Source organism: Taudactylus pleione, unplaced genomic scaffold, assembly GCF_031769625.1.
Source record: "Taudactylus pleione unplaced genomic scaffold, aTauple2 ptg000212l, whole genome shotgun sequence".
NCBI lineage: Eukaryota > Metazoa > Chordata > Amphibia > Anura > Myobatrachidae > Taudactylus > Taudactylus pleione.
Window position 1 is genome coordinate 2,484,734 of NW_028284614.1, and position 138,132 is coordinate 2,622,865.

Sequence of the window (138,132 nt, forward strand, 5' to 3'; positions counted from 1 at the left end):
GGCAGCAGAGCTGGGGAGAGACAGGGTGCATGCAGGCAGCAGAGATGGGGAGAGACAGGGTGCGTGCAGGCAGCAGAGATGGGGAGAGACAGGGTGCGTGCAGGCAGCAGAGATGGGGAGAGACAGGGTGCGTGCAGGCAGCAGAGATGGGGAGAGACAGGGTGTGCGTGCAGGCAGCAGAGATGGGGGGAGACAGGGTGTGCGTGCAGACAGCAGAGATGGGGAGAGACAGGGTGTGCGTGCAGGCAGCAGAGATGGGGAGAGACAGGGTGTGCGTGCAGGCAGCAGAGATGGGGGAGACAGGGTGCGTGCAGACAACAGAGATGGGGAGAGACAGGGTGCATGCAGACAGCAGAAATGGGGAGAGACAGGGTGTGCGTGCAGGCAGCAGAGATGGGGGAGTCAGGGTGCGTGCAGGCAGCAGAGATGGGGAGAGACAGGGTGCGTGCAGGCAGCAGAGATGGGGGAGACATGGTGTGCGTGCAGGCAGCAGAGATGGGGAGAGACAGGGTGCATGCAGGCAGCAGAGATGGGGAGAGACAGGGTGCGTGCAGGCAGCAGAGATGGGGAGAGACAGGGTGCGTGCAGACAGCAGAGATGGGGGAGACAGGGTGTGCGTGCAGGCAGCAGAGATGGGGAGAGACAGGGTGCATGCAGGCAGCAGAGATGGGGGAGACAGTGGGCGTGCAGGCAGGAGAGATGGGGGAGACAGTGGGCGTGCAGGCAGGAGAGATGGGGGGAGACAGTGTGTGTGCAGGCAGCAAAAGATGGAGGTAGACAGGGTGCGACCAGACAGCAGAGATGTGGGGAGACAGGGTGCGTGCAGGCAGCAGAGATGGGAGGAGACAGGGTGCGTGCAGGCAGCAGAGATGGGGGATACAGGATGCATGCAGGCAGCAGAGATGGGGGGAGACAGTGTGCGTGCAGGCAGCTGAGATGGGGGAGACAGGGTGCATGCAGGCAGCAGAGATGAGGGGAGACAGGGTGCGTGCAGGCAGCAGAGATGGGGAGAGACAGGGTGTGCGTGCAGGCAGCAGAGATGGGGGGAGACAGGGTGTGCGTGCAGACAGCAGAGATGGGGGGAGACAGGGTGTGCGTGCAGACAGCAGAGATGGGGAGAGACAGGGTGTGCGTGCAGGCAGCAGAGATGGGGGAGACAGGGTGCGTGCAGACAGCAGAGATGGGGAGAGACAGGGTGTGGGTGCAGGCAGCAGAGATGGGGGAGACAGGGTGCGTGCAGGCAGCAGAGATGGGGAGAGACAGGGTGCGTGCAGGCAGCAGAGATGGGGGGAGACATGGTGTGCGTGCAGGCAGCAGAGATGGGGAGAGACAGGGTGCATGCAGGCAGCAGAGATGGGGAGAGACAGGGTGCGTGCAGGCAGCAGAGATGGGGAGAGACAGGGTGCGTGCAGACAGCAGAGATGGGGAGACAGGGTGTGCGTGCAGGCAGCAGAGATGGGGAGAGACAGGGTGCATGGAGGCAGCAGAGATGGGGGGAGACAGTGGGCGTGCAGGCAGGAGAGATGGGGGAGACAGTGGGCGTGCAGGCAAGAGAGATGGGGGGAGACAGTGTGTGTGCAGGCAGCAGAAGATGGAGGTAGACAGGGTGCGACCAGACAGCAGAGATGTGGGGAGACAGGGTGCGTGCAGGCAGCAGAGATGGGGGGAGACAGGGTGCGTGCAGGCAGCAGAGATGGGGGATACAGGATGCATGCAGGCAGCAGAGATGGGGGAGACAGTGTGCGTGCAGGCAGCTGAGATGGGGGAGACAGGGTGCGTGCAGGCAGCAGAGATGAGGGGAGACAGGGTGCGTGCAGGCAGCAGAGATGGGGGAGACAGTGGGCGTGCAGGCAGGAGAGATGGGGGGAGACAGTGGGGGTCATTCAGCCCTGCTCGCGAGCAAAGGATGCTCGGAAGCGGGTCGATGTTGCCCCACTGCGCATGCGCACGACGGAGGGAGCTCCGTCGTGCGCATGCGCGAGACCCGGTTAGCGACGGGCTATCTCCGTCGCTCCGGGTCTCGCACCAAAGGGGGCGTGCTGTCGATGTTGATTGACAGCACGCCCCCTTTGGTGGGCGTGCCGGGGGCGTGGCTGCCAGACGGAGGCATTCCCATGGGAACGCCTACCGTCTGAAGCCGGCCCCACTGACATCAGTAATGATGTCAGTGGGAGTGATTTTGGCTCTGATAGAACCAAAATCACTCCAGGGCTTGCGGCAGCGAGACCCTACCGCAGGGTCTCCATCGCAAGCCTGATGGTCGCGATGGTCTTGACCATTGCGACCATCATCATGGACGCTCGCATAAGCTGTGGGTGGTAACCCACAGCTATGTGAGCGTCTATAAGGCCGCTCCATTTTCATGTAGGAGGGCCCTGATTCAGAGCGAGCGCTCTGGTCAGAGCGTTCAGCTCTGAATCAGGCCCAGTGTGCGTGCAGGCAGGAGAGATGGGGGGAGACAGTGTGCGTGCAGGCAGCAGAAGATGGAGGTAGACAGGGTGTGACCTGACACCCTGTCTACCTCCATCTTCTGCGGTGTGACCAGGGTGTGACCAGACACCCTGTCTACCTCCATCATGCGCCCTGGGTCACCATCGACCCGCTTGCGAGCGCTCAGCGCTCGCGAGTGGGTTTGAATCAGGCCCAGAGGGAGCAAAGCTAAAAAAGAGGAGCAAAGCAAAATAAAAAACAACAACTTTGTACCTGGACAATCTATGTCGCAATGCAAAGGGTGCAAATAAGTTTATTTAGTTTTTATTTTTGCAGTGTAAATAGTGGCTGCTTTTGCATGCAACCCACCAATTCTGGACAGCTTTATTTTTACACAGCAATTTAGATTCAAGCTAGGGCACAACAACCTTGCCAAATCTACATCTCACTGCACATTTTACTGTACATCTACTTCACCTGCAGTGCTACATGGTTTTGCCAAGGTGCAAAGTTACTTGCTTTTTGCTTTGCTCCCAATCCCATTGTTTGCAATGCGCATGCTCTGAAATTAGGAGTACACAAGTAAGGGAGACACAGAATTGCAATAATTTCAATCGCAGTTACACTTCCAAATGGCATTGCAGAACTGAGCAGCAAGTGGGCGTTCTCACATAGGCAAAGGTCTGCGAGGGCATGTCAACTGAGTTGCAGGCTACACAGTTGTGCGCATGCATAAATATGACTGTTTTCAGAAGCACACACATAGGGGCTTTCCGGCTACAGGCATGCACACCATACTTGCCTACACTCCCAGAATGGGGCCGGGAGGTTCTCAAAAATCAGGTGGCGCTTCGAGCCACCCAGAAAAGAAAACAAGTCTCCCGCACCCTCCTCCACAGCCCGCACCCCACCGCAGCCCCCCCTCCACCCGCTCACAAGTGGCTGTGCAATTCCGTCCATCTAAAATGCGATTGCATCGGGAGGTGTCAGACACCTCCTTGCTGCATTTTCGATCCCAGCGCTGCAACTGAGGTCACAGCCTGGGATCATCATCGCAACCAGGTTGCTCCTTTGCTCAGGCTGCGTGAGCCAAAGCTTCCCGCAGCCTGGCCAGATCCTGGTCACTTGAGCGGACAGTAATCTGCGCCCGAAGACATAGACCCCGGCCTCGTCTCTCCAAGAAAATGGAGGCAACACCCCCCCGTTTCTGGGAATGGTGACCAGCAATGCCCCCCGCTCCGCCCCCCAAACGACGCAGCATATCAATGACATGCTGCAGCTTGGGGGGAGGGTCTGCAAGCGTTGATCGCAGGACCCGTTCTGAACATGCGCAGAACAGCTCTTGCGCGTGCACAGGCCCGGGAACATCGGAGATGTACGCTAATCATCAGCGTTAGCATACACCTCTGAAACAGGCCCAATATCCTTTCAACTAAGAGATAGGTACGTTTGCTATGGCTCATGCGCAGTTCGCTAAAACTCGCAAGACGCGCTCCATTTGCTTCTTTTTAGAAGTGGAGATGTTGCCCATAGCAACCAATCAGATTCTACTTAACATTTATCTAGCACCTTCTAGAAGATAATAGCTAGAATGTGATTGGTTGCTATGGGTAACATCTCCCCTTCTAAAAATCTGCACTTTAGTAAATATAGCCCATAGAATCAGGCCCTTAGTTCAGTACATACAATGTGGGAGCAATTACAGCCGATTTGCGGTCAAATCTGTATCAGTCCCCGTTGTGCTATATATAGATGCTGACCTGAAGAGCATATTGACACATGGGTTATCTTGGACTTTTATCATGTTTGTGGAGGGAAAGATACGCAGGTTTATGTTATATAGCAGACAACAGACATAACTGCACAGATACAAAGCTAAACATGATATATTTGTATATACTATGCAGAGTTGCAGAAGGGCACATGTACATAAGAGAAGGCACCTAAATACCACATACTATAGGTGCACACTTGGTGACAGGTACAGAAAGCGCTGACGGGACACAATCCCACAAACAGGCTTTCCTAGTACCCTGCTTTAACCTCTTCCCTGCCAGCATGGTGTCTGCCCCCCACCCCTGCAGCACTCCATGGGTTAATGTGAATCAGCCTTTGTGAAGGGTTTGCTAACCTCCCCCTCCTCTCAGTCTCCCCTCCTCCCCTTTTCTCTCCCTCCCTCCTCTCTCTCTCTCCTTGTTGCAGCCTGAGAAGCAGGCTTCTCCCTGCCTGCACAGGGACCGGGCAGGGGAGGGAGAGGGAGCACGGAGAGGCCGGTGTACGGGCCCAGACGGTCAGTGCACCCCAGCAGCTATGGCCACAGCAGGTAAGCGGGTGCGACAGGGTGGACGCATTTCTATGACTGTATGTCTCCTAATGCACAGTGAGGACACAAGCAGACATTGCAATCCAATTGTGAAGTGCAAAGGGGCTATAAAAATAACTGTCCATAAATGCATGCATGCCAGGCTGTGCATACTGTGCTATAGCCAGCATTGCACCCTGCATATCGCGACATAGCCCTGGTGTGGTGCTCATGTCGCAGCAGAGATGCCCGGGACCCCATGGCTGTCTCATCATACAATCATGTTCGTCTGGCACATGTCGCAGCAATGTTGGGTGGGTAAGGAAGGTCCACGTGTGCCAGCAGCAGTTGTGTGTCTGTGTCATGATATGACTGGGCAGGTGGAGGAGGAGGGGGGTACTTAGGCCACATCCTGGGGATAAAGTTGTGGCTGGAGGCTGGATAGATGATCTGTGATGGGGAGGGGAGGGAAATGTCCCTGCCTGGAAAGTGTAGGAGACTGGGCCTTGGGATTGGGAGGATCATTTATGAGGCAAAGAAGGGAGGGCAGTGCTGCCAGCTTGGAAACTTATGGCAAGGGCCTGTGGCACAGCTGTTGGCATTATGGCACATGTTGGCATAGTTATGGCAGGAGTCAATGTCCAGGCCGTGCTGTCATTTAGTTTGATGTGATCTTTTCTATACATGTCCCATAGTAATGTAAAGCCGTTGTCGTTAATCTAGGATGCCCGATTTAGTGCGCCAGGTCGCTCCAATACCTTACGGAGGATATTTGCTTTCATTAGGTAACGCAGGGTATCGCTGTCACTCATGTTTATCCTGCCTTCACCTATGTTTATCCTGCCTTCACCTGTAGAGTAAAAGGTAAAGGTGGACTTTAGAGTTGCATTTTATTACAACACTGTAGACGTAGAGTAAATGTGTATATTCTGCTCCATTGTGTTGAATAATCTGTGGCTGTAAACCTCATGGTTAATGAATGAAATGTGCATTCTGTCACATTGGTAACATATGGTGGGCTGTAGGTGTGCCGTGCAGTTAAAATTCCCAGCAATCTGTGCAGGGAGAACCTTCACCAAGTCATTAGTGGCTTAAGATATATTATGACCCTCAGGCCCTTGTATAGGGTATTGTCTGTGTGCAGCATCTGAATTCCAGTAGTTATGGCTGCCAAAATACCTTGTCAATGAAAATCGTAGTTTGCAAGTGAGTGATGGCGGTGATCTACCTTTTGGGCTTCATGTATGTGTGCTTTTCTAGTTATTAGAAATAATGGGAGGGGGGAGGGGGGGGTAAGGAACCGGTTAATACCACAAGCTAAAATGTAATATCTTTATTTGGGAAAGTGTGTTACTGGGTATCTGCGAGTAAACCTATAACTGTTTACAATTGTCGATGACTGTTGGGTGTCTATACCCTTTCAGTAAGGGGGTGGTTTCGTTCCAAGGTGATGCACTCCTAGGGCACAATTCTATTCAACGTGAGGTGAATAGCGCCGGGAAGTTTAGTCGGAGAATGCCTGTTCTTGCGTCTAAACACCCTGTTTAAGGCATGAGAAAGAGCCTTCTCCGACCTAACATCACGATGGATTGAATAGCTCCGGGCACTCATTCCCGGCGCTATTCACTTCGCGTTTCATTGAATCGTGCCCATAGGGGGGATTTCAGTTGTTTTATTGTGCCCACAACTCCCATCTAAAGTGACGGGAGCTATTTACTTGTTTTGCCCATCAAGGTCGTGCCCAAAATGCAGGGGATAAGCGGCTATAGAGACATTTAAGCCGGCCAAAAGCCAGACGCGATGCAGTTAAGGGCATCCAAATGCCCTACTTTGGGTTCAATTCTGCTCGCGCCTCAGGAGGCTGTGAGCAGAAATTTGCGATAAGTTATATTCCGCCCGTTGAATAGCTCCCGTCACTTTAGACTGGAGCAATTGAATTTCACCCTTAGTGCCTCCAAAATGGTTACAGACTGCTCTACGTCGAGGCCATCTTCACTGATTTTCCTTTGCACAAGCGTGCAGGAAAAGCCGCGAAGATTTGCCCGCGGCGCATCGCCGAGAATTGAATCGGGTCTTAAGTGTACAAGTGTAAAGCTGCATACACACAGGATGGTCCGCTCCATGAGAAACACTGAACGATATCAAGAACGATTTTGTTCAGTGCTGGGCTCCCTCCCTCATCCCCGAACATGCTACAACCTGACAATATCTTCAGGTTGGACAGAGGTTCGGGCGATTAACGGCAACGACCAGCGGGAGCGCGCATTGGTCATTATCGTTCATCGTTTTGGCCCAGAAACTGAACAATATTGTTATCGTTCCGTCGTCCACAATCTCGCTATGTGTGTACGCACCTTAACATACAGTATCTAGGTAAAGCACGTAAGTGCTGAATGTTTTATTCTTTTTCATGTGCGCAGAGACTCTTTTGGTCTGAACTTCTTCTGGGAAACTTGGATGTGTTAAAAAGATGTGATGTTTAGGATTCATAGGAAGAAATCTACATCTTACCACGGCTAGAGCTTCGTTGTCTGTCCGTGAACATTTGCTGACGTCTCAGAAAATCCCATTGGCAGATAACCGCTCTTTGCCCCCATGTCTAAGATGATGTGTCAAACTCTCTGGCGGGTCACCGCGTGATATGTCCAGTTTTGTTTGCGTACTTCTGTGGCCAAATTGGAAAAGCATTCAGGCCTAGCTCGGACCTGCATTAGTCCCCTGGATTATCTGCGTTCAGTATTTTGGCCGCATTAGTGTTTATGGTCTTTGGGGGCCAAACACAAGGAACAAGTGCTGCCAGTTATAGAAAACTCTTCACGCTCTTATAAAAAAAAAAAAAAAAAGTGTTATGTTGACTCCACGATTGTTTAGACACTGATGAGCTCGTACATAGAGCATGATTCAGAGATGGGCGCAGTGCCGATTTCTACAAGTTCAGTAAACCGCGCACCTAAGTTGCACTGCGCTTGCGTCAAAGTTACATTACCGTAGTCGTATCCAGGAACTTTTTGCTTGTAGTGTGATGGAATGGGAGTGTTTGGGGGAGGTGGGAAAGAACGCAGGTGTGTCGTGACCGTTTCGGCGGCACGTCACACCCTGCGCCTGCTATCCCGTAGCCAAGAAACATGGCTCCGGCGCCTGTTCCAGTGGTCATTCTGCTGGACCCTAGGCTCACTCAGGACTGCGATAATCTAATGATCTGCGCAGATATTTCGTCTTTGTATGCAGATGTTTTTATTTTGCAGGTGCGCGTCTCAATACATCACCCGGTGTCTGCGCCATTTGCACATTTTCGCATAGCTGCGTACACAGATGCAGCGGCAGTAGGTACAGCCCTGAATCAAGGCCCTTAGTCCCAGTCTACGCGGGTCGTTCATTCCGAAATGTTTTTGTTTTATTGTGCCTATTCCATGAGGTAATCTTTATCAAGTTGCTTGCAGTCATGGTGTTTTGTCTTCTTAAAATGACCAGATTACTAGTGCAAAGTGTTATACTTTCAATGGGACCCAGCTAGAAGAATGTAATTCTAGAAGCCCATGTGCGCTGGATTTTGTGATAGCATTATTCACTTTAAAATTACAGTGCTCAAGTGTAAAGCTGGGTACACACCTATACAATCATCGGGCCATTCATCCAATATGGAGAGGACGGCCGTTTGATTGTATAGGTGTGTACGCTGTCCCGATGCAGGAGCGTTAGCCGATAAACAGCTTTTAACGCTCCTGCAGCGGTCGGGATTGGGAGGTTACATCTTGTGTACGGTTTAATATTCATCGGTTCGACCTCCCGATCCCATAGAAGCCCGTACACACTGTTATATCTGCACTGTGTACTCGGCTGACCGGGTCACACTGGGGACAGACTGCACAGCTGATTGGGACAGTTTTACCCGATCAGCCTGCAATCGTAAAAGTGTGTACCCAGTTTTAGGTTGCGTTGTGTACAAAGGGCCTGATTCAGACCCACTCGCGAGCGGCTGACCGCTCGCAAGTGGGTCGATGGTGTGCACTGCGCATGCGCACGACGGAGGGAGCTCTGTCGTGCGCATGCGCGAGACGCGACGAGCGAAGGACTTTCCTTCGCTCGTTGTGTCTGATCAAAGGGGGCGTGCTGTCGATGTTGATTGACAGCACGCCCCCTTTGGTGGGCGTGCCGGGGGCGTGCCTCCCAGACGGGGGCGTTCCCAAGGGAACGCCTACCGTCAGAAGCCGGCCCCACTGACATGACTAGTGATGTTAGTGGGAGTGATTTTGGCTCTGATAGAGCCAAAATCACTCCTGGCGTTGCGGTTGAGAAACTCAACCGCAGGCTCCGGCTCGCAGTGGCGATGGTCGCGACCATCAACCTGCACGCTCGTATAGGCTGTGGGTGGTGACCCACAGCTATACGAGCGTCCAGGAGGACGCTCCATAATTATGGAGGTGGGCCCTGATTCAGAGTGAGCGCTCTGGTCAGAGCGTCCGGCTCTGAATCGGGGCCAAAGTCAGCATGAACGTATTAACAAGGTCTTTCATTTTTAAATAGACATTAAAAGAAACTTTAAACCATAAAATAAACCTTCCCTTTAGGTCATCATTAGATTTACTCAGGGGCTTTTCAAGAAAGGAGGGGGCCCGTGTGCAGTCTCTGTTTGGGGCCCCCTCCTCTCTCCGACAGCCGGCTGTGCACTAAACGCAGCGCCACGCCAGTAGACTCTGGGCACTAGAGTGTGCCTAAAGCCTACAGCGCATGTTTTCCCTACCTGGCATGCTCAAAACGCCAGGAAAGTGGGCGGTGCGGCCGGTTTCCAGGTGATTTAGACGGCGCTGCTACCGACGCAGACGTGGGACTTCGGTGGAGTGATAAGTATTAAAAATATGGATGTGCGGTGTGCCCCCCCTGGACCCACACTCCCTGCACCATTCTAAAAACGCCTCTGGATTTACTGGTATAGTGTTGTGTCCCAGTGGATCAAACAGAGGTCGTTCAAACTGTCTGCACATGTGGGTGACAAAATAGGGCGAGATTCAGTCAATCAGATGGTTTCCAGCTACATTGCGGCCTAGTACTATAGTTGGAAGTAGACACAGGTTGTTTGTTGGTGGTTATCTTCCAGCCACAGTTTACCTCAATGCCTGATATTGATCCTCTCAATAGAATAAAGCAAGAAATGCGGTCTGACTGCATTTCTCGTATGCATCAAGCCCCTGAATGCGATACATTCCGTAATAAACGCCGGAGTGCATGCGAAGAGTGGCCGATGCTTGGCATCCCGAAAGAGAGTCGTCATACATCCCGCACCTGGTGTTGTAGTGGTTATAGGGCCGTATGCAATTCTAGTCTCTAATGCCGCACATCCACTACCTGACCCAGGGAAGACAGTACGACATCGTAATCGTTCCCCATATCCTGCAGTGCCTACACTGAACGATCAGTCGTTCAGTGTAGGCACCCTCCATCATCCCCGAACATGGTCAATCTGTCGGTATCGGCAGTTTGACCAGCATGTTCGGGCTATGATTGATGTCTGAAATGACAAGCGGGAGCGCGCATCGCTGCTCATTTCCGACGTTTGCATGCCCGATTAACTAGCAATTGAACGATAACTATGTCATTATCGCTCAATCGCTCTGTTAAGGCGGGTATCCACTACCTGATTAAGGTGGGTTTGCTCTGCTTCACTGATCCTGGGAAAAAAATAAATAACACAAAATATGACTTATTTGTTTATGATAACATATCCTTTTATCTTATAATGGACTATTGCCTTTTTCTTGAAACCACTGAAGATGGCAATAAGGCCTGTCCTTATGGGGCAGATGTATCAACCAGTGAACAGAATGGAGATGTGGACTATTGGAGAAGTTGCCCATAGAAACCAATCGGCTTTGAGGTAGCATTTATCAAGCACATTCTATAAAATGATAGGTAGAAGCTGATTGGTTGCAATGGGCAAGTTCTCCATTGGTTCACTTCTCCACTTACGTTGCTTGGTACATCTCCCTATATGTGATAAATGCAAATGTAGAATTGATGCATGCCCATATGTGCTATTGAAGCAAAACTGAAATGTATTCATCGTGGAGTCAATATTCACAGCTAGGGCCCAGATTTATCAACTAATTATCTCTCGTCGCTAATCTTACACGGTGCTCCAACCAATCGGCTCCTGTCACTTTTTTTAAACACATGACAATTAGGAGCGGATTGTTTGGGGCACCAATGAAGATTAGTAATGAGCAGTAATGAGATTTTCACTTGTTGATAAATCTGGGCCCTAATTTGTTAACTCAAACTTTTATCTCTTCTTGCTGATGCTGCACTATTCATTCTGTAAGTTTGCCCACTTATACCCCTTTTACACCGAGCTGAAAATCCCGGGTTGATGCACATCAATATCCTGGGTCGGCGTAGGGGAAGTTCCGGATCTGATCCGGTTGGAACCCTGTTCCAATCTCCGGGTCAGACTCGGAACTTTGGTAGAAAAGCAGTATTAGATTGCCCTCTTGTTCCGAGTCTCACACGTTCAGTGCCGCTTTGTGTAAAGAAAGAATTATTTGCGCCGTGGCCAAACGGTACAATGTACAGCGATAGTCCCACACAGTGCAGACCTGGTGAGAGCGGGGCAGGGTTTAGCAATGCACTCTATGAAATGTAATGCTTTTGCGTCCCGGAGGCAATTATGGCATTCAAATCCTGTCCTTGCAAATCATTACTGGTCCAGCGGCGACGTGACTAACCCTTTCACCGGCTGTGCGTGTCATTTGCAGAGGCTATTATAACGAATAATAGACCAGTAGGCCCGTTTCTCCTTTGGGAGTGTGCGGTATCAGTGTAATGTCTGCAGGGATATCACAGTTACCAATTGAATGCACAAGGTGAGTTATTTAGATAGAGCAATACCTTTGCTGCAGACACTGTTCTGCTCAGGCCAGCAGTCATTAACGGCGGCCTGAGGCAGGTGCATTTAAACATGGAATTTATTAGGCTGCTTTAGGTTATGCTTGGAATTAGCTGTATTTTCAGGGAGTTTGCTTAAATCATTTCCCTTATCTAGCAGTCAGTATTGGCAATTACGTCGCCAATCAATACCCTTAGGACTCAATGTTTATCTAGTGCTCTAATTTAAATGACCAACCTTTTAGACTGCAAGAAAAGTTGAGGTTAAAAGTCTGGCCACAGTAGTAATTGTCTCTTGGTTCCTTATACTGTCTGCCATGCAATGCTTTGTACAGTGAAAATGAATGGTCATTTGAGTTCAATAAAAATGTTAGTTTTTACTGAAATAAAAATAAACAGGCCCATAGATTTTATATTGTTTATTTATATCTGTTTTACAATGACCATTAATGGTTGTGATATTTACTTTATTGTTTGAGATGAATCATTTTGGTGCCATGAGTAGATAAACAAAGGAAAAATATATATATATTATGAAAACTGCTATAAAAACTTTTCCTTGGCCGTTCCAAAGATATTAGAAAACCGGAAATGACCATGACGTGTGGCGCTGACCCTCTGTCACGGGCTGCTGGCAGTCCCTGATATCGCCGCTCCATTGAATAATAGTGTAAATGTTAATCTAGGTTCTGTGTCTCATACACAGACTTTGGTCTACAAATAGAGGTGAGAATTAATTGCAGCGCTGTTGCTGAAAATGACTGTAGTTTGAAAATGGTATTAAATTACAGTTCTCAACGCTTGTCATCGTGGGAGATTGCTATTAAATCATGATAAACACTGGTGCTATCGAAATGAAGGAATAAGGCGTTAGGACAAATCATCTGATGGAGGCATAATACATCAAAGGTTAGAAGGTTTTGGATCTATAAAATCATAAAATATACACACTTATAATTGTGCTAAATCAAACAGACTGTGGGCACCTTGGCAGTCCCCTTGCCTGTTTAGGTAACTTAGTGGGAGATGTATTAACGGCAATATCGCCGATGCGGTACATCCCCCCCGACTTCGCGTACATACCGCGGTTAATTACTGCGGTATGTACCAAGAATATCGCAAAGAACGCTCTCGATGATGAGAGCTGTCCTTTGCGATGCTGCCGGGCAGAGGGACTTCCGGGTTTAACACCCAGAAGTCCTTCTGCGCATGCGCAGAAGGCTGCGGGGGCTCATGGGAGGGATCCCAGCCCCGAGCGTCGCGCTAAGAAGCCCATAGGCTTCTATTGGGTAACGCCGCCTGAAGGTGGCGTTACCTAGCAACGCGAAGCAGTAGAATGTATTAAGCGCGTTCTGCTGCTTAATACATACGGGGAATGTGGTAAAACCCCTGAAAAACTGCACTTTCGGGAGTTTTACCACATTTTCACCAATGATACATCTCCCCCTTATACCGTGTTCTGGATTCACAATAATACATGATCATCCACACATTGCATATTTGTGTGCCCAAGCTTGGGACACTTTAAGGTATTGTGCAGTAGGTTTACTGCTGAGCAGATGAGGTAGGCTTTGGTCATTGAAGGGGAATGTAGGTATAGCCCTATGTGCATATTACGAGCCAAGTACAGCAATCGCCAAGGCTTAAGCTATCTCGCAGATGGGGCATTTTAGAGACCGAATTTCCCAATATTGAGGGGAATTCAGTTCTGTATGCGATGGGGCATTGCCGAGTTGACCAGCTGCTCACATATCGGCCAGTTTTCGGTAGTGCCAACATCACAAGTTATCCCTTCGACTATCTGAAGAGTACAAATGGCAGTGTTGCCCATAGCAACCAATCAGCTTTGAGCTATGAATTTATAGAATATATTCGGGAGGTGATAGCTAGAAGCTGATTGGTTGCTGTGGTCTGTGCGCAAATTACCACAGAACTCTGGAGTGCAGCAGAAGTGTGTCTTCACTCGCTGCAGTCATGCTGAATAATGGCGGCAGAGGCACTTCCTGTATGACACAGTGGATGGCAGTGATGCAACTTCAGCCATCCACACACAACCTACATCTACAGGCAACTTCTTCACTTGTTCTCTTTAGAAGGTTTAGTACATCTTCCCCCATCAGCGTGTTGCCGGCATGGTTGCGTGGTGGTTAGCATTGCTGGAGGTTATTTGATTTTTGGTGAAATCAAGCCTAGTGTTAAGGTGGTAGGGAACTGTAATGCTGGGTACACACTGGCCGATTAATTGATCAGTCAATATATCGTGCCCCCGTCGGCCAGTGTGTACAGACGATATGTCTGTGAACTTCGCTCACAGACATATCACATTGGCTGTGCTGCACGGCCAATGAACAGATATGCCGTCAGGCATATCTGTCCTATCGGCAAGTGTGTACGGGCGATCAGCCAATCACCCATACACAAGGGCGCCGAGAGGGGGGGAGAGCAGGTACTAATTACCCGGGTCCGGCACCGCTCCCCCTCCCTCTTAGGTCACAGCAGCCCAGCACACGCTGCTGTATGCTGGGATGCACTGGGAGACTGTCCGAGGCTGCTAAAGTAGGAGCCGGAGTTGTCTCCTATGCCAAAGGGGGGAGTGATCACGCTGATCGCGCCCCCCCATTAGCTGTGCGCAGGGCTGAGGGGCACACAGTGCCCCCTCCCCAGCGCGCAGTGACGCAAATGATTTTTTGTGGCTTTTTCCCCCCGAAGGGGGCGTGGCCACGCCTGCACAATTAGGCCACGCCCTGCCCCGCCCCCAGGCCGGCCCTACCCGCTGCAGCATGCAGATGATGGTCATTCAGTGTGTATGAACGAACATCATCTGCAGATATATCACTATAGTGTGTACCCACCTTAAGCTTCATTACAGGAAGAAACAGATGTGAAGCACTAAATATTCTCTGTAAGGGGATGATCTTGGTGCTTTGTAAATAAGTAATAATTTAGGTGCCAGTGATATCTATTGGCACTTATAGCCTGGATGCCTGCTCAGCAGCTTTTCATAGGAACTTTGTGTCCCTCTGTCCTTTTTAACATTTCTTGCTTTTGATGTAAACGGCACTAAGGGGGAATTAAATAGTGTTTTTTATCCGTGCCAGATCTTCTGTCTAAAATGACTGGGGGGGCGGGGTGAGGAGATATTCAATTGTTTTAAGCGTTCGTTACTCTTCGCTCATGTCGCATCCAAATAGGATTTAGACGCGCAAAACGGCTAAACCTTTGAACTATTGAGCACGCTGCCAGAAATGCAGTTTGGCCGCCCGAAAGTCTGACTTTTTGCACATTTCCACCTCAGGAGGGAGAGAGCAGAAATAATGGGTGCCAGAACGAAGCAATAATTGAATGGCTCCACTGGGCCCCCTCAAAAAATGTAATCCCCTTCTACAAATTAAAGTTCATCAATTTTGTTTTAACATTACACTGCACTATTTGTAGTGCAGAATATTTTGGGATGTGTTGGCATCTTGTGTAATGTTTTGTGATTTAGATGAATGGGTTGTATTTATTCTATTAGTGTTTCACGACACATTAAAAACTTGTGTTTTAAACTCCTTGCAATTGAATCCGGTATTGTTTGCATAAACTGAAAAGACAATAAAAAACAAAACATATATATATATATATATATATTAGTTTGAAATGGGGGCAGGTAACCACCACCACCACCCCTACTCCCTTAGTGGTGCCTAACCCTAACCATACCCTTACGGCTCCCTAAACCTATCCTTCATAAAAATATTTTAGTACATTATTACAGTACCATATTAAACAACCAAACTTGTAAAAATACATAGTAATTTGGTGGCTTGCCATGGTAATCCGATTTTCATTTTTTTGTATGGGAAATCACGGTGTCTCTATGATGTCACAGATTTCCTAAGAATTGACAGGTGACATTTGGATATTAGTTTAGCCCACAGAACGGATGTCTCACAAAGCGCAACAGTGATGTCACTACTGCTTAGTGCGCTGGGTGTAGTGCAGAGACTCACAAAAGGCAGCGATGCGGAGTGGAACTCAAGTCCGTTTTCCGGAGTTTAGCGTGCGTGTTTTTGTAGGCGCAGTTCTCTGTAGTCATGCTGACGTCACTTCGGGCCATGTAGAGTTGCACGCATAGGCGCGTCACACACCCCTTAGGCAGTCTTAACCCTTACCTAAGGCGTCTCTTCCCGCTGTTGCCTGCCAGAGGCAGCCTCTCTGTGAATCCAAAGTGGCCGATGTGACAGTGCTGCATCTGAATAGAGCATTGGCCGTCTTGGATTGAAAATGAGAATGCCCCTTCTCTGGGAGCCAAAAGCAGCAGTGACCGCTGTCTGATGAGTGACTTATGTATTGTGGGGGCCGGGGGTGTTTGGTTGGCGAATAGTGTATGTCCCGGGGTGGTGTTGGTAATGCTAGTATCCTGGCAGGGTGATGGTATTGTAGGCCCGGGAGGTGGGAAATTTGGTCGGGCACTTAGTGTATGCCCCAGGAGGCCGTGGGTAAGGAATACTAGTGTATGAGTTCAATTCAAGTCAGTGTGATGCTGAATAGCCCTGGGAAGGGAGGTCCCGGAGCTATTCAATTACCCACGCTGTGTGGTCCAAAAGTTGCCTGTTAAGTCGGAGAACGCCAGTTCTCGCAAATTAACATGGGTGTTTAAGCGCAAGAACCAGCATTCTCCGACTAAAGTGCCAGCTGAGCGGCTGTCACTTTCGTCGTATTTCTCCTTGCACCCTCAGCGGCGAAAAGAAATTCCTTTAGTCAGACCAAGCAGCTTAGTGAATTGAATAGCCCAGGGAGCTCCTTCTCGGGGCTACTCAGCATTGTGCTGACTTGAATCGAGCCCTATGTCATGGGGGGGGTTTGCAGTCCTTCCATTTTGTCTTTATAACTGAAGTTTTTTTGTCTAAGCAGCTGAGGAAGATCTTATCCCCTGTCTGAGGCTCACTCCAGGGGGGACAGTGCTCTTATAGCTTAAAGTGTCTACAAGCTGTCTCCCAGACACCTTCCCTGGGGAAAAGTGGTAATCTCTCCAGGTATCCAGAGAGATTGGCTGATAAACACCACCTCCACAAATAGGCTATTCCCTAGCCGGTGTATCCAAGCCAACTGAGAAGACTGTGCACGGTGTTCTATCTTACAGGCTGGACTATACGCGGGGAGCTGTCTGTGTATTACTGCTCAATAACTAGAGTTTTACACTGCAGTTTATAAACCTCCAGCTTGTTAGACATAATTGGGAGCCGCTGCCCTGATAGATTACGGTTACATGGTGACAGATAAAATATAAATGGATGTCTTACTTGATAATACCTGCGTCCTGGGAAATAGCAAAGGATAGAATAGTAGGCAGCAATTTATGTAGGTGTATTGTATGTATGGTATTGCAAATACACACTATGGAAAGAGAATCCCAGACTCCTAAAGCAAATGCATGGTATATAAATGTTTATAGCCCCTTGGGTGGCGTGATTATAGAATATACAGTATATTAGGGACTAGAATTTCTTGCCTTGTTTAGTCCCGAATTTGAGGCAGGCAATAAAATGCTTCCTTTCGGCTCACTGTCTCACGGTCCCCTCGTGAATCGCACAATGGCGTCTATAGAATGCAGACTTCACACTCATTAGTACATAGCCAAAACAAAATAAGTATATTAATATTTTATTACCGTTTTATATGGTTTCAACATATTACATAGTCATTTACAGCAGTCCCTGCCCCAGTAGTTCTTACAGTTTAAACTATGTAGCAGTAGTGTATACACTATGGTTCGTTTAATCCGTTAAGTACGTTTTATTTATTTATTTTTGGTCTCTTTTTGATGAAATTAAAGAAAACCTCCATGAACACAAAGGGGTCTATCCAATTCCACGCGATGCACCTTACGGCAGCACAAATTCTCATAAAAGCCTTCGTAGGTCCCATAGGGCAAATGTTGCGAATTCGGGCTCGGAGTAGGCCGTGAGGGGTGCGAGATGCGGTGCCGTTGCCGACGTTAAACGCTGTGGCAACGGCATGTTGCAGCCTTCGCAAGTAATTGGATTGAGCCCGAAATATCAAAAACACAGCCCCAGCGCAGTGAGGGAACGATACTAGCCACTGTGCCAGCCTAAACTTGCTTAAGCTAGCCAATCAATGAACGATAATCCTTCGGATCAGCCGATCAAATGACCATTGTACAGACATGAACAATCTTTCACAAAATGAAAATGGACGAGATCATTTGATTATCAAACATGTCCGATCGCCCTGGCCGTCGTTCAGACAATTCTATGCTGTGTAGTGCAGTTCATGCACATACATTGTACGGAAGTGCGGCGATTATCGCACCAACTCTCTGGGCCTGATTCAGAGCCGCTCGTAAGCGGCCGCTCGTTCGCTCCGAGCGATGTTTGCCCAACTGCGCATGCGTACGGATCGTAATACGCATGCGCGAACCAGTCAGTGCGGCTGAAAATCGTTTGTTCGCTAAATAGCGAATGCCTGCTATTTTGAGTGACAGAATGAGGCGTATGTGGGTGGTAACAGGGGAAGGTGCTTGAAAACGGGGAGTGGAGATCAGAACGCAGGCGTGCTTAAAGGTCAAAACGGGCGTTTTATGGGTGTGCATAATTAATACAGCAGCGTCACTGACCACGTCACTGGGTTATTTTATAGTCGGAACTGCTCGCAAATTTGTGGTAGGAAAAACCAACCACAAGAATAGCGAGCAGTTCATACGCTGGTCGATGTACTCGATTAATCTAATAAATAGCGGACATGACGTAGGATGCGAGCGGCCAGGGGGCGTAGTTTTCCAAAAAACTACCGCAAGTTTTGTTCACTCGTTCAGACCTAGAGGCGTGAACAGATCGCAAAGAGCGAACGGTTCATTTTAATAGCCACCCCTTTTTTCTGAACGAGTGAGCGCAAATAGCGTCCGGCTCTGACTCAGGCCCTCTGTCCCTTGTCCGTTTCTTCGGATCACCTGGACAGTCGGCGAGTCTATGGCCAGCATAAATGTTAAGACTGGATAATATTGATTCTAACAGCTGTGTAGCCAAACCTGGAACTTTTCCTCCAAATCCATTAAACACTTAAGTGGCACATCCACTAGCAGACTTCGAAACGACAGCACGATTACGGCATTGTAATCGTCCAGTCGTTTCACAGTCTGGTGCTGTGCCTACACTGACCATCAATCATCCCATATCATGCTCAACCTGTCGTTATCGTCAGGTTGACCAGCATGTTCGGGCGATAATTGATGGCAGAAATGACCAGCGGGAGCGCTCATCGCTGGCCGTTTCCGACATTTATATCCCCGATGTGTGCCCGATTACTGAATGATCGCTCTATGTTATCGGGTAGAGGATATGCGGCTTTAGAAACCCAGTTGACATCTGAGCCATCCCGATTAGATAGTAATGGGAATCTGCATTCCTTTTGAGCCCGTTCATTGCAATTATTGGCCAATAAGATGTGAAATATGCCAATTGGCTGGCAAACTTGCAGCGTGTATGGGGCACCGTTTTAGTCTTTATAGTATTATGACATCTTAAAATAGTTTCCCACCTCTGGAAGTGTTAGTGGCACAAAGTCGTTTGAACTCTTGCACAGCAGCGCCTGTAAGAAGCCGCAAGATGTACGTAAGTGCACATTATGACAGACTGCATCTGACTGAAATCCCTAATTTTTTTTTCTGCCCTGGTATTGTGAGTTTTTATGTTCTATTCCCCCCCCCGTAATCTCACCTTATAATGGCAATGTGAAACGGCGTTACAGTTCATGAGGCCATTTCCAGTGAACGGAACACACAGCAGATGAAGTCAGTCAGAGCGACTTGTCATTACCTCAGCACCCCATGTGTAAGAGCTGAGGAAGTTGGTGATGCTGGAATTAATAATAGGGGAATAGCACTCTGGCTGCAGGGAATTCGCTGTCTTCAGTCCAAATGGTTTAATCATCAGCCAGCAGCAGGAGAGGTAGTAAATGCAGCATGGATACCATAGATTAGCACAGAGGGAGTTGTCAAAGTTTAGTTTCTTTTTTTTTTCAGGCTACTGATAAAAAGAATATTCTGTGTGGGCTGAGATCTATCTTCGTCCTCTTTGTATTCAGTAAGTGGGACTTGAATGTGTGAATAGGATGCTTCATCGCATTCTTGTCAGGGATACTGTATCTTCGATGCCGAAGTGGGCGGAGATAGCACAGCCTGTGGCCAATCAGATCATTAGAAAGTTAACAGTGGCAGGATTGTGATTAGGTTAGTGAGGATAGGCCCGGGTGCGACACATTGGCATGAAGAGGGAGAATGGGGACCGCTGGGAAGTCACGCACCGTGTGGAAGGCGTAGGGTTCCCCAACCGCAAAGTATAAGCGATACGAGACCCCTATCAGCCTGCTGTCATACATGAAACAAAGTTCATGCATGCAATTTAGTTAGAATTGTGCTGCTCAAAACTTATTTCTTGGGCGGCATTGGATTTATTTTATGTCTGCTTGGTGAATTCGTAAGGACAAGGATGCCTATTAAGAGTATAATATATGGCCATGCTCTGCCACACCTGCATTAAAACACTGCAATAAAACACTATATAAATACTAGTAGAAGAACAACATTGTTGTCAGAGCTTATCTTTACCACAGCAGCGGAAAGTAGCATTGAGGAATCTTTTTTTTTTTTTTAAGACATCTTGGCTAGCAACGTGAACCAGTTGATGGTTAGCAGCTATCGATGGTCTGAGGGTGACTAGTTTCACAATTGATGGTGAACATCAGCGGCTGAGCCCTGATGGTTAGTGCAAGTAGTGGTCTACGCACGTGCAATCTTAAACTATCAACAATCGACCAACCATCGATGGTTACTAGTCGGTGGTTTCTAACCATTGATGGCAGAGCCGTCGATGGTCAACCATACCCCTAATGTTAGGGTTTTCATTATTATTTTTTTTGTCATTTCCTGCACTATGTCTATGTAATATTGTGTGTGTGTGTGTGCGATGCTTTTATTTGTGTGCTGATTAAATCTTCACTTGGTACATTTCACATCTAGTACTATAGATGTTTTGATATTACATGCTCCGACACTTCCGGAGATTGTGACAAGCCCTTTATCTGTCCAGCTTACATTGTAACATAGATATGCTACACAAAATTTTTATTTTGCTGTATTAATTTCACTGGTTTATTTTTTTCCACCCCCTTGAAGAGAAACTGGATCTGTGGGAATATGTACTGATCAAACGACGACACTTGAGATTTTACTGAGTCATTTTGAAAATATTTGGTTCGCCTTCTTATTTTCAATGTCTGTAATAAAAAAAACATATGTAGACGTTTCGTCTCATAAAAAAAAAAACGCTAAAGGTTTACATTTATTTTGTCATGAGTAGAATTGGACAGATTATTTTAGAACTCAGAAAGCGGACAGTGGGGCCGTTTCAATTCAGCGTGAGTTGAATAACGCCGGGAAGTTGGTCCCTGAGCTATGCAATTCGGCGCGCTGTTTAGTCCGACTATTACAGGTTAAATCGGAGAATTCCAGTTCTCGCGACTTAACCCGGGGTGTTTAGTAGGGAGAACCGGCGTTCACCGACTAAAGTGGCGTCCGTAAGGCTGTCAGCGACTTCGCTAAGCCGGAAAACAGCCTCGCGGCCGGCACTTTAGTCAGATTTCTCCTCACATCCTCAGAAAGGTGCGAGAAGAAATAATTTAGTCAACCTGTCATTGTGCTGAATTGAATGGCTCCAGGAACGACTTCCCGGCGCTATTCGACTCCCGCTGAATTAAATCTCCCCCATTGAAATCCGGGAATGTTCTGAGGGGAGACTATTGGCAAAATTGCTTTATATTAAAATATATGGTTAGCAATAAATCTTGTGCAGAAGGGTTTCTAAAGTCTCCATTTTTACACCTTTTTCCAACCGCATTTAATAACCATCCCGCTTCACCTCTAAATTGCGTTCTTGAGCGGGATCTGCAATTTTTAGTGCCCATTTGCCGCAAGTTAGTCCTAAAAACCTAATTGTAATGTAATATTGCAACATATCTGGGCACGTTTAATATAATTACTTAATTGCTGAGAGTCTTAGCTTGTGCCAAGCTACCTAAGTAAATTGAGCAAGGTCCTTATAAAGTGAGATCTGTGCGAGACTTCTGGGAAATGTGGGTCTGTACACGCTGAGATTTGTCATCAATGAGACAGTGAATCATCAGCCTGAAGTGCTGTCATAACCGAGTACCCTTCATTATAAAACCATTGATAATGGCTGTTCATTTTCCCTTAGGCCTCCTACCCACTGGCGTCCATTTTGTGCTTTGCCCTAGGGCTTCATTGTAGTGTGTTAAACAAGTGCATCATGCTCAAAGGGCGGAATTCAATTGTTTTCGCGGCCCGCATCTCCCGTCTAAAGTGACAGGAGTTCGCGGGCCTCTGTGCAATTGTTCTAGATTTTCGTGCTGATCGCGCCCAAAGTGATCGGGTTTAGCCGCGTAAAGCAGCTAAACCCGACCAAAGTGCTGGGCGCGATCGCGAAAAGTGATGTTTGGGCGCCCAAACATGTCACTTTTCGCACATTTAAGCTCTCACCCCCCTGGGGCTGCGAGCTGAAATGTAGCACTGTTAGCTGATCGTGCCCGACAGGAGCAAGAACTGAATAGCTCCGTCGGGCGCGATGGGGGCAGGAATCAATTGAATTCCGCCCATAGGGTCACTTTATTAAGCGGGACATATGTGTCCATTACCGTACACTCTAGTTTGCCGATTTTGCTGTGCACCTCTATGGGCTGGGAGGATGAAGTAACGATGTCATCAGACTCGGTGTGCCACTCTTGGACGGCACATTGCCCCTAATCGAATTAACCCTGAGCTGTACTTAAACAGGTGTTGGTATAGGGTCACTGGCAGCTTCCAAATGTCTCTTGCTCTGGAGTCTTGCAGCTGAGTTGTGGTGCACTGTGCTCAATTGAAAGGATTTAACTGAAGCCTTGAGGCCAGTAGGTACCCAGCACTGACGCCACACACACAGAGCCACTATCCCCCCAAAAGATGAGCATTAAACTCTCAGGCACCACAGCTATCTCCATTTCGTGCGGCGCAGATGCTTGGTTCTGAGCCTCAAATCTGCGTAGCATCTCCACTGTGTTTTTCAGGCCATATCTGCTATATAGGTTTGGATGTGCGTTTTCCCCACTGATTCCCGAAGTTCACGCACAGTTCACACGCCTTAATTGAGAGGGGGAACACAGATCTTACTGTATCCCACATCCCAGTCTAGGAATCCTGCTGCAGCCTCACATTTCCAGACATTACAGGCACCCAGCCGTGTGTCGTCTTTATGATAAGACCTGCATTGGGATTTTAGGGGGGGGGGGAATCATCGTGTGGATGCCTGCTGTGTGATAACAAAAATAATCTGCTTTAGGCATTGTCGTCGGAGCGTATTCCATTTGACGGGAGGCCTGGGTCTAATTGCTGTAGGATGTACTGCGGCATTTGGCGGATTTAAAAGCGGTAAATGGGTTTAACGCTTCACTGTGAGGAAAAAAAGGGACTGTTATGAGTACTTGATAGTGACCTCAGAGAGTTAAGGAGTTAATAGAGACTCTCTCTCTCAAGCTCATACTAGGCAGACATACGAATTGCGAGAGAACGTACAATGATGGTTATTGTTCATGAGTCCTGCAAATATTACTTTACATGAATCTCCGAAAGTAATGACTAGGGGATAGTTTCCACAATGAAGTGTGAAATTAGAGAAAAAGGTTAATATAGGCTGTTCATGCCAGACCTGTCTTTTAGGCAAAAGAAAGTAAAGTCCCAGGGCCTGGTTCAGAGACGGATCCTTTTAGCATCTATACTAAAATATGCTAATGCCGCAGATTCGATGTCATGCGCCCGGATCACCATCACGACCATCGGTCGCGGCATCGGCCATCCGAGTGAGCCAAAGGCTACTCTGAATTGCCGTCGCAGCTACGTGGCAGAGACCAATAAATCTGCTACGGGAGACACAGACGCTGGCCTCGCCACTCCCAGGAAATGGTGGTGACACGCCTCTGTTTATGGGATTGCTGGCTGGCTCCGACCATTCCCCCTCCCGCAAACCGCCGCAGCATTCTGCTTAGAGAGCTCTGCGACCGTAGTCGCAGAAAGACCTGCACAGCCGCAGTGCAGATCCTAGGCATTCGCAGAGCTCTCAACAGTAGGAGTGGTTATGCAAACCATCTGGTTTACGTATAACTCTGAATCAGGCCCCCGATTCATAACAGCGTAGCCATAGTTGTCTGGCTTGGTGTCTCAGCGATATGTATGAAAAGGGATGTAGTCGGGGCCGACAGTCTGAATACCGACGCAGAAATCCCGGCACCAGTATCCCAACCGACTGCATCCCGAAGGTAAGTATCGGGGTGTTTGGGAGGAGGGTTAGGCATTAGGGGAGAGTTAGGGTTGGGCACCGAAGAGGGAGGGAGGGTTAGTATTAGGCACTAGGGGGCAGGGGGTGTTAGGTTGGTATACAATCGGGAAACCGTCTGCCTTAATACCGACAGACGGCTTCCCGACTGTCATATCCCGGCGAGGATGAAATGCCGGGCGTCTAGATGTAGACGCCTGACATTTCCCCGATGCCGGGCGCCGCGAGCGGACAGCAGCCAGGGGGGGGGGAGGGTTTGGTTTAGGGCACCTGGGGGGGACTTAGGTTTAGGCACCCCCCCGGGAAGGTTAGGGTTAGGCACCCCCTGTGGGGGACTTAGGTTTAGGCAGCGGGGAAGGGGGGATTAGGGTTGGGCACCCCCTAAGGAGGGTTAGGGGTTAGTTTATACTTTAACGACGATCGGAGTTTCCAGCGCTGTCGGGCTTCCGCTGCCGGGAACTCTGCATTTGTCGGCCAGGCGCTGCCGGGAATCGAACCGCCGCATGGGGGAGGTTAGGATTAGGTTGCAGGGAGGATAGGTTTAGGCACTAGGGGGCGGGGGGTGTTAGGTTTAGCTGTGGGGATGGGAAGGTTAGGATTAGGTACCGGGGTGGGTTAGGAGGAGGTTCATATCCAACCCGTATGAAAATCGTGCTGAAATGTTTGCAAGGAACCGGTGATGTCACTGAGGCACAAATGAATTTTGAATGTTGATGGCACCAGTGCCCCACACTATAAGGAACGATAGATACTGAATATGACCGGTGATGAGTTGAACATATATGTACATATCAAACACAACAAAGAGAGTCTATTTACTAAGCAGTGTTAGGAGACAGAGTGAAAGATGCCAGCCAATCAGCTCCCAGCTGTCATTTTCAAACACAGCCTGTGAGATGGCAGTTGGGAGCTGATTGGCTGGTACCTTATCACTTTTCACTCTGTCTCCTAACACTGCTTAGTAAATAGACCCCCTAGCCTGGTGTGTGGTATAGCTGCAGATCATGTTGTTGAATCTTCTAGCAGCTTGTACCTCTCGCACAGACAAGGTTCCGGCATGTATGCTCCTGTACTACTAAGGGTGGTTTGAGCAGCCCTTGGCTACTGTTCTAATTGTATCTTCTAAGAGAACTTCACATCCTTCCATGTTTTAATGCTTTTTTTTTTTTTTCTCATTCTTAAGCCCTCTCATGAAAACTGTTTTAAAAATAGTAATACTTCAAGGTTTGTACACAGCAATGTGTTCCTAAACCTTTACACACTTATTTTTCTGTCCATGTACTGCTAATGTGAATTAACCTTTCGAGAGACTGTGTATAGAAAATGCCTGAAAAACATGTTAAAATGTGGATGGGTTTGTGAGGTGAGGGGATTAATAAAAGAACGCAGAAGGTGAAAAAGTGCCATTAGCACAAATTCACTTGCAAAGACTAGAACCCGTAGGCCTTTAAATCCGTCGCTGACCAGTTTTCCAGGGAGGATACTGGAAAATGAGGGGAAAAACTTCAACTCTGCTTTAGACCTGGCTTATTCAGAACCCTGTAAAAAAAAAATATATATATAGGCCCATATGTAAATAGTATTCCCGCTAGGCTGCATGGGGGCGGCCGGGAGTCTCTGCGCGCGCCAAAGGTGCATGTGCTTCTGAAAAGGGGGAGGGACGTATCCTTGGTACACGCCTCCAATTTGTCACGCTTGGCGCTGGGCTTCCTCCAAGTTCTGCCCTAAAGGTGCCCACGCACTAGGCAATATTTTATACGATCAGCCCGATTGCGACACATCGGGACAACAGATCGTGTAAAATACGTCCTAATCGTGAGTCTCTACTCACGATTACGATGCCGATGCGCGTACCCGCTGGTCGTACATCAGCAAGATCTGAAAATCTCAAGTCACGATGCACTGGAATAGTATAGGATGCACGATAGATCGTGGGTCAATTTGGATCGTTTTTAACACCAAATCGTGCCCACGACTGCAGGGGGAGAGATCGGACACGATATCGGATCGTGACCTGAACGCCTAGTGTGTGGGCACCTTTACTGTGAATAGATGCTGTGCATATGCGCACGGCGTCTATTCACCCGGCGGTGATCGGTCACTGCAACTTTTCCCCCAGGGTGCTGCTAAAAGGTCAGGGCACATTTTGCCCTTTTAAAATCAGGCAGGGCGCCAGCGCCCCACTAAAACAAGCTAGCGGGAATACTATGTAACATTAACAGACGTGATGCCATTGATTTAATCCCCACGGATTTAAAGCGCCAATCATTTAAAACTCTGGGATGTGCTAGGCCCTGATAGCTGAGGCCACCATCTGGTGGCGCTAGCCACGAGAAGAAGGCCTCAGCTATCAGGGCCAATCGCTTTCTGGAGCTGGGTAAATTCGGCACTGAAACATCTCCTATAGAAACCCACAAGCCAAAACGGATTGCGGCAGATCTCGGACATCGGCAAGCGGTCCCCCGTAGGGGATATGTCAAATTTGTGGGTACCCCTCGAAATCTGGTGTTTTCAGAGGGTATCCCGCAAATACGATTTGATAAATAGGCCCCTGAGGATTTCATTTTATTACCTGCATAATTTGCACTAGCTTTTATAACTGTGCAATACATTTAGAATAAGCTGTGTTTCAGTATAATGTGAATTATTAAGATTTTTTTGAATTAATGGAGTACCTAAAAATGTCCTGTAATGCCGGGTGGGGTCCGTGTCTTACTTGGTATAACTGGACACCAGTGTTTTCATCCATTGTTGAATTGAGAGAAGAAACCCAACACCTGGAATCCCAGTCTTTTACCTATCGTATAACGGATCCAGCACTCTTAATCCTAGACATCTTTGTTCAGTCTCTATAGACTGCCTGTACCATGGAGTCTGGCCACGTCTCCTGATAAGAATAGTTTTGTGTCTCTTTGTATTTCTCTCTCTACGCGGAGCAGAAGACAGAGCAGATTCCTTGCATTTATCTATCAGAATGTAATTAACTTACAAAACGTGTTCATCATTCTATCTGTAATTGGCGAGTTCTGATATCGCCATTGCATTATTTATTCAGATCATTCACGTATAACACAAAGCATATCTCTGGCTGGGTCCCATTTCCTTTGCCGGCTCCCCGCTCCCCCCCACTTGGCTAAGATGCTGGCACTGAAGGGGTATTTTGTGTTAAATGCAGTGGGTCAACTGTACACAGAAGAGCCGCAGCAGCTGGGGGAGAGTACCCGCCAAGTTCCGGGCTCCGCCCAGCGCAGTATCTTGGTATGTAAAGCCTGATGCAGGGCACCAATCAAATGTATTCTTTAAAGGTCTGCATAGAATGTATAAAAAGTTGACTGTATTTAAAAGTAGTAAAGCGCACTTACCTTTTCCCTGGTGGTCCGTGGAGTGCTGGTTTCCCCTCCCAGGGAATCGCAATGTCTTTCCCTGCACCTCCTGATACCAATCTAAAGCGGGGTACGCACTAAACAGATATATCTTCATACACACTGAACGACCATCATCTGTCTCTGGCCGCGAGTTCCACTAGCTGGGTGGTGTGTCCCGCCCCCCTTCCCCGCGACCTCTGCTGCAGGTGTACAGGAGGTTGGTAGATCGCTCGAACACTGCCCGATGGACAGATATCTGTAATCAGCTGTGCATCACAGTCAACGCGACATGTCTGTGAACAAAGTCGTTCAGCCATATCGCTGGTACACACTGGCCGACAGGCACCCGATATATTGGCCAATCAATTGATCGGCCAATATATCTGTCAGTGTGTTCCCAGCATTATGCTGGAGGAGATGGACAGCAAATCCAGCTAATTGTTTTATTGGAGATTCAAAGAGCTCCTACTTTGGTGGCTAGGAGACTGCTGCCTGGGTATCTTGTATCCCCCTGCCTTTGGAGCCCAAATTCGTTCAGAGAAGTTGGTAAGGGCTCTGAGCAGAATCTTGGAAGTTAGTTTTGGAGGGGACCATCCCCCACTCCAGACTTGCTGGCACCTGGGGTGTGGTTACCTTCCCAGGTTGTCTCAAGCACCTGCTCTTCGCTTGCTTGGTTAAAGGACCTAGCTCAGGCTAACCCCTGTGGTATGGTGTGTTAGAACTGAACAAAAAAGAGGGCCTGTGAACATCAGGAATGATTATACTTCTGTGACATCTGTATGCTGTGATTTGTCTCGAACACCTTTGGCAAGGGACTTGTCTTTTTTGAAGACCTTGAGCAATAAACATCTTGCCTTAAGACACCTGTATCTGCTTGAAACCTGTGATTACCATAGTAGCGCCAAATGCTACTCCGTTCACTGGCTGTTCTAGATTGAGCCCAGTGTCTCCAAGCTGGAAACTTTTGCCAGCTACTCAGTTGTAGACTGGTTCATAGTAGAGCTGAGTGTTTTCGGTTTTGACTCTCGTCAAATTAGTGTAAGTTTGGATTGATCTTACTGGATATCCAAAACACGTGGGAGTCGGAAAGCCAACAAGATGCTGTTTAACAGAACAAAGTAAAACTGTACTGCTTATCTCTTGTTTATAGTGAGGGACCAGTAAGAATTAGCCTACAACAAACAGGAGGCGTTGCAGCAGTGTGTCCACATATACCCAGAAGTTGTCGGTTCCAGGTGTAGGTATAGGAGCCTGGTGGTTGCCAACCACTATGGAGTGGGTTACTGGCGGTAAGTGGGAATCTCTAGGAGCGTTGGAGTAAGCTCACTCAAGTTACTCAGGTAGCAGGAGCCACCCTCTATGTCATCAGTGAACAAAATCTGTGGTTGCCTGGCGGAACGAGGTCACCCGGTCACAGTATCCTTTAGAATAGTTTATAGATGGGACAACGTACTCCCTACTCTATATTGCTCTTATAAGTCGTGATATAAAAGCATCAAACTGTAGACCAAGCGCTTTTCCACGCGTCCTAGAAATCAGAGGTGCATTCACAGCAGGGTGCGTCACCTGTTCTTCTCCCTAGTTCACCCCTCCCCTTAGAACGAGCAGGTCCCTCATCCCTCCCTTACCACTATCCAAGCTACCTGTGCTCTTTGTTTTTGTGTTTTTTTTTGTCTCCCTTAACAATTCTGATATTGAATGCTTGCCAATATGTTGGGTGCAGGTTTTTCGAGTGCTGAAATACCTTACAGCTCTCTGTGGCTCACCACTGCTTGCCCAAGGTATGAATATTACCGCTTTCTAGTGATGGTAGATAGAGAAGCTCTGCTCTTCTCTGTAGCTGCTTGAAAATGTTTGCTTATTGCGGTGTAAAGTGTCCGCATTCTAAATAGACTGTCCACCCAGCACCACAACTGATATATTAGGCCCTTATACACACAAGCAGTGCTGCCTTGCGTCCAGAGACAATCCTGTATTCATAGGCCGGAATTCAATTGTTTCCAGCCCCCTTCATGCCAGACGGAGCTATTCAGTTGTTGCTCCTATCGGGCGCGATCAGCTGCCGGCGCACTATTTCAGCTCACGCCCCCAGGGGGATGAGAGGTGAAATGGGCGAAAAGTGACCCGTTTGGGCGCCCAAACGGCACTTTTCGCAATTGCGGCCAGCTCTGTGGTTGGGGGTAGCCATAGTGTGTGTCTTTACCTACAGAATGATCCTTCATCAAAGGGATGAACACTAATCTTCTGAGCCTTCGTACACATTGTGTTGGTGAATCCCTTAGCAGGGCGGCTTGTGAAGACCCTATATAACCTGTATGAGTCAATGGTTTTCTTATGTATTCTTTTTCATTTAGGGGCATATTTATTATCGGGTTCTAGACCCGATAATTACAAAATCTTATTGCCCGCTTATTGCGGCAATATGAAATTACTGTTCGCCTGAATGTATTAATAGTCGCACACAGTGACAGGCTCCGATACTTGGTAATTCCACAATAAAGCAGTTCCCATAGAAACCTAAGGGGGCCGCTTACGTGATCGAAAATGGGAGGCATACATTCGGGGGTTATTAATTAATATTTGTGGGTTTCCCACAAGTAATATTTGATAAATAGGCCCCTTAGTAACTTTCTTTTCTCATTAAGGGCCTTATTTAAATTTAGACGAAAGTGCAGTTGCAATTTTTAACTGTTGCATCTCTGCTACCCACTCCGAGTAAAGCTGGGTGCACACTACATGGGTGTACAGCACGACATCGCTGGCGACGGGACCCTGCATGCGGCAAGTGCATACACACTTGCCGATGACTGGTCCGACGGGGGGAGGGAGGGCTAGGTGTCACGCTGCATTCTCCAGGATGGCGTTGTTAGCGACACCCCCCCCCCCCCCCGTCGGCCCTGTAGGATCTGTTTCTAGTGACCCGCGGGAGTGCACATATAATGGATACACACTAGACTATGTATGTCATTCTAATTCACTAGATCTGACGACATATCGTCTAGTGTGTACCCAGCTTTAGTCATATCCTCAAATCATGAGGTGCGACTCCCTCGCCTTGTTGTGCGCAGCTCATTTCCACATGCATCAGCGACCATGTACCATTGGACATTCTGAGAAACCATAGGGTTGCGTTAATGTTGGGTGGTGCGGCTGTTTGCATACGGCAGTGGATTGCTGCCGTGGGCCTCTGGTTGGGGAGGGGTGTGTGGCCTGTGGGTGGGGAAGACTGAGGGCAAGCTGTTTTAGAGGGGCGCCACTAAAAGGGCAGGGCGCATTTTACCGTTTTTAAAATGGGGACAGGCTGCGGCGACCCGCTAAAACAGCCTAGTAGGAACACTGTACGAGATTCAGGGAGTTGGAGATGAAAAGATTGTGGGTGGGGAACAATTTGTTACAGGCAGATCTGGCATTCCAGAGGGCACAGGAGAGAGGGACAGAGATGTGGGGAGAGATGTGAGATTATCACGGTTGCTGTATCGTGGACGTGTGGTTGTTTTGCAGCAGGGAGATGAAGAGGGAGCTTTGGGATGGTGCGGGCTCCTGATCGAGGAAGGGAAACTGCAGGTGGTAAGCAAGGAGGGAGTTTAGTGTGATGCAATTGCGTGATTTAAAAAAAAACGCAAGTTGAGACCAAAATAAAGGTCTCGGTTTACAAATGCAGAAATCTCTTTTATTTTGCTTATCAGAATGTTTATAATTTTCAGTCGATGTCTGTTCACCTCCAGGCTTTAAAGTCTAGAACAGGGGTCTTCAACCTTGGCCTTCCAGCTGCTGTGGAACTACACATCCCAGCATGCACTGCCACCTTTTTGATATAACAGCATGCTAAAACTATGGCAGTGCATGCTGGGATGTGTAGTTCCACAGCAGCTGGAGGGCCAAGGTTGAAGACCCCTGGTCTAGAATAAGTATGAATGATTCATGTTGGCTGGTAGTAGCCCTCTTGTTAATCCACTTTATTAATGACCTGGTTCTTTGTCGCGTACAGCACAACCAAGATAGGTGATAGCATGGTGAGGAACAAGTCGTGCAGTAGACAAACATGGAGGTCACTAGTGAATCTAGGAAAGTAAATAGTCCTCACGCTGGCCATGGAACAGCCCTGTTGAAGGACCCGATTTTCTACTCTCTCCTTCTGTTGTATTGAGCTGAGTGTTACGGCATGTTCTATGAAGCATTCTTCCATTGCACATAGCTCCTCTGTGGAATGCCAGTGTTTTATCAGTGCCTGTGTTGTACAGCTCTTAGGAAATAAGTTGTTTAGTGCTGGAATAAACAGTGATAGTGTAAATACCCCCCCCTTCCTCTCCGATTCCTGGTCATGTCATACATAAACACCACGCTAACCTTGATCACCTCACCAGATAAAAACAATCATACATAAACACCACGCTAACCTTGATCACCTCACCAGATAAAAACAATCTATTGTACCCCAATCTCTGAGCTGCCTGATCCTCTGCTGTCTCCAGTCAAGTTTTACAATGGAAACATTTTTGTAATTTCCATCCTCGGAAGCAGTCATTTTTATTTATTTTTTTATTCTGGGTACCCTTGGAGACTTGGGGGTTTACTATGTTCCTGCGATAGGAACCGTTGTATATCGCTACGTAGCTCCGATATGCATAATGTTCGTACCTGCAAATGACCGTTTATAGTTTTCTCACCCCCCTCGCCAGCGGAGTAGCAATTAGACAATGCGCGCAGTGAGACGTGAACTGGAGTAGAACCTGTGGTAACGCCATCTCAAGATGGTGTTGTCTAGTGGCGTAAAGCGAAACTTTTAACCCATTGGTAAATTAAGCCGACACCACAATCCTCAGTGAACCGCGATGGGGCATGCCGTAAATTGCTAAATTAGAGGAACCGCAAGAGAAATCGGTTATTACTATGTGGAATCTTATTACTGTGCGGAATCCCTCCTATTAAAGAGAAGGAAGCGGCAATAACACGTTTTTCTGGCAAAAAAAAGCCAGATAAAAGGGGTTATCGCTGCTCCGTTACTAGACCCCTACATTTAGGTCAGTGAAGGACAACAGGAGGTCCTGGGCATGCACATCCAACTCCTTGCCTTTACTTGCTGGCCCCAGCTACTCTTCACTGTGTTTGTCTTCTTTGTATATTATAGGTTGTTTAAAAGGCCTATTGTTGCGCATAGGTGGTTTTCATTGATTTAATGGGGTCGATTAAATTATTTGTGCTCCCGTCTCTAAAGTGGCCAGGAGCTGATTCCATTCTTTTGGGCAACCAGTGCTGAGGCCTTACTTACCGCGGTTTTCTGATCACACCCTCCTGAGAAATCCAAGTAAAATAGGACTTTGGGGCTGGGTATGAGTGCCGAGCGCGCCATAATTGCAGCATGCTGGGCACTTGGGATGCTGGGGGGCATCAGGTTGCCTGTTAGTGGTTTTAAATTCTGTTGATGACTACAAAGTTATAGTTTGTTTTATAGATTAAGTTGAGTTACATTTCTGTAAAAGTTTTTTTTTTTCTTTTAACCCCGCCCCTTCCCCAAAACCCCCCCGAGTTTCTTCGTCATTTTGTCCGGCAGTTTTCCCTGCCTGGGATCTGGTAAGAAGTGCCCCTCTATTGATGAGCAGAAGACTTGTACAGGCGGACATGATATGCGCTGCCATTTTGTTGAAGCAACCTACCCATGAACATATTATGTTTTTTTGTTATTTATTTATGGTTTCTTATATAGCGCAGCATATTCCGTTGCGCTTTACAATTGGAGACAACATTAATAGAACAAAACAGGGTAGTAACAGACAGACATAAAGGTAAGAGGGCCCTGCTCGCAAGCTAATAATCTATAGGCATTCACAAACTCCTTGTTCTCGTTTTTCTTTTATTTTAAAGAAGCTTTAATGTTGAGCCAATGAGCACTTGTAATGCTGTCAGCCTCATGACAAGCGATTGTTGCGCTGTCGTTAAAATGGTGGTAGGATGACTTCGCCACTTTGACGGTATCCTCATATTTTTTTTTTCTGTGAACGCTACAAAAAAGAATGCTATATTTCAGTGTAACGTCCCGTAACACCTACCTCATGCTATTCAGAGAATGTTTTGAAGAAAAAAAGATTTCTTCAGTGGATACAAAATGGAGGACACACACCTATTAATAATCTGAGCTGGTGCCTTTTAAAGCTGTAGTTTGCTGGAGGAAAAGAATATGGTATTGTGACCTGCTTCTGTCTCATGTGTAAATTGTTTAGTGACAGTGTTTCACAGCTTCCCATGTTACGGAGAAGACTACTCCCCCATAGGGGGCTAATTACTGGCGTCACCTCTCATCTGCTGGCAAATGATGAGGGATTTTTGTTGATGGTGTGCGCCTGACATACCGAGCATCGATCAGGGCTGTGTGCTTATAATGCCGATATCAGATTATGTGACTGGTTTTAGGATGTGCAGTGCTGCTGCATGGGGGGAAAATAAATTAGCTGGCAGAGCTATCTGCAGCCTCCCCCACACTATGGAATACTAGTTACTTGTCTCCGGGGCTGGCGTGCGTTGGCAGAGCTGTGTGTGTGTGTGGGATTTTGTTGGGGGTCGATCAGCAGTGTTAGGAGAGGATTAGGGTTCAGTATGGAGCCGTGCTCGCAGAATGTTAATTCTGGAAGCTGCAGAGCAGCATTAAGGGTGCCCTTGCAAAGCGCATTAGACATGTCGGATCCTGGCTATCTGGGAAGCCTGTCAGGCAGCCTACTAGAATTGCTATTGGGAGTCTGGAGAGACCGGCCACTCCGCAGCCAGAGAGTAGCTCGCTGAAGAGCACCTGTCAAGGTGTGGAGACGCAGCGAGAAGGAGCTGGCTTCTCCCCTGAGGCAATATGACCTAGATAGGAGTCTTCTTCTCTCTGCCTGTCACTGGGCAGGTTTGATTCATGTGGTGTTAGGGAGGCAGAGAAGAGCTGGGAAAAAAAAAAAAATTCAGGGACTTTTAGATAGCAAATGAGGGTTTAGGAATTCGGGCCAGGCCGCATTGTGTACATCCTCCTTGCCTAAGCTAGGACTGAGAGGGTATTTGTACATGAGGAGTGAAGGCAATGTATATATATATATATAAATATAGCAACACAGCGTTCAAGGATGATTATTAAATGCTTAAAGGTTGTGCAGATAAAGACCTATTCCTAGCATCAGCGTAAATGCCCACTAGGAAGAATATAGATGAAACGCAACTGAGGCCGCAATGCCTGTAACCATTCCTCCCCTGCTAGTATCTACCTTTCATGCTCTCTCCAGATCTCCCAGCTATGGTTTGTCCCGTCTGCCCCTACTCCTTAGCCCATGTACCAGTTCTGGGCTGCGCAACTTAATTGGCGCTGGAAGTATTTTACGGTCATTTGAACGGATTGTAACATTACAAAAATAAAATGCCTCGAATTGGCGCAATTGACAAAAAAGAATTTCGGCGTGCATGCTGGGACTTGTAGTTTCAAACGTTGGTCACTGCCGCTCTAATACAGAGGTTTAGGACCATCAATCTCGGCAGCGTATAATTGCTGGCTCTGAAACTCCCATCAGGAATGGTTATTAAGCAGGAATGGCTGACATGCAGTTATCTCTTTATCTGACACAGTCTCCTTGCTGAAGGGAAGATGACTAGAAGGTATCTTAAATAATTCGCTTTTATTTAACTTCATGCTTAAGCTATTGTGGTAGAGTCTAAGCAGCAGATATGAGTTGTACTGTGCTGTGGACTATGTTGCTGCTATATACACGTGGTCAGCAGTCATTTACCATTGTTTTAAGTGTTTCTCTGAATAATCTGCATTCAGAATTGTTTTTTTTTTTTATTTCTTGGAACAAATCTTTCTTATTAAAGGGCGTCATTATTTAAATGTACTCCATGTAAGAACTGCCTTTCATGGGAAGCGCAAGTTTATGGATTTTATTTGTCTACACTAACCCACCCCAGTAAAGCCTGATGGCTTCCAACGTGTGTGCCTGAAGTGGGCAGTGACTTTGGCCCTTGGTGAGTGGCCCGTCTGAACGGCGCTTCTGTAAAACCCCAGTTTATTGGTTGCTGTCTCTTGAATATTGTTCTGCGCACATAGGGGCTGATTCTGCAGGGCCCCAAAAAAAGGAAGTAACTGTGCACCCGCAAAACCATGCTGCCCTGCCGATGGGGCAGATGTACAATGTGCAGAGATTTGGGAGGGGCGTGTCTCAAATCTAAATTGCAGTGTAAACATAAAAGCTGCCCAGTATTTGTGGGCTACATGCAAAAGCAGCCAGTATTTACCCTGCATGCAAAAAAAAAAAAGCAGAATGTATTTGCACCCCTTGCATTGCAACGTGGTTTGTCCAGATACACAGTTACTTGCTTCATCTACTTTGCTCGCAACTGAGAATCAGACCCATAATAAATGTGCATTGTGTGCAAGCAATAACTGCACATAATTAGTGCAGGGGATTTAGAAAATAAAATACTAGACTAATGTTTTTAAAGTTTCTCGTTTGGCCCTTCTTAGAGCATTAAGATGTTTAGGTGGGATGCAGTCAGGAAGCCGACTGTCGAAATGCCGACCGCCGGCTTCCCGACTGTCAAATCACGGCAGGGTACTAATGACAGGCGCTGAAATTCCGACGCCTGTCATGATACCTACACCGGGAGCAGGGGCGCGGACAGCCGCTGGGGGGAGGGGGGGGGGAGGGTTAGGTTATGGGCTTCTGGGGGGGGAGGGGACTTGGGGTTAGGCACCCCCCCAGGAGGGTTAGGGTTAGGCACCCCCCCAGGAGGGTTAGAGTTAGGCACTGCCCCGGGAGACTTTAGGTTTAGGCTGCGGGGATGGGGGGTTAGGCACTGAGGGGGGGGTGTTAGGGTTAGGCACCCCTAAAGGAGGGTTAGGCGGGGGAGTAGGGTTAGTAAATACTTACCTTTTTAGCTGTCGGGATCTTCATTGCTTCCGGTCTTCCGGCGTCGGGATTTGAACACCGGCGGTATTTCATACTGTTCCCGTTTGGGTTGTTGCATTTCCCTTTCGAGGTTGCATTCTTCTTCCAATGTCTGTCACTAATCTTACATTTGTTTTGGGGGTAGGGTGTGTGTCTAGGAATTGTACTGGATGTGGTGTACTGATGATCCATTCACCGCTGGGGTTTACGTACTTGCTACATGAAATTGTAGCTGTACTGAATAGTTACTATGTGAATGGTAGGGAGGTAGGGGGAGTAGGCTGCGATACTATACCTTTTGTACCTTGTGAAGTTATTTTTGTACTGAATGTTACGTGGCTGATCTCTGGGACAGTTATTTTTGAATGTTACGTGGCTGATCTCTGAGGCAATTATTTTGACCCATCTTTGATGATTAACTTTTTTTTGTTTTCCCCACAGTAAATCAATTCCACCGATATCCCATACCCTCGCAATCCTGATTCCGCAAACAATGTATGACGGCTACTTACACCTAAGCCTCCCTCCGGCACTTCATCTCCCCAACGCTGCCGGAGAACATTTCCACAGACCAGCCTCCCGTACCCGATTCATCCTAGGATTGGACTTTCGATGGACATGCCATGGTGACATGAACAGGATGAGTTAAGGGTTACCTACAACATAACCAAGGTGTGTGGGCTTGCGTTTGTGAGTGCTTGTACCGCTCCTCCCTGGAAGGTGCAAGGACCATGAGCTTGTCCCTGAAGCCACGCAGGTTCGGGAGGCCAGTAAGCCCACAGCTGGTTCTCTTGCTCCTTTTTGCCTTTTGTCTTCTGAGTGTCTTCATCTCGGCTTACTACCTGTATGGCTTGAAAAGGGGACTGGAGCCTTCAGGAGGTGATGGGCAGTCCCCGGATTGCGATGAGCCCAAGATTAGTCCTTCACGCTTGCTCCCGTTGAAGCCTGTGAGACCGGTGGACTCTTCCCGCACTGACCCACTGGTGCTAGTCTTTGTAGAGAGCCTCTACTCTCAGCTTGGGCAAGAAATAGTGGCCATATTAGAGTCGAGCCGCTTTAAATATCGAACTGAGATCGCTCCAGGCAAAGGCGATATGCCTACGCTCACCGATAAGGACAGAGGGCGATTCGCACTCATTGTCTATGAAAACATTCTGAAATATGTTAACTTGGACGCATGGAATAGAGAGCTACTGGACAAGTACTGTTTGGAGTACGGTGTGGGGATCATTGGCTTCTTCAAGGTAAGACGGGTACGGAATTGCACGGTGTCCTATACAGCATCGTAGAGACTGTTTTACGCTGCTGCCATATATTACAGATTGCTCCAACAAGTTATTAGCATTCCTATGTATGCCACCTACTTGCCTCGTTAATCATTCGGAAAAAACATAATGGATAATTTAAGTTAAACGTCTTGTAATGCAAGCGATATTGCAGACCTATCCCGCGTTACTGTCCTTATCACAACACGCCGCTGTCCCCATACAATGCTGTGAATGAGCTATTGATCAAGTTCTGAAAACTAAAAGATTCTCTGATGGCTGCTGTCTGGCCTCTTCTGATAGCGTTAGTACGCCCTTTCCAGAGGACGGGTTATCTGAGGAAAAGAGAGGGTCCATTTAGATCCCACCGGCTCTCGCAGTACGCAATCCTGACCTAAAGCTCATGCTGGAGCAGTAACACTGGCAGGATAGACCCGGCTGGTAATTTTCTCCACCATTGTTAGAGATGAAAGTCCAGCTCTTTAGAGTGGCTAAAACAGCTGCTTATTCATAAATTGCTTGGAAAAAAAAAAGTTTCTTCTCGTGCTGAATGGTGGTGAGAAGGAATTTTACTTCAGACTTTCAACAAGCAAAGTGATATATAGGCCCCAATAGCCTGAAAGTGATAGCATTAGGACTGATGACCTGGCATCCCAGAATCAGTGGAAATTTGGTTTCTAAAGACGTGACTTTGGCTTCCTTCTTTAAGGTCAACTCATTCTCTCTCTTTTCTGTGCTGCCACGAAGACCTAACTCCTTTAGTCCAGCTGAGTGGCCTTAATCCTCTGACAGCGCTGTAAATGGGGCATTGTTCTTGGACTGGGGTCTTAATGGACATCTTATTTCAACTGATGTCTTTCTATTCACAAAGTTCCCCTCCCAGTCTGCTGAACAACACATGGCCTTTCAAGTCCATTTCTCTTCAACGGGAATTATTCTTTTTTTTTTTTTCTTTTTTTTTTTACACTTCCCTTTAGTCAATACAGAAAAATTAGCAAAATTTAATTATATCTTGAATATAATTAGGATTTATATTTATTTTTGTTACATTTTATGGGGAAGAAAAGGAGATGAATCCTTCTGCGTAGCTGTGTTCGATAGATTGTATAGCGGTTACTGTTTGCTTGCTCACCAAGCTTCAAATAGGCCCGTTCAGATATCCGCTCTTATTTGCAGAAAATAAAGCCGAACCGATTGTGGGCCTGATTCAGACTCGGTCACAAGCGCTGAGCGCTCGCAACCGGGTCGATGGTGGCCCAGAGCACATGCGCACGACGGAGCCGCCTCGTCGTGCGCATGCGCGAGACCCGGATAGTGATGGGCAATCCGTTGCTCTGGGTCTCGTACCAAAGGGGGCGTGCTGTCGATGTTGAGTGACAGCACGCCCCCTTTGGTGGGCGGGGCGGGGGAGTGGCTAGTGATGTCAGTGGGAGTGATTTTGGCTCTGATAGAGCCAAAATCACTCCGGGGCTTGCGGTTGAAAACCTCAACCGCAGGCTCCGGCTCGCAGTTTCGATGGTCGCGATGGTCGCGACCATCGCGGCCATCAAACTGCACGCTCGTATAGGCTGTGGGTGGTGACCCACAGCTATACGAGCGTCCAGGAGGATGCTCCATTTTTATGGAGGGCGGCCCACATTCAGAGCGTGCGCTCTGCTCAGAGCGTACGGCTCTGAATGAGGGCCTAAGGCCCAAGGAGTCACGGTGCTTCTATACACAGAGGGCTAAGGCCCAAGGAGTAATGGTGCTTGTATATACAGTGGGCTACTGCTTGCAGAGACACAGTACTTGTATACAGAGCCTGATTCAGACCTGCTCGTGAGCGCTCGCAAGCGGGTCGATGGCGTCCCAGTGTGCATGCGCACGACGGAGCCGGGTCCGTCGTGTGCATGCGCGAGACCCGGATAGCGACGGGCAAACCGTTGCTCCGGGGTTTAATACCAAAGGGGGCGTGCTGTCGATGTTGAGTGACAGCACGCCCCCTTTGGTGGGTTGCCGGGGGCGTGGCTGCCCAGACGGAGGCGTTCCCATGGGAACGCCTCCGTTTGGGGCCGGCCCCACTGACATCACGAGTGATGTCAGTGGGAGAGATTTCGGCTCTGTTTGAGCCGAAATCTCTCTGGGGCTTGCGGCAACGAGACCCTACCACAAGGGTCTCGTCGCAAGCCCGATGGTCTTGACCATCGCGACCATCTTCCTGGTCACTCACTATAGCTATAGGCCGTTCTAAAAACGCTGTCCGGCTCTGAATCAGGGCCTGGGGGCCTGATTCAGAGCCGCTTGTAAGCGGCTGCTCGTTCGTTCCGAGCGATGTTTGCCCAACTGCGCATGCGTACGGATTGTAATACGCATGCGCAAACCAGTCAGTGCGGCCGAAAATCGTTTGTTCGCTAAATAGCGAATGCCTGCTATTTTGAATGACAGGAGGAGGCGTATGTGGGTGGTAACAGGGGAAGGTGCTTGAAAACGGGGAGTGGAGATCCGAACGCAGGCGTGCTTAAAGGTCAAAACGGGCGTTTTATGCGTGTGCATAATTAATACAGCAGCGTCACTGACCACGTCACTGGGTTATTTTATAGTCAGAACTGCTCGCAAATTTGTGGTAGGAAAAACCAACCACAAGAATAGCGAGCAGTTCATACGCTGGTCGATGTACTCGATTAATCTAATAAATAGCCGACATGACGTAGGATGCGAGAGGCCAGGGGGCGTAGTTATCCAAAAAACGACCACAAGTTTTGTTCGCTCGTTCAGACGTAGAGGCGTGAACAGACCGCAAAGAGCGAACGGTTCATTTGAATAGCCACCCCTTTTTTCTGAACGAACGACCGCAAATAGGGTCCGGCTCTGAATGAGGTCCTGTGTTCCCAGCACGTTGGATAAGAGTAGGGAAGTGCCGACGTAACCCATAGAAACAGCGCCCCCCGGTGGTCACACTGCACTATAAACTAGAGCCTCTTTACCTTATCAAATCGATTTGACTTTAGTATATGATACCTATGTACTTCATGCAAGACTGTACAGAAGTGTGTAAATGGATGACCATGAATAAATTCTGTGTAATGATGACTATTCTGAGTTATACTTGATTGGTTTCATAATGATGCAGTGTTATAAAACTAAACAACAGGCAGTTATGGGGTTATCTATTTTTTTGTGTTATCAGTACATTATACATGATACAGCAAAAACATTTTTGAAAAGAACGGCTAACTACAACTAACATTGGTAACTTTTTGTAGTTCCCAGTACATGTGATGTAATGTGTACACTATAATTTTGTGACCCGAGTAGGTAAAGTTCTATCTTGCAAGGTCTCCATTCCCCCATACCTTATTTTTTTCTAATTTATTATAGTTTATTTCTATTTCGCCACCATTTTTATGCAGAGCTGTACAAAGAATATATTATTCGTATCCAATCCTGCCCCATTAGAGCTGGCAGTCTAAATTCCCTATCATACAGGCGAACACACACTAAGGAAATCTGGAATCTGACAATAATTAACCCATCGTGTGTTTGGTGTGTGGGAAGAAAATGGCGCACCCAGAGGGAACCCCCACAAACACAGGGAGAACATACAGGGGTCAATCCAATTGGGTGCGAAGGTTGTGATGTGCCATTGCCACGCAGTTTAAACGCCGGCACCGCGTGTCACACCCTTCGCTCTCCGACCCGAGCCTGGATTTGCATAAATTTGCTCTGAGCCCTATAGGGCTGTGAGCAATATTAGGCGAATCCGGGCTGCCCTAAAGTGCGGCCATTGCCGCGATGACTCGCACCGGCGAGATCATCGCGTACAGTTGGATTGACCCCATAAACTCCTAACAGATTAGGCCATGACTGGGAGTTGAACGCATGACCTCAGTGTTGACGGTATGTACGATGCATCGCATTTGCAATGCTGTACGTCCTGCCACTTATAGGGTACAGACTGACGTTAACTACGCCAGTATGTACCTAGAAACGCGATTAGAATTGCAAAGGACAGGTCTCCCGGTAATAACGGCATTTATGGGGGGTTTGACACATTCTTGCCCATAGTACATCCTGCTCTCTGTGAGGCAGCAATGCTAACCACTATGCCACCATGCTGTCCTAAACAAACTATCACTTTATTTTATTTTTTATTTTTTTTTATTACTTTTTCCTAAATACAACATATGAGTGTGGATTATTCCGCACAGTAGATTTTGGGAGGTATTTGGCAACAAAGCAATTATACATAGAAATATCCCGAACATAAAGCCGACTGCGGTCAATCCAATGAGGTGCGAATTGAGAGTAGTGACATGAAACTCGCAGACTTCGCACGAATGCACGCACCCGAAAATTCTCCAATCCAATTAAAAATGCCTATTCACGGTACTCGCAGCGGAGGTTTTGCGAATTGACTGGCAAATGCAATGTGAGAGAAGTGCATGAAAAAAGTGGGGAGACCAGGACTCGACAAATCCCGGTCGCCATGGCGACTAAGATTTTACTCCTGGCGACCGAGTTTTCCAAACCCCCGCCACCGCAGGGAGGATCCATTTGCCGGGCGCCCGCTGAAATTTTACCAGCGGGCGCCCAACTCTCCACAGCGGCAGCCGAGGGCTCACCCCTGAGCTCCGGCATCTGGCTCCCTCCTACGGGCACTATTGGAATGACGTCTCTCCCATAGTAACGAGGAGCTGCGGACGTCGGAGCTCACTCCTGAGCTCCAGCGTCCGACTCCCCCCACGGGCACTATGGGAGAGACGTCATGACTTCTCTCCCATAGTTCCGAAGAGCGGCGGACGGCAACGGACGCAGGATTAGTCATTAGGGGGGTGTCCAAGGGGCACAGCACGGTGTCCCTACATTTTACCCTTTAAAATAAAGATTTTCCTTTCCATCTCTCACCCTCAGGGAGGTGCGACTGGAAAAATGCGGATTCAGTCTGACTGATTCAGTGCGAGTTGCTAATTGGATTGCAAAATTAATTCACTATGCGGATTCAAAGAGAAAACAGAAACTCGCACTTCGCAATTCACACCTAATTGACCCCTCTGTGTGTCTCTGTTATGACCCTGGTTCCCAGTGAGTTCATAGACAGCGTTCTCAGTTTGGACAAGCTCACAAAATGGCTGCTTCCGCTGTGCGTGTGCATCACATGCTCTTTAAAATGAGGTATAGCTCTGTCGGGGTAAATTTAAATGGTACATTGCTAGTAGCAACCTGCATATTATAAAATATAACAATAATAACTTGGAACCATGAAAAAAAAAGACTTTTGCATGAAGAGACTGATGCGGGGAGCTCTTGTTTTATTGGACTATAAAATCCCTGCAACATATGTTGTTTTCAGAGTAAGTCATTTTTACGGCATCCAAATACACCAGGCCCTCTCAGAGCTCCGTTCTTGGCGTTCGGCTGCTTTAGCACATGCAGCTGTACAGACTGCGTAATGTTAATATGTGAGCTGTTCCTGTCTGTGTAGCCACATGTAAGACTTTACGGCAACAATAATAATTTTATGTTGCACGACATATGAGGACTGCCTATGTCAGCAGGTTTCCCTGTAACCTGACCCCGGCAGACATGTCACCGGCCACCTGTTTGCTCAACTTTTCCTTGTGATCCTGTGGATGGAAAAATAAATAGACTTTGTTTTGAAGTCCATAAATATTATGTAAGTTACAGTCTTTCCGCATGACTTGTCGTCCTCCAAACTAGTTACCATTATTTGCGGGGCATGGATTGGGGGAAGGGGGGGTGCTACAACGACTGCCTTCCTGTTTCTGATGTTTTTGCCCTAAATCGGTCATGCCGAGTCCTATATTTGCCGACTAGATGGCGGCGCGTTATAATAACCAACAGCCTAAATTTGGTTAATGTAACTATCTGAAATAATCAATGTGGTTATACTATTCTCTTGCTGGGTTACTTTGCATTTTTTTCGGCTTCTAAATGTCCTGTGACATGTACTAAGCACATTGTTTTGTCTTATGTCTGTTCTTTTGGGTTCTAAGGGGTCTATGTACTAAGCATTGAAGACAGAGAGAGAACACCCAACCAATCAGCTCTTAACTTTCATTTTTCAAACACAGCCTGTAAAGTGACCGTTAGGAGCTGATTGGTCGTTACTTTATCTTCCATCCGGTTTATCTCACCAAGGCTTATGGCCTCATTCAGACCCGCTCGCAACCGGGCCGATGTTGGCCCAGTGCGCATGCGTGAGACCCGGATAGCGACGGGCAAACCGTCGCTCCGGGTCTCGTACCAAAGGGGGCGTGCTGTCGATGTTGAGTGACAGCACGCCCCCTTTGGTGGGCGTGCCGGGGGCGTGGCTGCCCAGACAGAGGCGTTCCCATGGGAACGCCTACCATCTGGAGCCAGCCCCACACAAGTGACGTCAGTGGGAGTGCTTTCGGCTCTGTTTGAGCCGAAAGCACTCTAGGGCTTGCGGCAACGAGACCCCACAAGGGTCTCGTCGCAAGCCCGATGGTCGTGATGGTCTTGACTGTCGCAACCCTCTTTCTAGCCGCTCGCTTTAGCTGTGGGTGGTCACCCACAGCTATACAAGCAGCCAGGAGGCCGTTCTAAAAATCAAGAAGGACGGCCCTGATTCAGAGCGAGCGGCTCTGAATCAGGGCCTTAGTACATAGACCCCTATGTTTGCTTGGGACTTTGTAATAGATACAGTGGTATTAAGGTAGCAACGTTTGCTGTGTTCAAAGTAATACCTGACGTTTTCTCAATTTCTAAAGCATTCCCATAGTTACTTTTGGATACCATGACCTTTTAACGCCGTTCTATAAAACTATTTCCTAATAATCCTTTTGACCTTTTGTTTGGGAGCCGACAAACTGTGAAAACAAGAATTCAATTTTAAGTGTCAACTTTAAGTGTTGTAGAGATTGGTCCAGTGGTAATCCGAAAGTAGCGTACTGATGCAGTTTGTTGGTTGTCAAGGAAACGCGTCGGTGGTCTACCACTAGACTGCTCTTTACAACACTCTCAGTCTGGCTGGTACAGTTGTAGAACACATCTAATCTGAGACCCCATGCCACCTTAGTACGTGGGCGAGAAAATAAACAACTCTGCCAGGACTTATTCATTTTTAGGTAACAGGAGCATTTAGTCCACATCTGTATTCTTGTGTAGAGATGTGGTTTAGGGCCTAAACAATCAAAATATATTATATGGCTCAGCCCGTCCACCACCGAGTCCTGTTACATTTACCACCCATGCTTGGTCCTCTTGCGTCCCGTTGCTGCAGCGTGCATAATGTGCCCAGTGTGTGCAGAGGGAGCTGGGGCATGCCTGGTAGGTGTGACATGTGCCGCAGCTGTGAAAATTTGATGACCCAATTTTGATCAGTGTCCAATTTTGTAATAATAGACATATATATTAATTTGTATTGATGTCATGAGTGTTTTAAGAACTTAGTGTTGGCTTGATGCCCATTATATTACACTTTGTTGTTGTTCAGGAGTGGGGGATTTAATTGCTTTTTGGGGCGGTGATGAGAAATGGGCGCCGGGTGGAGCAATTCAATGGTTTTGCCGTTCTGAAGTGATTGCAGTACTTATCGCGCTTGTCACGCCCAAGTGCACCAAGTTTAGCCACATAAAGTGGCTATACCCGTGCAAAGTCTTGGTTAGTTTGGCCATCCAAAAACTCTACTTTCTGCTGATTTCTGTTCGCCACGAGCAGAAGTCTGGGCACCCACGGCACTCGGACCCTGGTCATAGCAACAAACTATAGCTCCATCGGGCGCCTATCGCTAAAGGGCACCTGAACACAAATTGAATCTCCCCCAGAATGTCACAGATCCTGACATGAGATTTGCCCAAATGTGACACCTTGCCGCGATATGCGTTTGCCACCTCTGCGATCTCGGATTTACCTAATGCTAAAGATCCTTCCTCCTCTTCACCTGTTTAATGAGGTCACACAGGTTACCGAATTTTTCTTGAGTCGTTTTTAGCCTCCTAGACGAAAGGTCTTTCTCCGCACAACAGGTTTCAATTTTCGCTGCTTAAACGGATGAGAATCGTCATTATAGATCGTCTCCCATACATGTCATGCGCGTTTTAATCTTTTGATGTGCGCGATTTTTGCCGAAGTGCTAAATATCACCTGTCCCTTTGCTTGGTGTGTCAGTAAAGCCGCAATGTTTAACAAACCGCTCTTTGTCCCCTGAGCCAAGTATTTGCTTTGTTCCCTCTAGGAACAGGTGTGAATATCTTGTGTGCAGGGTAAGCGACGCTGAGTATGTGCCCATTAGCGAGATCTCCAGTGTAAACAGTGATGAGACAGAATATGACTGGGCTTGAGACCAGGGGAACGGGTCGTAAAGGATTTTATAACAGGTTTAGAATGACCTTTTAGATATGCAGTGGAGGCTTATACGACAAAGCCAGCATTATTCATGTCGTCTAGTTATTGGCATTCTGATCGCACTTTACTTAGGGGGAGATGTATCAAGGCTTGGAGATGATAGAGCACAACAGTTTCCCAAATCAACCAATCTGCTTCTGTCCATAGACTGTGCTAGACAAATGACAGGTAGAAGCTGATTGGTGGCCTTGGGCTACTTCTCCATTTGATCTCTCTCCATGAATTGATGCATTTCCTCCCTTGTGTATCTTTTTCTTCCAAAACATAGCTGTGGTCATAACTGCATTAGACTGAACATTCTTGAACTTGTTTCTTTCCACCGCAGGCCAACGAGAACAGTCTGCTGAGTGCTCAGCTCAAAGGATTCCCCCTCTTCCTCCACTCCAATCTAGGACTCAAAGACTGCAGTATCAGTCCTAAATCCCCCCTTCTGTACATAACCAAACCCAACCAGGTGGAAAAGGGTGATCTACCAGGAGAAGACTGGACGGTCTTCCAGTCCAACCATTCCACCTACGAGCCAGTTCTCCTCGCCAAGACCAAGTCGGCAGAGACCATACCTCATCTCAGCGGGGACGCGGCACTGCACACCACTGTGGTGCAGGATCTGGGCCTACACGATGGCATCCCAAGGGTCCTTTTTGGCAACAACTTGAACTTTTGGCTCCACAAGCTAGTGTTTGTAGACGCCGTGTCCTTCCTGACCGGGAAGAGGCTGTCTCTCCCCCTCAATCGCTATGTTCTCGTGGACATCGACGATATATTTGTCGGCAAGGAGGGAACTCGCATGAAAGTAGAAGACGTGAAGGTAGGAGTGGTAAATGCTGGTAGTGTCTTCTTCAGTGTGGGTCCAGTGACCAGGCTCCATTTTGTGGATTGTGTTTCTGTTCTCCTTAAGTGACTGCCGCCATTTTGTTCCAGGCACTGTTTGACACCCAGAATGAGTTGAGAGCGCACATCCCTAATTTCACCTTTAACCTCGGCTTTTCTGGAAAGTTCTTCCACACAGGTGAGGGGCGTTGACTATAGTATAGATACATTTTAGTCAATCCATGAAATGAGAACATTTTGAGTTTATTGTGAGGGGAAAAATAAACAGGATTTGTGTATATTAAAGGAGTTCAGAGGAAAAAGGGTGTAATTTTTGTTTCGTTGAAATAAATAAATAAATGAAACCAGTTACTAGCTAAAATACACTGCTGGAACGTCTGATTTTATAAAAAATCATTTGACTCTATGGTTAGTGCGTCTTCTATCCTTATGTTGGACATACCAAATATAGGGTTCTATGTACTAAGCCTTAGACAGAGTTAAAGTACCAACCAATCCGCTCTTAACTGTCACTTTAAAGGCAGTGTTTACAAAATGACGGGAGCTGATTGGTTGGTCCTTTACCTCTCGCCAAGGCTTAGCACATAGGCCCCTTAGCGCATACTGATTTCCAGGAGTAGTGGGCTCACTCAGCGATGATCCCTATAATGACAGGCCTCCTAGTTGTAGCTACCGCACGCTTGACTCCTCTTAATGAAATCCTTTTCATTTTGCTATTTGTTGTTTCATGAGCGTTCTAAAACTTACCTGATTACGGCACCGACCCCTCCTCAATATGGCAGGGTCACCTAAAGGCGGGCGTGACCTGAGCGTGTCACCATTACCTTGCTCTCTAACTGTCCTGAGTAATGGCCCAGATATATTTTGCCAGTCATGTAAAAATTAATAGAAGTATTTTGATCCAATAACAGTGGAGGTTAAAAGGTAAATAAATAAAAAAACGCAGTAAAACGCGCTCCTTAGTAAATGGCGCTCTCAGCCCTGTGAATGACACACCAGTGTTAGTTTGCTTGGCAGCGGAGAAGCTCTATAGATTATTTTCTGCTTTTTGCTTTTACTCGTGGCGCCAGGTACGGACGCGGAGGACGAAGGCGACGACCTATTGCTTTCTTACGTCAAGCAGTTCTGGTGGTTCCCCCACATGTGGAGTCACATGCAACCTCATCTGTTCCACAACCAGTCCGTGCTGGCAGAGCAGATGGCCTTGAACAGGAAGTTTGCTATGGTGAGTTCATCCACTTCATTACAGTAGATGGTTGCTATGATTTCTGTCCTATGCTCGGGGGAGATGTATCAAGAAATTTTGAAGAGTGGAGAAGTCGCCCATAGCAACCAATCAGCAGCTAGCTGGCATTTGTCAAGTACATTCTTAATGACAGGTAGAAGCTGATTGGTTGCTATGGGCAACTTCTCCTCTTGTCTACTTCTAGACTCTTACAGGGGTATTCAATATGGGTGCGATAACATCGTTTTTGCATTAATATCGGAGCTATGACGTCATTATCGCAGGTTTTACTTTTACACCCTATTCAATTTCAAAGACTTATCGCAGTTTTGACAAGTCTTTGATAAAAAACGGTGATAACTTTTCACCATTGAATAGGTGTCGAAAGAAATTGCAGAATTGTGGTTTAGGGGTGCAGGCTTGAAAAAAATAGCCTTCACCCCTCGGAATGACTTTTAAAAAGAACTGTGTCAAAAAAAGTTTAAAAAAAAATAAAAAATAGGGACACCCCAGAAAATGTATTTAAAAACTGGGGTGCAAAAAAAAAAATGGGAAAAAATTGTTTAACAATAGGGAAATAGGTTCAGGGCTATTCTGCAAGTATGCGGCAGGTGTTTTCTAGAATAGAATTATAGCGGCAGGTGCACAAATGCAGAATTTTAAAAAAATTACTTTAGGGACACCAAAATATGCTAGTACCCATTTTCATGTACCCCAAATTTGATGGGACCACTTAAAAAAACCGGAAAAAATAACCTAAGTGCTCTTCTGCATCACTTCTTCAATGTCGGGAAAAAAACACCTGCTGCGGCTATTTAAATCCCCGACTTTCAATTAAAGGCTAAAACGGGGGTACCCATAGTGTTCCCCCATGTTTTTACAACTTTAGGGGGGTCTTACAATTATTTTAATGAAAAATTCGTAACTTTACGCAAATCCAACTTCGGAGTTTCCCGATTTCGTTAATTTTATAATGAATACGGGGATAAGCGGGAGCGCGCACCAGACTTTAACGCAGGAAAAAACTCCGATATGAAACGTTAACTTCGACAGTGAAGTTAACGTTTCATATTGAATACCCCTCTTAGTAAGGCTTGATACATCTCTCCAGTGACTTTGTCTGCTTGTCATGTTGACTTGTGATTGTCTTTATCTGCTCCCTGCAGTGTAGGTCAGTGTTAGAGAGCAACTAGACCTAACCCCCCCCCAAAAAAAAAACCCAAACATTTAGCTATTTTCTGCTCAAGTGAAAACTGCAAGTTGCTCACTGCATGCTGTCAACTTCTCTTATGATGCATACACGTGGTCAGATTTTGTGTCGGATCTGAACAATAACGATTTTAAAAATCGTTCATATCTGAAAGAAAATCTGACGTGAGCCTGCAACGATGAACGATGTGCGTGCCCACTTGTAAGAGAACGATATCTGACATCTGATGTGTTTGCAGTCAGATTTGGACGATTCCATTCATTTTAATACAGTCTGAAATCGTTCAAATCGTTGGTATTAATCGTTCATCTGACAGATCGGACCATGTGCTCTATTACAGTCCATCCCTCATGAGTTGCTGATCTCATAGCTAAAATGTGTTACAGTAGACTTCTGTCACTTCCTAATGGCAGAGTCTAGCCTTTTGTGTAGTAGCATTTTTTATCCCTAGCTTTTATCACATTCAGAGCAGTCTGGCAGCCTTTTGAGCAATCATCCTGGGGTCTCTCATCCAGGAAAAGACTGGGGTGGGGGGGGGGGGGGGGTTGGTATAAGTAGAGTCTGATTCCTGGAGCAGTTACACACCAGGCGAGAAAAGCGTCCATCTGATCCCACCGCGGTCTCCCGTCTGTCTGTGTGTGTGTATAAATTAGCGCACAATTTGTCAGCCTTTATTGGTAGGTCCTTGGGCTGTTTACACATCAATTTAAGTTGAGTTTGAAAAGCTTTAAAGGGACACTAATAAAATGGTCGTTGACATTGAAGCTTAAACCTGTTTAAGGGATGGTTAGCTTTATTCTGTTTAGGTGTATGCTCTTCAGTTAGCTTGGTGTTATCAGTAGTACTGAGAGTCTGGAGTAAGAGATCAACTGAGAAGGCCTCATCTCTGTAGCATCATTTGTAGGAACCTGTTCAATGTTTAAAACCAAGGAAGGCGCACATTTAATAGTGCCCCTATTATGGTTACATAGGGGTCTATATACTAAGCCTTGGAAAGGGAGAATGCGGACAGAGATAAAGTACCAACCAATCAGCTCCTGACATTTTTTCAAACACAGCCTGTAAAGTGACAGGAGCTGATTGGTTTGTACTTTATCTCCGTCCACTTTCTGTCTCCAAGGCTTAGTAAATAGACCCCTGTGAATGTGATTTTAAATCAGCATATGTACGGTATTTTTCACCTTGGAAATCTAGTTATTAGAAGCCTTTTTGCTTTATTAAAGTTATGGAGTCTGAATTTCGGGCACAGTCTGTTTGATTTAGTTACTCTTTTTTAAAAATCTAAGGTTGCAGATTTACTGTATCGAACCCCTTTATGTCCATTCTTATCAGACTTCCTGCCCCCATCAAAACAGGTCTGACCAGAGAAGGAAAGCTACAAATAGCTGATTGCCGGTAACTGCTGATTTCAGTGGTGCAGCATTTACCATTTAATCCATTGGGCTAAATCAGCGTGTGCCAGAGGAAACTTACTGGCCTCCAATAACACTTTAATGTGTTTCATTGGGAATGTATTTCCAGCTATTTTCAAGTGACATTACCGGTTCCTAAGGTATGCAGTCGGGAAGCCAGCGGACCTAATCCTGACAGCCGGCTTCCCGACTGCTTTATCCCGGCGAGGGTTAAATGACAGGCATCTAAATCTAGACGCCTGTCACTTTACCGACGCCGGGAGACCGGCGCCCGGCATCCTGATCGAAGGGATGCTGGGCGTGGACAGCCGCGGGGGGGGGGGGGGGTTAGGTTTAGGGCTCCCGGAGGGGACTTAGCGTTAGGCACCCCCCTGGGAGGTTAGGTTTAGGCTAAGGGGAGGGAGGATTAGGGTTAGGCCCCCCCGGGGGGACTTAGGGTTAGGCACCCCCCCCCCCCCTTAGGTTTAGGCAGCGGGGAAGGGGGGATTAGTGTTAGGCACTGGGGGGAAGGTTAGGGTTAGGCAACTCTAAGGGTTAGGGGAGGGAATTGGGTTAGTCTATACTTACCTTAGGGATGATCAGGGTTTTCACCCATGTCGGGCATCAGCTGTCGGGATTCTAATCGCCGGACTTGCGTCCGGCGGTAAATCATACAGCTTCCGTTCCTAATGATTTGATAAAGCTACATTGCCTTGTATGGTTGGTCTTATAAAATGTCTGACACCATTTTATGTGTACACAACAGATGTTCCTTTTATAAAACCTCTGTGACTTGTCCGAATTTTTTGTAAATTGCAGTGTACAGTCTATTTAGACATTGTCGAATAAAGATACCTTTTGCCTGAGAGAGGTTCTTATAGGTTGGGTGACTAATATGCTAATAAGGCTGACTAGTATGCTAATGAGAGTGACCAATATGCTATTTTTGAGAGCTGCTACACTCTGCTTTATCTCTACAACTTACACTCGTGAGCTGTCATGGGGCTGGGTGGCAGGAGTGTTAGAGAACACTGACCTTGGCATACTAAACACACTTTCTGTCCCTTTCCTGGGTAAATGGGCAAAGGGAATTTTTATTTTTTTAAATTCTCCCCTCTGTATCAGGCATTATATAGCGTATTTATTAGCAAGAGGATCTTTTTAAGAAGTGTTATATTAGTCTGTAATGGTTTATTACTTTTAAAATGAATGCGATTTCCTGGTTGCGATTTAGGAGCATGGTATACCTACAGATATGGGGTACGCTGTGGCCCCTCATCACTCTGGTGTTTATCCCATCCATGTGCAACTCTATGAAGCGTGGAAGCAAATTTGGGGGATAAAGATTACAAGCACTGAGGAGTACCCCCACCTGAAACCTGCACGCTTCCGACGAGGATTCATCCACAGTGGAATAATGGTAAATTCTAAACTAACTTAATTTGCCTGAATGCTTCCGAAAAATTAACTTTAAGGGGCAGATTGTATTACCGTCGAGGTTTCCGTCATTACCTTGTGCGCTATTATTAATGTGGGTTATCCGGACAGTATAACTTTGCTTGTTTTTGGTGATATAGAAGTGCGAGCAGAAAAGGAGCACACAATGCTCAAAAGTCAATTTTATGAGTTACGTTGGGAAATGTGGCCGGGAAACTCCACTTGCTGGTCTCTTTGTCACTCATATAAACAGCCCTAACCGTGTGTGAAATGGTACAACCCTGTGACGCGTTTCGTCAAACTTTTCACAGGCGCGTTTCGCCAAATTAGACCCTATAATGTACTGTATGTATCAACTCACTGTCCACTCAGTCCAGGCGATTGACTGCTCAGAATGTAGGGGATTATTTAGGGGTAACTTGTTTTTGTAGCTCGGCTCTGACAACCAAAGCTTTATATTCAGTCCTATCATATAATTGATGATAGCACAAAGTACATACCGTTTGCACCATATGAACTGTAACAGACCATTGGGCCTGCAGGAGAAAGGCGGCAACAGCACCAAAATTGCTGCTGAAACAATTAAATATAATAAGCGGAGACATCTTGTTGAACGTTTTATCCGCACGGCTTTCGGCTATAAACGTCTAAACGTTACATTTGAGCTGATGTTGAAATTATACCCCCTTTTGGTAGCATTCCTGTAAAAATTGCATATTTTCAATAGTAACCTGAACCTTCCAGACAACTTAACCCGACGAGTCGCTGATGTGTTGACGAGCGGCCAATGGAAAATATTGGTTCTTCGTCTTTTGCTAAACTGCTTTCGTCTTCACAGGTCCTTCCTCGGCAGACCTGCGGCCTCTTCACACACACCATATTCTATAACGAGTATCCCGGGGGGCCTGTGGAGCTGGACAAGATTATTAATGGCGGGGAGCTGTTCCTCACAGTACTGCTAAACCCTGTGAGTTATATAAGAAAGGAGGGTGTCTGTGTGGGCGTGGGATCCTGCCGCCAGCTGCGCTGTATATTTTTAGTGTGCGTTTTATAACCCCTTGTGACATCATTTGTACTGTTCATCCTTGTCCCCGTACAGTTATTTGTGTTCAGAATGTGATCAAATGCTTCAGCCTGACACCCCCCTCCCCCTTTACTGAGCCTTCTGCTAAACCTTCAGATATAAAGGGGAATAAATGAGGCTGCTTAGTCTCTGGTGTGGATCTCGGGTGGTTTTATTGAGATTGTTCCAGTCAATCACATCGATAAACTGCCAGGTTGATGTATACTGTATAAGAAAAGCTATGTAATGCTCTATCAATATTTAATGAGGCAGTAATTGTTTCCGAGGGCTTTCTTCGTAGGATAAATGTACTGCAGCACGCCGATGGCTTGTGCTGCTGGAAAATGCTCTGCGCTAATTCCGTTGGATAACGAAGGCCCGCTTTTTGATTTCCTGGAAGTTGTTTGATCAGTCATCAGGGACAAAGGCTCCAGGAATGATCCTGCTGGCTTTGTGCCGACCTTGAGAAAGCAACGGTGTCGTGTGTTTTTCCGGTCTTAGGACTTTTTAGGGGCAATTATATGGTCTCCATACTACTGTGAGCTGGGAGAGAAGCCACCCACTGGGTGCATAAGACATTTCCCCCCCTTCCCGGGAAATATCTGAGACCTTTTGTTTTGCCGATAAGTGACCATTTATAAGGATAATTTCCATGAGCTGTATCTCTACTTGTAAAATATTATTACGCTTCTGGCGGGTGATTGAAAAACAGAGAAATGTCCATTATTATCAATGGGATTGTTTGATAGTTCTGCAAAGTTACGGCAGTGTCCTATCTGAGTCACATAGTAGTAGGAAATTAAAACAATATCCCTGTCGCTTCCATTAAGCCTAATATCAGCAGCGTTTTATGAATGGTTCTGGCATTTTTTTTTTGCCTTGACTAATTTTTTTTTTGTAACATTTTTTTTTTATTTAAGTGCTCAGTACTTTTCTTGGCATATTTTTATAATTCTGCCTTATTTATTATTTGTGTATTTTCAGATCAGCATTTTCATGACCCACTTGTCTAACTACGGCAACGATCGGCTGGGACTGTACACTTTCAAGCACTTAGTGCAGTTTCTCAACACCTGGACGAACCTGAAACTGCAGACTCTGCCCCCGGTGCAGCTGGCTCACAAATATTTCCAGATCTTCCCAGAGGAGAAGGACCCCTTGTGGCAGGTAAGGAGAAGCCATGAATCCTGGGATAGAATTATTTAATAGCCCCTGTCCCACAGTATGCAAATAAAAAAAAAAAACAACAACTTTGAAGTGCGCTTTGGTGGCAATTTTTGTTTGCTTCAGCGTTAACGGAGATTGGTATTATTGCTGTGCTGTTTAGGGCCCTACTACTTCCACTATCTAACTCTGTGTGATTTCTTGCTTACCTACATTCCCTCCTCACATTATTACACATTACGCTGCCACACAGGCGGACATCAAGAAGGTAGGTTACTGCCTCCCATACGCTCCGCACACTCCTCTCCTAAAATACTTTGTGCTGCTGGGGTCTGGGAGTAAGCCACCGGAAAGATTACAACCATATCCACGGTATCCGGTGAGAATCTGCTAGCACCGGGCATCTTTTTTGGGTCTTTTTTTTCCCCGAAAGTTTGTCTAAGTCATGATGTAACTAAGACAGAGAAGCAGCCTGTGCTGAATAATTTGCTATGTGACACGTGTATATCTGTGTGTGACTGAGCCTCTGAGTCTGTATAGGAGACTACTGAGTAATTTGCTATGTGACACGTGTATATCTGTGTGTGACTGAGCCTCTGAGTCTGTATAGGAGACTACTGAGTAATTTGCTATGTGACACGTGTATATCTGTGTGTGACTGAGCCTCTGAGTCTGTATAGGAGACTGTACTGCGTAATTTGCTATGTGACACGTGTATATCTGTGTGTGACTGAGCCTCTGAGTCTGTATAGGAGACTACTGAGTAATTTGCTATGTGACACGTGTATATCTGTGTGTGACTGAGCCTCTGAGTCTGTATAGGAGACTACTGAGTAATTTGCTATGTGACACGTGTATATCTGTGTGTGACTGAGCCTCTGAGTCTGTATAGGAGACTGTACTGAGTAATTTGCTATGTGACTCGTGTATATCTGTGTGTGACTGAGCCTCTGAGTCTGTATAGGAGACTACTGAGTAATTTGCTATGTGACACGTGTATATCTGTGTGTGACTGAGCCTCTGAGTCTGTATAGGAGACTGTACTGAGTAATTTGCTATGTGACACGTGTATATCTGTGTGTGACTGAGCCTCTGAGTCTGTATAGGAAGTGCTAGAATGTAGCGGTCGCAGCTTATTCATTCCAAATCCGTTGTGATTGATATACAGACTCGGGTGCGCACAGATATACAAGTGTTACATATGACATTAATCAGCACAGTCTGCTGGTGCTTCTTAGTCGTATCACATTGTGACTTAGACGCATTTTCGGGAGAAAAAAAAGACGCACGATAGTAGCAGAGAAGAACGGGACGTGGCAGCTCACGCCAGGCAAGTCGCACTGCGTAGCATATTGAGGCTAGATGTATGAGGACATGCCCCAGAGGCGTCCTTGCTACCCTCAGCAGAGGGGTCCTTACTACCCTCAGGCATGCTCCAGAGGCGTCCTTACTACCCTCAGGCATGCTCCAGAGGCGTCCTTACTACCCTCAGGCATGCTCCAGAGGCATCCTTACTACCCTGAGACATGCTCCAGAGGCATCCTTACTACCCTGAGACATGCTCCAGAGGCGTCCTTACTACCCTCAGCAGAGGCGTCCTTACTACCCTCAGGCATGCTCCAGAGGCGTCCTTACTACCCTCAGGCATGCTCCAGAGGCATCCTTACTACCCTGAGACATGCTCCAGAGGCGTCCTTACTACCCTGAGACATGCTCCAGAGGCGTCCTTACTACCCTGAGACATGCTCCAGAGGCGTCCTTACTACCCTGAGACATGCTCCAGAGGCGTCCTTACTACCCTGAGACATGCTCCAGAGGCGTCCTTACTACCTTGAGACATGCTCCAGAGGCGTCCTTACTACCCTCAGACATGCTCCAGAGGCATCCTTACTACCCTCAGACATGCTCCAGAGGCGTCCTTACTACCCTGAGACATGCTCCAGAGGCGTCCTTACTACCTTGAGACATGCTCCAGAGGCGTCCTTACTACCTTGAGACATGCTCCAGAGGCGTCCTTACTACCCTCAGACATGCTCCAGAGGCATCCTTACTACCCTCAGACATGCTCCAGAGGCGTCCTTACTACCCTCAGACATGCTCCAGAGGCATCCTTACTACCCTCAGACATGCTCCAGAGGCATCCTTACTACCCTCAGACATGCTCCAGAGGCGTCCTTACTACCCTCAGACATGCTCCAGAGGCGTCCTTACTACCCTCAGACATGCTCCAGAGGCGTCCATACTACCCTCAGACATGCTCCAGAGGCGTCCTTACTACCCTCAGACATGCTCCAGAGGCGTCCTTACTACCCTCAGACATGCTCCAGAGGCGTCCTTACTACCCTGAGACATGCTCCAGAGGCGTCCTTACTACCCTGAGACATGCTCCAGAGGCGTCCTTACTACCCTGAGACATGCTCCAGAGGCGTCCTTACTACCCTGAGACATGCTCCAGAGGCGTCCTTACTACCCTGAGACATGCTCCAGAGGCGTCCTTACTACCCTGAGACATGCTCCAGAGGCGTCCTTACTACCCTGAGACATGCTCCAGAGGCGTCCTTACTACCCTGAGACATGCTCCAGAGGCGTCCTTACTACCCTGAGACATGCTCCAGAGGCGTCCTTACTACCCTGAGACATGCTCCAGAGGCGTCCTTACTACCTTGAGACATGCTCCAGAGGCGTCCTTACTACCCTCAGACATGCTCCAGAGGCGTCCTTACTACCCTCAGACATGCTCCAGAGGCGTCCTTACTACCCTGAGACATGCTCCAGAGGCGTCCTTATTACCTTGAGACATGCTCCAGAGGCATCCTTACTACCCTCAGACATGCTCCAGAGGCGTCCTTACTACCCTCAGACATGCTCCAGAGGCATCCTTACTACCCTCAGACATGCTCCAGAGGCGTCCATACTACCCTCAGACATGCTCTAGAGGCGTCCTTACTACCCTCAGACATGCTCTAGAGGCGTCCTTACTACTTCAAGCGAACTGGAAATATTTTCTTCCAGTATGGGTTTAATAATCCATTTGGGGGTTTTGTATTTATTTATCCAACTGGCTGCTAGAAATGAGTGGAAATAGAATAATGTCTAAGGCTGGAGTAATGGCTAAGGCCGCTGCAAGCCACAGCTCCTAGGGGAAGGCGCAGGGTCACGTACCAGGTATTTCATTCATCTGCTCCCCAGGACAGTATATTAGTGAGCGATTCCCTTTAATGTTGCCATCTCTATCCCCTTTCTACTCAAACATTAGAATAAATACATTAATGTGTGTTTTGTTTTACCTCTTTCTTTCTTGCTTTGCAGGATCCATGTGAGGATAAACGGCACAAAGACATTTGGTCGAAGGAGAAAACCTGTGACAGATTCCCCAAATTACTCATTATCGGACCTCAGAAAACAGGTACCTGCCAGGCCCCTGCAGCCAGTAATGACTTGCACGTGTGTGTGTAAGGCTGACACTGTTATTACGTGTGAGCACGGAACACCTCCCAGCATAGGATGTTATATGTATCTCATGGGAGATGGGATTATTAGCCAGTGCTGTGCAGCGAAGGGGCAGGAAGGATTACTATTTGCTACAGAGTATGAAAAGAGGGGAAATTGAGATGAATGCAGGATGTGGTGTGTGCTCAGCGGGAGCCGGGATTAGTGCAGGATGTCAGCAGGTGGGTGGAGTGAGTGTGGGAAAGAGAATAAGTTGTCCGAGCCGGCCTGGCCTCAGTATAGCGTGGTGAATGTGAAGCTGGTACCCGCGCAATCACTTGGCACAGCTGCCGGGTAGCAGGGACAGAGCGGCAGCTGCAACAAACAAGACGTGAAGGTTTCATAGGGGCGGATACTGTGTGATTGCAGGGAATGTAATGGCCATCAGAATATCAATGTACTTATGACGACGCTGAATATATTCTCTGAACCTGGGTTGATATTGGTGCTTTCCTCTCCTTCCTCATGAAAGCACATCTAGATGTATCCGGCTTGTATATACAGGTACTCACAGGGGGGACCAGTCCTTGGATCTCTCCATCTCATGACATCAGTAGATAGATGGTACGTGCTGCCCACCCAATAGGACGTTACTGGTGTAGCACCCTTTCTTTGTGCATCAGGCCAGTACAGTGGTTGGCATTGCTTACTGGCACTGGGGTCATGGGTTTGACTCCACACATGGCCATATCTGTATGGAGTTTGTATGTTTACCCTGTGTTTTCGTGGGTTCCCTTTCATAATCCAAAACTTACTGGTAGGGTAACTGGCATCTGATAGAAAATAACCCTTGTGCATATTTGTGCCCATGTGGTAGGGAATATACAGATGTGTCCTCATATACAGCTATCCTCTCTGCATCATGTGGCCGCGAGAAGCCTGGCATGACCTACAGGTAGCGATTCCCGCGCTGCATCCTTTCCTCATATTTGCATCTCCGTTGGCATATAGGACCTAATTCAGAGATGTACGCTATGCGCAGAGCAGCGGCGTCATTGGCCGCAGGCATCTGAAGGAGAGACTTCCTGCCCTTAGGGCACCGTAGTCCGTCTCTGGGGCGGCTTCTGGTGGAAGAGGCTGACCACGGAATATTCACTTCTTCTGTTTAACGGCACAGCCAATGGAAAGACAGTACGCAGCATTTCCATGTCCTATCAACATGTGGGAACCTTTACATATGTTTCAATACTATAAGTAGCTCCTTTTATGTACTGTATCTGGCAATTTAGGTTTGCTGGACCTTTGATGCACTTTTCACAGCGTAATGTCATACTATTGTCCTTGTCTCCCCAGGAACCACTGCCCTGTATCTCTTCCTAGGGATGCACCCAGACTTGAGCAGTAATTTCCCGAGCTCGGAGACCTTTGAGGAGATCCAGTTCTTTAACGGCCAGAACTACCACAAAGGGATTGACTGGTATGTTGCCTTGCAGTGTCGTGCAGATATACTGTACATACATTGCGTGTTTTATAGGGGAACTACCAGTGCCATGGTCTCCACAGATGCGAATAATTGCATGTTGCCAACAGGTGGTGCTATAGTCCCTTAATGGACACCCTGTGTCAGGGGTATTTACCATGCAGCCCTCGAGCTGCTGTAGAACTACACATTCCAGCGTGAGCTGTCAGAGTTTTGCTATTAGGGCAGGCTGAAACTGTGGCAGGGTATGCTGGGATGTGTAGTTCCACCAGGGACATGCAGTCTGGGTAGCCAGATCCTCTCCGTCATACTCCTGAGATTTGATATAAATATCTTCTTTGGATTATTCTAATAATTTTTATAACTTCTAAACATCTTTGTTTTATTGTAATAATTTTTATAGTTAACACTCACCAGCTTTGTGATGCTCCCTGGGACTTCAGGGAGACGAGAGATGAGGCAGCAACAGCTCAGCCTCGCTTCTGTATAGTCAGACACTGCTTGTAAAGCTGGGTGTGGGCCACACCTCGAGTAGTAAGATGCACATATAAAGAGCTAATAGAGGCATGCCTCAGAGTATGGGGGGCATGCCTTAAGCACTCGTAGAGGCCTTGGAATTGTCATGTGACCAGAAAGTGCACTGCATTGTTTAGAGATCGGACCTCAGTCAGCAGCAGCAAGAGAAGACACACTGGGGGCAATTCAAATGTTTTTTTGGGCGTGATAATTAATGAGTGCCCAGTTTGATATTCAATTGTTCTGGGCGCTCATTAATTATCACCCTCTTCGCCGCCTAAAAGACGAGGTTTTGCCGTCTAAAACGGCTAAACCTGTCTTATTTTCTGGTTAGGGCGCACTATCTGCAGTTAGCGCGCCCTAACCAGGGTGTTTCAGACACATTTCTGCTCGCACCCTCCTGAGTGCGTGCAGAAATGCCGGAGGCAGCGGCTATTGCAGCCTGACAGAGCAACAATGGAATTGCTCTGTCTGGCGTCGTTAAAAAAAAAAAAAGCCGCCGGCAGAACAATTGAATTCTCCCCAGTGATGCAGGTAAGAGAATCAATGAACACTGAAGCTTAGTATAGTGAGGGGAGAATTACAGTGAGTAAAGGGTGAGACAGGCTTCTAGCACTCAGACCCATCTCCATGTGTGCCTCCCCTGCCATTCACCTCCCTGCACGTCACTGACAGGAACATATCGCTTGTGCCTTGTTACCGGAGACTTCTCTACTTCACAGCAGCTGTAATATCATTGTGTGTATTATGTGCATGGTCATTTTATTAACTATTGGATTTAGCATTGGGTAAAGCAGTGTTTTCCAACTCCAGCCCTCATGAACACTTAACAGGGCATGTTTTCAAGATCTCCTCACTATCACAAGTAAGATAATTAGCCCCCACCTGCGGATCTTTTCAAATGTATCAGCCGTTAATTAATACATCTGGGCACCAACTTGGAGATCTGGAAACCGTGTAATGCCCATAACAAACATGCATTTGTCCCAAAGAGAGTCCTTCTATATAGCTTTACATTTTGGACTCCCCACCTTCATATCCTTTGCCAGCCTCAGTATACAGCAGAGTGCTGTTGTACAAAGACGGTAGGGAATTTAATTTTAAGCTGGAACCTGTCATGTTTGTGCCGGTCAGCTCGTCAGTAGGAAGGAATTGTGCGGGTTTGGAGCTTATTGCTGCACACGGTTTAAGCACTTGGCTGGTATTTGAATATGGTCTTTTCTTCCACGGTTTACAGGTACATGGAGTATTTCCCTATTCCCTCCAACACCACTTCAGACTTTTACTTTGAGAAGAGCGCCAATTACTTCGACTCAGAAGTAGTTCCCCAGCGAGTGGCTGCGCTTCTGCCCAAAGCCAAACTCATTAACATTCTCATTAATCCCGCAGACCGCGCTTACTCCTGGTACCAGGTAATTGACTCATTTATTTGGAAGTGTTCTGTTTGGGTAAGTGTCCGTACCATCGTGTAAAACATGCAGATGTCCCCTTTCCACTGATGTGATTTATTGTCACATCTATTATAAGCTTTTTTGGAATCTGATGGGCTCTTTAAATTGGATTAAAGGGACTCTAATTGTCTTTATCTAATCCAGAGGTTCTCAAACTCGGTCCTCAGGACCCCACACAGTTCAAGTTTTGCAGGTCACCCAGCTGGTGCACAGGTCACTGACACATTTTAAAAGATCCACGGGTGGAGCTAATATCTCACTTGTGATTCTGTGAGGAGACCTGGAAAACATGCACTGTTTGGGGTCCTGAGGACCGAGTTTGAGAACCTGTGGTCTAATGTAAACTCCCGGCTGTGAATGAGCAAAGTATCTTTGATCTGGGACTCTATCGAGGAATCTTCAGGTCTGTTCGGCACCTAAAGGTGATAAATGGAGATTCCTATTAATCTATTCATGATCCCATTCATCCTCTGATTACTTTATAGATATAATTAAATAAGCACTGATCTTTTTATACAGTCTTCTGCAATATATAGTTACATTTAAAAAGCTGTCAGACAGGATTTTTTCTGTGCCCAGCGTATACCTGCTCCAAAAAACTTGGCATTTACCCTTTACTACTGGCTGAGCTTTGCAGGGAATATAAACACTTTGCGGATATAGCCTAGGAAGACTTTCTGCAGCCTGTGGTAGTGTGATAGGAACTTGATGATGGCTCCTAACTGCACTGGTTTGGTATAAGTAGAGTTTGATTCCTGGAGCAGTTACACACCAGGCGAGGAAAGCGCCCGTCTGATCCCACCGCGGTCTCCCGTCTGGCTCAGTTTGTGTATAAATTAGCACGCAATTTGTCAGCCTATATTAGTAGGTCCTTGGACTGGTTGCACATCAATTTAAGTTGAGTTTGAAAGCTTTAAAGGGACACTAATAAAATGAGTGTATAGTTGACATTGAATCTTAAACCTATTTAATTGATGGTTAGCTTTATTCTATTTAGGTGTATGCTCTTCAGTTAGCTTGGTGTTACCAATAGTACTGAGAGTCTGGAGTAAGAGATCAACTGAGAAGGCCTCATCTCTGTAGCATCATTTGTAGGAACCTACCAGTCAATGTTAAAGACCAAGGAACGCGCACATTTAATAGTGGCCCTATTATGGTTACCTAGGGGTTTATGTACTAAGCCTTGGAGAGAAAGTACTAACCAATCAGCTCCTAACTGTCCTTTTTCAAACACTGTAAAGCAGGGACTGGGAACCACCGACCCGCTGGCCGTACACGACCATTTTATCAGGCCCGGCCATCTGCGGCTCTCATGCCTCTTTGTTTTCTGCCGGGCAGCGCTGAGCACTCAGCTCAGACACTGCCCGCCTGTGTGCGGCGCCGCGGTGTGACATCAGAAGTCACGCGGCCCCACGCCGCCCGTCCTCCTTCAGCCCGCCCGCAGAGATCTTACGAGGAGGAGGACGGAGAGGTGCAGCGCAGCGGTGTGGCTTTGGGGCACTGAGTCAGGCAGGCCTCAGGCTGTCTTGAATTAATAAAAATACAGTGCTGCACCCCCACACCCAGTGACTGACTGACTGACTGAGACATTGGGTGTCTGTGTCTGCTGCTGCACCCCTTGCTGCCTGGCTACTGTGCTGTAGCTATATTGGAGGAGAGGAGACTGGACTGGAGTCATACAATACTGGCCTGGGTGAGTCCTTTAATTTTCCTGTGGGGCTGGACTGAACCATGGACAAGGTCCGAAGATGATGATGTATATTTTATTTCATAATTCATATTTAGTCTGCTTTAGTAATGCTATTACAATACAGTGTGTGTGTGTATGTACATTGCACATGCTGTGGGGATGTTTTTCAGCGGCAGGAACTGGGAGACTAGTCAGGATAGAGGGAAAGATGAATGCAGCAATGTACAGAGACATCCTGGATGAAAACCTGCTCCAGAGCACTCTTGACCTCAGACTGGGGCAACGGTTCATCTTTCAGCAGGACAACGACCCTCAGCACACAGCCTAGATATGAAAGGAGAGGCTTCAGGACAACTCTGTGAATGTCCTTGAGTGGCCCAGCCAGAGCCCAGACTTGAATCCGATTGAACATCTCTGGAGAGTTCTGAAAATGGCTGTGCACCGACACTTCCCATCCAACCTGAGGAGCTTGAGGGGTGCTGCAAAGAGGAATGGGCGAAACTGCCCAAAGATAGGTGTGCCAAGCTTGTGGCATCATACTCAAAAAGACTTGAGGCTGTAATTGCTGCCAAAGGCCGTGAATTACTTATGTACATTTAATTTCTTAGGTTTTTTTTTTTTTTTTTAATAAATATGTAGAAATCTCCAAAAAAACTTTTTACACGTTGTCATTATGGGGTGTTGTGGAATTTTGAGGGCAAAAATTAATTTATTCCATTTTGGAATAAGGCTGTAACATAACAATATGTGGAAAAGTGAGCGTTGTGAATACTCCGGATGCACTGTATATGTGTGAGTGCGTGTGTGTATATCTCCACATAGCAGGCAAATTTTTAAGTTGAAAATTTTGTATGGACCGCAAATGATTTTATAAATATCCAAATGACCCTTGCCAGGGGAAAAGTTCCCAACCCCTGCTGTAAAGTGACAGGAGCTGATTAGTTAGTACTTTATCTCCACCCACTTTATCTCTCTCCAAGGCTTAGTACATAGACCCCATAGTGAGATACATTTATATAGGCTATACGTGATCATGATCTTTATTCATTTCCTTCTGGTCTTCCTGCACAGCCAAAAATGTGATTAACTCTTGACAGTAAAGTGGCCCAGTCACCTGCACCCGGGTGGACATGACTATTTTATAGGTCAAACCAGCATTATTTAATAATGCTTTGGAGGTAAAAGGGCCTTTGAGCCCTCCTCAAAACGTAGGACCCCAGTATTCCCCAACCCCCTTGCAGCCATAACGTCTCTAGTGATAGTCTTCAGGCCTTCCTTGCCGTTTCTTTTTCCTGACCTACAAAGAGATAGACCCTTAAAAATCTAGGTCCTAGCCTCCACTGTAGTTGTCAAACTCTGTCCTCAAGGCGCCCTCACAGTCCAGATTTTCAGGATATTCATACTTAAGCACATATTTTGATTGAACAATCTGCACTCAACCATGGATATGCTGAAAACCTGGACTGTTAGGGCACTTTGAGGACAGTGTTTGGGACCAATATGGCTTTCAGGCCCTCCTTCACAGCAAGGTCAGGTCACTGGATGAAGAACGCATTAACCATCTGTTGTTTGACCTTTTTGGTTTCCATTTTGTTCCTAGCACCAGAGGGCCCACGATGATCCTGTGGCTCTAAAATACACTTTCCAAGAAGTCATTACAGCCGGGCCCGAAACCTCTTCAAAGTTAAGAGCTCTTCAGAACAGGTGCCTTGTCCCAGGATGGTATTCCACGCACATTGAACGCTGGTTAAACCACTTTCACGCTAACCAGGTGAGTTCCGTACACATGTATAAATCACAGTTGTAGGTTCCAAGCTTAGCGTTTGCACTGGATAACAGAAAGTCTGGCTTCACCCCTGAATGCACAGATCTCTACCTAATTTAGCGGAGAGCTAATTCACTGTAATGGCTGCCATGGATTATTTAGAGGAAGACATGCCAGCGATTAGAATTCACCGTTACATTAGATTGCTAGCTTTCCAATAATGCTTTGATCTGGTGTCCAAGTACAATTGGCAAGCCCCTTGGCCACGACTAAATATTGGACAATGTAATTTTTAGACTAATAAATGAATTTATGAAGTGAAGATAGTTACTCATTGCATATGGTGTCTATGCTTTGTTTTGTATTTGCTTGTTGCATTATACTAAACTCACTTGGTGGTTCTTAATTCTAGATACTGGTTTTAGATGGCAAGTTACTGCGCACTGAGCCCGCCAACGTCATGGAATCCGTGCAGAAGTTCTTAGGCGTTGGGAATGTAATGGACTACCATAAAGCTCTGGCGTGAGTATCCGCATCTATACATGTCCTTTTATATGCCCTGTGTCAGAGGTTCATAAACTCTGTCCTCAAGGCACCCCTACAGTCCAGGTTTTAAGGATATCCATTATTGACCACAGGTGACTTGATTAGTACCTCAGTCAATTTGATTTAACCACCTGTGCTCAACCATGGCTATCTCTAAAACATGAACTGTTGGGGTGCCTTGAGGGCTGCGTTTGGAAACCACTGCCCAACGTTATCACTGCTATTCTGTGTCTGTGGTAAGAAGGGGACAGATTAAGCAGCTAATCTAGCAGTGTTAGGAAAAGGATGACTAACACCAATTTATCATCGAGATCAGGAATAAAAATAAAATTGACAAAAATGTATTTTGTTTTTAATGATCCAAGTTCTTTTTTTATTTTTTTTTATTTAAAAGCACCACAGTTGTATATAGGGATTGTAAATTTACTTTAAATACCTGTATTTGTGAGAAATCCATGTCCAATGATGCTTTATTGCTTATTTTATCCGCTTCTCTCCTTAACTTGTGCCTGTCGCCTACACATAAGTGTTAGGAAGGATTTTGGCCACATAAGTTGCCTAGATGACTGAATCTAAAGCTGCCCACACACATAGCGATATTTTACCCGATTTGGCTGATGTCGACGAATCGTGACGGCAAACCGTGGAAAATATGGGCAAATCGTGAGTGTCCACTCACGATCATGGTGCCAATGCGCGTCCCCGCTGGTCGCACATCGCATCTTCAGATCGCTGTGCCGTAGGGCAGATTTGCCAATCTGGGACACAATGCACTGGATGCACGATAGATCTTAAGTCAGTTTGGACATTTTTTACTCCAAATTGTGAGTAGGACTGCCGGGGGGCTGCCGGGGGAGAGTTCAGGGGAAATCATACACATCGTGGCATCGTGTGCAGATCGCTATGTGTGTGGGCACTTTAAGGCTCTGCTGGCGTGCTCTAGTGGCATACTATGTTGGCATAAGCCTTTTTCCCTCTTGGTTTACACTGTTGATTGCTCTGTAAAGTAGATTTTAAAAGATTTTTGTCGGCGTCATATATAATTAATGCAATTACCGCAAACACCAGAAAAGGCCAATTCTTGTTCTATATTTTTTTTTTTTTTCTCGTTTGCCAGTTTCGATGCCAAAAAGGGATTTTGGTGCCAACTTCAGGATGGTGGGAAGACTAAATGCCTGGGCAAGAGCAAAGGGAGGAAATACCCGGACATGGATTCGGATGTAAGTTTAAAACACTGTGGTGCATTTTTCTATATACAAACATAACAAATGCACAGTACTGTATATGCAAATTATTAGTAGTTTAAAAGCCCCAGGGGAAGATGTATCACAGCTTCCAAAGAGTGGAGACGTTGCCCATAGCAACCAATTAGCTTCTACCTGTCATTTTATAGAATGTGCTTGATAAATGCTACCTCAAAGCTGACTGGTTGCTATAGGCAACGTCTCCATTGGTCCACTTCTGCACTCTTTAGAGGCTTTAATGTATCTAGCACAACAGTGTCTACAGGCAATTGACAAATGAGAGCTCTCGTCAGTATTGCAGCAGTTTGGTGGGTATTTACTATCTGTTCCAACAATAGAAACCTTATTTCTTAGATAAGTAGGTGACTAAACACTTAAAACTCCCCCTACCCCCCTCTCATTGAGGAGAATGGATTGATTCATGTGCTAAATGAGTACTTTTTCCATTGGTTCGTTTTTATTCATTTAATTTTTTCAATGAAAATCTATAAGTTTAAACACTTTTTTTAATATTTTGCATTGAAAGCTGCTGTGGGAACTGTCGGCAAGGGGAACGGGATTGGTAGCATTATGGATGCATCAATTGAAGTATACGCTTTAGTTTTTTCAAGTATATTATACAGCTCTGTAATATTTTATGCTTTTATCTTACATTGAAGTCCAAGTACATTGTTTAATTTTCTCTTTAATGCGTTCACGACGCCTCAATGTTGACCTATTGTAACCAGTTATGACAGAATTCAAATCGGTGCAGTTTTAGGCTAAATAAGCTTTTGCAGTAAGAAATATAAATATTATACACCACAAATTGCGCAGCGCAAACAGCAACCTAGGAATGTACGCCATACGGCACCACGCTTGTAGCGGAATATCTGAGGTAAGGAAAGGTTGGGTGATTTCCTTGGCGCTCATCCCAAAATATAATACAAATATTTTATATACAGTTAGTGAAACAGCCTAATATATACCATATACCATACCGTAGGGAAACCTTTTAAAATATTTTTCCTTATTGTATATATTAAGACAAGCACCACGGGAGTCGCCCAACTTTTCTTTACTTTGAATCATGCACAGGTGAGTTCATATATTTTGCTGGGTCGGTAATTATCCCGCCTGTTTCCACAGACAGAAATCCTGAAAACATGACCGGTTGTGAAAACTTGAGGGTTGAGGTTAAGAACCACTGGTTTAAATAAACTGTCACTTTTAAGTATTTCTTGCATTGCGTCTTCATTGTCCAGCTTTTGGACACCTGCCCCTCTCATTCCTAAATTCTTGTAACACTTCTGTGCCAACCATCTGGAAAACAAAAGTGTCTATACGATGAGTGCACCGAAGCCAAACGCCTTCAAATGCGGCGTTGGACAACCTGATAAACTCCTGGGGCCGCTCAACCTTCAAAACATCCGCGCATAGGAAGTAAAATGAGACCCCTTTCAGACTGGCAACCCCGACCCGGCAATAATGCCGGGTCGATGACGTCACCGCCATCGCTGATCTCATTTCCAAGTGCTGGCTCTCCCTATGCAGTTAACAGGTCCCAGGTTACCCGTTCACACCACACCATGAGCCGGATTGAACTCGTGTTCAACCCTGCTCGTTACCCGAGTTGAAATGCCGGGTCGCTCGACCTGGTATACTTCAACTGGGCCCATTCACGCTGCGCAGTAACCCGGGTTGCTGCGCGTTCATGTGCAATATCCCGGGTTACTTGATGGCAGTGGGAAAGCCCCTCATGCACACATCTGACATGCAGGAACAGCCGTATAACATAATAAAACACTTTTTTGATTTCTTTTTATAATTATTTTAATTCATCGGGAGTTAGGAATGTTGTATAGATGCTAATAAGGAAGCTGAATATTCTGGACTGAGCCCAAGATATATTATATTATATTGTATAAATAATTGCATAGGGCCAGTTTCTACGGTTCCTAGGGTGGCTCTTTATAATAAATAAAATTGTTTCAGATACTAAATAACTCCTGGGATTTTTCTCTTTTTATCTTTGCAGTCCCGATCTTTCTTGGCAGACTATTATAGGGACCATAACATCGAGCTCTCCAAACTGCTGTACAAGATGGGCCAAACACTGCCCACCTGGCTCAGAGAGGAGCTGCAGAATACCAGGTAGCTGTTGGCCACTGCTTTTGGGAAGAGGACAAGGTCTTAAGAGGTTTCCAGTTTTGGCCAAGTAGAGATGGCATCGAGGAGCTACGGCCTACCCACTTGGCAAGTGACGTTCGGTCACTTTGATGGAAAGACTCCCCATGAGATAGACATGTAAAGGCCCCCTTACTCCTGAAGGCATCACACAATCGTTTATGCGCATCCAGAATGGCCTGTTTTAGAGGCCTGGTTTACTTTGTGTAGGATCCGCTGCAGGATCGTGCGCGTTTGTCTGACTTTTGTACTTGGACTAAACCACTTATAAAGTATTACGAAATAAGCTCCAATGATTCGGAATGAAATGGGCAACGTGAATTTTGGAGAGGTGTGAAAAAAAAAAAAAGGTCCTCAACGACGAATTCATACAAGTCTGACAATGTGAGCTGGTGTAGGGAACGGAGAAATTGCCCTGCCCTGCAATGGATGGAAGTGCCACAAAGCTAAGAAATACCATGTATTTCAAGAATATTTCCTGGTCTTCCCGAGAAAAAACTGCAGCCGTTTCCAAGATGTTTCTTGGAGTCCTGAGGTCAAATACTAAACAACGCGTTTCACTGGTTAACTGAAAGCCTCAGAACCTTTGTATTTAGTGTACAGTTTGGTGCTACCAGTGTATTGAGTTATTTACTGATTAACATGCCTTCTACGGAACCATTATTAATGCGGGCACAGGAGCTTTTTAAAAAAGCTTTCAGGGCCTGTCCAAGGTTGAAGGAGATTACAAAGAACCATTTGCCCTTTTAGCATTGCTATTGGGAAATAGAAGTACTGAAGAACCAGGATATCCGTTTCTGACTACCCTTATGGAAATCTGAATAGAGTACACTGTAGCAATAAATATCAGGGATTCTGTGACGAAAGTCACTTTTACATTAAAGTTTGCGAGCCTTTAAGGCCAGAATGATGGTTGACCGTAGATGGTTAGAATTCCTGCATTCTCTGCTGTTCTAGCTGGAGTCCGGATGTTTGCCTAAATCTGCTCTATACTCCCTGTGAAGCCCGTTATTGTTGCCTGTCCTATCACTAATGCCGGTCCTTTAGCCAGACAAACACTAACGAGATACGAACGATTTTAAAGGTGCAGTTCCATTTTCTGTATGTGCAGAGATTATTTAAATATAGGCTCAGTCACCTACGTTTTTCGGATTTTGTCCTGTAGGTCACTCAATAATGAATGCTACGGAACAGATGCTGCTTTGAAATTTACAGTGTATGTAATCTTTTTTTTTTTTAACTTAAATTTGACAACTTTTTAAACCCTCCTTTTTTTTTTTTTGTACTCGTAGGTGTTATAATGAGTTCTAATAAGATATAAGTAAAATAAATGTGTTTTATCATTTAGGGCAGTGCGTTGGCACAGTGGTTAGCAAGGCTACCTCCTCAGCTCTGGAGTAAGAGTTTGATTCCAGGGCTCTATCTGTGTGAAGTTTGTATGTTCTTGCCATATTTATGTGGGTGTAATTCTGGTGCTCCTGCGGCCACCCATCATGTCCAAAAACATTCGGTCGGGTTTATTGTCTAATGACAAAAATTGGCCTTGGGCACCGCGACGGCTGTGCAGCCCCGCGATGCCCAATATATCTGCAGATATATTGGTGCATCGTGCTGTGTGTACGGGCAGTTAGCTGACCACCCGCCCACTTGCTGCAGGCACCGCTGGTGACTTAACAGCTCAACTGGGCGGGCACATGTAAATGCCCGCCTAGTTGTGACATCAGTCACGACACATCGGCCAGACAATTGGTTAATGTGTGTATGCACTTACTAATCGTCAGATAGGACGGCAAAACTTCCTGGTGTGTACACAGCTTAAGCTCCACTGGAGTAGGGACTGATGCGAATGACCCAGAATTACAACTGAGCACTCCCAATGTGGCTGCCTTACCCTCTGCAAAACATGTAAAGTGCTTTGAGTCCTACTGGGTGGAAAGGCGCTATTTCATTCCTTTATAATGAAGTGGAACTGCACCTTTTAAGAATAATTAAAACTGTAAACTAATACTCAACATTTTTGCATTTTATGGATGTACAACATTTGTTTTCAGTTAGTTTTTTATTTTTCAATGGGCAGCTTCAACAATCTGTTGGTCTTTGTTCTAGGTAAAAGGGGGTGGGGGAGCTTTGTAATAAGACTAATGGGGCCCATCTATCAGCAATCTAAAAAAAAAAAAAACAATTCCCAGATCCTGTGTTTTTTGTTTGTTTTTTTCCCCCCTAATTTAAAGATTCCCCAATCCACCAATCTGTAGATCATTTTCAGGAAAGAGAGATCTGCCAATTTTGAAAGGATCATCGTTTTACTAGTATTGTTCACCAAATTGGCTGATTGCTCCAATACACTAGCATTCTACAGCCATGGCCAAAAGTTTTGAGAATGACACAAGTATTGTTTTTCACAAAGTTTGCTGCTTCACTGTTTTTAAACCTTTTTGTCAGATGTTACTATGGTATACTGAAATTAAATGCTTGTAATGTTACAAGTGTCAAACGCTTTTATTGCCAATTACATTAAGTTTATGCAAAGACTCAATATTTGCAGTGTTGACCCTTCTTTTCCACGACCTCTGCAATTCGCCCTGGCATGCTGTCAATCAACTTCTGGGCCACATACTGACTGATGGCCGCCCAATCTTGCCTAATCAATGCTTGGAGTTTGTCAGAATTTGTTTGTCCACCTGCCTCTTGAGGAATGACCACAAGTTCTCAATGGGATTCAGGTCTGGGGCGTTTCCTGGCCATGGACCCAAAATTTCGATGTTTTGTTCCCCGAGCCACTTAGTTATCACTATTGCCTTATGGCAAGGTGCTCCATCATGATGGAAAAGGCATTGTTCGTCACCAAACTGTTCTTGGATGTTTTGGTACCATTCTTTATTCATGGCTGTGTTCTTAGGCAAAATTGTGAGCTTAAGCCTTGATAAAGCTGACTTAGCGAAACGCGCATTGGCGTCTACCTTGTGCTTGTCCACTAATGTGATAAATGTAGTATATGTATATGTTGTGGTGTAAAGATTGACGAAATGCCATATGCTAGAAATCACTAAAATATTAACAAGATCTGTTGTAATGGCAAACGATACGTGAAGCGTGTGAGTCCACGGGGTTATCGGAGAAACAGTGCAGGCGGCACTTCAGTAATGCCAATCCTGGCATCAGAGGTGCGCGGCACGGAGACTGTATGACACTGATATATTAGATGTGTGTGGCCTTGCTTCAGTGATATAGGTACACTGGTATAACTTATACTCCAGCATATGTTAGTTAAAGTATAATACAAGCGAAGTACTGCTGCATTTTAAAGCAGACAGTACAGAGGGTCTAATTAACGCGGATATACTAATTACTCTTTCCTTCCTGAGAGAGTACAAAACGCTGTGTTAATGGTGAGAAGATTGTAACTGCAAATGGCTTTACACTAATTTATATAATACAGCCATAATATCTAGTACATCATATGAAGATGGAAATTCAGCTAGAATTATCACTTAAGATAATTGATGATACTGTGATAAACCCAGGAAATAAATCTTTAAATATATAGCCGCTTTAACCTGCTGCACAAATAGATTTGGGGGTCTATTTACTAAGCAGTGTTAGGAGACAGAGTGAAAAGTGATAAGGTGCCAGCCAATCAGCTCCCAACTGTCATCTCACAGGCTGTGTTTGAAAAATGACAGTTGGGAGCTGATTGAGGTACCATTACCTGGAATTATTTAGTTTGCATGAACAACACACACAATCTAAAATAATATTATATATCTACAAATAAAGACGGCAGATGACCTTGTTTTTAAGCACTTTATTTTCTTCACAAAATTCTTTGTTTTCTTATCACTTTAAGGGGTCTATTTACTAAGCAGTGTTAGGAGACAGAGTGAAAAGTGATAAGGTGCCAGCCAATCAGCTCCCAACTATAATTTTTCTAAAACAGGCAGTTGGGAGCTGATTGGCTGGTACCTTATAACTTTCTAATCACTTTTCACTCTGTCTCCTAACACTGCTTAGTAAATAGAACCCTATATCTCTGTATTGTTTTTTTATATTTCGCCTTATGAGGGCACATTCGTAATAATGTGCGAATATTGAATATAATTGAGCAATAATTAGCACAGGTATATAACAGCCTGTGAGTTAGTAGCTGATTGGCTGGTACCTTATCACTCTCTCTCCTTACACTGCTTAGTAAATAGACCCCTCGGACACTTATGAAATGCTTGTAATTTTACTTATATATCATAGTAACATCTGACAAAAAGGTCTAAAAACACTGAAGCAGCAATCTGTGTGAAAACCAATACTTGTGTCATTCTCAAAACTTTTGGCCACGGCTGTACATCCCCAATGAGTGTGAAATGTGATTGGTTGGAAATTGCAGATTATTTTTACACAATCATCTGCAAAACACAGAATTGCCCCAATCGATTGCTGATGTACGGAGGCCTTAACTCTAGCATTTGCAGATTTCTCTAGAGGTGGCCATACACGTTGGGGTTTTATATTCTGTTTTTTATTTATTTTTATTCATGCTTGTTTTGGCTTTTTTTTTTTTTTACATTCAAATTAGGCGCATATTGTCGTGTGTGTGTGAGCGGCCCAAAATAGGCTAGAGAATCCCAGCCAACATCCTAATAAGGGCACAATCAGCTGTATGGTCATCTTTCAACCCAACCAACATCTATCATTGTGCCTTGTTTTATTCAGATGATCGGCCCAATCTTTCAGATTTGACAGTATTGACCAGTGTTTCTCAAACTCTTTCCTCAGGGAGCACTAACAGTGCATGGTTTCCATTTTTCATAGTTGGTGCACAGATGTACTCATTTCTGGCTGACACATTATAGTAGATCCACAAGTGGAGCTAATTATTTCACTTGTGATTCTGTGAGGAGACCTGGAAAACATGCACTGCTAGTGCTCCCTGAGGAATTAATTTGGGAAACACTGGTATAGACGTACATCCATACCTTACAGATCTACCTGTTATTGGGCACCTCCGGAGTCCTCTTTCTGAAACAGTTTGGCTTAATCTAGTGACACAAGAGATAAATATCTGAATCTTATCCGGCAGACAATGTTAGGTTGACATTACAATTTGTGCCAGCGGAGTAAGCACTAGCACAATTCAGCAGATAATGTCGTCTTTGGCTTTGGTGTTTTGCAGTTGTGACATTTTGTGACTCTTATGGGGAAGAGGAATAAAGGACCGTTAAGTCTGGTAGATTGTGGCAAAGTCTGGTAAATGTCAACGCAAATCGTAATAATTTCTCCCTTTTACTATTACTTAAGCAATAAAACGCAAGTTAATGAGCAACCAATTTAGAGGAGAGCATCACAGAAGGGGCTGTAGAGAGTGACAGGGGGGCATTAATGTTTGGCAAAACCACCCAACCCACTGCATATACACAATTATCTAATGGTAATGTAAGATGGTGCACTCATGACCTGTTCCACTTTTGTGTCTTCCTGATTTTGTATTGCTATTGATTTGGTATGAGAACATGTGACTATCTTTGGACTTGTTCCAGATCAGACCTTTCTGTGAGCAGTTATGGGGCCCATACATCTAGCCCAGGGGTTCCCAACCACGGTCCTCAATGCACACTAACAGTCCAGGTTTTAAGGATAACCATAGTTGAGCACAGGTGATTTAATTAGTACCTTAGTTATTTTGATTTAACCATCTGTGCTTAAGCATGGATATCACTAAAACTAGGACTGCTAGTGTGCCTTGGACCGAGGTTGGGAATCACTGATCTAGCCTGTATCGGGGCAATTCCCCGTTCTGTCGGGGTTGGGGGATCGAAGAAATCCCAACTTGTTGGACAGTCTCGATTCCCTGATTCCGACCCGAAAATGGTTGGAATCAGCCAGTAGGCGATTTTTTAAGATGTTGAATTTTCCCGATTCCTGGCGGATTGTCTATCATCGATGTTCACCAATCTGTGTTTTTGATTGGCGGATAGTATCTGCATCGGCAGAACGGGGAATCAACTCGATGTATGGGGCGGCATTACTCTACTGTTCTGGCTGAATTTGAAAACAAAAATTGATTTTAGAATTTTAAAAATTATGATTTAGTGTAGAGTAAAGCTGGTCATACATACACTGTACTATAGATCCAGGCCATACACTGGATGGTTTGTACGATTATCGCTTATATGGCTGGCCCACAAAACCTCTCTATGTATAGGCAACATTTAAATTATATCCCCATATCTAGATTTGGTTGTTTTGAACCAGACCTATTGATCATTCCCCAGAGACTAATTATTATAGTTTTGTGAACTTTTAATGTGTTATGTGGTCTTACCTGAAGATTTCCTTTTTATACATCATACCCGTTACCTACATTTAGTCGCGCTCCACAAACCTCAGCTGACCAACGCAAAATTAATTCATACCCAGTGCTTCCCCAACAAAATGTCTCCATTGCCAATAAAGGCTATTAGTGTCAAAATATCCAATATATATATATTTTTTATTACCTTATAACCTATGAATTTTATCTTTCAAAGCAACCAATCAGCTTTTGTCATTTCAAAGACTCTGGGGTTTATGTATCAAGCAGTGAAAAGCGGGGAGAAGCTGCCCATAGCAACCAATCGGCTCTGAAGAAAGCATTTATCAAGTAGTGTCTCTAAAATTGATTGCTATGGGCAACTTTTCCACTGATGCACTTCTTCATGCTTTTCACTGCTTGATACATAAATCCCTGTACTAAGCCTTGGAAGAGTGATAATGTACAAACTAGGGATATGCAGGCTCGAGTTTGCACGCCGAGTTCGGATTTTTCCCTCCAAAAAACGGAACTCAGAAAGAGGCAAAACGTCATCATGCATGGACAAACATCATCATTCCTGGAGTCCAGGAATGATGATGTTTGTCCATGCATGATGACGTTTTGCCTCTTTCTGAGTTCCGTTTTTTGGAGGGAAAAATCCGAACTCGTCGTGCAAACTCGAACCTATCCGAGCCTGCGCATCCCTAGTACTGTCAGTTTAAGGCCTTATTTATCAACAAGTTTTATCATTCACAACGACGGATAAAACGCACTCCGTATGATAATGGTGCTCCAGCCAATCAGCTCCCAACTATCATCTGTTTGAAAAATGACAGTTGGGAGCCGATTGGCTGGAGCACCATTTATCATACGCAACAAGTTTTAACACTCGTTGTGAATGATAAAACTCATCAATTAAAGGAGGCCCAAAAAAATGACAGAAGCTGATTGGTTGGTACATTATCACACTCCACTATATCACTCTCCCAAGGCTTAGTACTTCTCCCAGAGAAGCTGATTGGTGTGTTTAGGCAACTGCTCCACTTCATCTCCAAGGCTTAATACATCTGAGCCCATGTAATTCGTACCCACCCTCTTACCACCCCACGCTGTAACCCATAGCAACCAGCCAGATTCAGTTTAGATTGGGAATGACTGGTTACTTCTTACGGCCTTGTACAACTTTTTTTTAAGAATTATTTATATATATATATATATATATATAATTTTTTTTTTTATGCCTTTTACTCGTGCCACAAAACCAAACACGTGCTTGTCATATGCTTTATTTACTAGTGTTCAGATGTCACGGTTTTCTAAAGTGAATGGATATAGATGGAATAACTGGACACAGCTAGTAAAAAGCCTTATGGTAGAGTGACACAAACAATTATTTCTTTACCCCATTTACATGCATTTGAGTAGCATTAAAACCACTGGGAAATGCTTGTTAAAAACGCCATTTAATACGAGGTCTAAAGCCGCCATTAAATTTGAGACTAATTTAGTTTTTGTTCTGGCAATGTTCTGCTATCTTCCACTTCTGCTCGTAAAATATATATATATTTTTTTTTTTATAACAGTTTGTGATGTAGACATTAAGTACTACCAATTTAATTTGGTTATCCTGGCTAGTGGCAGAGAAAATTGTAACATTGCTTGACACAATATATCCAGTTGAAACCTATGTATTGGGTGACGTTTTATAAATTGGTGTGCAGTGATTGAAAATAGTACTATGTCTTGTTAACAGATATGCAAGCTGTCCTTGTGATGATGAAAATGCCTTTCTGTGCACCAGACCTCACCTCATTTCATTGTTCATGTGTAAATTAGTTTTTTTTCTTTTTTTGTTTACCAAATCTACCTTTTAATGCTTTTATACCAGCCACTATATGCAGCCTATTCCTATGTGCTTCCTGCATTTCACTTCTACCAAATTACGTTTGTTAAACGAGGTCTTAGGCTGTCTGGTCCTGCAGAGTCTCTGACACAAGTGGCAATGGCGGCCATTTTATATTGCCCGGTGTACAAAATGTAGTGTCTTGCTCATAGGAAATGTAACAAAACTGTATTTAAAATATTTAGTTTACGTGGGAATGTTCTCATTTGGAAAATCTGCTCTGGTGTCTTAGAAATTAAGCATATATAATAAAAATAAAGGCTGCTAACTTATAATACTCTGTAGTGGCATCAGACACTGAACACTAGTGTGGTCTGCTGCTTTTGGGTAAGTGTCGCATTATTTATGTAGTTAGTGAATATGCCTTGGAGTACCTCAATTATCTCCTAACTTGTCCCTGGTTACTTGCAGAATAACAGATTTAGAATTGCTGCCCTTTCAGTTCATATTACATGTTCAGTACACTACACATCCCTTCTTAATACATTACAGCTTTCATATAAATGGGCAGACCATGAGAACAATGAATGTAGTGCCATATATTTTAATTTACTTCCCTGCTTTTGTTTTTAAAAATGTATTGATCGCCTATTGAAGGCAGCCATTTTGTGAGCTAAGCCCAATATTCATGAAATTGCAGTCTGACCTCACTGAGGCATGTGATATTTTGCAGGTTGCACTTCTGTCAGTTACCAGTTCGGTCCACCAAGTGGCGCTGCCTTCATCTCCTCATGGGTGATAGGAAATGGTGATCAATCTATGAGCTAGTACAATGTACAGGTACAACAGCAGGACTAATAATGCAGCAGCAACAGGTGTTGGACTATTTGGTGAAAGCTCTTTTTTTTTTTTTTTTTTATCAAAACACTATGGTGTGATTGCTTCAATCTGATGTCATTTATGCTTTTTCCTCACTGTGATGAATGTAAAAGGGTGACCATCTGTATTTACATATACATAATGCATTTCTTGGAAATCTTATTTTGGCAAAATCGGGCAGACCACTATTTAAAGGTATTTAAAAAAAAAAAAAATACCTTTTTAGTTTTTCTTTGGATCTTTTTTTTTTTCTTCTGGTGAGTTGGGGGGTTGATTGGCAGTAAAATCTGGTTTTCCCAATTTGACAAATGCTGGATATGTCTGTACGGGGGAAATCTAATTTCACAAATATCCTGGTTCATGTTTTTTTTTTTTTTTTTTTTTGTTTGTTTTGTTTTTTTTCCCCACTTCTGTGTAATTTTTGTTCTCCGTTCTGTAAAGTCAGAAAACCACCACCATAAATCTAAAACTTTGTGCAACTCATTACTAATAAACTGGGGCATCTTTTTCATTGCTGGTGTTTGTTGGTTTTATTTTATTTTTTTTTTCAGTTTTTGTTTACGTATAACCCTTTTTATATTACTTTGTTCATGTTTTTTGATGCGCTGTACTGCGTAGATTGTACTTAGCTGTCCTGAAGCTCCAGCCATCGTTAGTGAGTCTCCTGCTGGCAGCCCCCGGCCGCCTTGTTACAAACCCATTGTCGTAGTGCAAATGGATTTTCATGGTACTCTGACACTGGCAATATGTCGCAATGGAGGGGGACTGGCTGAAGACCCCAGATTTCTTCTCGCTAGCCTTATGAGCATAGCGAGAACATGGGGACAGTTAAGTGCTATTAGTCTGCTCTTACAGTTAAGCCCAAGGGGTTATGTTTGCAAAATGAACCCTAAAGGCCCCTATATACTACACTATTTTTAACGATTTGGCTGATTCCGACAAAATGTGTTGTGTGTAGTTCCGCGTTCCCATGGGGGTCATTAGCCTCACCTTATATACACAGTACATGCAGGAAGATTAGGCGACGTGGCTGACTATCCCATGCAGCGCCGTGGGGTTGGACGGGGGGGCGGCTTATCGGACAGTCGGGCACCGGATATGCCCAGTGTGTACGAACCGCCCAATATGTTGGGGCTGGGATTGTGGGTCTCATCGCTAGGTACACAATTAAGTGTGTACCCAGCTGAAGGATCTCTCTTGTGCATTTACCCCTTGAACAAATCTACAAACCCGGTGTCCCTAGTGTATTGGTTGGCTCCATTCTGGTGAATCTCGGTGTAGCCTACATACAAGGAAATGATATGTAGATTTACTAAAGCTTCTAATACAGACAAGTGGTGATATTTCCCGCAGCAACCAATATAGACTGTGTTTATCATTTTCTAGAATGCAATAGAGAAATGAGAGCTGGAATTTGGTTGCTATGAGTAACAGCACCACTTCTCTGTTTTAGAAGCTTTAGGACTGCTATCCTTTAGTATGAATCCAGATTAGCTCTAAAGCTGGGTACACACTTAGCGATGTGTACCCAGCCCAACCGCCAGTGACAGCATGCACACTTGCCGATGCCGGCAGCTACTAAGCTCTGTACAGCGGGAGCGCACATCGTCGGCAACATAGCTGGTACACACTGGCCGATATGTTGGCCCGACCCGCCGGATCGGCCGACATCGTCTAGTGTATACACGGCTTAACACATTTATTTTTAGATCAATGATGCAGCACATTACAATCTGAATTCTTACAACAGATACTGGGGTTATTTTTTATTTCTACTTCAGGGTCCATAGGGGTCCACAGGGTGACCTTGGGGTATAGCTGGATCCTGGATCCTTGGGCACCACGGAGTTAAAGCTTTCAGCTGCTCCCAGGATGCACTTGGGTCCAACCTCCCCTATACCCCGCCCCCGAGCCACAGGCACCTCAGTTTTAGATGGTGCCCGGCCGGAGTCGGGTCACCCTGCGGGGTGGGCTGCAGGAGCAGCCCCCTAAAGCTTTTAATTTTTTATTTAACTTAGTTAAATTTATTTATTTTTTCTCTAGAGCAGCAGCGCTGGGCTGTCTGAACAGACGCCCACGCTGCCGCTCCTCCCTGCTGGCGCCGCGACTCCAGCACTTAACTGGGGATCGCGGCGGGGGAAGCCAGAGTCTGTACTAGCCGGACTCTGGTTTCCCCCGGGACTGCTGCCGGAAGACGCCGGGCAGATCATGTAAGCCGCGCACCGCTGATTAGCGGCGGTGCGCGGGTTCCTTTCAAATGCAGTCCCATGCCCCCGGTCTAGGGGACAGACCGGGGGCGCTAGCGATGGCGGCGGGTTCCCCCTCCAGCGGAGGCATACCCCGCCAGACCACTAGACCACCAGGGTTAATATCGCGGCAAGCGGGATGCCGGCAACCCGGGGGTTAATATGCTAGCCAGGGGAGGAAGCCTTCCCTGTCTAGCGGCTCCTCCCCTCAGCTCAGCGCGCCTTTCAGCTCGGAGTCTGGCGTCGCTGAGCTGCAGCTACTCGGGCCACTCCTCCTCTGAGGTCTCCAGCGGCCATTTTCTCTGTGGCAGCGTGGATACTCTCAGGGAGCACGCGGACCGGTCCCCCTGTGTACCTCTCCTCTGCAGAAGGACAGTGTACACAGCGCTATAGCCCTCCCAGACACTGAATATGGGAGGTTGATTGTAGTGGAAAGGTGCAGTGAGTATATCTTCCTGCATGGTATGTGACTTTTGCTAGTGCTGCCTGTCTGTGTCTTTTTTCTACTTACTGTCAGCCTGTACCTATCCCTTTCCTTCTCCTACAAGCCCTACAGGTGTGCGGGGGAAGGGTGTTTCTACTGACCTCACCTATATAGATCACGTATTTGTGAGGTCCGTCACATACAGTTGTGTGCTACACGGTGCCATATTGTGGGCTGTTGTTCAGCACACTGGTGAGTGCGCACGTTTTCTTCCTAAGTCATGTCTGAGGAGGAGATTGAGCACTCCGGGGCTCCAGCATTGTTCTCCTGCAGGCGCTGTTCTGCAGGAGTGGATAGGGAGGATTTGTCAGCACTCAGCGATGAGAGTTTTGGGGTCCATGGTGTCGGCATTCGACATGGTGGAGTTTGCCCAGTTCCATTCCAGGCCCCTGCAGGGGCTGATTCTTTCAGAATGGAACGGATTGCCACACAGGATCCGCTCTCAGATGCTGGTGTTGTCCTCGGAGGTGCGTCTGTCCCTAGCCTGGTGGCTGCAGACAGCGCATCTCCTGGAGGGGCGCCCCTTTTGGATCCCGGAATGGGTTCTGCTCACGACAGATGCCAGTCTCCGGGGTTGGGGGGCGGTGACAGGCTCCTTGTCACTTCAGGGTCGTTGGTCGGCGGAGGAAGCGATTCTTCCCATCAACATCCTGGAACTGCGGGCAGTATACAGAGCCCTGCAGTCGTCCGGCACCGCTCTTCACGGAAGGGCCGTTCAGGTGCAGTCGGACAACGCCACCACGGTGGCGTACATCAATCACCAGGGAGGGACTCGCAGTCGAGCTGCGATGTCGGAGGTGTCCCGCGTCCTGGCTTGGGCGGAGCGCTATCTTCCAGCTCTCTCGGCAGTTTTCATCCCAGGAGTCCTCAATTGGGAGGCAGACTTCCTCAGCCGTTACGATGTGCATCCCGGGGAATGGTCGCTTCATCCAGAGGTATTCCAACTACTCGTGGACAAGTGGGGGCTGCCAGAGCTGGACCTGATGGCGTCCCGTTACAATCACAAGCTGCCTGTGTACGGGTCAAGGACAAGGGACGCAGGCGCAAGTCTGATAGACGCGCTGTCGGTGAAATGGCTGTTTCAACTGGCTTACTTGTTCCCTCCGATATCTCTGCTGCCTCGGGTCCTGCGCAAGTTCAAACATGACGGAGGCACACTGATCCTGGTGGCCCAGAAGGCCGTGGTACTCCGATCTGCGGAGCCTGTCCATCGACGCTCCGTACCTCCTACCTCAACGGCGGGACCTGTTGTCTCAGGGGCCCTGTCTTCACCCGGATCTGGGTCGACTATCTTTGACGGCGTGGCTCTTGAGACAGCCGTTCTGAGGTCTCGGGGCTTTTCTAGCTCCGTTATTACCACCATGCTGAGGGCGCGCAAGCCTGCTTCCGCGAGGATCTATCACAGAGTGTGGCACACTTACTTTCAGTGGTGCGAGGCCAGAAACTATGATCCCCAGGTGTTCCGAGTTTCGCGTATTCTGGCTTTCCTTCAGTCCGGTTTGGACTTAGGATTACGTCTTTCTTCACTGAAGGTACACGTGTCTGGTCTGTCGGTGTGGTTCCAGCGCAGGATCGCTGCTATGCCGGACGTACACACCTTTTTCCAGGGTGTTTTGAGAATCCAGCCTCCCTTTGTGCCACCTGTGGCCCCGTGGGATTTGGCGGTGGTTCTTAGGGCCTTACAGGGTCCTCCTTTTGAGCCCTTGGAGTCAGTGGAGCTCAAGTGGCTAACTTTTAAAACTGTTTTCCTCTTGGCAATTGCTTCTGCCAGGAGGGTTTCAGATTTGGGGGCGCTTTCTTGTCGTCCCCCTTTTCTGATTTTTCATCAGGACAGAGCGGTGCTTCGCACTCGTCCTGATTTCCTGCCTTAGGTGGTTTCCAGGTTCCACATTAATCAGGAAATTGTTGTACCAGCCTTTCAGTCACCTGATCTTTCGGCTGGGGAGACTTCCTTAGACGTTGTAAGGGCACTCCAGGTTTATGTGGACCGGACTAGTTCTGTGAGGAAGTCGGATTCTTTGTTTATCCTCTTTGGTTTTCACAAGAGGGGTTGGCCTGCCAACAAACAGACTCTAGCCCGTTGGCTTCGTTCTGTTATTATTGAGGCTTATATGCAGGAGGGTTTACCTGTTCCAGCCTCTGTTAAGGCTCATTCCACTCGGTCCGTGGGCCCTTCTTGGGCTGCTAGCCGTGGCGCCTCTGCTGTTCAGCTCTGTAAGGCGGCCACCTGGTCTTCCATTCAGACCTTTTTGAGGTTCTATGCGTTTGACACCTTTGCCTCTCAGGATGCATCCTTTGGGCGCCGGGTTCTCCTATCAGCACAGGAGCGTCCCCGCCCTTAGTTGGACTGCTTTGGGACATCCCCAAGGTCACCCTATGGACCCCTATGGACCCTGAAGTAGAAAACAAGAGATATGGTAAGAACTTACCTTTGTTATCTCTGTTTCTACGAAGTCCATAGGGTCCACAGGGCACCCGCCCTGACGCACCTGGCTTCATATGGGCTCTGTGACTGGTCACCGGTTTTCCGTCTCCCATTTCTGTGAGTATGGTTCTTGTGTGTTCCAGTCTTCCTTCTCTCTGTTTCGTCTCCTCCTCCGGCCTGGGCTGCTTACCAACTGAGGTGCCTGTGGCTCGGGGGCGGGGTATAGGGGAGGTTGGACCCAAGTGCATCCTGGGAGCAGCTGAAAGCTTTAACTCCGTGGTGCCCGAGGATCCAGGATCCAGCTATACCCCAAGGTCACCCTGTGGACCCTATGGACTTCGTAGAAACAGAGATAACAAAGGTAAGTTCTTACCATATCTCTTGTTTTCTTTTTGTTAAATGGAAATTAACCTACCTGAATGTTTTATCCATGTTTGCATGGCTTTTCTCCCAAATTCCACACAGATAGGGCCTGTGTTGGATTCAAACCCTTGACCCCAGTGCTGTGAGACAGTACTAGCCACTGCGCCACGGGGGAGGAAATTGTAGAATCTACTTAAATATTGAGAACATACAAACTCAAATCAGATAGGAGCCTGGTTGGGATTGAACTATATTTCCAATGCAATCCACCGTGCCATACCATATACCAAATGCTAAATAGGGTACTAAACTTAGTAAATATTACACAGAAAGCCAAGCACTGAGTGCCTACGGCAGGACTGTAGAAATCTCCGTCAGCGGGGGCCTCATTAAGAGTTGTACGGTACTGCACAGCTGATGCAACGGCGTGCACAGTGGCTTCGCAATAATATGCTAATGTAGCAGGTGTAAATATACGCCTCCTGCCAGGCTTGTGTGACCATCGGCCATCTGATTCCTGTGCATCACCCAAAGTTTCCAAAAATACCAGAAGATACGGTTTATTGTAGTCAGTTTATGTTCTTGTGTATATTTTCTACCAACGCAGTATTTAGGACTAAGGCTGGGTACACACCTAAAGATTTTCTGTCCAACCATCCAACTAGTTGATTGGTTGGAAAGAAAATCTGGTAACGTATGGGAGTAACTGATGATCAGCAATTTGCTCCTATTATATTATAAAGCAGTCATATCAATGAAATGTGTATCTATCATCTATTTTCATAATATTTTAATTACCTCAGGAAAGGGTCCCAACAATCCATAATGAAGACTGACAGCTAGTAAATTTACCACCTCGGAGTCACCTTACTTGAACTGCTGAGACTGCAGCGGTGGGTTCACAGCCAGGAGGAGCAGCAATGATCTTGATTAGGAGCCCACCTTACCCCACCCTTTGGAACTTTACCCCACTCCTCTCTGCCTGCTGTGTCACCCGTGTCCCTGCCCAGTTTCCAGCTAGGGCACAATGATTGGTGTCAGTATCCACCCTGTCTGCACAGCACATCAATCACAGTTTTGGCAACCAGGATCACCATGGTTGTTACTAGATCCAAGTTGGAGAAAGGACCTCTGACGTCACAACCACGTAACCGCTATGGCAGGGCCGGTCCGCTACCAGCGTTACTATCCACGTGGGCATAGAGGGGGGCATATAAATCTGTGGGGAGCGAGGAGAGCCTGCAAGGGAACACTTTTGGCCCCGTTCTGAACATTGCTCCCCCCCCTGATGTCGCAAGTTACGTGGTTGTGATGTCAGAGGTCCTGTAAACCACTTCACTTTAGAGCTAACTGGATCACAATGGTGCTCACTCAAGTGATGTCAACGTGTGTGGTACCGCCCAGAAGGCTCCCTCTCTACTTCACTTGGATGGGTCCGTGGCTCCTCTAGTCGTGCATGTGACATACCCGAAGCTGCCAGAAGCAGTGCGCCTGGGGCCGGCAGTCTGTCAGCGATTTAAACAGTCGCCGGACTCCAGTCAGCTTCCTCTTACCTGTTCGGTCCCTGGAGCTCAGGCTCCACCAAAACCGCCCTCCCTACATCACTGGTGGAAGTAATATTAAATGCAAAAGCAGACCGAAAATTTGGCGGTTTAGAGAAGCGCCTCTTGCTAAATAAACCCCATCATTTTTATCAGTTACTACCATTCACCTAATTTCTTTTGTTTGGACATCACAATAAATAAAACAGGCTCTCTTGCATGACTTCTTGTTGCATTGGTTTGGAAGAATTTTGTGGAAGTACATATTCAAAAAAAAAATACAAATACTGGAGGTTCAAGGGCTCCTATAGAGTTGGATTAATTTGACATAAAAAAAATAAAAATAACTATGTAAATACCTGTGTATAGACGCCGATGCATTTCCAGATGCGTCCAGCACAGCAAAAGTAGAAAGATACACACTAGACAATTAAAGTGAGCAATAATGATATATCGTACATATCGTCCAGTGTGTATCCTCCAAACAACCAACGATGTGCGCTCCCGCGGGTTAACGATGTTTGCTATCGTACAAACAAACAGGCCAGTTTGACTAGAAGGTGCCTGTGCAGGGATGTGGCAGGATGACTTCACTAAACGATATTGTTTGTTTAAATATCGTTTGCCCTGCACTCTGGCAAGTTCAAGGGAAATCTTTCATCAATATCGCTCACAACACACATATGAGCCTTTAGCAATTGTCAGCTTACACTGTAGTAGAGCCTGGGCTCACGCTAGATACCCAATAACTAGGTTTACAGATCACACAGGTAAGGCAAGCAGGAATGATAATAAGAGTTATGGTAGACTTACCTATGTTAACTCTTTTTCTTCGAGGTCCATAGGGTCCACAGGAACTACCTTGGGCTATGTGATTGGAGTAATCCAGGCACCAAACAGTCAAAGCTTTAGCTCTCAGAATGCACTGGTCCTCCTCCATATATACACTGCCCCCAGCCACAGGCATTCAGTTTGTAAACCAGCCTAAATGGCAGGAGAAGGAAAGTGGAGAAGGAAGTACAAATTACACTAGAAACGCTCACAAAGATGAGGGAATCTGTGACGAGAAGGAACAGATCCCAACTGATGCCAGGTGCATCAGGGTGGGTGCCCTGTGGACCCTATGGACATCGAAGAAAAGGAGTTAAAAAGGTAAGTCTACCATAACTCTTATTTTCTTCTTCAGGTTCCATAGGGTCCACAGGAACTACCTTGGAGATGTTCTAAAGCAGTTCCCTTAAGGGTGGCGATGCTCTTGAGCCAAGAGGAGAATCTGCCGCCAAAAGGAAGCTTCCTGGGAGGCAAAAGTATCAAATGTATTAAATTTGATTAAAGTGTGGACAGAAGACCAAGTGGCCGCCTTGCACAACTGTTCCACAGAGGCACCATGCCTAAACGTCCACGATGGTCCCACAGACCGAGTCTAATGTGCTGTCACTGTGTTAGGGACAGGGAGATCAGCCTGTGTATAAACCTGAGATATAGTCGTTATGCAGCCACCAAGCCAGAGTCTGCTTGCTAGCTGGCCAACCTTGCTTGTGAAAACCATATAACACAAAAAGTGCATCTGATTTCCTGATGGAGTTGGTACGATCCACGTAAATACGAAGGAACCACATCCAGGGAAGCTTCACCTACAGAAAGGTCTGAAAGGCCGGAACAACAATCTCTTCATTTGAAAAGGGAATACCACCTGCGGAAGGTAACCCGCCCTGGTACGGAGGACAGCTCTAATCTGGTGAAAAATCAAAAATGGGGAGCAACATGAAAGTGCTGCCAAATCAGAAATTCTGCGAACTGAGGAGATGGCAAGGAGAAACAGTGTCTTTGCTGTCAACCATTTGAGGCCAACTGTGCCCAAGGGCTCAAAGGGAGGAGCCGGCAGCGCCCTGAGAACCAAGGATAAATCCCACTGTGCCACCAGAGGGACAAACGGAGGTTGAAGGCGGAGAACACCCTGCAAAAAATGTTCTAACATCCGGCAGGGGAGCGATTCTGCGCTGGAACCAAACTGACAATGCAGAAACCTGAACTCTCAAGGTAGCCAGGCGAAGACCAAGGTCTAGTCCAGCCTGGAGAAAAGCAAGAACTCGGGAGACCCTATAAACCTTAGGGTCATACTCTGTGGGAACACCATTGAAAATAGGAATGCCAAATCCTGTGATAGGTGCGGGCAGATGAAGTCTTTCTTGCCCTGAGCATCGTCTGAATCGTAAAAGTAGAAAAACCCTTGGCTTTTAAGATTGAAGACTACAAGAGCCATGCCATCAAAGCCAGACAAGGTTGGTCTGGATGTAGGCCGGGACCCTGCCCTAACAAATCTGTCCGTCGAGGAAGTGTAAGTGGGTTGTCTATGGATAGACATGTCAGACCGATGAACCAATGTCACCTGGTCCAAGCAGGAGCTATTAGTATCACCCTGCCCCACCTTGCTTAAATTTTCTGAGGACCTTTGGTAGGAGGGAGATTGGAGGAAACAGGTATGCCAACCTGATGTCCCACCTCACTGCCAGAGCATCCACGAAGGAGGCTGAGGGGTCTCTTGTCCTGGACCCGTACCTGGGGACCTTGTGGTTGTGACGTGATGCCATGAGGTCTATGTTCAGTAGTCCACACTTGTCCACCAGGAGCTGAAAGATGTCCGGGTGAAGAGCCCATTCTCCGGCGTGTATGTCCTGATGACTTAGGAAGTCCGCTTCCCAGTTGAGGACTCCTGGGTTAAATATTGCCGAGATTGCTGGAAGATAGCGTTCTGCCCAAAACCAGAATGTTCACCACTTCACCCATGGCTGCCAGACTTCGTGTGCCTCCCTGATTGTTGATGTAGGCCACTATAGTCACGTTGTCGGACTGAATCTGGACCAGCCTGCCTTGAAGGAGGTCCTGTGCCAGAATGAGCGCCTTGTGCACTGCATGAAGCTCCAAAATGTTTATTGGCAGGTGACATTCCTGAGCTGTCCATCTTCCCTGAAAGAAGTGATGACCTGTCACAACGCCCTATCCTCGAAGACTTGCATCTGTGGTGAGGAGAACCCAATTTGGGATCCATAATGGGCGACCCTTGTTCAGATGAGCTGTCTGTAGCCACCATGAGAGGGAGAGCCGAACCTCTGGTGAGATGAGGATTGTTTGAGACCTTATCAGATGATACTGACCATCCAGCTAAGACAGAATCCATCGCTGCAGGGGCCTGGAATGGAGCTGGGCATATGCCACCATGTCGAAAGTTGATACCATCATACCTCCCAACATGACCCTCCCCAGGAGGGACACAATGCTCTGTTCCTGGACTTCCTGGTAATTGATGATTGCCGTCATTTGGGGTGAAACACCTTTCTTATAAATGAATTAGTTCAACACAGGTGACGGCAATTATAAATTACCAGGGAAGTCCAGGACCAGAGCATTGTGTCCTTCCTGGAGAGGATCATGTTGGGAGGTATGTACCATGGAACCCAGGACCTGCATTGCTGAGTGAACTGATATTCTTTGATTGAGCACCCGCAATTGTAGAGCAGAACTCTTATCTCCTGGTAGAAAGATCCTTTGTGCCAAAGAATCCAGTAGCACCCCTAGATGTACCATCTGTTGAGTTGGAGAAAGAGAAGACTATTTCCAATTGACTTTCCAGCCATGCTCTTGAAGACAGGCAATGGTCAGCTGGAGATGACGTAACATCTCCGGAGAGTGCGCCAATATCAGGAGGTCATCCAAGTATAGCAGTATCCTGACTCCTTGTCATCTAAGATGAGCCATCATGACTGCCATTATCTTGATAAACACCCGAGGGGCTGTGGACAGACCAACGGGCAGAGCCTGAAAATGGTAATGTTGCTGATGAACAGCAAACCTCAGAAACCCTTGGTGAGATGCAATAGGCACATGCAGATACACATCCTGTATGTCCAGTGAAACCATGAAATCCCCAGGCTCCATTGCCAACATAATTGACTGTAGGGTTTCCATATGGAACTTGGGCACATGGATAAACCTGTTGAGAGATTTCAGATTCAGAATAGGGCGATGAGACCCATTTGGCTTCTGAATCAAGCATAAATTTGAATAATAACCCCTTTCCTGTTGGGCCAGAGAAATGGGGATTATTACCCCTGAAACTAGCAGGGCATGAATAACCTCTTGGACAGCCAGGGCCTTGACCAGGTCTGATGGAGGAGTTGTACAAAAAACCTTCTGCCTCAGAAACGTGAGGGCATATCCTTGTGAGATCACTTCTCGAACCCAAGCACCCATTGTTGTCTGATACCAGGCATACGAAAACTGGAGATGTTGGCCTCCCACCCTGAGAGCCCCCAGGAGGAGGCATGCCCCATCAGGCAGAAGGCTTATCGTCCGGCTTGGAAGCTGGACGTCTGATCGACCATGATATCTTGGTTTGCAGTTTGGCCTTCCTGCGGGAATTATCTTGTCCAGAAAAAGACTGTCCCTTTGCCATTCCTTGCGGGCGAAAGGTCCAAAACGAAGAGTGCCTATATTTCGAGGTAGTTGCAGATGGCAATCCATCCTGATTTTGATGCTGCCAAGGTAGCCACTATGTTATCCAATTCTGGACCAAACAACATTTTTCCAGCAAAAGGCAGGGATTGAAGAGCTTTCTTAGCACCCGTATCTGCCTTCCAGGACCTTAGCCAAAGGGTTCTGTGACACACAACCGAAGTTGCCGATATTCTAGAAGCCAGGAATCCTGCATCAATAACTGCTTCTCCCACATAAGCAGCTGCTTCTTGCATTTGGGAGAGATAGGACAGTTGTTCTCTGGTAGCTTGTGGCATACTGTCTTCTAGAGCTTTTGTCCATTCCTCCATAGCCTTGGCTACCCAGGCTACGGCCATAGCCGGCCGGGTAATAGCGCCAGATAATGAGAAAACTGATTTCAAACATGTTTCAAGTTTTCTATCTATAACATCCTTAAGTGAGGATGCATGTAGAATAGGTAATGTATAGCTCCTGATCAATCGTGTCATATGAGCCTCTACAGACGGAGGGACTTCCCACTTAGTACATTCACTAGGTGAAATGGGTACAGAGATGTTAACTTCCTTGTAGCATGGAAACGTCGATCAGGAGTGTTCCATGCTTAAGCCATGAGGCACGTAAGCTGCTCAGACTGAGGAAAGTCATCCTTTACCACTTTCTGATACCTAAAGACCGGAGTCTTAGATTTAAGTGGAACCTCCTCTTCCTTTATACTAAGGATGAATCTAACTGCTCTTACCAGATAGGGGACATCCACAGAGGATTGGTGGTCTTCCCCAGCCGAGAGAGACCCGGAAGAGCAACCATGTGTATCGTCACCTGATGATGTGTTAAGAGTCCCCAGGCTGCGCCAGATGGGATACTCTCTTATGCCTATGCTTAATGTTAACTGGTCTACTAGTTTGCACCACTTACTGAGCAACGGTAGATGGTTGAACCATACTCTGATTTGAGTGAGCATAGGCATCCATCCAAAAACGATGCATGGGGGGCATATACATAGCAGGATCCACATAGTGGGAGACAGCACTGGAGCTGCTGCACGGTCCACTAAATGCGACATAACCTGAGACCAAGAGAACTCCCAGGATGGCTCTTGTACAGGAGCTGGTGTACTGGATTGGAGAGGTAGCTGTTTATAACGGAATGGGTTTGTTTCACTGGCGGCTGTTTAGCCGCCGGTTCAAATCCCGTCAGGGAGAGCCCGTCAGGACAGAATGCATACAGCGCAGGTAAGTTAGTCTAACCCTCCCCTCCCTCCCCCATAACCCGCCTTTAGGGATGCATAACCCTAACCTCCCCCCATTAGTGCCTAAACTTAACCCCCCCTCCCCGATACCTAGAGCTAACCCTCCTGGGGGGGTCCTTGTGGCCGCTGGTCGTATAACTACATCCCGTTTATAACATGCCGCACACAAACCATCCTGTATGAAATCCTGAACGGACAGGCCTGCTGAACGGGATTTACATGAAACCAGCACAGGAGCCTCAACCTCCTGGTTATCCTTAACCTTTGACATATCGATGTATAAAAGATACAAGGTATAAACGCAATGCAATGTGACAGTCTTCACAAGTACACAGTCTGTGAAGTACACAGAAAACCTCACACCCACTGTTCAGAGGGATGAGGAGAAACACAGTAATAGTTATAACTGACAGTCAGAAATAAAAGGCAGTATCACACAGCAGCTAGTACAAGTCATATGCAATTAAATCGAAATGGGCTCTGAATCAACTGACCAACATCCAAGGCTTGGTAGGTTATAGAACACTATATACCTGACCCATGCGAGAGGTATACAGGGATACTGACCCAAACCTTCTGAGAACAGCAGCTTCAGCAGAGAACCGATGGTGGACTGTGAGCGTCTCATATACACGAGGCGGGTAGGAGGAGCAACCCAGATGCGGGAAACTTTCGTAGGATTTGCGTCTGGGTCTTGGGAGGAGTGGTCGAGGGAGAGCCTAACGCCCCTAATCTGCATCAACCTGCCAGGTACACTGGCCTCATGGCAGTAAATGTGTCTACTGCTTATCCCTGGTGTCAGACAATAAGGCCCCGGTGGTCTAGTGAGGACGCAGACGTCACGGCAGCAGCTTCCGGTGCATCTCCAGCCCCGGAAGCAAGGACTGCTCTGCGCGTGATTCCCCATAAACGAGGATTCTCCTTACCTGACATCTCCGTGCGTCCGAATGCAGTCCGGGCCTCCAGCGTCGCTGCTAGCTAAGCTCCGAGGTGACCCACTGAAATCACCAGAGACGTTACTGGTGTTGCGGCACCAGTGGAGGTAGAATGCGTCTGCTAGGACGCTCAGCACTGCTAACCCAGTAAAAATAGAAAAATTAATTATAAAAATAAAGCTTGGGACTGCCACCCTAAGCAGTCCCCTGTTCAAAAGTTGCATCTGAGCACCAAACAAAAAACTGAATGGCTGGGGCGGGGTATATATGGAGGCGGACCAGTGCATTCTGGGAGCTAAAGCTTTGACTGTTTGGTGCCTGGATCACTCCAACCACATACCCCAAGGTAGTGTCTATGGACCCTATGGAACCTGAAGAAGAAACAACACTATCATTATTACATTGTATAAACTACAATGCAGTGCAGTAGTAGTACTGTATAACTATGTACAAGAACCTTAAACAATAGACAGGTAAGTCACCAATCCCCTAGTTTTGATCTTATCTATACAGTATTTTTGGGAGGAGACGGCACCACACGCCGTAAGTTCTGACAGGTGTCATTTCGCTCGACCAGTATGCCAATCCAGAGACAAAAGACTCAGGTGCAATGTTCTGCAGAACTCTAATCCTCCAAACCATAGACTTTCCCACTTTCCAGGTGCAATCTACTCCAAGTAAAGGGACCTTGGCCGTCATTCAGAGGCGGTCGCAAGAGGCGATCGCTCTCTCTTCTGAATTAGGTCGGCCGCTTCTTTTTTTTAGTGCAGCCTCCTGGTCGCTAGCTAAGCTGTGGGTTGCCACCCACAGCTTAGCGACCGACCAGGTTGATGGTCGCGATGGTCAAGACCATCGTGACCATCGGGGCTTGCGACGAGACCCTAAGGTTGGGTCTCGGCAACCGCAAGCCCCAGGGAGCTTCCTGCTCTGTCAGTGTGGCCGCCCACAAAATAGCAGGCGTCCGCTTGGGAACGCCTCCGTTTGTGTAGCCACCCCCCGCCCCGCCTACAAAACGGGCCGAGCTATCGATCAACATCGACAGCCGGCCCTATTGTAGTGAGCTCAGGAGCTTGCGCAGGGCCTTAACATCGACCCGATTGCGAGCGCTCAGCGCTTGCGACCGGGTCTGAATGAGGTCCCTTATCCCCTCCCAAGTGCCCTTGGGAACTACAGAAGGGCTAGAAAGGTGCCCCCTCGTAACTCCTCACTATTGGGACGATTCAGAGATGCACTGAAGTCTTCTGCGATGCATGCTCAGAAATAAATGCAAACACTGAGTCACAAGCTGATACATGGCTGAGACGCATTTGTAGGGAAGGCCATCAATGTTTTAAAAACATTGATAGTGGCTGGCCGATGTTAACTAGTTTTGCTATCGATAGCAGAGAACCAATGTTTTTTTTTCTCTCTTTACAGGACGGAGGTAAGCCCCGTCCCCATTTTTGATTGCCCCGCGGCCCCCTGCAGCATTGGCCATCAAGGGGGTGCAAACCATCGATGGTTCACCATAGATGGTTTATGTGCCATTGATGGTAACCACCAATGGACACCTCACCGATGGCGCTCCCTACGCATTTGACTCTGGGCCTGTTTCAGCAAGCAACGCAAGTGAGAGAACGCACGGTGCAAGCCGATGTTTGCGATCTGCACATGCATCGCGTGTGCGCGAACAGGCCGCTAAGGGCTCTCTCAGAGTACGCAGGGAGCCTGCAGAGACCTTCGATGTTGATTGACAGGAAGTGCCGTTTGTGCGTGGTGACTGGAGGGTGGTCGCTCGAAAGCAGGCGTGTCTGTGCGTTCACACGCCGTTCCATGGGCATGCATAAATCTAAGCGGCGCCGCACGCAGCCGGGGGCCTCTCTGCGTGCAGGAATCTCTCAAGTCCTGCGGCAAGGTCAGGTCTACCCGCAGCTTCGATGACACTCGATGTTCTCGATGTTTACGATGTCAGTCACGGCATAGGTGGGCGGCTTTATATTTTGCTGGGTGTCTGCTTCTTGTGCTGCGGTCTCCGTGCGTATGCATTGATTAGCATATTCTCGCAGCGGCTAGGTGCGTGTGTTTGCTAGCGTGCGTTCCTTGCTGAGTCAGGCCCTCTGTCGCTTGTTGTGGCTTATAGTCGCGCTTGCAGACTCCAACTTGCAGAGTTGCTAAAAACCACGAGATCCATCCGCAAAATGGATTTACATGCAAATAGCGTCCCCTTTGTGACAGACGAGGTTCAGTTTGACCAAAAATAAAGGTAATCCCTCGTCACCTCACAACGATATTGGTAATACTGTAAATGCTGAAGTCACAATTTGTACACAAAATAACTCTATAATGACGTTGTACGTACATAAGATAGAATAATATCTGGGCAGCATTACTTATAAATGTAATAGTCACATTTACTATGTTAAATACATAAATACAAATAAAAGTATTAAGTCAATTAAACACAAACATCTGTAGTCGGCCGCTTTTTTTTTTTTAAATCAAACTGGGATCATCTGTCCTGATGCCGTCCACCTGCAGCAGGGTCTGAAAGCTCATACAAATATCTCTCAGACCCAGAGAAATCCTGGGGGATAATCTGCTGCAGTCTACAAAAGCACTTGGGGGTAATTTACTAACGCTTCTAAAACAGACAACTACATGGTGTTATTGCCCTTAGCATCTAATCATATACTGTCTATCATTTTCTAGAAGGGTTGGTTGCTATGGCAACACCACTTGTCTGTTTTAGAAACTTTAGTAAATTCACCCCCTGAACTTGGTAGGAGATTCATCTTCCTACATTGCCCCAAAGCATAGAGCAACAGCAGCAACACCGGAGCGGCTTAACCGCTTAACTGGCTAATATGTTTTCCAAAAACCATTCAGAGACTTTTGGGTTTTTTTTACGATTGAATAAGGTCAAGAACAACTATTTATAACTTATCCAACACAATTTTATGTAAAGAAAATCCTTTTTTTTTTTTTTAGAAGCACATAACATTAATATCTATTTTTAAAATCTCAATCAACAATACATCGGATCGGACTATTGATCAGGACATTGCAACATCGCGTCTTTGCATGTCCTTAGAGGCTGCTCCTTTGTCCAGCCACCGGGTATACACTGGGGGGCTGAGTGCTGCTAGACTTAAGGCCCCCATACATCAGAGATGGATTGCAGCAATCGTGCAATTTGCAATCGATTTTGTATAAAAATCTGCAATGTATGGGGTTTCACAGATTGCAACCAAAAAGTGATTGGAATTGTTTAATCAGATTGACCAACATGTTGGATTTCACAGATCGATTGGGGCTGTAGATTGCTAGTGTATGGACATGATCAGCAGATTTGCAGACCGTTTCTAGCAAAATGATGGGCCTTTCAAGATTGCCAGATCTATGTTTGCTGCAATCGATCTGCAAATCACTGAAAAAGACCTGTAGTGTATGGGCGCAGATTGCTCGATTGGGAAATCCTAAGATCGGGCAATAAATCTTCAAATTGTTCAATTGTGGTTTTCAGATTGCTGATGTATGGGGGCCTTTAATTACTCGGACTTACTGGGGTGTGCTTCCGGGCTGCCTAATTAGCAGTGATCAGCTGTAGGAGACACTTGGTGCAAGGATGTAGAGGAACCGGGATGTCCCTCTGCAATTGGCATCTACTGGAAGACTATCTTCTAGCAGCCGCCCAGTGGGTGGTTCTGACTGGTTGCATTGTTTGCGACCATATCAGGCAAACACACAGCCTGGCGTGGTTGTAAATGAAGCGACCATGCCAGTCAAGTGGTTAACAACAAAAAGATTAATGTCGTGCAGTGCTCTAGGCAAATCCCAGATCTCAGTCCAATTTGGCATCTGTGAAAACTGATAAACATTGGTCTCTCAACCAACAATCACCGACCAACCTGATGGGGCTCCAGCAATTCTGCCAAGAAGAATGGGCTCATATTCCAGGGTTTAGATGTGCAAAACTGATAGACACTTACCCAAATAGACTCAGAGCTTTGACTGCTGCCTAAGGTGGTTCCATTAAGTATTAACGCCAGGAGGAGGTGTGAATACTATTCCAATCACTTATTTCAAAATCGTTGTTCCTAATTAATTTTTGACAAATTGTTGCATTAAAACAAATGTTGGCACATTAACGAGTCCTTTGTGTTGGTTAGTGGTAATAAATTTCCATTCATTCCGTCATGGTTCCATGTTGTAACACAGAAAAAAAGTCAAAGGGGGTGAATACTTTTACAGCCATTGGGGAGTATTCAATTTGATGTCGAAAAGTCCGAGGTCGGGCTTTTCGCCGTCATCGCTGATTTTTCTGGGATAACGTATCGGGCACGTGCCCGCTTTATCCCAGTATTCAATTGGATCGGGCGAAAACGGAACCTAGCGGAAATGTAAGTATGGGAAAGTGCAGGGAATTTTCGGAAAATCATCCTGGGACCCCCTAAAGATGTTTAGACATGGGGGATCACTATGGGTACCCCTGTTTTTGCCTTCTGAAGGGATTCGGGGGTTTTAAATAGCCGTGGCAGGTGCATAAATGCGCCTGTGAAGAAGAGTATTTATCTTCTTTTTTTTATTATTTATTAATAACTATGGCCATCAAATTTGGGGTACATCAAAATGGGTGCAAGCATATTTTTAAGTCCCTAAAATTATTTTTTTAAATTCTTAAAAAATGCACCTGCCGCTACTCCCGCATTCTTTAAAACACCTGCCTCATACTTAGGAATCAATTATGCTAGGTTAGAAGTTTGTTCCCACTTTTTTTTTTAACCCCAAAATTCAAGACCTTTTTTGGGGTGTCCTGAGGATTTTTTAAAAATTTTTTTTTTTCACAGGTTACTTTTTAATAGGACACTCCCAGAAAAAAGTCTAGCATTGGGGTTTAGGGGTGCAGGCTTTAAAAAAATAGCCTGCACCCCTAAACCCCAATGCTAGACTTTTTTTTCACCATGTAAGCCATGGTGAAAAGTTATCCCCGTTTTTCAACAAAGACTTTTCGCACCGGCGAGCAGTCTTTGAAATTGAATACAGGGATAATTGACACAGGCGAAAATGACGTCGCAGCCAAATTGAATACCCCCCATTGTATGTATTGTAGATTGTAGGAACACGGCTTGTTTTTCATAGCAATTCTATCTGCGGTATTTTTGCTCCACATGTGCCTTACCGTCTCCAAACATAATGGTTTCAACTGTATACAGGGAATAAAAATAATAAAAGAAACTGTAATTTTCACATTGACTGTAGTGCATAAAATACAATGAAAGAAACAAAATGAGATTATAGCGCCCTTAGCGCTCAATAAAGCTACAGTGCCCCAGATTTCATATATTGACTGTGGTTTATATCGTTTTATAATTACAGTATTGATTTTAGTAGGATATAAGGGAACATTGACTCAAGAGCCTGGAGCTAAGGCCAGTGACTGCAGGAGGAAAACAAAATGGCCTGGTTAAGCTGGGGTCTTTTGGGTATGTACCTATGTATAGTGTTTCCAGAGGTTGCCAAACGCCGCCATTACAGTCCACATTTTAAATATTTGCATGCTTGAACACAGGTGACTTATTTAGTACCTCAGTCAATTTGATTTAACCATCTGCACTCAAATATGGATATCCTTAAAACCTGGACTGTAGTGGCGGAGTGGATACCCTACCGGTCAAAAAGGTTGTCTTTTACCATTTTTTATTGAAATGTGAGCAATTCAAGCCCAGAGAATAACCTGGAATGGTACCAAGGTACGCAGAAACCTGCTAGTGGTTAAAAAAAAAGTTTAGGTGAGTAAAAAACTGAAAAAAATCAGTGTTATAAAAAAAGGCTTTTTTGAAGGAACAAGTGTAGGCGAAAGGGTGGTTCCTCAGTGTGGGGCTTATTTACCAAGCAGAGGCTTTTCTTCTCAGGTGTATTTCAGCACAAAATAAAAGGGCAATGATTTGCTACTAAAAGCATTGCCCTTTTAAATACCTGACTTAAGCCCCTGAGACACCAGCTGTCAAACATGGAGGAGGAAGTGAAATGGTCTGAGGCTCTTTTGCTGTATACCAGGGGTGGGGAACCTTTTTGCTGCTGAGGGCCATACTGATATATATAGCAGTATGTGCGGGCCGGATGCCGGCCACGCCCCCTCTGTGACGTCTCACGGGGGGGGGGGCACAATTGCAGGTGATTACAGCAATGCCCAGAGCATCCTGATCCATCCTGGTAGGGCAGCGGTCTGACCGTCTGAAGCGTCCTAAGGGTGCTCCAGGCGGCACTGCTGCATAGATTCAGGCTGCAGGATGCCATTCAAAAAAGCTCCAAGGGCCAGACCAAATGATTCCACGAGCCTTATACGGCCCCCGGGTCTGAGGTTCCCCATCCCTGTTGTATACCAAGACCGCGACGTGCACAGAGTGACTGGCATCCTGCACCGAGGGCTATAATAGCATTTTGCAGTGCCATGCAATACCCTCTGCCCTAACTGTCCAAGGATACATCCTACACCAAACAATGACCCAAAATATAACTTTAGACTGTGTGCCTGTTTCATTACGGATCGCAACTACGAATGCAACTGCTAATACGCACGCAGTTCCACTGTGATAATATGCAAACCCATTGCGATGGCTATGCCCTCGCAGCACTACATAAGGACGCCCCACTTTACCTTAAACACATCCGTAATACTTAGCAGGACTGCAAAACCATCGGTACAATCGAGTACCATCGCAGCCTCACGCACACTTGCACAAGCTCTGACCTTACTCAGGAATTGCTAACTTCAGCGCATGCAATTACACCTCAGGCTGTGTACGGCATCGCAGTGGATAATTTATGTACGCCTCTGCAACGGCGTTCAAACGTCCTGGCACACCTGCGTTTCACCGACCACCCCCGTTACCACCCCCAAATGGCCCTTCCTGTCAATCACTGTGCGATGGGTCTGCATAGTCACTGCGATTGCTGTGGCCGGTTCGCGCACGTGCACTGCATGCATATGCATGCGCAGTACTCAACTATCGGCCGATTGCGTGCGTATTAGCAGCTGCGTTCCTTGCTGAATAAGGCCCAGAGCATGATCATGGAAACCTTTGTATAGTGGCGTTACAGGAAATATTGTGCCCTGGCAATGATGGCATCACTAGGGTTGGCGTCACCCTCTCCCCCCATGGTCCTCCTCCCATATCAGACCATACAGAATCCTTAGTAATGTTTCTGTACTATAGTTACTTATAAGTCGTAATTCCCGTATATATATCACTGAATGCAATGGCAATAATAGCAACATAAATTAACAAAATTAAAATAATACCTTTAAATTAAAATATCATACGCACAGCCTGAATGTATTTATGTTTACACATTTTTACGTGGTTAAGGTGAAAATTCAGTAAGAAAACAATAGAATTCGAAGTAAAAACATTTAAGAATTACAGCAAAAACTTTATTCCAACATTAAACATTACATGAGATACATTAATAGATCAGGGGCCTGATTCCAAGGTGTACGCTAATCTTATGGTTAGCGCACATCTCCAATTGTTTGAGGACTGCGCAGGTGCAGGATGTGTGCTGCGCAGGTGCAACCCTCCATAAGCGAGTTGCACTCGCAGTGTCTCCCAGCCGCGGCCTGATAGACAGTCAGCGGGGTTTTTGGTAGGGGTGGAGCGGAGGCCGTTCTAGCCCCCGTTCCCGGAAACGGGGATGTGGCGCCCCCCTTTTTCCAGGAGGGACGGGCCAGGGTCTGCTTCGGTGGATGCAGATTTCCTGGCCAGGCTGAGGTGCTGTAAGCTTCAGCTAACGCAGCCTGGCCAAAGGGGCAACAATCGTGACCTGAGGCAGAGCGCAGCGGCGGGTGTGACCTAGTGAGTGCTGCTTGTGAGTGCAGTTTTGGTGTCACCTCCTCGGATGAGGCACAGTGTGATACAGGTTGAGTCTCCCATATCCAAATATTCTGAAATACGGATTTTTTTTTAGCAAAAAATGAGTAAACCTATTGTATAAAATGACCTGCAGGCTGAGTGTATAAAGGTGTATATTAAACATAAAAGTATTCTGTGTTTAGACTTGGCTCCCATTCCCAAGTTATCTCATTATGGTATGCACATATACCAAAATACGGAAAAATCTGATATCCAAAATACCCCGGGTCCCAAGCATTTTGGATATGAGAGATTTAACCTGTACTACAAAGAGGAATGATTTTGGAATATAATACTGTAGTACTGGTTCATGCAGCTAGATCCAAGTATGGGCACTGGCCCCACACTGCAAAGACTTCCTGGGATTCGGCTTCCTCGTACGCCACGAAAACAAAGGCAGCCATTTTGGTTACTGGCAAACAGGAGAATCACTGGCTAGTCTGTCACTACGGTAAAAAAAAAAAAAAAACGGCATCAGCCGACAGCTCGCGCTAACCCGCTGATCACCACCACCGCGTTTGGTTGCAGTCACCGCGACTCCGTAAGCCGTTACCCGACGCGGTCCCGGGTCCGGGCGGTGCGGCCCTCACTTCCGGCGGAGGGGGTGACCTCTGCCCCCCGCGCGGCTCCTCCTTCCTTTCCTGCAGCGGCCGCACGAGAAGACTCAGCAGTGAGTGATGTCCGCCCGCAGCATCCGCGCTAATCCTTCGGGGCGGCGGGGTGGGGGCGACCGGGGCCGGGTGCGGGAGATAGGGGGCTCTCCTATGCTCCTGCTCCGGGGGGTATGGTGGCTGGGCGCGGTGTACGGGGGGGTAGAAGGGGGGATACTGCGGGGCCTAGTGGAGCCACGGGCTGGAGTACATGGGAGCCCGTCATGGGAGCGGTGCCCCTACCTGGGCTGAGGTTGTGAACTATATGAATAGCGCGCTATAGACCCCCAGCCAGGGACAGTAGTGGGTGGCTGCTGGTGGGCAAGCACCCTATACATATTCCTAGCACTGCAGCTGCTGTAGGACTACACTTCCCAGCATGTTCTGCCACAGGTTTGCTGTCAGAGCATTCTAAGGTTGTGGTGGGGAATGCTGGTATGTGTAGTCCTGCAACTATTGGAGTGCCACACATTGCCACTTTGTGTATCACCCGTGAGTGGTCAGACGTGTGCCAAGCAGTGATAAGGGCACCAGCCAGTGTTGTGTGTATGTGAGGCGTGTGTGGTATGTTATACATGTGTATTTGCTTTATCATTTTATATGTGGCTGATATTATATTAGCTGTGGTATATCCAGGTGCAATATAAAATGTTAGAATTGATGCTGTGTACAAATGGTCCCTGTATGTGTTACTTCTATGGCCGATGGCTTTCACTTTTTTTTTTTTTTTTTTACATGTACTGGTGTAGTAGTCATGTCAGGAATAAATTGGCTGTGTCTGAGGATGTGCCATGCCTTTTGCTTGCTTACCTGCTGGTATACTTATACAGAAGCACATGAAGCTGGCCAGCAATGCTCCTTGAGCTTGCTGTACAATCGTGCTGCAGATTATGGTGCATACACACGGTCAGATTTTTCTTCAGATCTGCACTATAACTAGCTTAAAAATCGCTCATATCTGAAGGAAAATCTGACGTATCTGACATCTTTGTCAGATGAACGATGCGCGTTTCCCGATGGTCAGATAACGATATCTGACATCTGATGTGTTGCAGTCAGATTTGGACGATTCCATTCATTTTAATGAAGTCAAAAATCGCTCGTAACTCAAATCGTTGGTCAAATTGTTAATCAGATCGTTGTTCAGATCGTTCAATCGTTCATCTGACTGTGTATGCACCTTAACCGCCCAGGCGGTGGCATTGGAAGGATAATTGTACTGCATGCATGCACTGTACGATATATGGGGGTGGTCTCCATGCACAGCCAAGTGGATCAGACAGGTTTGTAATCCAAACAGAGTTATCCCGATTGTTTTCAGGCTGTGACCAAATATCAGTCAGTACTGTATACACTGACGATAATCATTCAGACCAGTTATTTAGTTGGCTGGCATGCGTGACTGGTGTAGTGTGTGGCCAGCTTTCTGCCCTGTGTACGTCCTACGCATGTGGACTGTGGATAAGGCTGCTATGGAGGCGTTGTGTATACAGATCTAAGCCAGGGGTGCATTGATGCATCAACTCATTTTGCAGTGGCCTTGTATACAAATGGGGGCAGCATGGTGGCAGAGTGGTTATCAGCTTGCTTTACCCTAGAACCCTGCCCATGTGGCGCATGTATGTTCTGCATGTGTGTTGTTGGATTTCTGGGTGCTGCAGTTTTCTCAGTGCAAAACATACTGGTAGGATAATTGTAGTGTTAGATAAATTAGACACTAAACTCAGCTAGGGCAGGGATTGCTGTAATGATGTGTCCTTCTCTAAGTGCTGTGTACTATCTAATAATAAAGGTTAGCATATATGGTATGTGTGCTAATGAATTTAGTCAGTAAGTGCCTATGAGATGGGATCTGCTGTGTATGAATGTGTCCTATGTACAGCGCTTCATAGTAGAATTGGTTTTAAAATAAAATACCTTAACCTAGCCTTTTATTTTAACTTGGCAGAAATGGCTCCACGTAAGGGTAAGGAAAAGAAGGAAGAGCAGGTCATCAGCTTGGGGCCACAAGTGGCTGAAGGAGAAAACGTGTTTGGGGTCTGCCACATCTTTGCTTCTTTCAATGACACCTTTGTACATGTGACTGATCTGTCCGGCAAGTAAGTGATCTGTAACTGGTTACAATGTGTTTAGTAGGAGCAGTGTCGTGTGCATTTACATTGTGTCTATTTCCCTCGCGTACATCTACTGCCCGATTCCCTGTTCTGCTGATCCGCTGACATTGATCAGTTGGCAAGTCTGGGTGAAACCCAGCATGTTAAAAATACCTACTCGCTGATCCTGATTTATTTTGGTCGGGATCTGGGAATTGGGGACTTGTAACATGTTTGATTTCACTGCTGTTGGCATAATGGGAATTGGGGCAATCCATCACAGGTGTGTGGGCCCCATTAGCCTAGTCTTGTAGGACATCTTGCTAGCCTGCTTCCAGTCACTGGTTTTGAATGTGGCGCTGACTCTGCCCATTATAAAATCATCATCCCAGCTGTAATCTCCTCTAATCATAACCCACAATATAGGTATAAAGAAGCGGATTCTTTATTTAATTGCGGCGGCTGGATAGCCGCCAGATCAAATACAGACAGCGGAGCCCCGATGGACCTTAATCCTGACTGGGGTTGGTAAGTACCCTAACCCTCCCTTAGTGGTGCCTAACCCTCTTCCTCCCTCCCTCCCTGCGGCTAGACGGTAAGACACCCGGCTTACCTTTGTTCTGTATGCCGGGTGTCCTATATTTTGTAGTGGGGCTAATGATGGGCGTAGGGATTTCGACGCCTAACTTTAGTCCCCTGTTGGGCTGCCAGTGTCGGCAAATCGGCAGGCAAGATAGCGCCCGTCTGTATCCAGACCTCATCCCAAAGAAGCACTACAACCAAACCTTAATTATATGGGAGTACCAGCTAGATCAGGATTGCTGCACAAGGGGGTTTCCCTGTAAGACACAATTTATATTGTAGCGTAACTGATCTCCCTAAAATAAATGAATCCTTATGTTGTGTTCTTGTAGCAGCTGATTGACAATGTTTTGTCTCCTGTCTTAGAGAAACAATCTGCCGTGTCACCGGTGGGATGAAAGTGAAGGCCGACAGAGACGAGTCCTCTCCTTATGCCGCTATGTTGGCTGCTCAAGACGTCGCCCAAAGGTGCAAAGAGCTCGGCATCACCGCTCTTCACATCAAGCTGCGCGCCACCGGTGGGAACAGGTAACGTCTGATTGCGTGTTCTGTGCTGACCGTTGCGGAGGAAAGTTTTGATCTGTGGGATGTTAGATTTGGGATAGCTACGGTCTCATTCTAACTTTGTTTTACCGTCCTTCTTGAAACAGATGCGCGCCTATTCATGTTGTGTTACCAAATGTAGCCTATCTAGCATTCTCCTGTCATAGTGCATAGTTGTGTTGTCAGGGCAACAACACTTGAAAATGTATCCGGGGTAGCTTTATTGAGTGTTCTGAGTGCAATGTTAGCACTTAAAGCCTGCAGCAACTCTGTGACCCTAGCAGCTGGCATTCTAATGAGCCTGGCCAGCATGCTAATTGTCATTGGCAATCTCAATCAGTAGAAGTGGTGGAGGGGGAAAAACAGTGTTTGAATAATTATGCGCCACAAGTGTTCCGCAGCGCCTTACAAAGTACAAAAACAAATAAGTTGACCAGTGACTAAAGCTGGCCACACACATAGCGATTTTACCCGATCTCGCCGATTCCGATACATTGGAACGACAGATCGTGTAAAATATGACCAAGTCGTGAGTCCTCGATAACGATGCGATCCGCGTCCCCGCTGGTCGCACATCGCATCGTCAGATCTGCCGTGCAGTAGGGCAGATATGACAATCTAGGACACGATGCAATGTGAAAGTCTGGATGCAGCAGAGATCGTTTGCAGATCGTGTGCAGAGCTGCCGGGGAGAGTTTCAAGGGAAATCGTACACATCGGCTGATCGTGTGCAGATCGCCATGTGTGTGTGGCCAGCTTTACAGTAAAATACAATACAGGACAAGGACATGGAATAATATACATTGATACATTAGCGACCATAACACCGGATGAGGGACATGACTTCCTCTCCAGATACAGGGGAGAAGGATGTCTAGAGTCTGTAAAATGGATGGGCAGAGGTGAGCTGAGAAAGGAGGAGAGCTGGGGGACTGGTTGGGATATGATGTCCTGAAGTATGTAGTCAATTTTAAATGTAAAGTAGGTAGCAAAGTCAAGGGCAAGAGAGAGAGAGGAGGTGATGGGTGAAGGAGAGAGCTGAAGGTGGTGAAGAAACGCTGGGGATTTGAGGACTGGGAGGAGGTGAGGTTCTTGAAATATGACTGTTCGTTTGTAGAGGGAAAGGGCAGCACTATAAGATGAGAGCATAAATTTGAATTGGAGAAAATCAAGAGCGTGATCTTCTCCACTGTCGCTCGGTGCTTCTTGAACACTTTTGCAGGTATCTGGTGCATTTGGAATGCCAGGGTTGAGGAGTGGATCTGCGAGGGTAAATAGTGATCGCCAGAGAAAGAGTCCAGAGCAGAAGTAAGGGAGGTATTGTATAGGGAAGTGGCTTGTTCAGGGCAGGAGAGACAGGATAGGGGAGAGAAGTGAGTCAAGCTGGGAAGAAAAAAAAAACTCCATAGCCTCAATGTTATGCCTGGTGATCGTGGCCTTAGGATGTAGAGGAAGGGAAGGAGAGAGGGATAGGTTAAAGAGAAGATGATGGTCAGAGAGGGGAAATGGGGAATTGGAGTAATCAGAAATGTCACAATCGTGAGTGTAGACCAAGTCAAGCGAATGCCCTCTCACATGGGAGGGTGAGGATGTCCATTGGGAGAGACCAAATGAAGACATGAGGGTAAGGAGTTTGGAGGCAGAGGCTTCTGTAGGGATATCAATTGGAATATTGAAGTCGCCTAGGATAACAGAGGAAAGGTCAGAGGAGAGTGAGGGAGCCAGGAAGCAAAGTTGTCAAGGAATATTGAGGGAGGGCCAGGGGGATGGTAAATGACAGCTACTCTCAGGTGTACTGGTTGAAAGAGGTGTATAGCATGAACCTCAAATGTACAGTAAGTAAGGGAAGCTTCAGAGGGTAGGAGTTGGTGGGCGTAACCAGGGGATAGAAGGACCACTACAAGACACCCACCATGGTGCCCCCAGGCCAAGGGTGTGAGATTGTGAGGCCCCCAGAGGAGAGAGCTGTAGGGGAAGTGGTGTTAGAGGGTGAAATCCAGGTTTCAGTAATGGCTAGGAGATGCAAGTTGTTGGAGATGAATAGGTCATGGGTGGGAACGAGTTTATCAGACTGATCTGGCATTCCAGAGAGCACAGGCTAGAGGGACAGTGTTTGTGGGAGAGATGTGAATAAGATTACCAGGGTTGCTGTAACGAGAGGGTGAGTTCAATTTGGGTGACAGAGATGAATGCAGTGGAGAGATTGTGCGGGCACCAGTGCTGGGAAGGTAACCTGTATGTGGTTGGTAAGGAGGGAGTTTAATACGGTGTGGATAGAGGTGGGGTGACATGGAGAGGAGGTTTGGAGGAGGGATTAGTAGTGGGGTAGTCGGACCCAGGAGGGGTAGAAGAGAATGAAAGTGGAGTTATGGTAGAGGAGGGGGAGGAAGGCAGACAGAGGAGGGGAGATGAAGGAAGGAGGTAAGGGGGAAATGATAAAGATGGAAGAAGGGGCAGAGTATTAGGTAGACACTGAGTGGAGGGGGAAGTGGACGAACACATGTTAATGGGGTGGATCAGGTGAATGGTGGGGGGGAAACTAGATGTAGGAATAAAGTTTGAGTGTTAGAGAAAGTACAGGAGATTAGCAGATAAGCAAGTAATAGTACAGTGTAGGAAAAGGTGCCTGCACAATTACCAAACTTATTGAGCAGAGGAAAAGTGGATATTTAATGGGGGAAGAAATGGAATATTAAAGTAAACTGTATTAGAAGACAGATCACAGGCTTGGAAAAGAAATAAAGTAGGAAGACATTATTTCTAAGAAATAAACTGAAATTGGCACAGAATACAGTATGCTATGAGGTGTTTGTAAAACCAGAGAGCCAGCACAAATATTGGCAACTACAGTGTAAGTTCTAATAGTGAGCAAACAGTGGGCCTGATTCAGACCCGCTCGCGAGCGCTGATCGCTCGCAAGCGGGTTGATGTTGCCCAAGTGCGCATGTGCACGGAGGCAGCTCATTTGTGCGCATGCGCGGGACCCGAATAACGACGGCCAAGCTGTCGTTATGGGTCTCGCACCAAAGGGGGCGTGCTGTCGATGGTGATTGACAGCACGCCCCCTTTGGTGGGCGTGCCTGCCCAGACTACCGTCTGGGGCCGGCCCCACTGACATTACTAGTGATGTCAGTGGGTGTGCTTTTGGCTCTAATAGAGCTAAAGGCACTCCAGGGCTTGCGGCAGAAGAGACCCTACCTTAGGGTCTTGTCACAAGCCCGATGGTCGCGATGGTCTTGACCATCGACCATCATTTTGGCCGCTCGCTATAGCTGTGGGTGGTCACCCACAGCTAGGCGAGTGTCCAGGAGGCCGCTCCAAATAGTAAGAGGGACGGCCCTGATTCAGAGCAAGCGCTCTGTCAGAGCGTCCGGCTCTGAATCGGGGCCAGTGTCCAGTGATGAATGTCCAGGTTATGCAGACAGCAGTTGCTTGTAGTGAAGAGATTGTGAACGTACATTTCTTGATTATACTTTGTCCAAATGTTCTGGATTTAGAATGGTTTGAAGCTAGTGATTTCCTTCGGTTTAAAGCCATATTAATACAGAGTTTGGTTATAAATGTTGAGGGCACTTTTAAGATTATGCACTTAGAAATATTATGCACCAGCAGCCAAAGGCCTGCATCCTAACAATCAAACTTAAATAGTAATTGCTGGCATGTGTATGCAATGATTACAAGCAACCCCCAATACCCTTCCGCTAGTATGGCTAGCAATAAATTTCCTAAGCCAAACAAGCAAGGAATACCACAAAAGCTAATAAGAACTAGGTCTAGTTATCTATACACTGTGCAAAAGTTAGAAATGAGAGATTCTGCAGCAATGATGGAGATTAGATTAATCTGCCAATGAAGTACAAGAAAAGAGGTGTCAATTCCCAGTCAGTATCAGCTGAAGATATTATCTAATAATGCCGGTATAATGCTGAATTTGGTTAGAAATGAAATGTGCACTTTTTTAAAATTATGCACTTATAAATATTATGGGCCAGCAGCCTAACAATGGCCAGTGATAGAACCCATGTTTCCTCCTTTCCTTTTATGTGATTCAATTCAACGCGAATTGAATAGTGTCGGGAAGGAGCTCCCGGCGCTATTCAATTCAGCTAGTTATGTCGGAGAATGGCCGTGAGAACTGGCATTCTCAGACTACACTGCCCGACACGATGCTCTTTCCGCGGTGCTAAGAGCAGAAAACAGCATCGTGCTAAGAGTTTTGTCAGATTTCTACTCGCACCTTAGGAGGCTTAACAGCACACTGAATTGAATAGCTCCGGGAGCTCCTTCTAAGCGCTATTCAATTCGCGTTGAATTGAATCGAGCCAGTTCTGCTGCAGTGTATTTCTTTATTCAATCAATATTTGGTTCTTTAGAAAAGAAAACCCTTGTGAAGCAAGCTGCCAAAATACATCCAAATGAGACCATCGTACTTTAATGTTACCAAACTGGATGAGAGGAGTAGAAGTATTTGATACTTGGGACACTACACTGAAATTCTAAGCCTTGGTGTTTGAGCCTCTGCGCTGGATATATGCTATATATTTACATTTTGTGTGACCTGTAGGTCAGCGGTACATCTGCCGAGCTGCCGTTCTCATACTCTTGACTGGTCGATAGGTGTCTGAATGCGTATGCGGAAGCTTAGGGGGCTCATCTTGCAGGTTGATTCTAAATATGTCTGTGTATTACCGCTTTCCTGTATTGTCACCTTCTGCAGCTGGTATTGAGTAATATTGATGTGGAAAGAGCAAATATATTTACTAATGGGTCAATCCAATTAGGTGTGAATTGCGAGTAGTGAGTTTGTTTCTTGAAACTCGCAGACTTCGCATTGATGCGCGCGCTCCCTAGAATTCTCCAATCCAATTATAAATACCTATTCGTGGTACTCGCAGCGGACGGGTGCGAATTGAATGCCAAATGAGATTTGAGAGAAGTGCGTGAAACTGGGGAGAACAACCAGGACCCCATTCCCCCCCCCCCCCCCCCCCCAAACTGATAATTTCGTTAGCACGACCGTAGTATAGAAGGCTTTGTGGGCATTATGGAGGTACTGTTGGTTTTTAAATGGTGTCAAATGGCTGTGTCTTTTTTTTTTTTTTTCTTAGAAGTGCAAGAAGATAAGCCAATTTGTAATATAGAGCCGTATTCCATTTGAGCCGAGCCGTGATACTTTTTCGCGGCCCGGACTTTCCGCCTACTTTGCCTGTATTGCAGGCGGAAAAGTGTCGCGCACGTGCCCGCTTTACCCCGTATTCAATTTGAAAGTACGCGAAAACGGGACCCGGCGAAACTTGAACAGGTGGAAAGTGCTGTCAGAATTGGGGAAATCAGCCTGACACCCCCCAAAAGATGCTCTGACATGGGGGTTCATTATGGTACCCCCCCGATTTGGCTTTCTGAAGGTATTTGGTGGTTTTAAATGAGCTCAATAGCTGCTTAATAGCATTTTTCTATACATGGTGCAGAATAGTATTCAGGAGTATTTTTTCCAGAAAATTACTTATCCCAGCAAATTTGGGGTATTTGAAAATGGGGGTCGGCATATTTAAAAGTTGCTAAAGAAGTTGAAAAAAACGTGAAAAATCCACCTGTCGCAAGCAGCTGCAATCAAATAAACACATGGGGCATACTTGGGGACGCCCCCAGAGTCAAGTTTGCTAGTTTTAAACTTTGTACCCCGACAGTTTTTTCGCCCCCTTTTTCAAAGTCACTTTTTGGGGTGTCCTTAAGTGTTTTTAAGTGACAGTTTACCTTTGGGGGACTGTCTGAAGGCTGCAGCGGGGTTCCCGCAACATTGCACCCCAATTCTGCACTTTTTTTCCGCCTGCTATTCATAGGCGAAACTTTTTCGCCTAGTACATTGCATTGAGGAAAGTCTTCTAAATTGAATACGGGGTAAAAGCAAAACAGGCTAAAATGACGGCATCGGCGGAAAAGTATCGCGGATCCGGGCTTTTCGCCTCAAATTGAATGCGGGCCTTAATCTCAAACTAATTAAATAAAAAATGAAAGGAAAACAAAAATAGGGAGAAAGGTGATTTGGGGGTGCTTTGAAGGCACCTTGAATAATTTGAAAACAAATGATAAAAAAACAATAATTTTTCATTTAAAAAAAATATTGTAATTTAATTTAGGGGTGATACAGAATGAAACTGGAGGCAGAGAGACTATTTCAATGTGCGCTTGTTTGGTAACGGGGCACCCCCCTATGGCGGGTGTGTCGCGCCCAGCGACTGCAGCTGCACTAATTTTGTGGCCATGTCCAGGTGGACAATCTTTCTCCATATGGCTGATGCCAACAGCCCCTTGGTGGTGGCATTGGCATATTGATGCAGTCGGGCTTGTTGTGTGATGGCGAGTGTGTCCAGGTGAGAACTCCAGCAATTTGCAAGGGTTTTATGAACTATATACAAAGGTTACACCGCACCCCCCACACATGTGATTTGGCGTACTATTGGCTAAAAGCATCCACTAATGTAATAGTCAGAAAATGGGGAATGGTTCTTAATAGTGGGGATGGCCACCACAAGATTACCATCGTGTAATGTTGGTGCTGCCGCCATTGCAAAGTAACCATTTCATGGCTTGGTTAGAGTTTAGTTTGCGTGTGTAATAGACCCTGGAAATTTGTATTTGCGCAAAGGAGCTCTGCCGCAGGCACGAATTCCTGGTGGCCACCGCAGAGTGGGCAACATCGGAAAGAACATAGTGGCAACCATCGCAATCCCAGCATGGAAAGGAAAAGGCATGAGAACTGGGACATTGATGGTTGTCAACTACTTAGTTTCCGATGACCATCCCTACTTTATAATTGTCTTCAATGCTGTGTTGGGAGGATAATTAAATGGTGGATTATGAAATCCAGTTTGAGTGACTGGTGTATTTAATGAAGCTAACCGCCATATATCAACGTTCTTGTTTTTTCAGGACCAAAACTCCTGGACCTGGTGCCCAGTCTGCCCTTAGAGCCCTGGCTCGTTCTGGCATGAAAATTGGTCGCATTGGTGAGAACGTTTTCTCCTTTTTTCAACTTAGAGCCTGTTGCAATATCTCATGACTGATGGGCTATTGCCCTAATGATACAAGAGGGCACCTGGTCACTGTGTGGGACTTGCTGCAGCAAATACATTTGCACCCTCACATATATATCTGCAAATATTGCTGTTTGTTCTAAACTCCTTTTTTAATTAGTTTCCCTATCTGCCTAAGCACTGATTCCTGACTCGCCATCCGCCTTGGAAACTTTCCAACTCTGCAGCCGTTCTCAATTGTTTGCTTGTAGAGAGTTTATTCTTTTATCGGCTGCTGTTGAAGCTATAGATAAGTGTTAAGTAATTTCTTAATACACTATGTTGGGGAACCTCTATAACCTTATTGGAAAGGGACGTATTCAGGTGGAGTCTGAAAGTGTGAGTATCAATTTTAACTCATTTTTTTTTGTTTCCCTTTGCAGAGGATGTGACGCCCATCCCATCAGACAGCACCCGCAGAAAGGGCGGTCGCCGTGGTCGTCGTCTGTAGTTATCGGTTTTCTTTCAGTTGTTAATAAAATAGTCAGACCAAATGATGTGTGACTTTGTGTTATTTAGGGTGCTGTAACTCTGTGGGTTAAATCATCCTGCATTGCTATATTTCATACTGAGTGATGTCTTGAGCACATTGTATGCGGCATGTATAAATTCAGCAAATCACTTGTATGCTATACTGTACTGTGGCTTGTAATCCTGCGACAACCTTGGTTTGCCACAAGATGGCGATGTTTATCTATAGGAGTCTTGCTCAAAGTTTAAAGCTGTAATACCTATGGCTTGGCTATTATCATATTCAATGGTTGCAATTAGACCATAACCCAAATACCATTATTTGCCCATCTTATGAAAAAAATGCATGAATCCTCCAAAATAGGGGTCCATACTCTTATGAGAGCAAGTACTGATGCACTAATTTATTTTGGCTCTTCTATGGCACGAGGGGAGATGTTATATCAGGAGAGGAACCTTTAATTGTCTCTTCCTCACTTATTGCCTTCTTGGAATGGTCCTTATGTCGGTGTAGATGACTGGTAATATCTATATCCGGTCTGGCCAACCTGTGGCTCTCCAGCTGTTGTGAAGCTACAAGTCCCAGCATGCTTTACCACCTAATCACTATTGACATTGACAGCCACTTGCAGATGTTTGAAGGCATGATGAGTGTATGTGGAATATGAGTGTACGCACCTACAATCATATTTCATCAGGAGAGAACATTTATGATTACATTTCTATTTATTTACTATAACGGGCGAGCAGCACCACACTGTTCATCCAGATATCTGTGCTGCCGCCCCATCACCCATCCAAGGAGCCATGACTCCAAGCCTGTGCTAGGTACTCCGGGCGGGGTTCCAAGGAGGACTAGCTAGCAGACTCCTCGGACCCCAGACTGCAGCCTGGAATTCAGGGGACAGGTTAGGTGCAACCCCGTTCGCGGGGACCTGCATTATGGCGCAGTCTAGCCACCGGTCTCTGGAGACAGCCCGGAGGCGCTGATGTGGACACTGGTGTGCCCACGACTCCACTAGACCACCATGGCATTTAACATACTGGCGCAGGGAATATGTATGGAAGCCAGGGATCCCGGTCGGTAATGTCAGCAGGGGAGAAGGCGCTCTCCCTGCAGCCCCTCCCCCAGTCCAGGGCGCCATTCCACTGCCATGCCTCCCACCCGGTGCAGCCAATTTTTGCAAGCAGGTCTCCAGGAAGGAACCTGTGCACTTACATGTGCATGGCTTAATCTTTGAGACAAGCATATGCAACTGGCAGGATCAGCCAGGTAGCTTTGTCTCCCTGTATACCTCTCCCACGGGCCATGTCGTACAGCGTTATATCCTACCAGCTACTGTGGTCTGTGTAGTTTATTTTAGTACCCATTGTAAACATGTAATGTTTTTCTGCGTTTGTATGTGACTTGTGCTAGCGCTTATCTCTACTTTCTATACTGTACAGCTTATACCTTTCCCTTTATTCTACAATACCCTGACATACTAAGGTATAGGGGGTTCATTGTACTTCACATTTCCCAGATACTTGTGAGTTATCACACATTTTATAACACTGTTGCATGCTACACTGTGCCATATTATCCAGGGTGTTCACTACACTGTATCATACAGTGTATTTCTCCTTCATCCACTAGGGGACACTGGAGCTTCATGACAGTGTGGTATAGACGGTGGGTTGAGTTGAGCCTGGCACTTTAAAAATCTACAAGTGTGACTGGCTCCTCCCCCTCTATGCCCCATCAGCCCCAGTTTTTAGAATGTGCCCGAGTAGAGCCGGTGCACAGGGGCTGTCTCCAGCCCTTAAGTGTGTGTGTGTGTGTGTGTGTGTGTGTGTGTGTATATATATATATATATATATATATATATATATATATATATATATATATATATATATATATATATATATATATATATATATATATATATATATATATATATGTATGAAGAAACAAGAGGACAGGCAGACTGTTAGCTGTGACAGTCTGCCTGCATCGTGGGAGCCGCCAGAGGGGACCACACGGCTACTGCAGCCTGTGTCCGGTCACCCTATGGAGGGGAGGCTGCCTTTTGGCAGTGAAGGAGTCATCAGACTCAGCGGGGCCCGCCACAGCTAACACTGGCTTGTGTCCGGGTCCCCGCTCTCCCCTCACAGCCCAGCGCTCTGGCCGCAGCAGCCCTGTGAGTATGCACACCTCTCCTGTCTAGCAGGAGAGGTGAAAATAATTTGCTGGGGTTTTTTAACAGCGCGCGGTTGTCAGTGCCACGCTGGTGTTGCGGAAGAACACCAGCGCTGGCTGTTAGGTAGGCTCTGCAGAGGAAGCGGCGGTCCTACCTGTGCGTGCCAGTGCTTGTGTAAAGGCACCGGCACGTTAATCACTGGCGGCAGTCGTGCCGCTGGCCCCCGCCTGCGGCTGGGATGCAGGGCTATGCCGCGTGCATATAATAGCGGCGGCCATTGACAAAAGGGGGTGGAGCTTATAGGCCCTCCTCTTCCTCCCACTCGTCTCAGGAGGAAGGGGAGATGCTGGACGAATCAGACGTAGAGACTTACTCACAAGAACCTGAGGCAATGCAAAGTATTGATTCACTCATCCTAGCGGTGAGGGAAGTTCTTAAGATTTCTGGCCCGGTTTCTCTCCAGTTGGACGAACAGATGACGGCAGCTTGGCAGAATCCGGACCGTAAATTCCAGATTCCTAAGCGCTTTTTCTCTCTTAACCCGTTTCCTGCTGAAAATAGAAAGAGGTGGGAGACCCCGCCACCTGTGGATTCTTCGGTTTCTCGGTTGTCAAAGAAGACCACGTTACCGGTTCCAGGAGCTACTACATTGAAGGAAACCTCAGAGCGGGGATTAGAAACCACTTTGAAATCCATTTATACGGCTGCAGGTGCTCTTCTCCGGCCGGCCTTGGTAGGATCTTGGGTCAACAAGGCTGTGGAAAAGTGGGCGGAACAATTGACTGAGGGTCTTAAATCCAACACTCCGTGGGCAGATCTGATTACCTTGGCAGAACATATTCAGGAGTCTGCAGTATACTTAGGAGATGCCTCCAGAGATATCGGCCAGGTAGGCGCTAGGATTTCTGCTTCGGCGATCTCTGCTCGCCGGGCACTTTGGCTTCGTGCCTGGCAAGCGGATGCTGAGTCAAAGAGCAGTGGAAGCTCTTCCTTTCATAGGCGATATTTTATTTGGTCCAGAGCTGGACAAGTGGATCTCGCTGGCCACTGGAGGTAAGAGTACTTTTCTACCTTCATCAGCACCTCCTCCGCGTCGCTCGTTTAGGGGACCTTCATTTCGTTCCTTTCGAGCATCTGCAAGATTTCAGGGACGATCGCGAGGTTAGTCTTCAGCGGGGCGAGGAGGCCGTGCTAGAGGACGTCAAGCGACTAATGCCCGCCGTCCAGATCCCAAGCCAGCAGACAAGCCTGTGGCATGACGGGCTCCCATCCCATCTCGGAGATCCGAAGGTGGGGGCTCGCCTCCAGCGTTTCTCGGAGGTTTGGAGATGGACTTCTCCAGACACTTGGGTTCGGAATCTGGTATCTCAGGGATACAAGATCGAGTTCGCTTTCACTCCTGTGCGTTATTTTACAACAGGTTTGCCCGTCGATCCCTTGAAGCAACTAATTTTGCGTCAAGCGATCGAGAAACTTTTGCTGGCCGAGGTTCTGGTGGCGGTTCCCACTGCACAAAGACAACAAGGGTTTTACTCAAACCTTTTTGTGGTTCCAAAACCGGATGGGTCAGTCAGACCCATTCTGAATCTGAAATCCTTGAACCAGTATCTTTCATTTCACAGGTTCAAAATGGAGTCTCTCCATTCTGTCATTGCGGGACTAGAGGCAGCAGAGTTTCTGGTGTCGATCGATATCAAGGACGCCTATCTGCATGTCCCAATTTGGGTTCCTCACCAGGCTTTCCTCAGATTTGCCATCAAGGAAGCTCATTACCAGTTTCAGGTCCTGCCGTTCGGTCTCTCGTCAGCTCCCAGGGTATTCACCAAGGTGATGGCCGTCATGGCATCCCACTTGCGCTCTCGGGGGGTGACGATAGTTCTGTACCTAGACGATTTACTCATCAAGGCTCCAACGGCAGAAGTCCTTTTACACCAAGTGTCCCTTACACATCAGATTCTCATTCAACACGGATGGATTGTGAACTTCCAGAAGTCTCAGTTGATGCCGTCCCAGAGACTTCAGTTCCTAGGAATGATTCTAGACACTGTTCTGCTTCGTGTATTCTTGCCAAGGGACAAGGCCATAGCCATACAGGAGCTGGTTCGTTTGGTGCTCAGACCCAGGAAAGTGTCCGTGCATCTTTGCATCCGTCTCCTGGGAAAAATGGTGGCTTCCTTCGAGGCCATCCAATTCGGCAGATTTCACTCCAGAATTTTTCAACTGGATCTTCTGTCTCAATGGTTCGGGTCCCACCTACAGATGCATCGGCTGGTGCGTCTATCTCCCCGGACCTGCATATCCTTGCTCTGGTGGCTTCGGACGGAGCATCTGTTAGCGGGTCGGCGCTTTGGAATTGGACCTTGGTCACCACGGACGCCAGCCTCCGCGGATGGGGAGCTGTGGTTCTGGGCAGTCACTTCCAGGGGCTTTGGTCGCAGCAGGAATCCCTCTTACCTATGTTCTCGAACTGCGGGCAGTCTACAGAGCTTTGATACAGGCTGCTCCTCTGTTACGAGGACTTCCGGTTCGGATACAATCCGACAACGCCACTGCAGTGGCATACATAAATCGCCAAGGAGGAATCCGCAGTCGTCTTGGCAATGAGAAGCCAGTCGCATCCTTCTGTGGGCAGAAAGACACGTAGAGGTAATTTCCGCAGTGTTTATTCCGGGAGTCGACAACTGGGAAGCGGACTACCTCAGTCGTCAGGATTTTCATCCCGGGGAGTGGTCCCTTCATCCCGAGGTCTTTCATCAATTGGTTTGCAGATGGGGGAAACCACAGATAGACCTGATGGCATCACGGATAAATCATCAACTACCCCTTTACTGCTCCAGGACCATGGATCCGGCAGCGGTGGGAGCAGATGCTTTACTGATCCCTTGGCCGTACAGCCTTGTGTACCTGTTCCCACCGTTTCCGCTTCTCCCTCGGATTCTCAAGCGGATCAAACGAGAGTCGTCCCCCGTCATCCTAGTGGCTCCGGATTGGCCTCGTCGGGTTTGGTACTCCGATCTCTTATTCCTTCTGGCAGACGAATCTTGGCCTCTTCCGCTACGTTTGGACCTTCTACAGCAGGGTCCATGTGTGTACCCAGATTTACGACGGCTTCGTATAACGGCGTGGCTATTGAGATCGCCATACTAAGAAGCCATGGTGTTCCTAGGTCGGTCATTTCTACCATGCTTAGGGCTAGAAAACCGGTAACATCAGCGCATTATCGCATTTGGAGGGCTTATATCTCCTGGTGTGAGGGTCGTGGATCTTCCTCTTTTCATTTACCTAGTCTTCTTTTTCTTCAAAAAGGCCTTGATGCGGGCCTACGCTTGGGATCGCTTAAAGTGCAGATTTCTGCTCTTTCTATTTTTTTCCAGCGTCGCCTAGCTCTGATTCCGGAGGTTCAGACCTTTTTTCAAGGGGTACTTAGTATTCAGCCCCCCTTTGTGCCACCCACGGCTCCTTGGGACCTGCATCTTGTTTTATCTCTTCTTCAGTCATCCACCTTTGAGCCTTTGCAGGATGTGGAATTGAAGTATTTGACTTGGAAGATGATCCTTTTATTGGCCCTGGCTTCGGCCAGACGAGTGTCTGAACTTGGAGCCTTGTCCTGCCGTTCTCCTTACTTGATTTTTCACGAAGATCGGGCGGAACTTAGTCCCCGTCCTTCCTTTTTGCCCAAGGTGGTCTCGGGTTTTCATCTGAATCAGCCGATTGTAGTCCCAGCGTTGTCGGACTCTTCCGGGGATTCTCACTCTTTGGATGTGGTTCGGGCACTTCGCATTTATGTGGCCCGTACTGAGGGACTACGTAAATCAGAGGCTCTGTTCGTCCTTTATGATGCCAATCGGCGTGGCTGGCCTGCATCTAAGCAGACTTTGGCCAGGTGGATTCGTCTGACTATTCGTCGGGCATATGTTGCTTCTGCTCGACCACCGCCGGTATCCATTTCTGTGCATTCTACGCGCTCTGTGGGTACTTCTTGGGCGGCACGTAGAGGTGTCTCTGCTTCACAGCTTTGTAGAGCAGCTACGTGGTCTTCGGTTCATACTTTTGTACGTTTCTACAGATTTGACACTTTTGCGGCTTCTGCTTCAAATTTTGGTCGCAGTGTCTTGCATGGCGTTCAGCACTCTTCCCCCCCCCCCCCCCCCCCCCCAGCAGGGTAGCTTTGGGACGTCCCCACTGTCATGAAGCTCCAGTGTCCCCTAGTGGATGAAGGAGAAAACAGAATTTTGGTACTTACCGTTAAATCCATTTCTCCGATTCCACAGGGGACACTGGACGCCCACCCAGTGCTTCTTGCCTGTTATCAATTACTTGTTCTGTTGCAGTTTGGACTGTTTTTGTTGTGTGACTGTTTATCCCTGCAGCCAGTTGTGTTCCTGCAGTGTGTCAGTATGTTGGATTGTTTCTTTCCTGTTCTCCTTCTCTGTTCTTCAGTCTGTTCTCCGTCTCCTCTCGGGCTCAGTTCTTTAAAACTGGGGCTGATGGGGCATAGAGGGGGAGGAGCCAGTCACACTTGTAGATTTTTAAAGTGCCAGGCTCAACTCAACCCACCGTCTATACCCCACTTTTCATGAAGCTCCAGTGTCCCCTGTGGAATCGGAGAAATGGATTTAACGGTAAGTACCAAAATCCTGTTTTTGTCGTTGTGGCTATGGCTGGCAGATACAAGAGGAGCAGCATCAGACTGCTGCTTGTTCTTAAGGCCTGCTCTGCAGGCTTCACAACAGGACCTCATTCAGGATAGTCTCTATACTAATTGTTACACAGGCCCATCAGCCCCAGTGTCTCTCCCTCAGGACGCACCCTGGGCTGCCTTTTCTGGCATGACTTGCGGACCAGTCCCCGTGGTAGCTCCCCCTATGGGATGGCCACAGCAGGTACTCCCTGCAAATTCTTTGCCTCCCCCATGGTGTACGGTCTACCTCTGTACAAAGTTTGACTAATACCTCTATGGTTTTTCAGCAAATGCTGCAAAAAGAAAAGCCTTTACCTAATCAGGAGAAGGGGAGCCACCCTCTAAACTAGTTTTAACAGCTAACTAGAGCTGTTATATTATACAAATGGAAGAATGAACCCGCTCCTAAAAGTAAAACAAAAAGACTAAGTGACCAAAAAGTGGTCTTATCAGAGTTTCCTCACTCTGACCAGCTATCTGATTGTGTGAAGCTTGGAATATGCCCAGTAAAAGATTTCAAATTCCAAAACTGTTCAGTTCCTTTTCCGTTCTTCCAGCTGCTGATTGTACTAAATGGAAAGTTCCCCCAGCAGTGGATTCTCATGTAACAGTCTGGTTAAAAATGCAAACTTATGGGGGGCATCCACTAGACGATTTTATCCCTGTCCAACCTCTTAACGATTTTCCCTTGAAGTTTCCCTTGAAATATGATCTTCCACTCTGAACAATTTGCTAAAGATTTGCAAACGATCTAACAATAAACTATGTTTTAATCTGTGATTGAGAGCTTTCAGCTATAGTGGGCAGACAGTGGTTCATCGTTTGATCGTTCAGCGTAAACGATTTGTAAGCAATAAAGTGAAATTGACCTGCATGTTCAGTCGATGGAGGAGACGATCAAACGACCAGCGGGAGCGCGCATCGTACATCGTTAGAAACTATTACTGCACGATGTTCAAACGATTATCGAACGATTTTATCGTTCAATCATTCAACTTTATCGTCTAGTGGATACCTCCCTTTACCTATTCATACTGCAAACTCCTTGAAGGAGACTACAGATGGACGTATAGAAGCTTGTCTATATACTCTCTTACGGGAGCTATTACTCGTCCTGCTAGGGCTACGGCCTGGGTGGTAAAAGCCATTGAGAGTTGGGTAGAGGAACATAAAGAGAGTAAACAGCGCTTGTGGACTGATTTTATAGGTGCAATAGCCTAGATCTATTCTCTATATAGCAATTCTTATATAGTCAGATAAGTACGCTTGGTTATATTTATAAAAACTTATTTTTTTTTTTATACCTAGAAAATGAATGAAATAATTGCAATGATCTTAACATCACACTAAATGTTTATGTAGTATCAATTGGCAACGGAATGGGTAAAATTACCAAAAAAGCAATATAATACATCCAGAATAGGTAAGTCAGTCATGTACCAATAAGGGAAACTGTATTTAATCCACAACTTGTTGAATAGTGCGTGATGCACTTCAAGATGTATACATCCCTAGTTAATATCCAGTAAGGAGGAATATAATAGTGTCCAGAGGGAATATAATTATAAATCTTTTAGCAAGATGTCCTCGCAAATCCTTCAATTAGTATTGAAAAGTTGACTCCAAATGACCCGGACCAGACTTTGTGTGATGTAATGGTTCCCAAAAATGCAGGTACAGATAAGTCTAAAAGGGCTCTATGCGTTTCCGTGTGGAAGATCCCACACCTTCAGGAGCATGTATGTGTCTCCCCTTCCAGTAACCTGGTATTTATACCGATTTAATTGAAGCAAATTTGATGCAAGTGTCCAAATTGACAAACAATAATACAGCCAAGCCGCTACACTAAACCCTTAATATGGTGTGTATAATGGGAGACAATCATCTCTCTAGTTAAAGGCAGTTCTTCTAGTTTATTTTAACCAGTATATTAAGTTATTTAATTCATTTACCTGCACTGTTGTGTCCTGGTCTCGTGACTACTCCCGTCATCTGATCCTGGACACACTCTGAACGACAGCGCTTGTTTCGGAGGGGGTTGGTCACGTGTTTGCCCCTGATCATGTGACCTTTCTCTCAATATATAAGACAACCTTGTATTGTGATGTGAACATCACGTGTTCCACATTTTGTGCATTTTTTTTTACTAGCGGGTGGGATTATTTACAATTGGGGCCATCTTTAAGTGTGGGCAAACCAATTTTTGGAATAAAGAGCCCATCAACTCATTCAATTATGTAAACACATAGCCACCCCCTTTGTGCTATTAATAAAGGATTCTTAAGCTACATTGTAATTAATTACATGTCCGCATTTTACATGAAATAGAAGGTCTTAATGACATATATCATTATCCTAAGAATAAGCGACCTATTTATATACTTATCTACTAGATCAGTGGTTCTCAAACTCTGTCCTCAGGACCCCACACAGGTCACCCAGCAGGTGCACAGGTGTATTCATTACTCACTGACTCATTTTAAAAGATTCACAGGTGGAGCTAATTATTTCACTTGTGATTCTGTGAGGAGATCTGGAAAACATGCACTGTTTGGGGTCCTGAGGACCGAGTTTGAGAACCTGTGTACTAGATGATTTCAGCAGAATATATGTAATCATTTTTAATCTGGGTGAGTTCTCCTATTCTAGAGCCAGGACACTCCTTGTAATCAAATGTTATACTCACCTTGCACAACCTAAAATCTTAAATATAGTATTTATACAGTTTTCAATTTTATCCACTAACTTGTTGATGTCACATAACACAATTAATCAATACAATTATATACTATCCTTATACAAGAGTAGCAAAGAGAATATATACCAGAATAGAAAAGAGAAAATTTACTAGAGTTTGATAGGTTATAATAATTAACTCCCAAAAGTCTCACATTCACTTCTAGATAAGTTGTTATTTTGAGTCAAAAGGATTTTAAACAAGTACACCATATGTAGCTTTCTTATGATTAAACCTCTTAAATCAAGTATTTACATCAATATAGATCATCCATGGCAGGGTTTATATTCCTGATCGGATCAAGGTAGATGATGGGGACCCTAACTATCCACCCCTTTTCCACCATCTAACATTTCTACGGTGTTCCATGAACCTCCTTTTAAGCGGTCTGGTGGTACGACCCACATATCATAATCCACATGACAAAAGATAGATGGTATATGTTGAGTCACAATTTATAAAGGTTTTGATAACATTTTGAGTGTTATCTGAATATAATTCAACCCTAGTGGTTTTCCTTGGGATGTGAGTACACATTGTACATCTGGTTTTACCACAACGGAAAAACCCTGGTAGTGTGACTCGTAACCATTGTTCACTAAAATAATTTAAAGGTGTGGATTGGATCTTATTGAGTGTTTTTAGATGACTCAGAGCAAGTAGTTTCTTAACGGATTTGTTTTTCTTATAAACAATGAGTGGTTTATATAGAATTATGTTTCTCAGGATATTGTCCTGTCTCAAGATTTTATAATTCCTTCAGATAATGTCTCTAATTGTTTTATGATGTGCTAAATCCCTATCTCCACTACCTCCCATGTTCTCAGTAGTCTGATTTCTGGTCTTAGATCACACCTCCTGCAATATATCGGTGGTTATACTTCTATTAGTGCCTTTTGTAGGATGTTCTCTGGGTAACCTCTACATCTGAAGGCTTCTAACATCTCTGCGGTCTGACATCTGAAAATGTCCTCCTCTGAACAATTTCTCCGCAGGCGTAATAATTGTCCCTTCGGAATGTTGGTCTTCCAGGGTTTATAGTGTGCACTGCGGAAGTGGAGGTAGGACTGGTTTTATCTAATTAGAAGTGGTAATTTTGGAATCCTGAGCTTCAAGGGTAACATCTAGGAAATCTATGTTCTTTTTATCATATGAATAAGTAGAGGATAGGTTAAACTGGTTATCATTAAGTTTAGAAATAAAGTGTCGTGCTGAAATAAGATCCCCGTCCAAAATAATGGACAGATTGTCAATGAAGTGCACCAAAACTGCCCCCCCCCCCCCCACATGGAGGTCCTCAAACTCCCCCATGTATAGGTTGGCATAGCTCGGTGCAAATCTGGTCACCATAGCCGTCCCCATGACTTGAAGAAAAAAGAGAAAATAATTGTGAGATAGAATAAATGAAATGCAAGATAAAAGAAAAGACATCTGTTCCTGCGTCAGGTCTCCATCACGCGATATACGGTTTGATATATGAGTAAAACCAAGTTGATGAGGAATATTAGTATACAACGAATGAACATCTAGAGTGAGGAAGGCATATGTATCCTTCCACACTGTGTGTTGAACTGTTGGTAAAATGTGTGGTATCCCGGAGATGGGACCTGAGCAAAGGAACACCAGGCTGAAGAAAAAAATCTACATAATAGGACAGATTTGAAGTTAAAAGAGTTAACACCAGAAATTATAGGTTGCCCGGGAGGTGAAATTAAAGATTTGTGGATTTTAGGAAGATGATAGTATACCGGGCTAGTGGGAAATGGGGTAAATAAAATGTGCCATGTGTCCCTAGGTAGTTTTACCAGAGTTTGGTAAGGCATGGTATATGTCCAGTAAAAGATTTCAGCTGCCTAAACGTTTAAGTTCCTTTTACCCTCTTCCTGCTACTGATTTCACTAAATGGGAAGTTCCCCCAACAGTGGAGTCCCACGTGACACGTCTGGTTAAGCGGGAGGCCGGGGGTTTGTTGAGCATTATTTTCCTATTATTATTTTTTTCAGGGAAACCATGGGGAAATGTGGTTGGAGTGATCCAGGCACCAAACAGTTCATCTTTCAGCTCCCAGAATGCCTCAGCTCCTCCTCCACATAGACCCCGGCCACAGGCACTCAGTTTTGAGTTTGGTGCGGCAGGATTCAGATGCACCTTTTATAACGGGGACTGCTTAGGCAGTCCCAAGCTTTTTATTTTATGATTTATTTTTTTACTAATAGAGCAAGCAGCACTAGGCGTCCTAAAGGACGCCTTTGCTGCTGCTCAATCTACCCCCGCCGGTGCCACAACACCAGTAACCGGACTGGTGATTTTGGCGGGCACCAGCGAAGTTTGGCTAGCGGCGATGTTGGGACCCGGGACTGCAGCTGGACACACAGGAACGCAGGTAAGGTAGTTCCCCGCTCACGGGGAACCACGTGGCAGTCCGTACTTCTGGCAATTGGAGACCTGCCGAAGGCCGCTGTAGCGCTGTGTCTGCTCCCCCTAGTGGATCGTTTGGCTATTCACACACTGCCTGCCTTAATGGGATACCCACAGCAGTTCCAGCCTGCTATGTTTGTTTCCCCTGTACATCCTTCCTGGATGTATGTTTATGCCCACTCAAGTTAGAGTATTGCTCAGTAACATGCTGCATTTCAACAAATGTTGCAGGTGAACAGACCGGTAGTCACTAAAGCGCCTAAGCGGACGATATCATTTTATCTGTCTGCTCAGAATGTAAATTCAGACATGGGATTGATGATGTGCCAGGTTCTTCTCCGGGGTCTATCTCAGGAGAGATAGAAACCATCCTTCTACAGTGGATGTCCCTTTTTTGGTGAGGGAGGTCAAATCAATCATAAATATACAGGCTGACGAGCCAGCCCTAGACCTAAGGCTCCAGTGTTTAAACACCAGAAGGTGTTAAAAGCTGAGTTTCCTAAGTTTGAGCAACTCACTGAACTTATGGAAGAAGCATAGAGTAACCCGGATAAGTGGTTCCATGTTACAAAAAGATTAGCATCTTTGTATCCTTTCCCACCTACTGAATGTTTTTGCAGTTGATATATCGGCCGCGATCAGCCGATTTGCGGACGATTTTGCCAACAGCGAAAAACGCCCGTTTTTCACCTAACAACTGAAGAAAACTTTCTCCAGTCTAGGGCAGGCGAAAAAATTAGCAAAATCCTTATTTTTGAGTAAAAATGTGGTGAGTTCTTACAGAATCCTTTGGACAGCCCCCCTAATGATACTTTACCGGAAAAAAATTGTAAGTTGCGTACTTTGTCGAAAAACGGCCGCTGAAATTTCGGTCAATTTATTTTTTTCCCGTGAAAAATGCGTTTAACATATTGGGTCTTGTATTTCGGAGGGCCATAAGGATGCGCCAAGTGTTTTAAATATCTCACGTGGCTGGCGCAGGTGGTTTTTTAAAGCCGCTAAAAAGAACACCTGCGCCAGCCACGTGCGATGTTTAAAACACTTGGCGCATCTTTATGTCCCTCCAAAATACCAGCCCCAATACACAATGCATTTTGCCCGAAATTTCAGCGGTCGTTTTTCACCAAAGTACGCAATTTATGATTTTTTTTCCGCTAAAGTAACAGGGGAGCTGTCCAAAGGGTTCTGTAAGAAATCCCCACATTTTTACACAAAAATAGGGATTTTGCACATTTTTCCCTCTTTTAAAATGTTTTTTTTATTTATACATGAAAAATAGGCGATATTATTGCGGTGCGATACTATTGCCACTAATTGAATACGACCCTAAATCCAAAAACCCTCAACAAGTTTATCAGTGTACCCAAGTTCCGTATGGAGATTCTTTGGTCAACTATTTTGGCAATGGAACCTGGGGATTTTATGGCTTCCCTGGATATTCAGGATGCGTATCTGCATGTGCCTATTACGCCATCCTGCCAACAATTTTTACGGTTTGCCGTCCTACAACAACATTGCCAATTTCAGGCACTGCCCATTGGTCTATCAACGGCCCCTTGGGTCTGTACCAAAATAAAGGTGGTTAAGATGGCCTACCTCAGGCGTCAGGGAATCAGAATACTCCCATACCTGGACGACCTTCTGATATTGTCTCCAGCTGACCATTGCCTGCCTACAGACACACAGATGGATCATCAATTGGAAGAAATCCTCTCTTTCTCCAATACAGTGGATGGGGGCACTTCTGGAGTCTCAGGCACAAAGGGTATTTCTGCCAGAGGTCAAGATTTTGGTCCTAATATTGCGAGTATGCAAATTGCTATGCAAGCGAAGGGTATCCATTCTATCAGCGATGCAGGTCCTGGGGTCAATGGTGTCCACCTTCGACATGGTGGAATATGTTCAATTCCATTTCAGGCCTCTGCAACAATTGATTCTAACCTCTCTCCGGAGGTTAGTCTCTCTCTCTTGTGGTGGCTAGAAAAGGCTCATCTGGACAAGGGTCGCCCATTTTGGGTGCTCCTCAGCACGGACGCCAGTCTTTGTGGATAGGGGGCGGTGACAGGTCATCATACCTTTCAGGGAAGATGGACAAATCAGGAAAGTCATCTGCCCATAAACATCCTGGAGCTGCACGCAGTATACAAAGTACTCATCCTGGCACAGGACCCTACTCCAAGGCAGGCAGTTCCAGATCTAGTCCGACAACGCAACTACAGTAACTTATCTCAATCATCAGGGAGGCACGCAAAGTCATGCAGCCATGAGGGATGTGACAAACATTCTGATCTGGGCAGAACATCCTTTTCCGCCTATCCCGGCAATATGCATCCCGGGAGTCCTCAACTGGGAAGCGGACTTCCTATGTCATCACGACATACAGACCAGAGAGTGGGCTCTCCACCCGGGATTTTTTTCAATGTAAACAAATGGGGCCTACCAGACGTGGACCTTATGGCCTCACGTCACAAACACAAGGTTCCAAGGTACAGGTCCAAGGCCAGAGACCCCTCAGCAGCCTTCGTGGATGCTTTGGCAGTGAAGTGGGACTTCAAGCTGGCGTATCTCTTTCCTCCGATTTCCCTCCTCCCAAGGGTCCTCAGGAAATTCAAACAGGAAGGCTGCAAAGTAATACTGGTAGCTCCTGCTTGGCCCAGGCGCATTTGGTTCACCGACATGCAGAATCTATCCATAGACAGTCTGTATCCTCTTCCTCTATGGCCGGATCTATTAGCGCAGGGTCCCTGTCTGCATCCGGACATACATCGTCTGGCTTTGATGGCGTGGCTCTTGAGTCTTCTATCTTAAGAGCCAAAGTTTTCTCCAGCTCTGTGATTCAAACGATTCTTAGGGCACGAAAGCCTTCCTCTGCCCGCATCTATTAGAGTTTGGCATTCTTTTGGTCATTGGTGTTCCCACAGAAAGTATGACCCTAAGGTTTTTAGGATTTCCTGGATACTTGCTTTTCTCCAGGTTGGGTTATACCTCAGCCTACGCCTGGCCACTCTGAGAGTACAGCAGGGGCGTTTCTAGAGAGGAGGGGGTCCGTGTGCAGTCTGAGCACTGAGGGCAGCGCGGCCAGCACCGCACTTATAGACTCTGGACACTAGAGTGTGAGCAGAGTCTATAGCGCATGAGCGGGCCACCGGGAAAATGGCAGTGGTGGCCATTTTCCCTGTACTGCGCATGCGCAAAACAGGATAATGGCCGCGGCGGCCCTTTTCCTGCCGTTTATACAACTCTGACACCGAAGCCGACATGGGACTTTGGAGAGGTAAGTATAATATGGGTGCAAGGTGTGTGCTGCGGGCCCCCCCCTGGACCCAGGGGCCCGTGTGCACCGCACACACTGCGCCCATTATAAATATGCCCCTGGAGTACAGGTTTCTGCGCTGTCAGTTTGGTTCCAGTGAAAGATTGCTTCTCTGCCGGATGTTAGAATTTTTTTCAGGGTGTTCTCCGAGTGCAGTCACCCTTTGTCCCACCGGTGGCACCATGGGATTTGTCTTTAGTTCTCAAGGGGTTACAAGCTCTCCCATTTGAACCTCTGGACTCAGTGGATTTGAAGTGGTTGACAGCGATTCAGACCCGGTCGCAAGATGCGAACGCTCGTTCCCAGCATATGCAAATTCGGCAAAGCGACGGTTTGGCTGGAGAATGCACGGCAAGGCATAAGCACGCCCAGTATGTCTGGCCGTGCAATCGCTTTGTGTATGCAGACTCCCACCAGTCTGTCTTAAGATGCCCACTAGCTCACATCATTTCCAGGAAGTGTATGCAACCATTGGTGCATCGGGTACCATCGGAAGCGAACGCAGCGCTTGAGGTAGACTATACCCTACCTCAAGCACTGCAATCACTTCAGTGTGAAATACAACCAGGTGATGTGTACTATGACGCTGCCTGTTAATTATGCATGCCTCTGAAACGGCGTTATTTAGGTCAGGCGTTCACCTCTACACTCCCCCGTTTCTAGTGGCCTGCCCCTGTTACCACCCGCAAATGGCTTCTCCTGTCACTCACTCTGGTGGGCTGTCTATGCTGGGCGAGCATACGCTTCCCGATCTTTTGCTGCAGATCGTGCGTGCGCAGTGTGATGCATTTGCACAATGTGAACCATCGGCAGCTACGAGCGAACGCTTCTTAGTGTCCGGGTCTGAATCGGGCCCTGAGTCTCTGAATTATCAGCGCTCGTTTGTCGCTCCCCCCTTTTGATTTTTCACCTAGATAGAGCTGTTCTCTGTACACGTTCGGGTCACGTCCTAAGGTAGTGTCCCGTTTTCATGTCCATGAAGAAATTGTGGTTCCAGCTTTTCAGTCTTCAGACCTTTCTGTAGGTGAAGCCTCCCTTGATGTGGTTCGGATTCTCCATATCTATGTGGATCGTACAAACTCTTTTCGAAAATCAGACACTCTTTGTGTGTTATATGATTTTCACAAACCAGGCTGGCCAGCTAATAAACAAACTTTGGCTCGATGGTTGCGTATGACTATCTCTCAGGTATACACGTAGGCTTATCTCCCTGTTTCAAACACGGCGACAGCACATTCTACCCGGTCTGTGGGATCATCGTGGGCATTTCGTTGTGGTGCCTCTGCTGAACAATTGTGCAAGGAAGCCACGTGGTCTTCTGTCCACACTTTTCTTAGGTTCTACGCATTTGACACTTTTGCTTCCTTTGGGCGGCGTGTTCTCCTTTCTGCTCAGGAGCGTCCCCACCTTTAGGGGAACTGATTTAGGACATCCCCATGGTATCCCTGTGGATCCCTATGGACCCTGAAGAAGAAAATAATAGTTATGGTAGACTTACCTTTTGTTAACTATTTTTCTTCGAAGTGCATAGGGTCCACAGGGCATCCACCCTGACGCACCTGGCTGCATTGGGTAATTTTTCTTTCAGTCACAGATTCCCTCATCTTATGTGAGAGTGTTTCTGGTGGACATTGTTCTTCCTTCTCCTCTTTCCTTCTCCTGCCTTGGGGCTTGTTTACAAAACTGAGTGCCTGTGGCCGGGGTGGGGTATATGTGGAGGAGGACCTGAGGCAATCTGGGAGCTGAAAGCTTAACTGTTTGGTGCCTGGATCACTCCAACCACATTTCCCCATGGTATCCCTCTGGACCCTATGGACTTTGAAGAAAAAGTTAACAAAGGTAAGTCTACCATAACTCTTATTATTGCATTGAATGTGACTGTGTACGTGTTCTCATTTTTCACACTTGTCTCTGTACTATCTTTCTTTCGATAGATGTGAAAGGGGTTAACCCTCAGTTGCCTCACTCATTGTTAAATTTGTGTGGCCCCTACATTCAGTGCACTGTTCCCTATTGCACACCCCTGTTATATAACTAGGGGGTAAATTTACTAAAGTGAGAGTTTATAGAAGTGAGTTTTAGAAGAGATGCTGCCCATAGCAACCAATCAGATTCTACTTAACATTTAACTAGCACCTTCTAGAAGATAATAGGTAGAATCTGATTGGTTGCTATGGGCAACATCTAAAAACTCTCACTTTAGTTCTCACATCACTTCTAAACACTCTCACTTTAGTAAATTTACCCCTAGGTGTATGGGACTTTTCTTGGAATGCAGTAACATGTCTTCCAAGAACAAAACGCCCAAGGAGAAGGAGGCTCCTTTGCTGCTTCCATGTAGACACTGTTCTGCTGGTCTTTTCCCACAGGATGCGGACCACGTTGGTCTCTGTATCCGGTGTTACTCAGACTTCTACTGCTTCCAACCAGGAATCAACATGGACGGCCAACTTGCCGCAGGTAATGTCGCAGTTGGTGGATCGCCTTGCAGCTCCCGGGCCTGTCCTTCGTACTTTGGGGGTCCAAGCAGCCCCTATTGTGCAGCCTCATCTGCAGCTGCCTGCACTGGATCCCCCATGGATGAGCACCTTCTCACAATAAGTGCAGAGCTTAGCTCAGGTGTCTGCCTCGTTTCAGCAAATGCTGGATAGGTACCATACTTCCGGACGCAAACCATCCAGACGTGAGAGCTCTGTATCCCAGATGTTTGAGGTTTCTGATTCGGAACTCTCCTCAGACCAAGAGGATGAAACCTCGTCTGTTCAGGAGGTGCCTCCCCCTCAAGTAGATGTTGTTGCCTTAGGGCAGTCAGATCAGTCCTTTCAATTGAAGACCAGAAACTGGCTCCTAGACTCAAGGCACCGGTTTTCAAACATCAGAAAAAGGTCTCAGTGGAATTTCCTAAATCTCAACAACTTAAGGAGATTCTAGCGGAGGCTCTGACCGCTCCTAATAGGCGGTTTCAGATCTCCAAGCACATTGCTTTCTTTTACCCGCTCCCTGCTGAGGAGTGTAGCAAATGGGAGTCTCCTCCTGTTGACATGCACACGCATATGTGGCAGCGAACCCCCCCGGCTGTGGTGACTACTCGTTCCATGAGGTCAGTTGGTACCTCTTGGGCAGCTCGCCTGCGGAGCAGCTTTGCAAGGTGGCCACGTGGTCTTCTGTTCACACGTTTATCCGCTTTTATGCTTTTGATACCTTCGCCTCTGCGGATGCGGCATTTGGGCGACGGGTACTCAGTGCAGCTCAGGAGCATCCCTTCCCTTAGGGGGATTGTATTGGGACGTCCCCAGCATAGTGTGTCCCTTATGGAAGGGTGAAGAAGAAAAGGAGACTTGTCTTACCTGTTAAATCCTTTTCTTTGAACTCCATAGGGGACACAGGGTGCCCACCCTGACGCACCTGACTGGCAGGGTTTTTTCCTCGTTTTCTGTTTTCCTTGTCTCTTCGGGTGTTTGTTTCTGTGTGTGATGATTTTCCTTCTCTGTACAATGAGTGTCTGCAGGCAACGGTGAAGCATGGTGGAGGTTCCTTGTAAGTTTGGGGCTGCAGTTCAGCAAAAGGAGTTAGGGATTTGGTCAGGATTAATGGTGTCCTCATTGCTGAGAAATACAGGCAGGTACTTATCCATCATACAATACCATCAGGGAGACGTCTGATTGGCTCCAAATTTATTCTGCAGCAGGACAACAACCCCAAACGTAGCCAATATCATTAAGAACTATCTTCAGCGTAAAGAAGAACAAGGAGTTCTGGAAGTGATGATATGGCCCCCACAGAGCCCTGATCTCAACATCATCCAGTCTGTCTGGGATTACAGCAGTGATTCCCAACCTCGGTCCTCAAGGCACACTTACAGTCCTGGTTTTAGTGATATCCATGATTGTGCACCGATGGTTAAATCAAAATAACTGAGGTACTAATTAAGTCACTTGTGCTCAAGCATGGCTATCCCTAAAACCTGGACTGTTGGTGTGCCTTGAGGACCGTGGTTGGGAACCCCTGGATTACATGAAGAGACAGAAGAATTTGAGCAAGCATACATCCAGGGGCATATTTATAATGGGTGTAGGGTGTGCACATTGCAGTCCATCTCCTGGATCTGGGGGAGCCCCACGCCGCTCATCCTGGACCCATGCACACAATGCCATTTTTCCGGAGTTGTTTGCATGCGCACTAGGGAAATTGCTGGGGAAATGGCAGCTGCTCCTTTCTCCCGGTGATCTGGGCAAGCGCAGTAGACTCTGGGCACACTCTAGTGCCCAGAGTTTAATACTGCGGTGAAGCGGCCGGCCGCCGGGGAGTTAGGAGCAGGCCCCGGATGGGGAATGCACACGGGCCCCCTCCTCTCTTAAGATCATACTTGCCGACAATCAGTTCCCTCCTTCCGGGAGGGAGTTGATTGTCGGCTGACAGTGGGGGGCGTGCCCGGCCATGATGTCACATTTGGGGGTGGAGTTGCGTGATTGCGTCATCGTAGCCCCGCCCCCTCTTCACAATGCCATTATTTTTGGCATTGTGAAGCAGGGGGCGGGGCCACGATGACGCGATTCAGCGCGAATCGCGTCACCGGCCCCCCCGCTGCGGGGGTTTTTAGTTTATTTGGGGGGGTGGTCGGGAGGGTTGCCAGCTGTGGGGAGGCTTGCCTGCCTTTCCGGGGGGCCGGGAGCGGCACCCGAAAATCGGAAGGCTCCCGGCCAAATCGGGAGGGTAGGCAAGCCTGCTTAAGATGCCTCTGGATCTTCTATACCAGTGGTTCTCCAACTCGGTCTTCAAGACACCACACATTTCACGTTTTCCAGGTCACCCAGCAGGTGCACAGGTGTAGTCATTACTCACTGATACATTTTAAAATATTCACAGGTGGAGCTAATTATTTCACTTGTGATTCTGTGAGGAGACCTGGAAAACATGCACTGTTTGGGGTCCTGAGGACCGAGTTTGAGAACCTGTGTTCTATACATTATATTAATAGTCTTATTAGGGCAGTGGTTCTCAAACTCGGTCCTCAGGACCAGGGCCGGCTCTAGGGGTGTTCGACCAGTGCGGTTGCACAGGGGCGCCACCCCTCCACAACATCCCAATTTCAACGGGACAGTACTGTCCCGCTGTTCCACCCGTGGGCCAAAGTGTCCCACGGGTGGTCAAATCGGGAGGTTGGGGACCCCCACCGCCGCAGCTGTGCGGCGGTGCTGTACCCCCAGAGTTTGAATGGATGCGTGCGGCATCCATTCACTGACGGCAGAGGGCTGGGGGAAGCCAGTGCCCCCCAGCCTGATGTTATTTGGAGGCGTGCCATGCGGGCACGCCTCCAAATAACATCACGGTGGGGGCGTGGTCTATGAAAATTAGGCCACGCCCCCAATTTCGGGCGCACGCAATTACAGGGCGCTATGTTCCGGATCGGCACAGGGTGTTCAGACCCCTGGAGCTCTCCCTGCTCAGGACCACACACAGTTCACTTTTTGCAGGTCACCCAGCAGGTACACAGGTGTACTCATTACTCACTGACACATTTTAAAAGATCTACAGGTGCAGCTAACTATTTACTAGTAATTATATGAGGAGACCTGGAAAACATGCACTGTTTGGGGTCCTGAGGACCGAGTTTGAGAACCTGTGTATTAGGGAATTAGTGTGTTCCAATAGATCAGTGGTTCTCAAACTCGGTCCTGAGGACCCCACACAGGTCAGGTTTTGCACGTCACCCAGCAGGTGCACAGGTGTATTCATTACTCACTGACCCATTTTAAAAGATCCACAGGTAGAGTTAATTATTTCACATGTGATTCTGTGAGGAGACATGGAAAACATGCACTGTTTGGGGTCCTGAGGACCGAGTTTGAGGAATGCGCTGAGCACAAGGATCAATACATTATTTTATATTATTGACCTTGAGAAATGTATTAGTTAGATCAGTGGTTCCCAAACTGGGTGCCTCAGGGCTCTTGTATTGGTGCCACGGGTTGGTGGTCTGGGACCAAATCAAATTATTTATGATCAGTGTGATGGGCAAAATCAGTACTGGCAGCTGCCAATCAAAATATATGTGTGGACAAACAGAAGTGCAGCCCTGTCCTCCACCACATCAGTGACCCTAAGGATGACCGATGAGCACAATTTTCTTTTTTAATATTTTTTTCTGAATGGCCTAGGGGTGCCGTAAAAAAAAATGCCGATGCTATAGGGCGCCGTGATTCAATAAGGTTTGGGAACAACTGAGTTAGGCTGTTAATTTGCCCCCAGATAATGTAACACTGTATATTATATGAACAGACCAGCATCCTCAATGCTAACATGGTAATAGCGTCTAAGGAAGGACACCCCTTATTAATCTGAGCAGGAATTCCACGGTATTGAATTTCCTGAATGAGAGATGACCCACACTGGTCTCCTAAGCAAAGTGACTGCGCTGTCTTTATCATCATCGTGCATTGGGCTGCCATTTGCTATTAATGGTATGAGTATTATACCCAGGTTCTGCTATTGGTATTAAAGTTGAGCCTGCAGCTTACGCCAGTGTTATTTCCGATAGTTCCATAACGACTAAGGACCTGATTCTTAGACGCACGCAATACCGATATTCGTGCAAATGGTCGCTGTTTGTCAACTGCGCATGCATCTGAGTCTCTAAAAAGTCACACAAAGCATGCGCCCCGCGGTGTGTACACACAAAAGCGCAGTTGCGACTGAGATAAACGGTATCCGAAGTGTCTTGTAAATGTGCTGGGCGTTCCAGGGGGCGTCACTTAACTGGTTTGCGAACGCCGAGACTCAATGACTCACACTGTAGGCCGGACTCTGATAGACAATCTGAACCTAGCATGGGGTTGGGGCCAAGTTTCCATGGTGCGACTGAGGGTGGACTCAAAAAGACTCACCAAGCAGGATTTCAGTGTTTTAAGGTGCTCAAAGTGGGGGTCTCAGTCCTGGCACAGTCATACGCACGGATGTACACCAGGGAAGGGCTGATACCAGCATTAGCATAAAGTCGCAGTCGCAACTACACCAAAAGACGCTAAAGCAGTCGCAGCATGCAACGGAGAATCAGCCCCTCTGTACATCGGCGGGAAGTGGGAAAGTAACGGCATGCTATATAAATCATATGTCGCATCATTTGAATGATTGTCTGACCATAGCTACCATGTGAATAAATTGCAGTGTTGTATTAGAGTAGCAGTGAGTCTGGGTATAGACTCACTGCTACATTGTTTGGGCAGTGAGATTTAGCTCTGGGCTACTCGTGCACCACAATGATCATACTTCCCTACTCCAATGAAATGACCGGGAGATTCCCAAATTTAGGGGCACAAGTAAGGGCTACCGCCTGCAGTAGGCGAGGAAGAAGAATCAAGTGAAAGCTTTCATCAAATGAATTCTCCTACCTCCCAGTCATCTGCACTATTACAGGCCTCCGAGAACAGGAATCCCCCTAAAACTAAAAATCCCCCTAACCTCTCAGAGCTGTGATCTCACAGTTTGTAAAGTGTGACAATCCTACCGTCATGTGATAGCTTGGGGGCGGGACCTAGTGGCCAGGATTACTTTACACCATTGGGGATGTGATTGTGGAAGTGGCAAGGTCTGGAAAGAACCAATATATCAGAGGTGACAGATACCATCTTCTGATGCTGCTTACACACAAAGATAAAGGACCTCATTCAGAGTCGGTCGCAAGCGCCGATGTGCTCGTAACCAACTCGATGGTTTGGTCTGCGCACGCGCAAGCCCCGGAGCGACAGAAACTCTGTCGCTCCGGAGCTCGTTACCAAAGGGGTGGCTGTCGATGTTGATCGACAGCTGCCCCCGTTTGGTAGGCGGGCCGGGGGGGTGGTTGCCAAAACGGAGGCGTTCCTTTATGAACACCTACCATTTTGTGGGCGGCCACACTGACATCATCAGTGATGTCAGTGGGGAGCTTCCTGCTCCATCAGAGCAGAAAGCTCCCTGGGGCTTACAAGTGCCCAGACCCTACCCTAGGGTCTGGTCGTAAGCCCCGATGGTCGCGATGGTGATCACCATCGCGACCATCAACCTGGTCGGTCGTTAAGCTGTAGGTGGTAACCCACAGCTTAACGATCGACAAGGAGACGGCTGTTCAGGATGCAAGCGGCCGCCCTGATTCTGTGCGACCGCTTGCATCTAACGGCCGCCTCTGAATGAGGTCCAAAGTGTCTAGCACAGAGAGAGGTTGCCAAACGCGGCCCTCAAGGCACCCCGACAGCTCAGGTTTTAGAGATATCCATGGTTGAGCACAGGTGGTTCAATCAAATTGACTGAGGTACTAATTAAGTCGTCTGTGGTCAAGCATGAATATCCTTAAAACCTGGGCTGTTAGGGTGCCTTGAGGACAGAGTTTGGGAACCTCTGGTCTAGCCTGTAAATGTCCTGGTGTAAGCAAGCAAAGAGAACTTTAGAGCATACCTGGCTACTTTTGAAGAAGCATTTCAGGGAGATTGTGAAAGTTACACCTATGAGGTGGACGTACACTGCTCTGCCTGAGAGGTGTGTCTTAAAAATTCAAATGTAAATGAGCCCCATAGCAGTGTACTATGTAATTATTATTATCCTTCATTTATATGGCACCGCAAGGGGTCCGCAGCACCTTACAAAACAAGATTAAAAATGACTTACAGTACAGAGCATTGCAGGTCCATTTCTGCATCGAGCCCATAATAATGCTGAACACAAAGGTTTGGTGCCGTTGTAGACAGTGGAGACGAGATGATGGTATAAGTGAGAGCTTACAATGTATGTATATATATATATATATATATATATATATATATATATATTGCAGTTGTTGCTTAGTAAGATCAAGTTCAGTGGTTCTCAAACTCAGGGCCCGATTTAGACCCGGACGCATGCTTTGGGCGATTGTCGCCAGTCTGCGCATGCTGCAAAATATGCATGTGCAAACCAGTCACTGCATCTGGGAATCGTGCGCTCGTAGTACACAGACTGGACGCTACTTTGAGTGACAGAATGTGTAGTTTGTGGGTGGTAACAGGGGAAGGTGCTTGTGAATGGGGCAGTGGTGCTGGGAACGCAGGCGTGTCTGGCGTCAAAACGGAGTTTTATGGGTGTGCATAATTAGCATGGAAGTGTCATTGTACACGTCACATGGTTGTATTTCAGCCTGCAGTGATCGCAGTGCTTGCGGCGGGGTATGGTCTACCTCAAGCGCTGCGAGCAGCTCCGATGGCTCTCAATGATTCTTATTTATACACTTCCTGTAGATGGCGTGTGCTAAGAAAGAAAAGTGGGCGTCTTTATACCGGCGTGCGTTCGCTCTGCCGTCGCTCTCTAAGACATAGAGGGCGTCCTTACACCAAACAGTGCGATCGCGGAATTTGCATACCTGACCCCTTTTGGAAGCGAGAGAGCGCTGCTTAGCGTTCAGATCTGAATCGACCCCTCAGTCCTCAGGAACCCACACAGTTCATGTTTTCCAGGTTACCTAGCAGGAGCACAGGTGCATTCATTACTCACTGACACATTTTTAAAAGATTCACAGGTGGAGCTAATTATTTCACTAGTGATTCTGTGAGGAAACCTGGAAAACATGCCCTGTTTGGGACCCTGAGGGCCGAGTTTGAGAACCTGTGATTCTAGTTTATGAAAAAACACTGGGCCTGATTCAGACCCACTCGCGAGCGGCTGTACGCTCGCAAGTGGGTCGATGGTCTGCACTGAGCATGCGCCAGACACGACGAGCGAAGGACTTTCCTTCGCTCGTTGTGTCCGATCAAAGGGGGCGTGCTGTCAATGTTGATTGACAGCACGCCCCCTTTGGTGGGCGTGCCGGGGGCGTGCCTCCCTGACGGGGGCGTTCCCACGGGAACGCCTCCCGTCAGAAGCCGGCCCACTGACATCACTAGTGATGTCAGTGGGAGTGATTTTGGCTCTGATAGAGCCAAAATCACTCCGGAGCTTGCGGTTGAAAACCTCAACCGCAGGCTCCGGCTCGCAATTTCGATGGTCGCGATGGTCACGACCATCGCGGCCATCAAAATGCACGCTCGTATAGCCTGTGGGTGGTGACCCACAGCTATATGAGCGTCCAGGAGGACGCTCCATGAAAAAGGAGCCCGGCCCTCATGCAGAGCGTGCGCTCTGCTCAGAGCGTACGGCTCTGAATGAGGGCCACTGATAGTTTTTTTAGGACTTTGTTTATGTATTGTGTATTACTCACAAGTGGTTCCATTACTTAGGGCCTGATTCAAACCCGCTCACATGTTGCAGCCGCTCGCATCCATTGTATGCTAATTTTTAAAATTGACATGGGATGCGATCTCTCGCCAAGACAAGAGCACACCCACTTTGGCTGTGCGGGCGATCGCTCTGCGTATGCAGCCGCCCATCATAGCATACAGAGCCACCCACTAGCGCACGTCATCTCCTGGAAGTGCCTTAAAACATTGGTACATCGAGCACCATCGGAAGCTAACGCAGCACTTGCGGTTGCCTTACCCTACCGCAATCACTGCGAGGACTTAAGTGTAAAAAAAAGCCAAGTGATGTGAACTATGACGCTGCTTGTTAATTATGCACGCCTTAAAAACGGCGTTGAAACACTCAGGCATGCCTGCGTTCGCACCTCCACTCCCCCGTTTTTACTGGACTTCCCTTGTTACCACCCACAAACGGCCTCTCCTGTCACTCATTATACTGGGCTGGCTTTGCCAGGTGAGCGAGCGCTTCCTGATCGCTATGAGTAGTATGCGCACGCGCACTGTGATGCATGCGCAGATTAGCAAACATCGGCAATAGCGAGAAGACAGCTGCTAGTGACCGGGTCTGAATCAGGCCCTTAGTCCTGAAGTTACCCTAATGGTCCAGGTTTTAAGGATTATTATGAGTTATAGGCTTACATTTAAACTTACATTAACTTTATAATTTACCATCGCCCCCACTTCACTGTGCCAGTGTATATCGCCTCCCAATCTCCCTCTGCCTGCTCCTGCCTTCAGGACTTCTCCCGCGCTGCTCCTAATCTCTGTAATGTCCTCCCATGCTCAGTTTTGCTCCCAGACTCCCAGTTTATAAACGTGCTCTTCATTCAGACCTATCACCCCTCCTCCTAAGTCTCCGGCCCTTGGATCTCTCAGCTCTGCCTCCTCTCCCTCCATGTACCCACCCTCACCCCCTCTACAATGTAAGTTCTCATGAGCAAGGCCTCTCGCCTTTGTTTCTCTCCGCTTAATTATGCAAATTGAGGACTGTAATTAAGTATACATGTAAAATTGTGAACCTGTCTGTAACAGTTTGTACATTGTAATATATTGTTAGCCCTTACCCCTATGTACCGCGCTACGGAACCATTGTGGCACCACATACATAAAACCTAATAATAATAAGAAAATTAATTAATTAGCTGAAATGGTCATTTGCAGCCTGATTCAGGTTAATTGAGAGAGGATGGAACAAGAAATATGACGTGTTGAGACCTTACTGCCGCTGTACAAGTGTGGAGCAATATGTATTGTGATTGCACCATAAAGCAGAAAGACATAAACCTAACACTTTTATTTTTATACAAGTCTTTTTGTAACACTATGAAACCGCATTGGGGAAGCAGCTGCGATCTGCATTTCTTCAGAAAGCAGAAATTAAATTGAGATGTGGGAGAAAGAGAAAGCAGACTGACCTATCCTTGGAAAATCCCTATTTATTTATCTTTCTTTACATTTCAACCAGCTGATCTCAGCAAACCGAACATAAATTTCCAGATGACGGATGTATGTCCGGTGAATGCTGACAGTCCAGTTTTTCCCCTGAAATGAAATATTCTGCAGACCCTTATTTACAAGCGTATTTAAACTGAATATCAAAGTTAAAATGTTAATATTTGTAACATGACGTTAAAATACATTGTTTAGTCTCACTCTGGTATTCCATGGAAACCGTAACATAATTAGGTGTTTGTGAACAATAGTTTCCTCCTCCATTTGAGGTCGCATTACATACATATAGGACCTCATTCAGAGGCGGTCGCAAGAAGTGATCGCTCTCTCTGAATGAGGGCGGGCGCTTCTGTTTTTTTGGTGCGGCCTCCTGGTCGCAAGCTAAGCTGTGGGTTACCACCCACAGCTTAGCTAGCGACCAGGGTGATGGTCGCGATGGTGATCACCATCGCGACCATCTGGGCTTGCGACCAGACCCTAAGGTTGGGTCTGGGCACTCGCAAGTCCCAGGGAGCTTCCTGCTCTGATCGAGCAGGAAGCTCCCCAGTGACACCACTGATGA

At 46.6% G+C, this 138,132-nt stretch overlaps 2 protein-coding genes across 2 annotated transcripts; both read left to right on the forward strand.

Annotated features, from left to right (window-relative positions):
• Nucleotides 1-4,664: 4,664 nt before the first annotated feature.
• NDST1 (N-deacetylase and N-sulfotransferase 1) lies at nucleotides 4,665-72,312 on the forward strand. The gene is made up of 15 exons (XM_088478254.1): nucleotides 4,665-4,753; nucleotides 36,704-37,506; nucleotides 46,220-46,702; nucleotides 46,816-46,903; nucleotides 47,796-47,950; nucleotides 51,786-51,971; nucleotides 52,827-52,955; nucleotides 54,036-54,218; nucleotides 57,525-57,621; nucleotides 58,998-59,121; nucleotides 60,878-61,052; nucleotides 64,382-64,552; nucleotides 64,959-65,068; nucleotides 66,210-66,312; nucleotides 68,354-72,312. Exons 2-15 carry the CDS (start codon nucleotides 36,994-36,996, stop codon nucleotides 68,471-68,473), a joined length of 2,637 nt encoding a protein of 878 aa, XP_088334380.1. The 5' UTR covers nucleotides 4,665-4,753; nucleotides 36,704-36,993; the 3' UTR covers nucleotides 68,474-72,312.
• Nucleotides 72,313-99,705: 27,393 nt separating this feature from the next.
• On the forward strand, nucleotides 99,706-110,574 carry RPS14 (ribosomal protein S14). Its single transcript, XM_088478255.1, has 5 exons — nucleotides 99,706-99,809; nucleotides 101,738-101,888; nucleotides 102,831-102,992; nucleotides 109,938-110,014; nucleotides 110,464-110,574. Exons 2-5 carry the CDS (start codon nucleotides 101,740-101,742, stop codon nucleotides 110,529-110,531), a joined length of 456 nt encoding a protein of 151 aa, XP_088334381.1. The 5' UTR covers nucleotides 99,706-99,809; nucleotides 101,738-101,739; the 3' UTR covers nucleotides 110,532-110,574.
• Nucleotides 110,575-138,132: the final 27,558 nt, after the last annotated feature.

Coding starts and splice junctions, on each gene's coding strand:
- NDST1 (XM_088478254.1), top strand. CDS start 36,994: ATGAGCTTGTCCCTGAAGCCACGCAGGTTCGGGAGGCCAGTAAGCCCA. Junction 64,553..64,958: donor ACCACTTTCACGCTAACCAG/GTGAGTTCCGTA, acceptor TCTTAATTCTAG/ATACTGGTTTTAGATGGCAA. Junction 65,069..66,209: donor GACTACCATAAAGCTCTGGC/GTGAGTATCCGC, acceptor CTCGTTTGCCAG/TTTCGATGCCAAAAAGGGAT.
- RPS14 (XM_088478255.1), top strand. CDS start 101,740: ATGGCTCCACGTAAGGGTAAGGAAAAGAAGGAAGAGCAGGTCATCAGC. Junction 102,993..109,937: donor CGCGCCACCGGTGGGAACAG/GTAACGTCTGAT, acceptor TTGTTTTTTCAG/GACCAAAACTCCTGGACCTG. Junction 110,015..110,463: donor CATGAAAATTGGTCGCATTG/GTGAGAACGTTT, acceptor TTCCCTTTGCAG/AGGATGTGACGCCCATCCCA.